Source organism: Eubalaena glacialis, unplaced genomic scaffold (assembly GCF_028564815.1).
Source record: "Eubalaena glacialis isolate mEubGla1 unplaced genomic scaffold, mEubGla1.1.hap2.+ XY H_2, whole genome shotgun sequence".
NCBI lineage: Eukaryota > Metazoa > Chordata > Mammalia > Artiodactyla > Balaenidae > Eubalaena > Eubalaena glacialis.
The window spans coordinates 1,817,840-1,962,018 of NW_026871156.1; the positions used below are offsets into that span (position 1 = coordinate 1,817,840).

Consider the following 144,179-nt stretch of genomic DNA (forward strand, 5'->3'; position numbering starts at 1 on the left):
TTAAAATTTTTTAAAAGGGAAGAAACCTTGCTAGAACTATATGACTTCATGAGAAAGGTCAACAAAAGAATAATGATTATTCCAGAAGAAGAGAGGGAAAGGAGAACACAGAGCTTAGTTAAAGAAATAACACCTGGGAACTTCCCAAACCTGGGGAAACAACTGGATATAAAAGTCCACAAAACCAGCGTAACACCTTATTACCTCAATGAAAAGTTTAAAAACCTCCAAGATATATTATATCGAAACTGTGAAAAGTCAGTGATAAGAAAAGAATTCAAACGGCAGCCAGAGGAGAAAAACACAGTTAACCTATATACGTATCCCCATTAGGCTATCAGCAGATTTGTCAGCAGAAATTCTATAGGTCAGAGGATATTGGAATGGCATACTCAAAACATTAAAAGATAAAAACTGACAGCCAAGAATATTCTGTCCTGCAAATTTATGTTTTATAGATAAAAGAATGCTTGGCTTTTCAAGACAGAGAAAAGCTGAGAGATTTTACCAACACTGGATCTGCATAGCAAAGGGTGTGAAAGGAGCTTTTCAAATGAAGTAAAAAGATAAAAATACACAAATCTGATTCAGATGATATAGTCAGAATTAGAATACTGTACCTCTTTTTAGGAATAGTATATTCAAATCTTAACTATAACACAAAGGATTAAAAAAAGAAGTATTAAAAATAAACATAGCTATTGGTAATAAAATAATAGCATAAAAAGAGATCATTTTTTATATTGGAATATACAAGTAGAAGTAAAAGTAAACATAGGAAAGAAGCTCATCGATATTGGTGTTCACAATAATTTGGGGGGCATGACACCAAAAACAAAAACAACAAAATAAAATCTACAAATGTGATACCATCAAACATAAAATGTTCTCCACAGCAAATAATAAACAAACAAACAAAATAAAAAGGCAGCTCACAGAATGGGAGGAAAAAATTGCAACCCATGTAAAGGATAAGGGGATAATATCCAAAATATATAAAGAACTCAGTCAAATCAATAACAACAACCAAAAGACAATCTGCTTTTTAAAAAATGGACATGTGAAATAAATAGACATTTCTCTAAAGAGAACATCAAAATGACCAACAAGACCAGAAAAATATACTCAACATTCCTAATTATCAGGGAAATGCAAATTTTAAAATGAGATATTACCTCACACTTGTTACAGTGGCAATTATTAAGAAGACAAGAGACAACAGGTGTTGGCCAGGATGTAGTGATATGGGAACACTCATATATTGTTATTGGGAATGGAAACTGGTCCAAACACTGTAGAAAACCATAACAATGTTCCTAAAAGAAATTTAAAATAGATCTACCATATGCTCCAGCAATTCCACTTCTGGCTATACACACAAAGAAAAAGAAAACAGGATTTTGATGAGTTATGTATTACCATGTTTATTGCAGCATTCTTCACTGTAGCCAAGATATGGAAATTACCCAAATGGTCATCAATGGATGAATTGTTATAAAAGATGTGGTACATGTACATGATGGAATAATTCTCAGCCATGAGAATAGAAGATATTCTCCCATTTGCAACATCATGGATGGACCTTGTGCACATTATGCTAAGCAATATAAGTCAGACAAAGACAATTACTGTGTGATATAACTGATATGTGGAATATAAAAAGTTAAACCTTTAAAACACAGAGTATAATGGTGGTTACTGGAGAATGGAGGGGAGGTAAAAGTGATTGTGTTTAAGGGTACAAACTGGTGATGAATAATAAACAAGCCATGGATACCTAATGTACAGTATAATAAATATGAACAATAATATTTTACTATAATTAGGTACTGTGATAAATATTATTACATTGGCAAGTATATTAAAATACATAAATGTACCAAAATAACACACTGTACACCTTAAACTTACACAACGTTGCACATTAATTTATTTTTAAGAAATAATGGATGAAATCTTCCTGACTCTGAAGACAGAAATGGCCACCCAGATTTATGAAGTTCAAAAGTCCCCACACAGATTGAGTCCAAAAGTCTTCAAGACACATTTTAATTAACTTGTCAAAAACTAAAGACAGGAGGATTAACCAAGATGGCGGAGTAGAAGGAGGTGCTCTCACCCCCTCTTGCGAGAGCACCAGAATCACAACTGGCTGCTGGACAATCATCGACAGGAAGACACTGGACTTCACCAAGGAGGATACCCCACGTCCAAGGACAGAGGAGAAGCCACAGTGAGACAGTAGTAAGGGCGCAATCAGAGTAAAATCAAATCCCATAACTGCTGGGTGGGTGACTCACAGACTGGCGAGCACTTATACCACAGAAGTCCACCCACTGGAGTGAAAGTTCTGAGCCCCACGTCAGGCTTCCCAACCTGGGGGTCCGGCAACGGGAGGAGGAATTCATAGAGAATCAGACTTTGAAGCCTAGTGGGAATTGATTGCAGGACTTCGACAGGACTGGGGGAAACAGAGAACCCACTCTTGGAGGGCGTACACAAAATAGTGTGTGCATCGGGACCCAGGGGAAGGAGCAGTGACCCTGGGGGAGACTGAACCAGACATAACTGCTGGTGTTGGGGGGTCTCCTGCAGAGGCGGGGGCTGGCTCTGTTTCACCGTGGGGACAAGGACACTGGCAGCGGAGGTTCTGGGAAGTACTCCTTGGCGTGAGCCCACCCAGAGTCTGCCATTAGCCCCACCAAAGAGCCCGGGTAGGCTCCAGTGTTGGGTTGCCTCAGGCAAAACAACCAACAGGGAGGGAACCCAGCCCCACCCAGCAACAGTCAAGTGGATTAAAGTTTTACAGAGCTCTGACTGCCACAGCAACAGTCAGCTCTACCCACCTCCAGAGCCTCCCATCAAGCCTCTTAGATAGCCTCAACCACCAGAGGGCAGACAGCAGAAGCAAGAAAAACTACAGTCCTGCAGCCTGTGGAACAGAAACCACATTTACAAAAAGATAGACAAGATGAAAAGGCAGAGGGCTATATACCAGATGAAGGAACAAGAAAAAACCCCAGAAAAACAACTAAATGAAGTGGAGATAGGCAACCTTCCAGAAAAAGAATTCAGAATAATGATAGTGAAGATGATCCAGGACCTTGGAATAAGAATGGAGGCAAAGATTGAGAAGATGCAAGAAATGATTAACAAAGACCTAGAAGAATTAAAGAACAAACAAACAGAGATGACCAATACAATAACTGAAATGAAAACTACACTAGAAGGAATCAATAGTAGAATAACTGAGGCAGAAGAACGGATAAGTGACCTGGAAGACAGAATGGTGGAATTCACTGCTGCGGAACAGACTAAAGAAAAAAGAATGAAAAGAAATGAAGACAGCCTAAGAGACCTCTGGGACAACATTAAACGCAACAACATTCGCATTATAGGGGTCCCAGAAGGAGAAGAGAGAGAGAAAGGACCAGAGAAAATATTTGAAGAGATTATAGTCGAAAACTTCCCTAACATGGGAAAGGAAATAGCCACCCAAGTCCAGGAAGCACAGAGAGTCCCATACAGGATAAACCCAAGGAGAAGCACGCCGAGACACATAGTAATCAAAGTGGCAAAAATTAAAGACAAAGAAAAATTATTGAAAGCAGCAAGGGAAAAACGACAAATAACATACAAGGGAACTCCCATAAGGTTAACAGCTGATTTGTCAGCAGAAACTCTACAAGCCAGAAGGGAGTGGCATGATATACTTCAAGTGATGAAAGGGAAGAACCTACAACCAAGATTACTCTACCCGGCAAGGATCTCATTTAGATTTGATGGAGAAATCAAAAGCTTTACAGACAAGCAAAAGCTAAGAGAATTCAGCACCACCAAACCAGCTCTACAACAAATGTTAAAGGAACTTCTCTAAGTGGGAAACACAAGAGAAGAAAAGGACCTACAAAAACAAACCCAAAACAATTAAGAAAATTGTCATAGGAACATACATATCGATAATTACCTTAAACGTGAATGGATTAAATGCTCCAGCCAAAAGACACAGGCTTGCTGAATGGATACAAAAACAAGACCCATATATATGCTGTCTACAAGAGACCCACTTTAGACCTAGGGACACATACAGACGGAAAGTGAGGGGATGGAAAAAGATATTCCATGCAAATGGAAATCAAAAGAAAGCTGGAGTAGCTATACTCATATCAGATAAAATAGACTTTAAAATAAAGAATGTTACAAGAGACAAGGAAGGACACTACATAATGATCAAGGGATCAATCCAAGAAGAAGATATAACAATTATAAATATATATGCACCCAACATAGGAGCACCTCATTACATAAGGCAATTGCTAACAGCTATAAAAGAGGAAATTGATAGTAACACAATAATAGTGGGGGACTTTAACACCTCACTTACACCAATGGACAGATCATCCAAAATGAAAATAAATAAGGAAACAGAAGCTTTAAATGACACAATAGACCAGATAGATTTAATTGATATTTATAGGACATTCCATCCAAAAACAGCAGATTACACGTTCTTCTCAAGTGCGCACGGAACATTCTCCAGGATAGATCACATCTTGGGTCACAAATCAAGCCTCAGTAAATTTAAGAAAATTGAAATCATATCAAGCATCTTTTCTGACCATAACGCTATGAGATTAGAAATGAATTACGGGGAAAAAGCATAAAAAACACAAACACATGGAGGCTAAACAATACGTTATTAAATAACCAAGAGATTACTGAAGAAATCAAAGAGGAAATCAAAAAATACCTAGAGACAAATGACAATGAAAACACGACAACCCAAAACCTATGGGATGCTGCAAAAGCAGTTCTAAGAGGGAAGTTTATAGCTATACAAGCCTACCTAAAGAAACAAGAAAAATCTCAAGTAAACAATCTAACCTTACACCTAAAGAAACTAGAGAAAGAAGAACAAACAAAACCCAAAGTTAGCAGAAGGAAAGAAATCATAAAGATCAGAGCAGAAATGAATGAAATAGAAACAAAGAAAACAATAACAAAGATCAATAAAACTAAAAGCTGGTTCTTTGAGAAGATAAACAAAATTGATAAGCCATTAGCCAGACTCATCAAGAAAAAGAGGGAGAGGACTCAAATCAATAAAATCAGAAACGAAAAAGGAGAAGTTACAACAGACACCGCAGAAATACAAAGCATCCTAAGAGACTACTACAAGCAACTTTATGCCAATAAAATGGACAACCTGGAAGAAATGGACAAATTCTTAGAAAGGTATAACCTTCCAAGACTGAACCAGGAAGAAGCAGAAAATATGAACAGACCAATCACAAGTAATGAAATTGAAACTGTGATTAAAAATCTTCCAACAAACAAAAGTCCAGGACCAGATGGCTTCACAGGTGAATTCTATCAAACATTTAGAGAAGAGCTAACACCTATCCTTCTCAAACTCTTCCAAAAAATTGCAGAGGAAGGAACACTCCCAAACTCATTCTATGAGGCCACCATCACCCTGATACCAAAACCAGACAAAGACACTACAAAAAAAGAAAATTACAGACCAATATCACTGATGAATATAGATGCAAAAATCCTCAACAAAATACTAGCAAACAGAATCCAACAACACATTTAAAGGATCATACACCACGATCAAGTGGGATTTATCCCAGGGATGCAAGGATTCTTCAATATATGCAAATCAATCAATGTGATACACCATATTAACAAATTGAGGAATAAAAACCATATGATCATCTCAATAGATGCAGAAAAAGCTTTTGACAAAATTCAACACCCATTTATGATAAAAACTCTCCAGAAAGTAGGCATAGAGGGAACCTACCTCAACATAATAAAGGCCATATATGACAAACCCACAGCAAACATCATTCTCAACAGTGAAAAACTGAAAGCATTTCCTCTAAGATCAGGAACGAGACAAGGATGTCCACTCTCACCACTATTATTCAACATAGTTCTGGAAGTCCTAGCCACGGCAATCAGAGAAGAAAAAGAAATAAAAGGAATACAAATTGGAAAAGAAGAAGTAAAACTGTCACTGTTTGCAGATGACATGATACTATACATAGAGAATCCTAAAACTGCCACCAGAAAACTGCTAGAGCTAATTAATGAATATGGTAAAGTTGCAGGATACAAAATTAATGCACAGAAATCTCTTGCATTCCTATACACTAATGATGAAAAATCTGAAAGAGAAATTATGGAAACACTCCCATTTGCCATTGCAACAAAAAGAATAAAATACCTAGGAATAAACCTACCTAGGGAGACAAAAGACCTGTATGCAGAAAACTATAAGACACTGATGAAAGAAATTAAAGATGATACCAACAGATGGAGAGATATACCATGTTCTTGGATTGGAAGAATCAACATTGTGAAAATGACTATACTACCCAAAGCAATCTACAGATTCAATGCAATCCCTATCAAATTACCAATGGCATTTTTTACGGAGCTAGAAAAAATCATCTTAAAATTTGTATGGAGACACAAAAGATCCCGAATAGCCAAAGCAGTCTTGAGGGAAAAAAACGGAGCTGGAGGAATCAGACTCCCTGACTTCAGACTATACTACAAAGCTACAGTAATCAAGACAATATGGTACTGGCACAAAAACAGAAACATAGATCAATGGAACAAGATAGAAAGCCCAGAGATAAACCCACGCACCTATGGTCAACTAATCTATGACAAAGGAGGCAAAGATATACGATGGAGAAAAGACAGTCTCTTCAATAAGTGGTGCTGGGAAAACTGGACAGCTACATGTAAAAGAATGAAATTAGAATACTCCCTAACACCATACACAAAAATAAACTCAAAATGGATTACAGACCTAAATGTAAGACTGGACACTATAAAACTCTTAGAGGAAAACATAGGAAGAACACTCTTTGACATAAATCACAGCAAGATCTTTTTTGATCCACCTCCTAGAGTAATGGAAATAAAAACAAAAATAAACAAATGGGACCTAATGAAACTTCAAAGCTTTTGCACAGCAAAGGAAACCATAAACAAGACGAAAAGACAACCCTCAGAATGGGAGAAAATATTTGCAAACGAATCAACGGACAAAGGATTAATCTCCAAAATATATAAACAGCTCATTCAGCTCAATATTAAAGAAACAAACACCCCAATCCAAAAATGGGCAGAAGACCTAAATAGACATTTCTCCAAAGAAGACATACAGACGGCCAAGAAGCACATGAAAAGATGCTCAACATCACTAATTATTAGAAAAATGCAAATCAAAACTACAATGAGGTATCACCTCACACCAGTTAGAATGGGCATCATCAGAAAATCTACAAACAACAAATGCTGGAGAGGGTGTGGAGAAAAGGGAACCCTCTTGCACTGTTGGTGGGAATGTAAATTGATACAGCCACTATGGAGAACAATATGGAGGTTCCTTAAAAAACTAAAAATAGAATTACCATATGACCCAGCAATCCCACTACTGGGCATATACCCAGAGAAAACCGTAATTCAAAAAGACACATGCACCCGAATGTTCATTGCAGCACTATTTACAATAGCCAGGTCATGGAAGCAACCTAAATGCCCATCAACAGACGAATGGATAAAGAAGTTGTGGTACATATATACAATGGAATATTACTCAGCCATAAAAAGGAACGAAATTGAGTCATTTGTTGAGACGTGGATGAATCTAGAGACTGTCATACAGAGTGAAGTAAGTCAGAAAGAGAAAAACAAATATTGTATATTAACGCATGTATGTGGAACCTAGAAAAATGGTACAGATGAGCCGGTTTGCAGGGCAGAAGTTGAGACACAGATGTAGAGAACAGACATATGGACACCAAGGGGGGAAAACTGCGGTGGGGTGGGGATAGTGGTGTGCTGAATTGGGCGATTGGGATTGACATGTATACACTGATGTGTATAAAATTGATGATTAATAAGAACCTGCAGTATAAACAAACAAACAAAACAACTAATACTAAACTTTCATTGGGTTATTTGTATGGAAATATGTTAATATAAATGTTTCAGACATTACATGAAATTTCTAAAAATCTTATATGTTCTGGTATAATGTTATAAGTCATAATCCTAGTTATTACTTTAAAATGTATATCTCAGAAATAACTAATTTTCTTGTCAACTGCATTATTATGAACTTTCATCAAATCTTTAACCGTGGTCATTTTTAAGTCTTTTGTCATTTACAGACAGTTCTGGGTGTACTCTGATGCTTTTGTAAATATGTTCCTATAAAAGGGTTTCATCTTCAGGAAATTCATGGAAAAGACTCTGACAAGTACAGGTTTCTGGTACCTGACTGTACTGCTGAACTGAATGAATAAGCATTTTCAGAACTCTAATGAAAAACTGATGAGCTCATAAAAGTGCTAACAAAATATCAAGATAAAAAAAATTAATTACATGGGACTGAGTGAACTGATGAGGATGAGTATAATTTTTGTGACTTTCTGGTTGAATTTAAAAAAAAGAAAAAATCCCACAAGAACTCAGAGGCAAAGAATATACAAATCAATTTTCACTGCAAAGTAAAGGAGCTGTTGCAGTGGAGGATTACTGGACTGAATGTCAATATTATGACATAGTATGAGTGTGTTTCATGTTTGGTAATTGCAATCATTGTTGCTTTTCTTGTGGTAAAAAAAAAAAAAAAAAAAAAACTAAAAACAGACAGAATTTTGAAAGTAGCAAGAGAAAGTAACTCATCACATGTGAGGAAACCCCCATGAGTCTATCAGTTGATTTCTCAATAGAAATTTTGAGGGCCAGGAGAGATTTTGAGAACATATATAAAGTAACAAAAGAAAATAAATGCCAATTAGAAACTCTGTACCCAGCAAAACTGTCCTTTACATATAAAGGAGAAATAAGTACTTTCTCAGATTAAATATTTTCAGACAAACTTCTGGGGAAGTTTGTCACCAGACATACATCACACAAAGTGCTACAGGAAGTTCTAGAAGTTGAAATGTAAAGATGCTAAACAGGTACATGAAAGCATAGAAAATTATAAATCTCACTGGAAAAGATAAACATCTAAAGAAAAGCAGAATATTGTAATGGTGGTGCAGAAATAATTTTAAACCCTAGTGTAAAAGGTAAAAGACAAAAGTGGTAGCAAAAACTACAACTGCAAAAACTTGTAAATACACAATGTACATCTCAGGTGTAACTATTCTCATACCAGACACAATAGACTTTAAGTCAAAAACTATCACAAGAGAAAAATAATCTCTTTATTATATAATAAAAATGTGTTATATAATAATAAATGTGTCAAATCATTATATAACAATAAATGTGTCAAATCATGAGGAAGATGTATGCATCTACCACCAGAGAATCTAAATATGTTTTTAAAATATTGGCAAATAGGAAGGGAGAAATAGATCACAATACAATAATTGTAGAAGACATACCCCACTTTCAATAATGGAGACAACACCCAGGCAGAAAATCAAGAAAACAGAAGAGCTGAACACCTGCAAACAGAAAATTTTACTTCTTCTTTCCAGTTTGCATGCCTTCTTTTTCTGGCCAGACTGCATTGGCTAGAGCTTCCAGTACTGTGTTGAATAGAAGTGGTGAAACCTTGCATTTCCTTTATACCTGATCTTAAAGGGAAAACTTTCCATTCTTTCACATTGAATATGTGTTCACTGTGTGTTTTTCACATATCACTTTTATTATATTGAAGTAATTGTCTTCTATTTCTAATTTCGAATGTTCTTTTTTAATCATGAAAGTGTATTGAATTTTGTAAAGTGCTTTTTTAGCACTATTTGAGATAATCATGTGTTTTTTCTCCTTCATTCTTTTTAAAGTGATATAGTAATTCATAATAATACATCAATCATTTTTGTATGTTGAGCCACTCTTTTTTCCAGGAATAAATCCTACTTCATCACGGTGAATAATTCTTTTAATAGGCTGCTGAATTTTGTTACTAGTATTTTTTGGTGTGAATTTTTGCATCAAAGTTCATAAGGGATACGGGTCTGTAGTTCTCGTGTAATGATTTTGGATCCAGAGTAATCCTGGTCTTGTAGGGTGAGTTAGAATGTGTCCCTCCTATTCAACTTTTTGGAAAAATTTGAGGAAGATTATGCTAATTATTCTTATTGTTATTGATGTATAGTTGATTTACAATATTAGTTTTAGGTGTATAACATTGTGATTCGGTATTTTTAACATTTTATTCCACTTGAAGTCATTAAAATATATTAGCTATAGTCCCTGGGCTGACAATATATCCTTACACCCGACTTATTTTATACATAGTAATTTGTACTGGTTAACCCCTGCATCTATCTTTCCCCTCCCATCTTCCATCTCCCCGCTGGTATATCACTAGTTGTTTCTCTATATCCATGAGTCTGTTTCTGTTTTGTTATATTCATTCAGTAGTTTTATTTTTTAGTTCCACATATGACTGATGTTATACAATCTTTGTCTTTTTCTATTTGACTTATTTCCCTTAGGATAATACCATTCAGGTCCATCAATGTTATTACAAATGACAAGATTTAATTCTTTTTTGGTGACCAAATAATACAGATAGATTAGACAGATAGGTGGCTAGATAGATAGATAGATAGATAGATAGATAGATAGATAGGGAGATAGAGAGATGATAGAGAGATAGATAATAGATATAGATATATCATGTCTTCTTGTCCTTTCATCGGTTGATAGACACTTAAGTTGCATCTTGACTATTGTAAATAGTATTACTAAGAATATTAAGGTGCATATTCTTTTTGAACTAGTGTTTTCCATTTCTTTGGCTATATACACAGAAGTGGAATTGCTGGATCAAAGGTGGTTCTATTTTTACGTTATTGAGGAAACGCCAGGCTGTTTTCCCTTGGTTGCAGCAATTTTATTCTCAATATCAGCATACTAGGGTTCTCCTTCTCAACACTTCTCACTAACGTGTTATTTGTTGTCTTTTAATAATAGCCATTCTGACAGGTGTGGTGATATCTTATTGCAGATTTATTTGCATTTCTCCAGTTGGCGATGTTGAGCATATTTTCTTGTGCCCGTTGTTCAATTGTATGTCTTTTTTTGGAAAAATGTTCAGGTCTGCTGCCCATTTATTAAAAAATATGGTTCTTTGGGTTTTTTTGATAAGTTATATTAGCTGCTTATATATTGGCGGCATTAGTCACTTATCCGACATATTATTTGCAAATATGTTTTCCAAATCTGTAAGTTGTCTTTTCCTTTTATCAATGGTTTCCTTTGCTGTGCAAACACTTTTAAGTTTAATTAGGTCTCATTTGTTAATTTTTTATTTTGTTTTCTTTGTCTGAGAGGACAGATCCAAAAAATATGTCAAACAGTGTTTTGCTTTTGTAATCTTTTAGGAATTTTATGGTCTACACACTTACCTTTAAGTCTTTAATCTATTTTGAGTTTACTTTTGTATGTGCTGAGATAAATGTTTGAAAAAAATATTTTTTTCCATGTAGCTGTCCACTATTCCCAGCACCACTTCTTGAAGAGACTGTCATTTCTTGATTGTATATTCTTCCCTCCTTTATCATGAGATTAATTGACCGTAGTGGTTTGGTTTATTTCTCTATTCTGTTCCATTAATCCATGTGCCTGTTTCTGAGCCAGTACCATACTGATTTGATTACTGTAGTTTTGTAGTATAGTGTGAAGTTAGGGATCATGACACCTCCGGGTTGTTTTTCTGTTTGTTTGTTGTTGTTGTTGTTTTTCAAAATTACATTGGCTATTCAAGGCCTTTTGTAATTCCATATAAATTTTTAGGGTTGTATGTTCTAGTTTTGTGAAAAATGTCATGGGTATTTCAATAGGGATTGTATTAAATCTGTAGATTGCTTTGTGTAGCATGGGCAATTAAACAATGTTAATTCTTCCAATCCATAGAGGATATCTTTTTATTTCTTTGTGTCTTCTTCAGTTTCCTTCATCAATATTTTATAGTTTTCAGAGTATAGGTCTTTTACCTCCATGGATAAATTTATTCCTAGATATTTAAATCTTTGAAATGCGATTTTAAAAAGGACTGTTAGCTTGCTTTCTCTTTCTGGTAGTTTATTATTAGTGAATAGAAAAGCAAAAGATTCTTTTAAATTGATCTTATATCCTGAAACTTTCATGAATTCATTTATTAATTATTGTTTGTTGTGTGTGTGTGTGTAAACAGATTTCTTAAATATATAGTATCATGTCATCTGCAAATAGTGACAGTTTTACTTTTTCAATTTGGATAATTTTTATTTCTTTTTCTTCTCTGACACTGTGGCTAGAACTTCCAGTGCTGTGTTAAATAGAAGTGTCAATAGTGAGCATCATTGTTCTTGATTTGATAAGAAAGGCATTCACCATTTCCCCATTGAGTGTGATGCTAGCTGCAGCTTTGTCCACTATGGCTTTTATTATGTTGAGATATATTTCCTCTGTACCAACTTTGATGAGAGTTTTCTTTAATCATGAGGGATGTTGAATTTTGTTAAATGGTTTTTCTTCATCTGTGGAGATGATCGTGTGATTTTGATTTTTTCTTTTGCTAATGCAGTGTTTCACATTGATTGATTTACAGATATTAAGCCCTCCTTGCACCCCTGGATTTAATTCCACTTGGACATGGTGCATGATCCCTTTTACATATTGTTAAACTTGATCTGCTAATATTTTATTAAGAGTTTTTGTTTCTATATTCATCAGAGATATCGACCTGTAATTTTCTTTTCTTCCTTTTTTTCCCCAGTGTTTTTGTCTTCTTTTTGTATCAGGGTAATAGTGACCTCATAGAGTAAATTTCAGAACGTGACATCATCTTCAATTTTGAGGGAGAGGTTGAGGATAGGTATTAGTTCTTCTTTATATGTTTTGTAGAATTCCACTGTGAAGCCATTCAGTTCTGAACTTCTGTTTGCTGTTATTTGTTTCTATGTTTGTTCAAATGCTAGTTCAATTTCCTTCCTAGTGATTGGTCTGTTAGGATTGTATATTTCTTCCTGACTCAGTCTTGGAAGATTGTAGACGTTTGTAGAAATTTGTCCATTTCTTCTAGGTTCTCTAATTTATTGGCATATAACTGTATTCTCTTGTAAAATTTTGTATCTCTGTGATATCAATTGTAATTTCTTTGTGGTTTTCTTGGTGGGGTTGGGGGGTCCTCTCTCTTTTCTTTTTGTTGAGAATCCTGGCTAAAGTCTTATCAATTTTGTTTATCTTTAAAAAAAATACACGTACAAGATCCACTGACTTTTCTGGTCTCTATTTTTTCTCTTATGTTCATCATTTTTTCCTTCTGCTGAGTTTGGGCTTTGTCTCTTCTCTTATCCTAATTTTGTGGATGGTAGCCTAGGTTGAATTTGGTGGGTTTTTTTTTTTAAGATTATTTTTATTTCCTGAGGTATTTTGAATGGCAATAAACTTACTTCCAATGACTGCTTATGCTGCATTCCATACGTTTTTGAAAGTTGTGCTTATATTTTCATTTGTCAAAGGTATTTCTGATTTCCTCTTTGATTTCTCTATTGACCCATTGTTTTTTTTAGTAGTGTGTTATTTAGTCTTCAGTTGTCATTTCCACTTTTTCTTTCTGTAAACGATTCCTAGATTCATACCATTCTTGTCAGAAAAAAAATGCTTGATATCGTTTTTATTCTCTAATCTTTGTTGAAGCTTGTTTTCTGGCCTAACATGTGCGCTTGAAAAGCATGTGCATTCCTTTGTTTTCGGATGGAATGTTCTGTAGTTATTAAGCCCAACTGGTCTAAGGTGTCATTTAAGACCACTATTTCCTTATTGATTTTCTCTCTGAATGGTTCAATGGGTCCATTGAAGTAAGTGAGGTATTAACTTGCTCTACTGTTCTGTATTGTTGTCAATCTCCCTTTATGTCTGTTAATATTTACTTTACATATTTAAGTGCTCATATATTAGGTGTTTATATGTTAACAAATACCATATTTTCTTCTTGTATTGATCCCTTGATTAGTATTTAATGTGCTTTATCATTTGTTATAGACTTTTTAAAAAGCTTATTTTTCTGATATGAGTATTGCTACCCAGGCTTTCATTTTGTTTTTATTTGCATGTAATATCTCTTTCCATTCCCTCACTTTCAGTCTGTATGTGTCTTTAGCTCTGAAGTGAATTTCTTATAGGCATTATATAGAGGATTTTTTGTTTTGTTTGTTTTGTAAATTCAATCAGCCACCCTAAGCATTTTGATTACAGTGTTTAATTCACTGACCTTTAAAGTGATTATTTGTAGGTATGTACTTATTGCCATTTTGTTACTTGTTTTTAACAGTTTTTGTAGTCTTCTCTGTTCTTTTCTTCTTCTAGTTTCCCCATCATGTTTCAACGATTATCTTTTGGGGAATGCTAGAGTTCCTTTCATTTTAGTTTGTGCACACCCGTTGTATGTTATTGATTCATGTTATCATGAGGTTCATATATGTTGACCTATAACTATATCTAATAGTTTTAAAGTGGTAGTCATTAGAGTTCAAATGCATTCTAAAAGACCTACAATTTTTACTCCCGTGCCCCATATTCTGTGTGTTTGATGTCATATTTTACGTCTTCATGTGTATCTGTAAGTTTTATTATACTTATAATTAAATTTTTTTTTTTGAAATCTTGAGCTTATTGAATGGTCGATCCACAGCTTTTATTATCTATTTTCCTTTTTTAGTGCAATTTTTCCTGTTCTATCAATTTTATTTCTTGTTGTAGTCTTTTGTTTTTCCACTTAGAGAAGTCTCTTTAACTTTACGTGCAGGGTTGGCTTACTCTTGATGAACTCTTTTAGCATTTGCTTCTCTATGAAAGTTCTTATCTCTCCTTTAATTCTGAGTGTTAACCTTGCTAGATAGAGTAGACTCGGTTGTAGGTTTTCCCCTTTCAGCCGTTGAAATATATTATTCCACTCCCATCTGACCTGCCAATTTTCTGCAGAAAAATTAGCTGATAACCTTATGAGGGTTCCCTTGTATGGTAAATATTTTTCTCTTGATGAGCTTAGATTTCTCTTTCACTTTGCCATTTTAATTATGATGTCTCTTAGTGTGGGTCTCTTTGGGTTTATCTCTTTTGAACTCACAGTGTTTCCTATACCTGGAAATATGTTTCATCTTTGGTAAGATTTCAGTCAAAATTGCATCACATACATTTTGTCCACTGTCTCTTTCTCTTTTCATCCTGAGACCCCTATAATTTAAATGTTCATACACTTAATGTTATTCCAGAAGTTCCTTAAACTGCCTCATTATTTTAAATTTGTGTTCCTTTTTGCTCTCCTGATTGGATGATTTATACTATTTTATCTCCGATTGATTATGTTTTCTCTTGTACCACCTAATCTCCTGTTAGATTTCTTCTAGTGTGTGTGTGTGTTTTCAGTTATTGTATTTGTTATCTCTGACTGGATTATTTTTAATGTTTTCTAGTTTCCTGTTAAAATTCTCAGTCTTTTCACCTATTCTTTTCCCCAGTTTATTTCACATTCTTATTACTAATGCTTTGATGTCTCTACCTGGTAAATTATTTTTCTCTGTATTATTAGTTGTTTTTTAACTGCTTTTTTCTTGTTGTTTGGGTGGAAACAAATTTCTCTGTCTTCTCATATTATTTCACTTTCTGTTTCTATGAAATTAGGTGAAACAGTTACCTCTTTCAGTCTTAAAGGGTGTTTTTTGGGGAAGCATCCCTGTACAATCTATGTGTCCCTGGTGAATTTGGTGACAGAGCTTGATCTGAAGAGAACAGAGGTCATGTCTGTCCTCAGGGTGTTCTGTCAGCTATCACCGTGGTGGGAGGTTGGGTTGCGGTTTGAGTGGCTAAAGGCAGAGCCAGGTGTGAGTCAGGCTTCCTTACTCAGTAACTATCACTGCCCTCTCAGGGAGTGGTTGCATCCTAAATTGCTGGGCAGAAGCCCTGAGAATGAGGTCTGACCTGGTTCTGTTTCTGAGTGGGTTCTTTGCACTGGTAATGACAATTTTGTTCCAGTGTTCAGCATCACTGGAGCAAGAGGGGTCAGAGTGGATGCCTGGTGTTGGCTGGGGTGCTTGCTGGCATAATACTGGAATGCCTGTCAGAACTCCACACATTTCCTTATCCATCTTCACATCCCATTCAGATGCAGACCTGGGTATCAGCTGGCACCATGCACCACTAGTGCTCACTCTCTTGAGCAACAGCAGGAGCAAGAGGGGCTGGAACTGCACGTAGTGTGGGCCTGGCACACACTGTGTTGATCACAAATAACCTGACCATGGCCTTGGTCAGTTTCAATATCATTCTGCTGTCTTTTTCCTGGGAGTAAGTGTGCGTGTGTGTGTGTGTATGTGTGTGTTCTTTAAGTGTGCAGTATCAGTTTCTTACAGCCCTCCTATAAGTCTCACTGGTTTTCAAGGCAGTTAACAGGACTCATCTTTCCAGTGTTAGGCCCAAGGGCTGGGTTGTCCAATATGTGGCTGAAACCCCTCATTCTCCAGAGAGGATCTCTGAGCTCATGATATCCCCCTCCACATCTGAGTACACTTCTAGATGCATGGGTCCCATCTGATGGCCTCTCCTCCCTTTTAATTGGCTCATTGTTAATCTTTCTTTACACCCTTTATTGGAACAAAGACTTTCTCTTGGGCTCCAGTTTGTTTTCAGTGAAAGTTGCTCCACATGAAGATGTATTTCTGATGTGTTCTTGGGGGATGGGGAGTGGGTAAGTGAGCTCAGTGTTCTCCTGCTCTGCTCGTGTGGTATCCTTTAGTTCTTCCTTAAAGGTTCATAAACTATTCCAATAAAGCCTTCAGGTCCTGGGCTTTGTTTAGTTGGGATTTTTTTTTAACATTTTATTGGAGTATAATTGCTTTACAATGGTGTGTTAGTTTCTGCTTTATAGCAAAGTAAATCAGCTATATGTATACATATATCCCCATATCTCCTCCCTCTTGCATCTCCCTCCCACCCTCCCTATCCCACCCCTCTAGGTGGACGCAAAGCACAGAGCTGATCTCCCTGTGTTATGCAGCTGCTTCCCACTAGCTATCTATTTGCTATTTGGTAATGTATATATGTCCATGCCACTCTCTTACTTTGCCCTAGCTTACCCTTTCCCCTCCCCATGTCCACAAGTCCATTCTCTACATCTGTGTCTTTATTCCTTTATTCCTAAGTTGTCTTTTCAGTTTACTGTTGTTGTTGATGTTGTTTTTCTTTCCATACAGGAGGTTTTAGTTTGATGTAGTCTGACTCATTTTTTTAAAGTTTTGTTTCTTATGCTGTATCATATCCAAATATATATATAACTCATGTCAAGGGGCTTTATCTGTAGGCTTTTTTTGAGGATTTTTTCAATCGGTTCAGATCTGCACTTAAGTATTTAATTGATTTTGATTTAATTTTTGTGAGTGGTGTAAGATATGGGTCCAGTTTCATTCTTTTACATGTCAATATCCAGTTATTCCAGCACCAGATATTAAAGAGCCTGTCTTTACCTACTGAGTATTCTCTTTTGTCAAATATGAGTTGACTATAGATGGTTGGATTTATTTCTCACCTTCAGTTCTGTTCCACTAGTCTATTTGTCTGTTTTTATACCAGTACCGTACTGTTTTATGACCATATAACCTTCCTAGTTTAGCTTAAAAATCTGGTAGTGTGATACCTCCTTCTTTGCTCTACATTTTTAAGGATTTCTTTGGCTACTTGAGGTGTTATATGGATCCATACAAATTTTAGAAATATTTTTCTACTCCAGTAAAAATTGCTGTTGGAATCTTGATCAGGATTGCATTGAATCTATAGATGGCTTTTGGCAATATCGGCATTTTAACAATATTAATTCTTCTAATCTGAAATCTTTCCATTTGTTTGTGACTTCTTCTATTTTTTTCAACAATGTCTTGTAGTTTTCAGCATAGAGATTTTCCCCTCCTTAGTTAAATTTATTCCAAAGTATTTTATTGTTTTTGATGCTATTGCAAATGGAATCAATTTGTTTCTTTTTTCAGATAGTTTGTTGTTAGTGTACAGAAATGATGCTGGTTTTTCTATGTTAATTTTTATCTTGCCACCTTACAAAATTATTAGTTAGATATAAGAGTTTTTTGGTTGAATTTTCACACTTTCTATATTTAAAGCCGTGTCATCTGCAATTAGAGACAATTTTATTTCTTGCTTCCCAAATCTGATAGTTTTATTTCTGTTTCTTGCTGTAGCTAGGACTTCCCGTGTTATGTTGAATAGGTGTGGTGAGAGTGGGCATCCTTGGCTTCTTTCTGATATTAGAGGATAACTTTCCAACCTTCCACCATGGGGTATGATGTTAGCATTGAATTGTCATATATGGGATTTATCAATATTATGTTAAGGTATGTTTCTTCTGTCCCTAATTTTTTAAGTTTTTTAAAAATCATGAATTTTGTAACATGCTCTTTCCATATCTATTAAATGATCATATAAATTTATATTTTAATCTATTAATGTGATGTATTACATTGATTGATCTGGTATGTTGAACCATCCTTGTATCCCAAGGATAAAACTCACTTGATCATGGTTAATGATTGTTTTAATGTGCTGCTAGATTTGATTTGCTAGTTTACTGAGATTTTTTTGGCATCTATATTCATCAGGGATATAGCCTGTAGTTTTCAGTTTTATTAGTGTTCTTTTCTGCTTTTGTTACTAGCATAAATTTGACCTTGTCAAATGAGTCTGGGAATGTTCCTTCTTCAATTTTTAAGAAGATTTTGAGAAAGATTTCATAGTAATTTTTCTTTAAATATTTGGTAAAATTTACCAGTGAAGCCATTTGATGCTGGACTTTTCTTTGTTGGGATTTTTTTTTTATTACTGATTCAACCTCTTTACTAGTGATCTGTTCAGAGTTTACAATTAATCCTGATTCAGTCTTAGTAAGTTGTATGTTTCTAAGAATTGTTTCATTTTTTCTAAGCTGTCCAGTTCTTTACTGCAGTTTTCATAGTAGCCTCATGAGTTCTTGTATTTCTGTGGTATCAGTTATATTTCCTTTTCATGTATAATTTTGTTAACTTGAGTCCTTTCTCTTTTTTCCTTGGTTAGCCTAGATAAGGGTGTGTCAATTTTATTTCCAAAGTACTGATTCAATTTGGTTCTTCTCCTCTCTGTTTCATTTGTGCTCTAATGTTTATTATGTCTGTCCTTGTGCTAACTGTGGGCTCAGTTTTTCCTTTTTTTCCTGGTTCCTTAAGGCATAGTGTTAGATTTTCTATTTCTATTTTTTCTTGCTTCTTTTTGCTATAAACTTCCCACTTAGGATTGCATTTCCTGCATCCTGTAAGTTCTGGTATGTTGTGTTTCCATTTTTGTTTGTCTGAAGGAAACTATTTAATTGTCTTTTTAATTTCATTTTTGAACCATTGGTTTTTGGAGAGATTGTTGTCTAATTTCCATGTGTTCATAAATTTTCCAGTTTTCCTCTTGTTATTACTTCTAGTTTCATGCTATTGTTGTCAGAGAAGATATTTGGTATGATTTCAATCTTCTTTCATTTGCTAACATTTGTTTTGTTGCCTAGTATATGATCTATCCTCAAAAATGTTCCATGTGCTCCTGAAAAGAATGTGCATTCTGCTGTTGTTGGATAGAATGTTCTATATACATCTTTCAGGGCCATTTGTTGTATGGTGTTCTTCAAATTTACTGTTTCCTTATTGGTTCTCCATCTGGATGATCTATTCCTTATTGAGAGTTGGGTGTTAAAGTCCTAACTCTTATTGCATTACTGTTTATTTCTCCTTTTAGCTGTGTTAGGTTTTTTATTTTTTAATTTTTTTAATTTATTTTTTATTTATTTATGGTTGTGTTGGGTCTTCGTTTCTGTGCTAGGGCTTTCTCTAGTTGTGGCAAGAGAGGGCCACTCTTCATCGCGGTGCACGGCCCTCTCACTATCGCTGCCTCTCTTGTTGCGGAGCACAGGCTCCAGACACACAGGCTCAGTAATTGCGGCTCACGGGCCCAGTTGCTCCGCGGCATGTGGGATCCTCCCAGACCAGGGCTCGAACCCGTGTCCCCTGCATTGGCAGGCAGATTCTCAACCACTGCGCCACCAGGGAAGCCCACTCTGTTAGTTTTTGCTTTATGTATTTAGTTGCCCCACATACATTTGGCTGTATAAATAATTACAGTTGTTATATCTTCTTAATGGATGACTGCTGTATTTCTTTTTGTTTAGGTCTGTGTTGTTACCATTTTCTTGAGATGTCTTTTTCCATCTGTTCACTCTCACTTTATGTGTCTCTTGTAGGCAGCATGTTGTTGGAACTTGTGTTTTTATTCATTCAGCCATTCTAGGTCACTTGATTGGAGGATAAATGTGTTTACATTTAAAGTAATTATGGGGACTTCCCTGGTTGCACAGTGGTTAAGAATCTGCCTGCCAATGCAGGGTACATGGGTTTGATCTCTGGTCTGAGAAGATACCACCTGCCATGGAGCAACTAAGCCCATGTGTCACAACTACTGAGCCCACATCCTGCAACTACTGAAGCCCATGTATCTAGAGCCCATCCTCCTCAAGAAGAGAATCCACCTCAATAAGAAACCCATGAACCACAATGAAGAGTAGCCCCTGCTCACCACAACTAGAGAAAGCCTGTGTGGAGCAATGAAGACTTAATGCAGCCAAAAATAAGTAAGTAAGTAAGTAAATAAATAAATAAATAAATGTAATTATGGATAAGTAAGGAGTTTCTTTTCTTTTCATTCTGTCCTATACTTCCTGAAGGCCTTTTCTCTATTTTTTATGTGTAATTTTTTCTTTTTCTGCTCCTGTGACTTCATATGTCCTATTCTCCAAGTCAGGGATACTTCTTCGTGGTAGAGTCTGCTTTTGACAATCCCTATTGATTTCTTCAGTTCAGTTATATTTTTCAACTCTAAGATCTCTGTTTGGTTTCTTTCATGATTGTTAGTTTCTTGTCAAATTTCTTTTTATTTGTGTGTTATTTTCCTAGATTTTGGTTGCCTGTTTATATTTTCTTGTAGTTCACTAACTTTCTTAAGACAATTCTGAATTTTTTCTGACAGTTCCATTTCTTTAGAGTAAATTATTAGTTGTATTAGTTTTTTCCTTTGGTGATGTTATATTTACATGATTTTCTTTGTGATCCTTAATTTTCTTGTTATCTGTACATTTTAGTAACAGAACTCCTCTTCCACACTTTACAGGTTTTCTTTGGCAGAGACAAATTTTCACCAGTCAGCTCAGTGTGGTTTCCTGGGTGTGTCTGCTGCTAATGTCTTCAGGCAGGTGGGGCCTGCTCCCATTGTTTATTTTTGAGGATGATCATTTGTTCAAGCTCTGAGAATGAGGATTGGGGGGATGTCTAGATTCTCTGGTCAAGCTTACTACATAGTCAGAATTGGGTACTCTTTCCATGGTCAGATGGGGCTATGAATTAGCTTGTTTACCATGATAGGACAGCAAGATGCATCCCAGGGCTTGTACAGTTCATTCTTTGGAGACCCAAGTCAGCCATTCATGCGCACTAAATTCCCTCATCAGGCCATGCTCTCTACTCAAGTGTCACTGTACATAAGCAGTTGCATGGGCTTTGCAGCTTCCCATGTGCTCTGGTTTGGTCTCCAGTCTGGACAGGCTGAGGGCTGTGTTCTACAAAAAATGGGGTTACAAGTTAGATTCCCTGCCTGGGTACAGTTGAAGAAGCAGCTCTAAAACCAGTAAAGCTCTTTGTTGTGTTATCTCAAGCCAACCCACAGCCAGGTTACCTTGACAAAACTGGGCAGTATGATTTTTCAGGTCATTCTGGGCAGTATTTACATTTCTGACGTGTAGAGATCTCCAAGACAAATATAGTTGCTTTTAATCCTCTAAAAAATTGGTTTGCCACTTAAATGATATTAAAAGATTGATTTTTGATGGGGACCTTCAAGATGGCAGAGGAGTGAGAGTGGAGATCACCTTCTTCCCCACAAATACATCAAAATTACATCTACATGTGGAACAACTCCTTCAGAACCCCTACTGAACGTTGGCAGAAGACAATAGACTTCCCAAGAGGCAAGAAACTCCCCATGTACCTGGGTAGAGCAAAGAAAAAAGGGAAAACAGAGAGAAAAGAATAGGGACAGGACCTGCACCAGTGGGAGAGAGCTGTGAAACAGGAAGAGTTTCCACACTATAGGGAGCCCCTTCACTGGCAGAGATGGAGGGTGGCAAGGGAGAAGCTTTGGAGCCATGAAGGAGAACACAGTAATAGGGGTGCAGAGGGCAAAACAGAGAGATTCCTGCACAGAAGATCAGTGCCGACCAGCACTCACCAGCCTGAGAGGCTTGTCTGCTCCCCCGCTGGAGCGGGGTTGGGGCTGGGAGCTGAGGCTCGGGCTCTAGAGGTCAGATCCCAGGGAGAGGACTGCGGTTGGTTGCATGAACACAGCCTGAAGGGGGCTAGTGTACCACAGCTAGCTGGGTGGGAGTCCAGGAAAGAGTCTGGAACTGCCTAAGAGGCAAGAGATAATTGTTTCAGGGTGCATGAGAAGATGGGATTCAGAGCACCGCCTAAACGAGGTCCAGAGACAGGTGCAAGCCACGGCTATCACCACAGACACCAGAGACGGGCATGAAATGCTAAGGCTGCTACTGCAGGCACCAAGAAGCCTATGTGCAAGCACAGGTCACTATCCACACCTCCTCTGCTGGGAGCCTGTGCAGCCTGCCATTGCCAGGGTCCCATGATCCAGGGACAACATCCCCAGGGGAACACACAGCACACCTCAGGCTCTTGCAATGTCACTCAGGCTCGCCCTGCATTCTGTACCCTTTCCTCCCCCAGGTCTGAGTGATTCAGATCCCCCTATTCAGCTGCTTCTTTAACCCCATCCTGTCTGGCTGGGGAGCAGACGCCCTCAGGACACCTACACACAGAGGCGGATCCACTTCCAAAGCTGAACCCCAGGAGCTGTGTGAACAAAAAAGAGAAAAGGAAATTTCTCCCAGCAGCCTCAGAAGAACAGGATTAAATCTCCACAATCAACTTGATGTACCCTGCAAATGTGGAATATTGAATAGACAACAAATCATCCCAAAATTGAGATGGTGGACTTTGGGAGCAACTGTAGACTCGGAGTTTGCTTTCTGCATGTAATTTGTTTCTGGTTTTATGTTTATCTTAGTTTAGTATTTAGAGCTTATTATCATTGGTAGATTTGTTTGCTCTCTTCCTTTTTTAAAAAATATATATATAGTTTTTTTCTTTTTCTCTTTTTCTGAATGTGTATGTGTATGCTTCTTTGTGTGATTTGTCTGTATAGATTTGCTTTTACCATTTGTCCTAGGGTTCTTTCTGTAAGTTTTTTTTTTTTTAATTTTTTCTAGTATAGCTCTTGGCGCTTGTTATCTTTTGTGGATTTGTTTTTGGTTTGCTTATTCTCAACTTTCTTGATTGCTTTTTTAAATTACTTTTTTCTTTTTTCTCTTTAATAATATTTTTTATTATTTTAACAACTTTATTCATTTTGTTTTTTCTTTTCATTTCTTTCTTTCTTTCTTTCTCTCTCTCTTTCTTTCTCACTTTTCTTCTCAGCTGTGTGGCTGACAGGGTCTTGGTGCTCCAGCCAGGTGTCAGGCCTCCACCTCTGAGGTAGAGGAGCTTAGTTCAGGACATTGGACCACCAGAAACCTCCTGACCCCATGTAATATCAATTGGTGAGATCTCTCCCAGAGATCGCCCTCTCAACACTAAGACCCAGCTCCACTCAATGACCAGCAAGATCCAGTGCTGGACACCAGAAGCCAAACAACTAGCAAGACAGGAACACAACCCCACCCAATGGCAGAGAGGCTGCCAAAATAATAATAAGTTCACAGACACCCCAAAAACAGCACAGGATGTGGTCCTGCCCACCAGAAAGACAAGATCGAACCTTATCCACCAGAACACAGGCGCCAGTACCCTCCACCAGGAAACCTACAAAACTCACTGAACCAAACTTACCCACAGGGGGCACACACCAAAAACAGTGGGAACTATGAACCTGCAGCCTGCAAAAGGGAGACCACAAACACAGTAAATTAAGCAAAATGAGAAGATAGAGAAATACACAGCAGATGAAGCAGCAAGGTAAATACCCACCAAACCAAACAAATGAAGAGGAAATAGGCAGTCTACCTGAAAAAGAATTCAGAGTAGTGATAGTAAAGGTGATCAGAAATATTCCAAAAAGAAAGGAGAAAATACAAGAAATGTTTAACAAAGATCAAGAAGAACTAAAGAGCAAACAAAGATGAATAACACAATAAATGAAATTAAAGATTCTCTAGAAGGAATCAATAGCAGAATAACTGAGGCAGAAGAACGGATAAGTGACCTGGAAGATAAAATAGTGGAAAAAACTACCAAAGAGCAGAATAAAGAAAAAAGAATGAAAAGAATTGAGGACAGTCTCAGAGACTTCTGGGACAACATTAAACATACCAATATTCGAATTATAGGGGTCCCAGAAAAAGAAGAGGAAAAAAAAGGGACTGAGAAAATATTTGAAGAGATTATACTTGAAAACTTCCCTAATATGGGAAAGGAAATAGTCAATCAAGTTCAGGAAGCACAGAGAGTCCCATAGAGGATAAATCTAAGGAGAAACATGACAGGACACGTAATTAAATTATCAAAAATTTAATACAAAGAAAAAATATTAAAAGCAGCAAGGGAAAAACAACAAATAACATACAAGGGAATCTCCATAAGGTTAACAGCTGATCTTTCAGCAGAAACTGCAAGCCAGCAGGGAGTGGCAGGACATATTTAAAGTGATGAAGGAGAAAAACCTACAACCAAGATTACTCTACCCAGCAAGGATATCATTCAGATTCGATGGAGAAATTTAAAACTTTACAGACAATCAAAAGCTAAGGGAATTCAGCACCGCCAAACCAGCTTTACAACAAATGCTAAAGGAACTTCATTAGGCAGGAAACACAAGAGAAGGAAAAGACCTACAATAGCAAACACAAAACAATTAAGAAAATGATAATAGGAACATACATATCAATAATTACCTTAAATGTAAATGGATCAAATGCTCCAACTAAAAGACATACACTGGCTGAATGGATACAAAAACAAGACCCATATATATGTTGTCTATAAGAGACCCACTTCAGACCAAGGGACACATACAGACTGAAAGTGAGGGGATGGGAAAAGATATTCCATGCAAATGGAAATCAAAAGAAACCTGGAGTAGCAATTCTCATAGCAGACAAAATAGATGTTAAAATAAAAACTATTGCAAGAGACAATGAAGGACACTACATAATGATCAAGGGATCAATCCAAGAAGATATAACAATAGTAAATATTTATGCACCCCACATAGGAACACCTCAATAGGTAAGGCAAATGCTAACAGCCATAAAAGGGGTTATTGGCAGTAACAGAATCATACATAGTAGGGGACTTTAACACCCCACTTTACCAATGGACAGATCCATTAGTAGGGGACTTTAACACCCCACTTTATCAATGGACAGATAATCCAAAATAAAAAAAAATAAGGAAACACAAGTTTTAAATGATACATTAAACAAGATGGACTTAATTGATATTTATAGGACATTCCATCCAAAAACAACAAAGTACACTTTCATCCCTAGTGCTCATGGAACATTCTCCAGAATAGATCATATCTTGGATCTATCCTATCACAAATCAAACCTTTGTAAATTTAAGAAAATTGAAATCATATCAAGGGTCTTTTCTGACCACAACCCTATGAGACTAGATATCAAATACAGGAAAAATTCTGTAAAACAATACAAATATATGGAGGCTAAACAATATGCTCCTAAATAACCAAGAGATCACTGAAGAAATCAAAGAAGAAATCAAAAAATGCTTAGAAACAGATGACAATGAAAACATGAAGACACAAACCCGATAGGATGCAGCAAAAGCAGTCCGAAGAGAGAAGTTTTTAGCAATACAATCCTACTATAAGAAACAAGGAACATCTCAAATAAACAACCTAACCTTACACCTAATGCAAACAGAAAAAGAAGAACAAAAAAACTCCAAAGTGAACAGAAGAAAAGAAACCATAAAGGTCAGATTAGAAATAAATGAAAAAGAAATGAAGGAAATGATAGCAAAGATCAATAAAAATAAACACTTGTTCTTTGAGAAGATAAACAAATTTGACAAACTGTTAGCCAAACTCATCAAGAAAAAAAGGGTAGGGCTTCCCTGGTGGTGCAGTGGTTGAGAATCTCCCTGCCAATGCAGGGGACAAGGGTTCGAGCCCTGGTCTAGGAAGATCCCACATGCCGTGGAGCAGCTGGGCCCATGAGCCACAATTACTGAGCCTGCTCATCTGGAGCCTGTGCTCCGCAACAAGAGAGGCCGCGACAGTGAGAGACCCGTGCACCGCAATGAAGAGTGGTCCCCGCTTGCCACAACTAGAGAAAGCCCTCACACAGAAACGAAGACCCAACACAACCATAAATAAATAAATAAATAAATTTTTAAGAAAGGGTAAAGGCTCAAATCATTAGAATTAGAAAGAAAAAGGGAGAAGGAACAACTGACACAGCAGAAATACAAAGGATCCTGAGAGATTACTACAGGCAACTATATGCCAATAAAGTGGACAACCTGAAAGAAATGGACAAATTCTTAGAAAAGCACAACGTTCCGACACTGTACCAGGAAGAAATAGAAAATATGAACAGACCAATCATAATCACTGAAATTAAAATTGTGATTAAAAATCTTCCAACAAACAAAAGCCAAGGACCACATGGCTTCGCAGGTTAATTCTATCAAACACTTAGAAAAGAGCTAACACCTATCCTTCTCAAACTCTTCAAAAATATAACACAGGGAGGAACACTCCCAAACTCATTCTACAAGGTCACCATCACTCTGATGCCTAAACCAGACAAAGATGTCACAAAAAAAGAAAACTACAGGCCAATATCACTGATGAACACAGATGCAAAAATCCTCAACAAAATACTATCAAACAGATCTAACAGCACGTTAAAAGATTCATACACCATGATCAAGTGGGATTTATCTCAGGGATGAAAGGATTCTTCAATATACATAAATGAATCAATGTGATACACCATATTAACAAATTGAAGGATAAAAACCATATGATCATCTCAATAGATGCATAAAAAGCTTTTGACAAAATTCAAGACCTTTTTATGATACAAACCCTCCAGAAAGATGCATAGAGGGAACTTACCTCAACATAATAAAGGTCATCTATGACAAACCTACAGCCAATATCATTGTCAATGGTGAAAAAATGAAACCATTTCCTCTAAGATCAGGAAAAAGAAAAGGATGTCCACTGTCACCACTATTATTCAACATAGTTTTGGAAGTTTTAGCCACAGAAATCAAAGAAATAAAAGAATTAAAAGGAATCCTCATTGGAAAAGAACATGTAAAGCTGTCACTGTTTGCAGATGCCAGGATACTATACATAGAAAATCCTAAAGATGTTACCAGAAAACTATTAGAGCTAATCAATGAATTTGGTAAAGTAGCAAGATACAAAATCAATGCACTGAAATCTTTTGCATTCCTATACACGAATGATGAAAAATCTGAAAGAGAAATTAAGGAAACACTCCCATTACCATTGCAACAAAAAGAATAAAATACTTAGGAATAAACATATGTAAGGAGACAAAAGCCCTGTATGCAGAAAACTATAAGACACTGATGAAAGAAATTAAAGATGATACAAACAGATGGAGAGACATACCATGTTCTTCGATTGGAAGAATCAACATTGTGCAATTGACTATACTACTCAAAGCAATCTACAAATTCAATGCAAGCCCTATCAAACAACAAGGGCATTTTTCACAGAACTAGAACAAACAATTTCACAATTTGTATGGAAACACAAAAGACCCCAAATAACAAAATCAATCTTGAGAAAGAAAAACGAAACTGGAGGAGTCAGACTCCCAGACTTCAAACTATACTACAAAGCTACAGTAATCAAGACAGTATGGTACTGGCACAAAAACAGAAATAAAGATCAATGGAACACGATAGGAAGTCCAGAGATAAACCCATGCACATATGGTCATCTCATTTTTGATGAAGGACGTAAGAATATACAATGGAGAAAAGACAGCCTTTTCAATAAGTGGTGCTGGGAAAACTGGACAGCTACATGTAAAAGAATGAAATTAGAACACTCCCTAACACCATACTCAAAAATCAACTCAAGGGCTTCCCTGGTGGCACAGTGGTTGGGAGTCTGCCTGCCAATGCAGGGGACACGGGTTCAAGACCTGGTCTGGGAGGATCCCACATGCCGCAGAGCAACTGGGCCCGTGAGCCACAATTGCTGATCCTGCACGTCTGGAGCCTGTACTCTGCAAGAAGAGAGGCCGCCATAGTGAGAGGCCCGTGCACTGCGATGAAGAGTGGCCCCCGCTTGCCACAACTGGAGAAAGCCCTCGCACAGAAACGAAGACCCAACACAGCCATAAATAAATAAAAATTTTTTAAAAAATCAACTCAATATGGATTAAAGACCGAAATGTAAGGCCAGACACTATAAAACTTTTAGAGGAAAACATAGGCAGAACACTCTGTGACATAAATCACAGCAAGATCCTTTTTGACCCACCTCCTAGAGAAATGGAAATTTAAAAAAAATAAACAAATGGAACCTAATGAAATTTAAAATCTTCTGCACAGCAAAGGAAACCACAAACAAGACACAAAGAGAACCCTCAGAATGGGAGAAAATATTTGCAAATGAAGCAACTGACAAAGGATTAATCTTCAAAATTTACAAGCGGCTCATGCAGCTCAATATTAAAAAAATAAACAACTCAATCCAAAAATGGACAGAAGATCTAAATAGACATTTCTCAAAGAAGATATACAGATTGCCAACAAATATATGAAAGGATGCTCAACATCACTAATCATTAGAGAAATGCAAATCAAAACTACAATGAGGTATCACCTCACACCAGTCAGAATGGCCATCATCAAAAAATCTACAAACAATAAATGCTGGAGAGGATGTGGAAAAAAAGGAACTCTCTTGCACTGTTGGTGGGAATGTAAATTGATACAGCCACTATGTAGACAGTATGGAGGTTCCTTAAAGAACTAAAAATAGTACTACCATATGAAACAGGAATCCCACTACTGGGCATGTACTCTGAGAAAACCATAATTCAAAAAGAGTCATGTACCACAATGTTCATTGCAGCTGTATTTACAATAGCCAGGACATGGAAGGAACCTAAGTGTACATCGACAGATGAATGGATAAAGACGATGTGACACATATATACCATGGAATATTACTCAGCCATAAAATAAACGAAAGTGAGTTATTTGTAGTGAGGTGGATGGACAGAGTCTGTCATACAGACCGAAGTAAGTAAGAAAGAGAAAAACAAATACCGTATGCTAACGTATATATATGGAATGTTAAAAAAAAAAAAAAAAGGTTCTGAAGAACCTAGGGGCAGGAAAGGAATAAAGACTCAGACGTAGAGAATGGAATTGAGGATATGGGGAGGGGGAAGGGTAAACTAGAACAAAGTGAGAGAGTGGCCTGGACAAATATACACTACAAAATGTAAAATAGATAGCTAGTGGGAAGCAGCCACATAGCACAGGGAGATCAGGTCGGTGCTTTGTGACCACCTAGAAGGGTGGGATAGGGAGGGTAGGAGGGAGACATAAGAAGGAGGAGATACGGGGATATATGTGTATGTATAGCTGATTCACTTTATTATAAAGCAGAAAGTAACATACCTTGTAAAGCAAGTTATACTCCAAAAAAGATGTTAAAAAAAGAAAGAAAGAAATGAAGGAAATAATAGCAAAGATCAAGAAAACTAAAAGCTGGTTCTTTGAGAATATAAATTGGTAACCATTAGCCAGACTCATCAAGAAAAACAGGGAGAAGACTCAAATCAACAGAAGTAGAATTGAAAACGGAGAAGTAAAAACTGACTCTGCAGAAATAAAAAAGATCGTGAGAGATTCCTACAAGCAACTATATACCAATAAAATTGACAACCTGGAAGAAATGGACAAATTCTTAGAAAAGTACAACCTTCCAAGACTGAACCAGGAAGAAATAGAAAATATGAACTAATTCCAAGCACTGAAATTGAAACTGTGATTAAAAATCTTCCAACAAACAAAAGCAATATACCAGATGGCTTCACAGGTGAATTCTATCAAACATTTAGAGAAGAGTTAACACCTATCCTTCTCAAACTCTTCCAAAATATAGCAGAGGGAGGAAAACTCCCAAACTCAATCTACGAGGCCACCATCACGATAATACCAAAACCAGACAAAGATGTCATAAAAAAAGAAAACTACAGGCCAATATCACTGATGAGCAGACATGCAAAAATCTTCAACAAAATACTACCAAACAGAATCCAACAACATATTAATAAGATCATACACCATGATCATCTAGGGTTTATACCAGGAACACAACGATTCTCCAATATATGCAATCAATCAATCTGACACACGATATTAACAAATTGAAGGAGAAAAACCATATGATCATCTCAATAGATGCAGAAAAAGCTTTCAGCAAAATTCATCACCCGTTTATGATAAAAACACTTCAGAATGTAGGCATAGAGGAACTTAGCTCAACATAAGAAAGGCCATATATGACAAACCCACAGCCAACATCATTCTCAATGGTGAAAAACTGTAACAATTTCCACTAAGATCAGGAACAAGACAAGGTTGCCCACTCTCACCACTATTATTCAACATTTGTTTTAGAAGTTTTAGTCACAGCAATCAGAGAAGAAAAAGACACAAAAGGAATCCAAATCAGAAAAGAAGTAAAACTGTCACTGTTTGCAGATGATATGATACTATACATAGAGAATCCTAAATATGCTACCAGAAAACTACTAGAGCTAATTAACGAATTTGGTAAAGTAGCAGGATACAAAATTAATGCACAGATAGCTCTTGCATTCCTATACATTAATGATGAATAATCAAAAAAGAAATTCAGGAAACACTCCCATTTACCATTGCAACGAAAAGAATAAAATACCCAGGGATAAACCTACCTAAGGAGACAAAAGACCTGCATGCAGAAAACTATAAGACACTGATGAAAGAAATTAAAGACAATAGAAAAAGGCAGAGAGATATACCATGTTCTTGGATTGGAAGAATCAACATTGTGAAAATGACTATACTACCCAAAGCAATCTACAGATTCAATGCAATCCCTATCAAACTACCAATGGCATTTCTCACAGAAATAGAACAAAAAATTTCACAGTTTGTATGGAAACACAAAAGACCCCGAATAGCCAAAGCAATCTTGAGAACGAAAAATGGAGCTGGAGGAATCAGGCTCCCTGACTTCAGACTATACTATAAAGCTACAGTAATCAAGACAGTATGGTACTGGCAGAAAAACAGAAATATAGATCAATGGAACAGGATAGAAAGCCCAGAGATAAACCCATGCACATATGGTCACCTTATCTTTGATAAAGGATGCAAGAATATACAATGGAGAAAAGACAGCCTCTTCAGTAAGTGGTGCTGGGAAAGCTGGAGAGCTACATGTATAAGAATGAAATTAGAATACTTACTAACATCATATTCAAAAATAAAATCAAAATGGATTAAAGACAAAAATGGAAGGCCAGACACTTTAAAACTCTTAGAGGAAAACAAAGTCAGAACACTCTGACATAAATCACAGCAAGATCCTTTTTGACCCACCTCCTAGAGAAATGGAAATTAAACAAACAAAATAAATAAACAAATGGGACCTAATGAAACGTAAAAGCTTTTGCACAAAAAGGAAAGATAAGCAAGATGAAAAGAAAACCCCCAGAATGGGAGAAAATATTTGCAAACCAAGCACCTGACAAATGATTAATATCCAAAGTATACAAGCAGCTCATGGAGCTCAATATCAAAAAATAAATAAAAACCCCATCCAGTAATGGGCAGAAAATCTAAATAGACATTTTCCAAAGAAGGTATACAGATTGCCAACAAACACATGAAAGAATGCCCAACATTACTAATCATTAGAGAAATGCAAATCAAAACCACAATGAGGTATCACCTCACACCCGTCAGAATGGCCATCATCAAAAATTCTACCGAAAATAAATGCTGGAGAGTGTGTGGAGAAAAGGGGACCTCTTGCATTGTTGGTGGGAATGTAAATTGATACAGCTACTATGGAGAACAGTATGGAGGTTCCTTAAAAACTAAAAATAGAGCTACCATATGACCCAGGAATCCCACTACTGGGCATATACCCTGAGTAAATCATAATTCAAAAATAGACATGTACTACAATGTTCATTACAGCACTACTTACAATAGCAATATTTACCATTTACAATATTACATGGAAGCAACCTAAGTGTCCATCGACAGATAAATTGATAAAGAAGATGTGGCACATATATACAATGGAATATTAGCCATAAAAACAAACGAAATTGAGTTATTTGTAGTGAGGTGGATGGACCTAGAGTCTGTCATGCAGAGTGAAGTAAGTAAGAAAGAGAAAAACAAATGCCATATTCTAACCCATAACCCCCCCAAAAAATGGTTCTGATGAACCTAGGTGCAGGACAGGAATAAAGACACAGATGTAGAAAATGGACTTGAGAACATGGGGAAGGGGAAGTGTAAGCTGGGACAAAGTGAGAGAAGAGCATTGACATATTTACACTATCAAGTGTAAAATAGATAGCTAGTGGGAAGAAGCTGCATGGCACAGGGAGATTAACTCAGTGCCTTGTGACCACCTAGAGTTGTGGGATAAGGAGTGTGGAAGGGAGGCTCAAAGGGGAGGGGAAATGGGTATATATGTATACATATGGCTGATTTTCTTTGTTATACATAGAAACTAACACAACATTTTAAAACAATTATACTCCAATAAGATGTTTTTTAAAAAAAATTATCCCCCTGCCAAAGCAGGGGACATGGGTTTGATCCCTGGTTCAGGAAGATCCCAAATGCCACAGAGCAACAAAACCCATGCACCACAGCTACTGAGCCTGCCCTCTAGAGCCCGCAAGGTACAATGACTGAGGCCTTGCACTGGAACTACTGAAGCCCATGTGCTCTAGGGCCTCCATGCCACAACTACTGAGCCCTGGGCTGCAGCCTCCCACGTGCCCAGAGCCCGTGCTCTGCAACAAGAGAAGTCACTGCAATGAGAAGCCTGCACACCCAACGAAGAATATCAGTTACTCAATGCAACTAGAGAAAGCCCGCATGCAGCACAACAACCCAACGCAAAAAAATAAATAAATAAAAAATAAATAAATAAAAAATAAATAAAAATAACCGTGTATGGTAATGAATGTTAAGATCGATCATGGTGATCATTTTGGAATATATACACAAATATTAAATCATTATGTTGTAACCTGAAACTAATATGATATTTTTTGTTTTTGTTTTTTTAACATCCTTATTGGAGTATAGTTGCTTTACAGTGATGTGTTAGTTTCTGCTGTAACACAAAGTGAATCAGCTATACGTATACATATAACCCAATATCCCCTCCCTCTTGCATCGCCCTCCCACCCTCCCTATCCCACCCCTCTAGGTGGTCAAAAAGCACCGAGCTGATCTCCCTGTGCTATGTGGCTTTTTCCCATTAGCTATCTATTTTACATTTGGTAGTGTATATATGTCTATGCCACTCTCTTCCTTCGTCCCAGCTTACCCTTCCCCCTCCCCGTGTCTTCAAGTCTATTCTCTATGTCTACGTCTTTATTCCTGTCCTGCCCCTATGTTATTCAGAACAATATATGTATTTTTTAGATTCCGTATATAAGTGTTAGCATACAGTATTTGTTTTTCTCTTTCTGACTTACTTCACTCTGTATGACAGACTCTAACTCCATCCACCTCACTACAAATAACTCAATTTCGTTTGTTTTTATGGCTGAGTAATATTCCATTGTATATATATGCCACATCTTCTTTATCCATTCATCTGTCAATGGACACTTAGGTTGCTTCCATGTAATATTATAAAGAGTGCTGCAATGAACATTGTGGTACATGACTCTTTTTGAACTATGGTTTTCTCAGGATATATGTCCAGTAGTGGGATTGCTGGGTCGTATGGTAGTTCTATTTTTAGTTTTTTAAGGAACCTCCATACTGTTCTCCATAGTAGCTGTATCAATTTACATTCCCACCAACAGTGCAAGAGGATTCCCTTTTCTCCACACCCTCTTCAGCATTTACTGTTTGTAGATTTTTTGATGTTGACTATTCTGACTGGTGTGAGGTGATACCTCATTGCAGTTTTGAGTTGCATTTCCCTAATGATTAGTGATGTTGAGCATCCTTTCATGTGTTTGTTGGCAATCTGTATATCTTCTTTGGAGAAATGTGTATTTAGGTCTTCTGCCCATTTTTGGATTGGGTTGATTTTTTTTTTGATATTGAGCTGCATCAGCTGCTTTTATACTTTGGAGATTAATCCTTTGTCAGTTGCTTCATTTGCAAATATTTTCTCCCATTCTGAGGGTTGTCTTCTCGTCTTGTTTATGGTTTCCTTTGCTGTGCAAAGCCTTTGAAGTTACATTAGGTCCCATTTGTTTATATTTGTTTTTACTTCCCTTTTTTCTAGGAGGTGGGTCAAAAAGGCTCTTGCTGTGATTTATGTCATAGGGTGTTCTGCCTACGTTTTCCTCTAAGAGTTTGATAGTGTCTGGCCTTACATTTAGGTCTTTAATCCATTTTCAGTTGATTTTTGTGTATGGTGTTAGGGAGTGTTCTAATTTAATTCTTTTACATGTAGCTGTCCAGTTTTCCCAGCATCACTTATTGACGACACTATATTTTCTCCATTCTATATTCTTGACTCGTTTATCAAGTTAAGGTGACCATATGTGTGTGGACTTATCTCTGGGCTTTCTGTCCTGTTCCATTGATCTATATTTCTATTTTTGTGCCAATACCATACTGTCTTGATTCCTGTAGCTTTGTAGTATAGTCTGAAGTCGGGGACCCTGATTCCTCCAGCTCCGTTTTTCTTTCTCAATATTGCTTCAGCTCTTTGGGATTTTTTGTGTTTCCATATAAATTGTGAAAATTTTTGTTCTTGTTTTGTGAAAAATACCATTGGTAGTTTGAAGGGAATGGATTGAATCTGTAGATTGCTTTGGGTAGTACAGTCATTTTCGCAATGTTGATTCTTCCAATCCAGGAACATGGTATATCTCTCCATCTATTTGTATCATCTTTAATTTCTTTCAGCAGTATCTTATAGTTTTCTGCATACAGGTCTTTTGTCTCCTTATGTAGGTTTATTCCTAGGTAGTTTTTATTCTTTGTGTTTCAATGGTAAATGAGAGGGTTTCCTTAATTTTTCTTTCAGATTTTTCATCATTCGTGTATAAGAATGCAAGAGATTTCTGTGCATTAATTTTGTATCCTGCTACTTTACCAAATTCCTTCATTAGGTCTGGTAGTTTTCTGGTAGCATCTTCAGGATTCTCTGTGTATACTATCCTATCTTCCAACAGTGAGAGTTTTACTTCTTTTCCAATTTGGATTCCTTTTATGTCTTTTTCTTCTTCTCTGATTACTGTGGCTAAAACTTCTAAAATTATGTTAAATAATAGTGGTGACAGTGGGCAACCTTGTATTATTCCTGATCTTAGAGGAAATGGTTTCAATTTTTCACCTTTGAGAATGATGTTGGCTGTGGGTTTTTCATAGATGGACTTTATTATGTTGAGGTAAGTTCCTTCTATGCCTACTTTCTGGAGGGTTTTTATCATAAATGGGTGTTGAATTTTATCAAAAGGTTTTTCTGCATATATTGGGATTATCATATAGTTTTTATCCTTCATTTTGTTGATATGGTATATATCACACTGATTGATCTGCATATATTGAAGAATTCTTGCATTCCTGGGATAAACCCCACTTGATCATGGTATATGAGCCTTTTAATTTGCTGTTAGATTCTGTTTGTTAGTATTTTGTTGAGGATATTTGCATCTATGTTCATCAGTGATTTTGACCTGTAAGGTGTGTGTGTGTGTGTGTGTGTGTGTGTGTGTGTGTGTGAGATATCCTTATCTGGTTTGGTATCAGGGTGATGAAGGCCTCATCATCATCAGTTTGGAAGTGTCTCCACCTCTGCAGTTTTTTGGAATACTTTCAAAAGGATACGTGTTAACTCTTCTTTAAATCTTTGGTAGAATTCACTTGTTAAACCACCCAGTCCTGGACATTTGTCTCTTGGGAGTCTTTAAATTACTGATTCAATTTCAGTATTAGTAATTGGTCATATTTTCTATCTCTTCCTGGTTCAGTCTTGGGAGATTGTACCTTTCAAAGAATTTCTCCATTTTTTCTAGGTTTTCCATTTTATTGGTGTATAGCTGCTTGTAGTAGTCTCTTATGATCCTTAGTATTTCTGTGGTGTCAGTTGTAACTTCTTTTAATTTCCAGTTTTATTGATTTGGGCCCTCTCCCTTTTTCTCTTGATGAGTCTGCCTATAATTTATCAATTTTGTTTATCTTTTCATAGAACCAGCTTTTAGTTCCATAAATCTTTTCTATTGTTTTTAAAAGTCTATTTTATTTATTTCTCCTCTGATTTTTATGACTTCTTTCTTTGTAATAACTGTAGGTTTTGTTTGTCCTTCTTTCTCTAGTTCATTTAGGTATAAGGTTAGGATCTTTATTTAAGATTTCTCTTCTCTCCTGAGATAAGCTTGTACTGCTAAAAAATTCCATCTTAGAACTGCTTTTGTTGCACCCCATAGAGTTTGGATTGTTGTGTTTTCATTTTCATTTGCCTCTAAGTATTTTTGATTTCCTCTTTGATTTCTTCAGTGATCTCGGGTTGTTTAGTAGCATATCGTTTAGCCTCCACAACTTCGTAGTATTTTGAAGGGTTTTTTTTTTTTCTTCTTCTTGTTGATTTCTAATTTTACAGTGTTGTGGTCATCAAAGGTGCTTGAGATGATTTTAATTTTTGTAAATTTACCGAGGCTTGTTTTGTGGCCCAGCCTGTGATCGGTCCTGGAGAATATTCCATGTGCACTTGAAAAGAATGCATATTCTGCTGCTTTCAGATGGCATGCTCTATAAATATTAAGTCCATTCAGTCTAATGTGTTATTTAAGTCCTGTGTTTCCTTATTGATTTTCTGTCTGGATGATCTGTCCTTTGATGTAAGTGGGGTGTTGAAGTCCCCTACTATTATTGTGTTACTGTCAATTTCCCCTTTTATGTTTGTTAATATTTTCTTTATATACTGAGGTGTTCTTATGTTGGGTGCATTTATATTTAAAATTGCTATATTTTATTCTTGGATTGGTCCCTTGATCATTGTGTAGTGGTCTTCTTTCTCTCTTATAACAGTCTTTATTTTAAAGTCTGTTTTGTCTGATATAAGTATTGCTACTCCAGCTTTCTCTTTATTTCCATATGCGTGGAATACCTTTTTCCATCCCCTCGCTGTCAATCTGTGTGTGTCTTTAGATCTGAAGTGAGTCTCTTGTAGGCAGTCTATATGGGTCCTGTATTTTTATACATCATCCACTCTATGTCTTTTGGTTGGAGCATTTATTCCATTTACATTTAAGGTAATTATCGATATGTATGTTCCTATAGCCATATTGTTCATGGTTTTGGGGTTGTTTTGGAGGTCTTCCCCCCACCCTTTTTCTTTTGTTCTCTTAGCTTGAGATTTGATGATTAACTTTAGTGATATGTTTGGATATCTTTTTCTCTTTTGTGTGTATATCTATTATAGGTTTTTCTGGTTTGTGGTTATCATGGGGTATTTGTATAGAAGACTATATACATACATGGTTGTTTAAAGCTGCTGGTTTCTTAATTTCAAATGCATTCTGAATACCTTGTATTCGTACTCTCTTCCCTTCATGATTACTGTTTTTGATATCACATTTTACATCTAATTGTTTTTGTATCCCTTAATTGCTTATTGTAGATACAGAGTATTTTACAAGTTTTGTCTTTTGACTTTTTAACCTTTTAACTAGCTCTGTGTGTGCATGATTTCCTACCTTTACTGTATGTTTGCCATTACTGGGGAGTTTTTCCTTCCACAGTTTTCTTGTTTCCTGCTGTGGTTTTTCCCTTTTCTTTTCTTTCTTTCTTTCTTTTTTTCCTAGAGGAAGTCTTTTCAAATTTGTTGTAAATCACGTTTGGTTGTGGTGAACTCTTTTAGCTTTTGAGTGTCTGTAAAATTTTTTTATTTCTCCATCCAATCTGAATGAGAGCCATGCTGTTTAGGGTATTCTTGGTTGTAGTTTTTTCCCTTCCATTATTTTGAATATATCATTACAGTCCCTTCCGGCCTGCAGAGTTTCTGCTGAAGAATCAGCTGATAGCCTAACAGGAGTTGCCTGATATGTTATTTGCTGCTTTTTCCATGCTGCTTGTAATATTCCCTCTTTATCTTTAATTTTTTCATTTTGATTGCTATGTGTCTTGGTGTGTTCCTTTTTGGGTTAATCCTGTATGAGACTCTCTGTGTTTTCTAGACTTGGTTGACTGTTTGCTTTCCTAGGTCAAGGAGATTTTCAGCTATTAGCTCTTCAAATATTTTCTCAAGGACTTTCTCATTCAATTCTCTTTCTGGGACCCCTATAATGCAACTATTAGTGCCCTTGATGTTGTCTCAGATGTCTCTTGAACTGTCCTCATTTCTTTTTATTATTATTATTATTTTTTTTCTGTTCAGTGACAGTGATTTCCACTATTCTATCTTCCAGCTCACTGGTCCTTTCCTCTGAGTCATTTAGTCAACTATTGATTCCTTCTAGGGTATTTTTCATTTCAGTTATTGTATTCTTCATCTCTGTCAGGTTGTTCTTTATATTTTCTACCTCTTTGTTAAATCCTTCTAACTCCTTACTCTGTGTATCCATTCTCCTACCAAGTTCTTTGATAATCTTTACTATCATTACTCTGAACTCTTGCTCAGGTAGATTACCTAGCTCCACTGCACTTAGTTATTTTTCTGGGGGGTTAATCTTGATCATTCATCTGGAAATTATTCCTTTGCTGCCTCATTTTGTCTAAGGTTCTATTGGCATTTTTCTCTATGTGGTAGGGTATTTATGTTTCTTGGAGAAGTGGCAATCTGTAGGAGACATCTTATTCCTGCCAACAGTTTACTTTCCTCTCATTGCTTGAGGTATATGCTCCAGGGGTTCCCCCTCAGAGGGCTGCATGGTCCTTCTATCATGGCCAGCTGACCATGTCAATGGTCTTGTAGGCTTGCTTGGCCCCTGGCCCTGCCTCATGTGGATGCTGTTGCCTACTGTTTGGTGGGGCCTTGTCATGAGGTGGCTGGCTGCAGAATCCTAGGGGCCCCTGGAGCTAGTGCTGGTCTATTGGTTGGTGGAGCAGGGTCCTGACTGGGACCCTGGGGCTTTTGCCCACCCACTGACAGGTGAATGCAGACCCTGGGGTTAGTACCAGACTACTGACAGGCAGAGCTGGTTCCTGGAGTCTGGCTGTAGGGCCCAGGGATGCCAGAGCTCATTTCAGATCATGGTGGGGGCGTGGGGAGGGAAGATTTCTGATACAGTTGGGTACGGGGTCCAGGATGTCAGAATGGTTGTTTTTGGCCTGTTTGCGGGCAGAGCCAGGGCCCAGCTGGTCAGAGTAGGGTCTGGCATGCATTGCAGGATCATAGTTTTTTGCTTCTCGTGACTGCTCTGTGGTGAGTGAGGCTGATCTAGAGGTTTTGCCAGGCTTCAAGGTGGGAGGTGCTGGTGCCTGTACAGTTGTTCATGAATCTGGCTCTTGCCCTGCTGGTAGGCTGGACTCTTTTTAGGGACATGTTTAGAGGTGGATGTGGGCTCTTCAGTCTTTAGGCAGCCTGTCTGTTGATGGGAGCCAGCAGGCTGTTTGGGTAAGGCCAGGTCTTGCATTAATAATCCAAGATGTGAGGTACCAGGAGTGTTCACATGGCTGAATGTTCCCAAAAATGGCTGCCAACAATGTCTAAGTCCCCAGGGTGAGTTGTAGCTGCCCACTGTCTCTCCAGGAGACTCTCCAAGATCAGCAGGTAGGGCTGGCCCAGGCTCCTATAAAATTACAGGTTTTGCCCTCGGTCCTGGTGCACATGAGATTTTGTGTGCATCCTTTCATAGTAAAGTCTTTAGTCTTTGGGGTTCCTGCAGTTAATCCCCACTAGACTTCAAAGGCAAATGTTCCACAGGCTGGGCTGGGAAGCCTGATGTGGGGCTCAGAACTCTCACTCATGTGGGAGAACCTCTGTAATATAATTATTATAGAGTTTGTGGTTTGCCCTGGGGGATTCGGGACTTGATTATATTGCAAATCTGGCCCTCCTACCCCTCTTGTTGTGTTTCTTCTTTACGTCTTTAGTTGTGGAAAATCTTTTCTGGTAGATTCTAGATTTTTTCTCTGATGGTCATTATGCAGATAGTTGTGATTCTGGAGTGTTTGTGAGAGGAGGTGAGCTCATGGTCTTTCTACTCTGCCACCTTGGCCACACTCTTCAATCCATTATTGAGGGTGCCATATTAATGTCCCCAAATGTTATTGTATTAATGTTTATTTCTCCTTTTAGCTCTCTTAGTGTTTGCTTTATACATTTATGTGTCCCACACATATTCAGATGTTTGCTGCATAAATATTTATAATTGTTCTATCTTCTTAATGAATTAACCCTCATTATCATAATGAACTTCCTTGTCTGTCATTTTTAGTTTAAACTCCATTTTATCTGATATAAATATGGCTAACCCTTCTGCCTCTGCCTCTTCCTCCTCGTCCTACCCCTCCTTCTCATGTGTTCTCTTTGTTTTGGGTTCCATTTGCTTGAAATGCCTTTTCCCATCTCTTCACTATTGGTCTATGTGTCTATTTTAGGTGTTGTATTATTGGAACTTATGGTTTATTCATTCAGCCATTCTAGGTCTATGTACTGATAAGTAAGGACTTCTTTTTTTTAACATCTTTATTGTAGTATAATTGATTTAGAGTGGTGTGTTAGTTTCTGCTTTATAACAAAGTGAATGAGCTATACATATCATATATCCCCATATCCCCTCCCTCTTGAGCCTCCCTCCCACCCTCCCTATCCCGCCTCTCTAGGTGGTCACCAAGCACCAAGCTGATCTCTCTGTGCTATGCAGCTGCTTCCCACTAGCTATCCCACTAGGCAACTAGTGCTTCCCACTAGTTTTACATTTGGTAGTGTATATATTCATTGTGGCTCATAATTCCTGCAGTCTTTTTGTCTCTTTTCAATTTTTTTTTCCTTTTTACTCTTGTGACCTTCTATCTTCCATGTCATTGATTTTTCTGCTTTGTAAATCTCTACTGAATTCTTCAGTTATTTTATTTTTCAACTCAAAGCTTTCTGTTTGCCTTCTTTGATGTTTGCTATTTCCTCATTGAACTTCATTTTTTCTTCAGTCATCATTTTCCTAATTTTGTTTCACAGTCAGTATGTTTTTTCTTGTAGTTCACTAAACTTCCTTAAGTGAGTTACCCTGAATTTGTTGTCTGACTGTTCACAGATTTCCTTTTCTTTAGGGCCAGTTATTAGTGTTTTATTTGATGTCACATTTACCTGATTTCTGTGAACCTTTATTTCTTATGTTGTTACCTGTATATTTGAGTAATGGAGCTCCTCTTCCAGACTTTACAGGTTTACTCTGGCAGAGAGAGTTTTTCACCAGTCAGCTCAGTTTGGTTTTCTGGATTTGGTTTTCTGAAAACCATTTCTGGGAAAGTCCTTGGGCAGGTGGGTCCTGTTTTTATTGTTTATTTGGGAGATGAACAATTCTTCAAGCTCTGAGAATGGGATGGAGGGTTGCGACCCTGGCTGAGAACAGTCAGGCTTCCTGGTTCTCTATGCAGGTTAAGAAATAGAGTACACTACACATTTGCCTAGGATCTCTGGTCAGGTTTACTACATGGTCAGGATTGGGTATTCTTTTCAGTAGTAGATGAGGCTATGAATTAGCTTCTTTGCCATGACAGGCAGCAAGGTGTATCCCAGGGCCTGTACAGATCATTGTCTGGGGATTCAAGTCAGCCATTAGTGTGCACTAAATTCCTTGGTCAGGTCATACTCCCTATTCAAGTGTCACTGAACATAGACTGTTGCATGGGCTTTGCAGCTTCCCATGTGCTCTGGTTTGGTCTCCAGTCTGGACAGGCTGAGGGCTGTGTTCTACAAAAAATGGGGTTACAAGTTAGATTCCCTGCAGTGGGAGAAGCCGCTCTAAAACCAGCAGCTCTTGTTTTCTTATCCCATGCCAACCCACATCCTAGTTCCCTGGCCAAACTGGGCCACTGGCTTTGTTCTCTAAACCATCAATTTTTGTCTGCAATACTCTCACTACAGTGCTGCTGAGCCCCCTAACTTTCAGGTCTTTTTGTCAGGACTTCTGGTGAGACTGGACTGAAAGGCATTCTCCATAGGGAGTGTGGCTATGTTCCAGACCCCTTGCCTGGGTGGGAAGAGGAGGTGCTGCTTCAGGCATATCTCAATTTCCAAAACAGCCTCACTGGTTGGGAGGGGCTGGGGGTTACACTCAGCCCTAGCTATGAATTAACCCCCTACCTGTCTGTAGCAGGGGACACCTCCATGGTTGGTACTGACTTTGATCTGGGAGTAATCAGCTCTGCCCTCCTGCCTCTTAGCTTGAACATCCTTGGACTGCATAGCTTCCAGTTATCACTGACCCTTCTGGTCATGGGACTTGAAAGCACTTTCCACAGTGGGTGGTGCTTTGACTCAGCACCTTGACTGGGCAAGGACAAACTGATATCTAGGGCAGACAAATCTAGTTTGTGGATCCTAATCAGGCAGATATGCACCCCGTCAAGTTACCTGCCAAGAACGTGCTCCCAACTTGGTTCTGCGGATGAGAAAATCAGCGGTTGAGATTATAATTGGATGCTGCATGCATAAACTCAGTCTGCCAAAATTCACATGCTGGTTTTTGCAAGTCCCTGCTCCCTTTTCCATCAGTCAGATACCCAATGGTTGTGCCCAAAAAAACTCTACATTGCCCACAGTGTGAGCGCAGATTACAGGTTCCCACAAAGCAACCCACAATGCTGAGGATAGTGCTAATTGTCCCTCCTGGGTTCTTTCTTCCCAATGTGGGAACAAACCAGAGGGTCAGAGGAACCTCTTCACATGGTGCTGCATTTGACTTGGGGTGGGGGGGGGGAAGTTTCCTCTTTCCCTCTTAATGTGCTCTGTCTTGGTCTCAGATGCAGGGGTGTGCTTTAGGCTCACCTCCCTCCCATATTTTAGGATTCTCTCCATGTTGCCTTGTTCAGAATGGTTAATTTTCCCAGTGTGGGGGAGCAAACTCAGGAAAGACCCACGTCCCAATCTTGGTGACATCTCACCTCCTGACTAAATTTTGAGGAATTTCTACACTTTCCCACACCAGCGACACAATTTTACATTCCCCTAAGCAATTTACAAGAGTGCTAATCTCTCCAAAACTTCATCTTGTTATCTTGCCTATTTCATTTTTGGCCTAGCTGGTATGAAAAGGTACCTCATGATTCTGATTTGCATTTCCCTAGCGATTACTGAAGTTTCATTTCCTACCTTATTACATACCTTCTTTGAAGTGTCTATTCACTTTCTTTCCCAAAATTTTTACTGTTGTCCTTTTGTTGTTGAGTTGTAAGAGTTTTGTATATTCTGGTTAGTATAACCTTATGCAACATACGATTAAGAAATATTTTCTCTCATTTTATAATTCGCTTTTCATTTTCTAGAAAATGTTCTTTGAGGTAAACTTTTGTAAATTTAGCTGTTCCAATAGAGGGGCTGATTCTCGGCATTTTCCAACCATTGTTCACGATATTTCTCTTGACCTCTATTGTTTAGTGATGTACCTGGACACTCAAGACAAATGTTTTCTTCTAGGCTGTTCAACGAAAAAATAAAAACTTGCTGCTTTGCTTATGTAGGCTTAGATAAACACAATTTTTGGTTATCAAAAAATAATTTAATAAAAGACACTGAAACTCCATATACGGATATCCCTTACTAAGGTCATCTAAGATTAAAGAAATTCATAGTTTTTAAAGCCTTGGCAGAAGTTACACTATAGCTATCTTCTACAACACCTACTTTAAAAGAAAAGAATAAAGTGTGAACCAAACTCTGGCTGAATAAAACAACTTCTGCCAGTCAGTCAGGGGGTGGTCTCCTTTACCCCACCCCCCACCCACTTATTTAAATGGTACAGTAATTACCTATGTTTCCAAGGCCTGAGAAATCAGCCATTCACAATTATCTTTGCAGTTGATTATTGTCATATGAAGTCACATTAAGTGAAAAGAATACACAGAGACAGTTAAATTAGTCATTACATATTTACTGAACCTTTAACGGAGTAGATGAAATAAAATTCACATTTGTGAAAAATCTACAAAATGTCTTTGAAATGCAAAATAAGACTGCCTCATTAATTTTTTATCTTCAGGAAAAATGTAAGCTGTAAAAATAAAGCAGTGTATTTAGCACTCTTTTCAGTTTTTCATTTACAGAGGTAGGTAATTCTGCAACACCTGAGAAATATATGGTGATAGCCAACTGTAATAAGATAGTTTCAAAAGTAACTAAAAAAAATTGATCTCGTAACCACAAAATGTCTTCCTACACATCTCAAAATAAAAGTCATTTATTCTACACCCACATTTTTTCTATACCTTGGTATCCACTGCCACTATAGATTTTACAACTCTAGAAGATTCCACAAAATGGTGCAACAAGCACAATTCAACTCTTCACAACCTTTAAACTTTTCATCATCCAGCTAAAGTGTTTTCAAACAAGGGCTGAGGAAAAAAAGGGTCATATAATAACAATTAGCCAGAGGAAGATTTCTGAAGGGAAACCAAATACATCCCAAACAGAACCCTGAACCTTTGTATATCTCTACATTATTTCACACAATTATCTAATATACCTAGCTACACCCAAAACAGTAGACTTAAATGGTGTCAACCACATTGCTTTCAGCCCAAGATTTACTTTCCACAGAAAACAAGTGCCACAAAGAAGTGTGGTGGGCCACACAAGTATCTTAACATTAAATGTCAGGATCTTACATGCAGCAGGGTTCTGGTGAAATATGATCAATCACATTAGTTTTAAGGTAAATTCTTACGTCTAACATACATGTTTATTTCCTCGCATAGAAGTGAGTCCAATATTTAACTTAGTAACTAAAGAAGATATTTATAAAAATTTGTTAAAGAACTTTATCTGCTTTTGTTAATTTTGGCAGGGTAGTTGGTCAATTTTCATGTACGTTGTTTTGCTTTCATGTACTGTCTGGACCCATGATCATCAAGGTCAGTGATGGAACTTTGTAAGTATTTCACATTTGGGGCTCTCTTTCCCATTATATAATTAAATTTTGAATCCATTTTAGATCATAAATGTGACAGGAACATATAAATAAGATTATTCAGCTGTTAGACATCAAACTAACAAAGTTAAATAAAGAACAAAATTCAAACTTCAGAAAAGTTCCCCATTCTAAATGTAAAGATGTAAATACTAATTTTTTTCTTCAATCATCTGTTCCAACCTGTAACTAAAGGAATACAAATATTTTTAATTCGCATTCAACCTGTCCAACAACTTGCCTGAATATAATGCCTTCTCTACAAATGACATCTTCATTTACATATTCTGCCACAACTTTGAAGGAGTCAAAACTTGCAGTTATCTCAGTTTGTCAAGTGATAAAAATATTATCAAAAACTAATCTGAATCAAATATGCTGTGTTTTTTCATATCACATACTGCACTTTTATTTCTACCTGGCATTTAAATGAGCTACTAGACAAAAGTAATCTTTATATTTTCTCTCTTTTACATTAATGAACTAGAGTTTAAATTAGTATTAGTTTTTACAAAGAGGAACCATTATCAGACAAGTCTCAATTTAATTCTGATAAATATATGCAAGAGGCAGGGAGAAGGCAATGAGCAGATGAACCGATACATTCAAAGGACAAGGCAATGAACACATACAGTCCAATGAAGGAAAAATAAGGCAGATGTGTATAATACAGCTGTGGAAAAATGTATACATTAAAACAATGCCCGACTGCTAAGCAGCCTCCTGTACCATGTAGTCCAACAGCTAAGAAAATACAGATATGGTAGAAAAAGTAAGAAAATTTTCATCACAAAAGGAAGAGGAACTACTATAGAAAAGTTATATGCAAAATATATCTCTCATTACAGTGATCACACTTCATCTTAGTCAACTGAATCAATGCCCAGAAGAGATCATGTGGAGAGGATCTTTTAAGCTGCATTTTGTTTCATTTATTCCTTTGGGCTTAGCCTTCAGGTTGCCTCCTGGAGCTCTTTTAGAGGTGGTGTTCAGCTCTTTCTTAGAATCAAGAGCAGTGCAGGGCTGTATCACAGGTGTTGCTGAATCTACATCTGCTGCTTTTACAGAGACCTGCTCTTTCAGAATTTCCACCTTCTCACTGAGCTCATTTCTTTCCATTTGAAGAGCTCTGCACAGCTTCTCTAATCGTTCCAGTTTTATTTGAAAGGCTTTGTACTCTTTATCACGGACAGTTTTCTGGGGAAAAAGATCCAAAATTTATGGAAACTTTGTATTTGGAAACACAAGTTAGGTTATTATGTACAAAACTAAGTAATTCTGAGCCAATCTGCAAACTACTTTTTATCATCTCTTCAACACCACTATATAATAACATTTTAAATAGTTACAACTATTCGGGAGCAATGCAAAAATTAAATTCTCTTGTATTTCTTGAAAGCAAGCAAAATCCACTTCTTGACTTAATAAGTACTAAGTAGACTTAATAAAGTATTATGGAAATTCAGGATCTCAATTTAAAATGCTATAAGTAAGAAGATGAAAGTTCTTATTTCTACATCAAGTTTTCTTTCCTTCCACCATTTTTGAGCTCTAATATTTTCTCTTGTGAAATATTATAAACTACTCTTATCAAGTATATTAAAGTGAGAAAATTACTAACTGCAAATGAAATACATTTCAACTTTATTTACAGCAAACCAGACAAACAGCACAGTGTTGCCTTTTGTAAAATAATAAGTCAAGGTAGAAAAGCAGCTGAGTTTGTGCTCTCTCCATAAAAAATATGAAGAAAGTTGTGTTTTCTGAAGAGCAGAGTCTCTCAGGTTGCAGCCTTCCAAACAGAGCATCAGTATTACCGTAATATTTGTAAGAAATGCAAATTCTTGGACCACACCAGGTATCTAACTAATTAACTATGGCGGAGAGCACACCAAGTTTAACAAGTTTATTCTGCAGAAGTTCAAGTTTGCTATGGAACAAAGCCAAACCTAGATACTTTACAGCTGTCTACACCACAAACATGAGCTAACTGGTTAAGAAAAAAAGTTTAAACGCCTCTCTCACGACGACCTAAATCCCTGCATTAAAGAGAACATATAATCAAACCTGTAGTTACTTAGCAAACCTTCATAAGTTCTAGCCTGCATTAATACTGAAATAAATGAGCGTTTTCTATTCAGTCATGTAAAATCTTCTCACCTCTTCAGCCATTTGCAGAAGTACTTTATTATTATTTTCCCATTTGGTACGCCATATTATCATTTCTTTTTCCAGTTTTTTAATTTTCTTTGTCATCTGTGAACCAACACAATTGCAAATTTAAATTCTAAACTGCCTGACCCACCACAAAAACATTTTATAATGTTCTTCTAATCCCTCAACACTCACTGTACTTGTCTCACATGGCTGATAGCTATTTATATCTTTATAAAAGTGGCTGTGATGGTCTGTTGCGAGCAAAGCTAAAAGAAGTCCCTATGGTAGAGCAGTAGGAACCAAAGTCGAGAGCTGCATATTATGAGAAAAACGTATTTGATCTCCTCAGTTTCAGAGGAAGCAGCAGCACATGGAAACTTCAGATACCACATTCTGAACTCTCAATTAGGGTTGGAGTGCAAGTCATTCCAGCTGGAGGTAGCAAGAGATGAGAACTCCTTCTCCCCAAGTTGTATGAAAAAAGTGTCCATGTTCTTGAGTAACTCATCAGATTCTTGGAAGGATAGAGATTCACAGCCCCCAAACAGATTTAAGAATCATAAGACACATTAGTATCAGAACTAGAGGCAGGATAATTCTGATAATTGGATAATACGTGATCAGGAAAAAAACCTTTAATTATTAAATCCTTAGCTTTAATCATCATCACAACTCACAAGACAGTTTTATTTCAGACTTTGTTAAAGATAAAATGATTCCAAAAATGACATCCCATGCTACAAGATCTCAGTTTTCAGAAATTCAGAATAAGATTCAGGTATGCTGGTCTATCACCCTTGTTTCTAATAATACTTTATTGTTGGTCTGCACATTAGGTCTTTTCTAGGTAGAGATACTGAGTCAGGCACTGTTGAGGGAAACAAGGATAAGACAGAGCCAATGCCGTGTGCCACGGTATTTTAATTACCCACAAAATACCACCATGCAGAGTGAGACAAAGACTATGTGGCTTGAATGCTGATCTGTAGTAACCTCTACAGCCACTAGCAGAGAGGAATGTGTTCCAGTCCAAAGGATTCTCCAGCAGGATAACAAATTTGGGAGTCCCCGTCTTAAACTGTCCTTCATCAAAAGCATACATGTGCTGGAGTCCAGCTAATACTTCCATTGTGTCCCTCGACCAAAGCCTCAACTGAGAGGACTGTCACTGAATTCTCCACATTACTGGGTCTAAAAATACCTGAAGGTGGTAAACAGAGCACTTAACATGGCCAAGCACTGTTTGAAATACAGCAGATACATTTATTACTTTCATTTTTAAGAATAAAGGAACAAAAAGGAATAGAAAGGTGAAACAACTGGACCATGGTCTACAATAAATGACAATTATTGATCCAAGAAATTTGACTGCCAGGCATGTGCTCTCAACCACTATGTCTGTTAAGATTTAATAATAATCATGACTAATAGCTATTGAATGCTTACAAAATTCCAGGCCCTACTGTTACTATTCCTCCATTGACCACCTTTTTTAAAAAAATCCCAATTTTAAGGGGAAATGCCAAGCTAAATAGCTTGCCCCAAGGAATTCATACAATGCAAATAAGAGATCTCAGTTCCAGCATCCACGCTCCAAACCAAGGTGCTCCCTGCTTATTTTGACAAAGAGGCAGGTAACTATACACTTTAAAATTGTTCTTTAGCCCATATTCTGAAGTAGAATGACCCAAAACATTTTTGTACACCAAATTTTAACTATTTTATAAATTTTATAAAGATGTCCCTCTATATTATATGTATAGAGATCAAATTTAAAAGACTAAAAACATTTTAGGCAAATAATCTACCAATGTTTTGTGAAAGAACTGGGAGTGATCATCTGAAGTGATTCTTTTAAAAATCTACTCCTAAAGACAATTTGCCTTTAGTACAAAAATTTAATTTTGAGAGTATCAAGATCATTAGCAACTTGGGGTAATTTCAGGGGAAAATTTCTAAATAAGCCAGCAGAGGATAGATAAGAAAAGATAAAGTTAAGATCAGGGTCAGACTCCATCCAAATAGTAATTATGCTTAAAATAACCTCTTATAAATTTAGTAGTGATATTCTACTAAAAATATGTAAATACCTTTTCCATTTCCTGCCTGAAGGTTGTAAACAGTTCATTGCTTTTTGCCATGGTAGTCTGGAATTCTTCAAACTTATCCATATAAAGAGAAAGCTACAGAAAAAAGTATCAAATATTCTGAGTTCCAGATAAGTGACATAAAATCCCAAAGACTATCAAAAGAACATAATGTGGCTAAACATTAGTTACTTGTTATAAGTGAATGAGGGCAAATGCATAATAAATCTTTGAGCAGACATAAATGGCTAAAATTCTTATAACTCACTGAAATGCACTGAGACTTATGAAATTTTGTTGGTCTAATGTAACTGTACATGTTTAAAGTGTACATTTACTAGCTCCATTTCATCAATATAAACTACAGTGGTATAACTACACATTTCATATAATTATAATGCTTTATGCACTACCCTTCTCCTTACATTTGTAAAATTATTCTTAGAAAAAGATCATTCTTTCAGAGTACAACCTGCATAATTATTAGCTTGATATCAAGGCTATGTCTGTCCGTACCTAAGCAGGAAAATACAACAGAAGTCAAAGAATAGTCTGGCTGAAGGAGAAAGAATTTAGTGGGAGTATGGTGTAGAAAAAGATCTTCGAAAAGAGGTAGAAACACCAATTTTTATTTTAACCCCTACCCTCAAGGAATTTTTATTCTAGCTGGGAAAATAATGTTAACTGACAAGACCAAAGAGAATACAGAATGCAGAGTCACCTTTTCCTCCTCCACAGAAAATGAGTTCAGTTGGCGAGGGGAGTGCTACTGTAATATAACTGTATTATCTTCAAGATGAGGAAACAGAGGTCCAGAAAATAAAGTGGTTGGCCAAAGAAAAGTAGAAAAGAATAAAAGACGGAGGACAAAAAAAGTGGCTTTTCTACTTTCATTAGTGCCATATTAGGAATATTAAATAGATCCATGTGAATAGGATGGGGAGGGAGTAGGATATGATGCAATGACACTTAAGGGAGATTAGAAGTTATGGCAGTTTTAGCATGGTCCATTTTTATTGAAAATGGAACATCCAAGTATACTGTTCCACCTGAGAGTTCAATGCTGGCCAATACTGGGTAGTTAGTAAGTGGTAACTACCACACACCTGAACTTATGTGCCTAGATTACAAAACAGTGGTCAAGACACACCAGTAAGACTATGAAATCATCAATGAAAGCTGGAAACTGACATAGTAAGAGCATACAATAAGACTAATACTTGGGAAGGACAGCCACATTTAGGGAGCAGGTGGCAGTAAAGAAAACTAATGATTAGATAGGAAAAGTCAAAGTGACACGTCACTAACAACAGAAATTGCACTGATAACATTACAACAGAATCAGAGCTGGCCTGTGACCTTGGTAAATAGGTCCTCTTGGTGTCTTATCCTGGAGAAATTATCAATGACTCCCACATTAAAGACCATCTCCCAAAGCAAATACAGACTTTATTATACATTCTCCACATCAATACAGACTTTTTTATACATTCTCCACATCAATTCTCTTCTCCATTTACATGAATCAGTGAGTATACAGGGATAATAAAGAAGGTAAATAAACTGGTAAAACTTTCAGAGATGAGAAGCACAATCCTTCCTATATCTTTTCTTTAAGGCAAGGATGCAGCATCTGCTCCCATTATTCCACACAAGGCAACCAAATTAGAAACTGGAAAGGACAACACAAGAGGGTTGAACTGAAAAACAGGGAGAACCCCAATTCTTTTAAAAAGAACAAACATGCAACCTTACCTGGAAGTGGACCTAACACTACACATACAACAAAATATGTACTTTCTGCCCGTTTTATTTTCCTCATAGGAGAAACTCAAAAGATACTGGAGAAACTAACCAGGATAGTATTGATAGAACGGGAACACTGAAAACAGTCTGACCAGACATACCAATTTGCCTGGAACTGAGGGGTTTCTGACCAGACATACCAATTTGCCTGGAACTGAGGGGTTTCTTTTGACTAGAGGTCCTAGTCAAAACATGAAAAGTAAGTCACCCGAAGTGAAGAGGAAAATTTCAGGAGGCCAAAAGATCTATTATTCAGTTCAGTTCTGGCTCAGGCTGGGAACCAGGAGACTCACAAATTCTGCTAACCTCTACTGTCAAGTTACCTGCTGTTTTAACTGTACTTCTTGCTGTTTCATTTCTTCAAACTTGTGCCTCGATTCTGTTGCTTCTTTTAATAGCTAGAAAACAGAAACATTCTGGCAAAATACTAATAGTAATTACACATTTGACTAAAATGTCAGATGACCGAACACTAAGCCTCTCCCATCATTATTTTAACAAGAATCATGGGTCAATCAGTGAAACATCCTATTACATCAATTGCCTATTATCCCTATCTTTGATTTGTTAAACCTTTGTTAATACTATGGAATATAGAAATAATCTTTAAACCACTTACGGAGAAAAAGTACCTGAGAGGCATAGTAAGGTTTATAAAACTCAGGGTTAAATTGTTCTGTTATAGGTGAAAATAATCAGATGTCTACACTTCAAAGCAGAAAACAGGGTGAGGAATCTTGACCTTATCCGGGTGGTTGAGAAAGCTCATCTACTTCATGAGAGGCAAGATGAGGCAGGTAGAAAGTATGTGTAGCAAAGCAATGAAGACAAACTGGGTTTCTAATTACCTTTTTAAAAGTGGGGCAGATGAGTATCTAGTTAATACACCTGGGTTTTTAAGAAAATGGTACAGTAAATTTTCAAGGTAGGCAGCTGTGAAATTCAATCCTTGAACTTCTGAAATAATGTTACACATAGTGTAAATAAGCCTTAAAATATCCTCAAAGCAACCAGAGAGTATACTCATGTAATACACGTATGTTATGTACATGTGTTATGTACACACACACACACACACATACACTCATGTGTGCAAGCAGTTCATACTCCACATTGAAAACAGCAACTGTATCTTCACTGTCTATGGCTTTGTACTGAAGGTCCATGCTGTAAAAAATGTATCTCTCTAAACCCTAGACTCACACTAAGGATGAGCTGTTTACATCATGAGGGACACACAGGAATACTACTCATGGTATATGTATGCCATACCATGTTTACCTCAGGGCCTAGGCTACTTGGATGAAATGCTGGATGGAATAGTTCACATTACTATAATCATTTCTCACTTTATTAATTTAAGCATAGATGATTTAATTTATGTATGATAAATATGACATTTCACTATGTTCACAATTATTGACAAGCAAAATAATCTGAGCAGACTCAAGGAACAATACTATATGATTAGGAAAGAGAGAATTCTGTTAAATTTCATCAGAAAGTTATACCAGAGTAATTAAACAAGCAGTTTACCTGTCTTAAACTTTTAGAAAAAATGTAACAGAGAGTGTAGGAGACCCGTTATTGGTAAACTTGGTGTGAAATTTAATTGCCCCTCGCTCTCAAGGCCTAACTTGCCAATAACTGGCACAAATCTTGAACCTGGTGACCACTATCTAAAAATCACAACAACATTCTACATACAGAAAATCAAACGTGCAGGTCTTTCCACTAAACTTGGTATAATAGTTCCAGTATATTTTTTATATGAAAATTTCATCAGAAATACAAAACCAAATATATTCTTACATTTCTCAATCTAGACAGTAAAAAAACAAATCACATGCCCCAAGATCTATGTAAAATAATGTTGAATGAGTTTAAGAGATTTAAGTGGCTTTGGTAACAATTTTGACACTATAATTAACTTACAAACTCTCTTTCTCTTTGATGTTTGTCATCAGCTTCCTTTATGAGCTGTGTTGTTTGCTGAAGCTTGGCATCCACAAGTTGTTGTTGCAGTTCCTTGTGTTTGAACACTTTATCAATATGCTAGAGGGAAAATAAAATTTATTCCATCACTTAATGAAAAAGGGTACACACTGGTGAGGGAGGTATAACACAAGTTACAGTAACTTGCCTCCCTGCTGTTCCTACCAATACTATGATAGCTAATAACACTGGGTCTTTCTGTGCATATGCTTGAAGAAGAATCTATTTATATCACCTTGCAAACCACCCTACACCTACAATAAATATCCCCTCTGACTACTTCCCCATGCTTGTTCCTTGTTGGAGGTGGGCTATTCCCATCAACAGTTTTGTATTTCCTATTTCTGCTCTATATTGAAAATTAGGCTCGAACTTTCAAGAAAAAGACTGAAAAGGAGCTCAAACTATTAAACCCATTCATCATACACAGGACTCCTGGACATTTTTTTCTCATTAAATTTTCCAGAATTTCATACCGTAGGTAGTAGTATGTAGTACCATGGCGTAATGGCAGGAATAGCCTGGAGTCACATCCTGGCTTAGTGGAGAAGATCTTGGACAAATTCTCCCCATTGATGAATCTCAGTTTTCTTAACTAAAAAGGCTGATAAACACATCTACCTTGTAGAGTTATTGTACAAATCAATGCAGTGGTTAAACTAAGGGGCTTGGTGCCTGGCATATTAGTAAACACTTGGTAAGAGAAGATGTCATATTTCCAAACTAAATTGTTAAGTGGCACTTATGTACAATAAAGTAATCACAACATCCATCTTGGAGAAATAGTAACTCTCTTAGTTAAATAACCCATGTAAGAGAAAGAAAGGCTAATTGATAAGACATAACCTAATTAGCTTTTGAGGACTGTACCAGATCTGTCTTGAATTGCAGACAGTTTGATTATTAAATTATATCCTTACCCAAAGGAAGACAAAATTTTGTAATATCTCAAAAAAGATTTAGAAGTAATATGACTTGGACATACACTTTCCAAATTTGCTACATTAATAGCCAGGTAGACTGTCATTCTTAAAAACAACAAAACATAAAAGACTCCTTTAAGAAAGTGCTGACTCTATAAAAATAAATATAAGAAAAAAGAAAATTCATTGCATAGGCTTAAAAATTGTCTCTTCAATAAACAGAATCCAAGGAGAAAAAAAGAGAGGGAAGCCTATATATTACAAAGACTTGAGACAAAACAACCAACCAATTGTATAAGCCTTATCTGGACATGATTCAAACAATCTTATAAAATGGGAGATGGAGAAATGTGAACAGTGATAAAGTATTTGATTAGTTATTGTGAAATTTTTAGGTATGAAAATGGTATTGCATTCTGCTTCAAAAAAGAGTCTTGCCATATCAAGATATGCATTTAAATGGTGGAGTGAAATAATATATCATCTTGGATTTGCTTGAAAGTAGACAAAAAATGTTACTAGGCATGAAAGTGAATAACTTTTAATTTTCAAATTATGGAAATTAGAAAACTGTTAAAAGATAGAAGAATGGTTTGGAAAATGCTCAAAATTTTAAAAATGTTTTCAAACACTACATAAAACTATAAATTGAAATAATCTGAAATTTGAATTGAAAACTGCAAAAACGCCACAATCTTTTTTTGTTGTTGTTGTAAAATACATATGAAGTTTTCCATTTTAACTGGAGATAACGTTTTTTAGTTAGTAATTTTTACCTGTTTGCATAAGGGTCAGAATACATAAAAGAATAAGATTTTACTAGCTTAAAGCACATTAAAGGCAGGGTATGCAACCTTTGGAAAACCCAAAGCCTCTCATCCTGTACTTTTGACCTGTGAAAGTAACAAAACTTAAATGAGCAGGTTATCACCAATTTGCTTTTAATCTAGACACCACCCAACTTCCAGACTAGTTTGTAAAGTAATTGCAATGACCAGGTTCTGCAGCCACAGATCATTCCTATAAACTTTTTACTTCATTAAGTGTACCAACAGGACTAGGTGATGGGTTATTTTCTTCTCCCAAATACAATATAGTAGGGGGAAAGCAATGGTACTGTATACAGTACAGATTATTACAGAAGTCTGAGATATTCAGTATCTGGGTGCCAAATACTTATTTATTGTTAGGTCAGATACGGGAAAAACAGTCTCTGTGCTAAAATCATATTCTTCCAGTACCACATGGGAAACAAGTACTACTTAGCATGTCTCCTAGAAATTACCTTACATATCCAAAACCACTGACTCCTGGGACATCAAGTGATGATCCCAATTCAGTTCACATAGTGCCTAACCTTTTCCTAAGAAATTACTGACTTCCACTATAAATATGCAGAAGTTCTAAAACTGTCTGGTGACAATAAAATTTGTAAGAAGTGGCACAAAGTTTTTGGAAATAACAAAATGTCTAAACACAGAAAACACCTTTACCTCCTCCCTCAGTGCATACTGTTCAATAAGCTTCTTCAGTTTCTCTCCCAGTTCAATATTTTCCTGGTGGAGTTTGGCGTTGTGTACATCATGTTGTTCTAGTTGTGCCTGGATTTCATTCAAAGTAAATTGGAAATGTGCAGTTGCTTCTTTACGTCTTTCTTCTTCTTCTCTTGCCTGCTGCATATTTTCTTCCTTATTATCCAAAAACTTTTTGTTAATACTGTGAAACTATAGCGCAAATGCTGAAAAAAAGATGTTGCTGCTATGTGGGTTCATATAATGCTGCCCAAAGTGTTACTTCTGAACTAAAATTTCTTCTCCCTTCTGGTCTACAGCCAGAAAGCTCTCACTGAAAATCAAGCAGATTTTCCAAAGTGGACAAAGTAATCATAGAAACACAAACTGCGCTGCTATAAATAAAGTGTTATCTGACCGTCTACATAATCACTATACTACAGTACAAGTGAGGAGCCTGTCCACACAGTGTGCTTCTTCCACATTATTTTCCCAAATATCCTCCTCACTGGTTAAGCAGAGCATCTTCTTAGATCAGCCTCAAGTGATATATATCCCATCTAGCAGCTTACTTTCTGAGTCACACCTTCCATTCCCTAGAGGGCAAGGGACAAATAGAATCTTTATTTTAAAAAGCTTACTTTCAACTCTTTCAAATGCCAAAAGACCTTTACCTAAACAATTATTAGTTCAGTCAAAATTTTGACCTGTTGTAAGAAAAAAAATCTACTTGTACTATATCTAAATCCAAGGTTTCAAAAGCAAAGGGAAAAAAAATACCCACATACTAGATCATGATTATTTCTTGAGTTGTCCTATATTCTAGTTCCTTGGGACTTTCAGAGATAGGGGTAATCAGAGATCAACCATGCTCAACCAAAATCATACGCCAACTGTACCTCTTTATTGCTAAAGGCAGATATGTTCCCATTATAGGAGGCAGATTCTTTCTAGAGTCTACTCTTTGTCCTTCTTCCCCTACTAATACAAATTTTGATACCTGTTCCCTCTTCCTTCACTTCCTTTACTACTTCCTTTATATCAGCTCAGGTATGACTACTAGTCTAAGTATTTAGCAACTAAATAGTTGAAGATGCACAGAGTAGAAAGCAAACTATCCAATTAGCATCCATAGGAGAACTCTGCCACGTGCTTTTCCTTTAAACTCATTTCGACTCAAGTCTATAAGTTTCTTCATTTCAGCCAAGCCATTTCATTCCTTATCCAGGGAGAACATGGTAATCAACTACATTAATGGTCAGAAGACTATGTGGTAACCTTAAACTTCCTAAGCAGGAGGGTTATTGACATAAACATCAATACATTCTAGCTTCCCTGTGATCAAGTATGAAGTAAGGAGCTCTTCCTTGAATCTGAAACCAAATGTTGGATATAAAAAGTCTTTGATTTATAATGACATCACACACAGCATTAGCCCAAGCAAAATAAAAAGCAAGGTAGTTTGTCTCTGACGACCCCACAGACTGGTCTGCTCAGGAACCTAATCTACCAGAGCAATTGTACCCAGGATTTATCAACCAGCACCCATTAATGTAACTAAGTCCCACTAAAGCAAATGACACAAGGATTTACTTCAAATACATACATGGTAATTATAAAATCAGCCTAAGTGCCTCCTGTAAAACAGGAAAAGAAACCAACTAACCTTTAATGTCTTATTGTGACGTTGAAGTTCCCTGCAAAGAGACTCTAGTTTGCTTCTTGCCAAGATAGCCTTGCTGTGTTCACTCTGCAACTGAACTTTCTCTTTCACGATCTGGGCTTGCTTCTTCCGCAGAATCTTCACTTGCTTCTGAACGTTCCTGAACTCCTCCAGCTAAAAGTAATAAGCACTTTCTTTAGGTTTAGAAAGTATAGTAAAAACTTTTGAATTAAAATTGGAAAAATAGCAATTATAGTCATGGAACTTTTTCTCCTACTCTTTTACTCAGATGTCATAAGAAAGTACACAAATCATTTAATGCAGGAAGAAAACCAATTTCAATGTCTATTATTTTATTAAAAAATAAATCTCTTAAGAACACTTCTTATGAATCAACACCATCTAGTTTTATTTTTCTAAAAGAAAATTGTGAAAGACACTTTGTTGAAAAGGGTAAGCAGCAATCAGGAGTCTTTGTGAGTAAAGAAGGCAATTTTAGAGTTAGAGCAAATTCTTGTTTTACGCTAACAGACATTTCAATAAAGCTTTCAAAAAGAATAAACGTTCACCCAAATACTCCAAGTGCAAAAGTAACATATCCAAAACAAAAAAAAGAAAAAAAAAAAAAAGTAACATATCCAACAGACCTATCAAGTCTCCTTACAGGTAAAATATTTACAGCTATTAAAAACAGCTTTATTGAAATTCCTGCAGGGAAAAAATAATCTTGTTTTGTATCTTACTATGGTCTATGAGCAGAGCACACTAATTTAAGTGTAGGTTAAATAGGTTCCATAGGTTCTATACAAATTATCTGTAACTAAACCTCTTTCTTTCCCCATCCAAAGTTCTCACATACCAGAGGATTAGTATAATCCCTATTGTGCCTATTGTAATTATACTCTTAAATGGTAACAATAATTTTAAAAAATACTGGTATTGCACCTCAGAAGCTGATATATTACACTGAATTGATTAGGTACTGACGTTGAAATAATAAACATTAATGATTTAAAAAACTGAATGAGAGTCCAGAAGACTCAAATGCACTCAAAGGCACAAATGCAATTAATCTGTTTGTTTGGTTATTTGTTTGTTTATTTATTGGTTGCATTGGGTCTTTGTTGCTGTGCGTGGGCTTTCTCTAGTTGCAGCAAACGGGGGCTATTCTTCTTTGCGGTGCACAGGCTTCTCATTGCAGTGGCTTCTCTTTGCTGCAGAGCACCAGCTCTAGGCGCGTGGGCTTCGGTAGTTGTGGCTCACGGGCTCTAGAGCACAGCCTCAGTAGTTGTGGCGCTTGGGCTTAGTTGCTCCGCAGCATGTGGGATCTTCCCAGACCAGGGATTGAATCATGTCCCCTGCATTGGCAGGTGGATTCTTAACCACTGCACCACCAGGGAAGTCCCTGCATTTAATTTATTTGATGTGGAGACATTGACAGAGTGATGGTTTCTCTACAGAAATACACTGCAGAGAGGTAGAGAGAATTTGAGGATTAATATTTAACAAAAAAGGTATCTCACTGTTGCACTTTTATAATACTATAGTGAGAAACAGGTATTAAAATGATCTTCAGCGATGAAGATCCAGTTGCATTTTCATCTGCCTAGTTATATTTTTGGATACCCAGAGTTGGCATTACACCAGGCAGGTGGAATGAACAAAGGGGATAAGGAGTATTTCCAAAGAGAAATACTGATTATTATGAGTATGAAACCTAAGGGAAAAAAACAGACATAAAGATAGAAGGTGGTATGGGCAAAGAGAAAGCAGAGAATGTAGAGGTGGCTACAGCAGTTACAGAAAACAACTGCATTGGGAATACTTCAACAGGTATGCTGCACCAATGGTTACAGTCTGAATAGAGTATCTTTTGACTTTTCACCTCTGGAGCAGAGGACAGCCAGGGAGGGCACAATGATGAGGTAGTCAGGAACAAGAAGCTGAAGTGACATCAGGGAAGATGGCACAGTGGACAGAGTCAGGAATCTGTTTCCACATCTAGACAACAACTGCACTGACAGAAACTGATATAATTATTTTGGAACTCTGAGGTCTATTCAAAGGCTTGCAATTTCCAGAGAAATACTTGGTCAGTAAATTGTAATTAATTTCGGTTCATTTAAACCAAAAGCAGTGTAGCAGCACTTATTCTTCCACTCCACAGCCCCATGGCAGGCGGCCATACTAAAATTCCTGGAGTGGCTTACATGAGCCAGGGTAGGCAATAAAGACTCAGTCCTCCAAATGTCAGGGTTCTGTGTTCTGACTCTGGATTTATAAATACACCTGATCATAAAAGGGTAGACACAGAGGTGGGCCACCACTGTTGCAAATACCTCCATGTGAAGAAGCATGTAGGAGACTGAAGGAAACAGGATCAATTTTATTATTTTCCCCTTCATTTATCCTTTTTTATCCCCTTTGAAGAGCCAGACATTTAAGCACTAGAACATGCAAAACCAACCCCATCTGGGGAAATTTAGAAAGTCACCATGCAAGTCTAGGATCAAAGATGACGTGAGAAGATCTTAGATTTGCATCACAGGCTGATCTCTAACAAAGAGACACTCTACAGCAATAACAAAACAAAATTAAACAAAACAACAAACCTTGGTAAAGGGAGAGAATCTCATATCCAGAACTACCACACCGTAAGACTCAAATGTCCAGTTTTTAACAAACTACAAAAAAATCATAAGACATACAACAAAATAAAGCATGGCCCATTCAAAGGAAAAAGACCAATCAACCAAATTGTCCTAGAGAAACACCAGATGGTAGAATTATCAGAGACTTTAAAATAACAGTAGTTAAAATGCCTAGAGTTAAAGAAAGATGCAAAGTCAGGAAACAATGTATAAGTAAAATGGAAAAATCAATAAGGAGACAGAAACCACAGAAAGGAGCCAAAAGAAAAAAATCTGGAGTGATGAGTACAGTAATTGAAAACAAGAAATTCACTAGAGGGATTAAAAATCTGATTTGAGCAGGGAGAAGAAAGAATCAGTGAACTTGTAGAATAACAGAAATTATCAACTCAGAGGAAATAGAAATAAAATAGACTGAGGAAACGATCTAGGAGCTAAGGTACCTGTGGGACACCATCAAGTGGACCAACACATCCATTGTGGGAGACCAAGAAGAGAAAAGAGAGAAAGGGGCAGAAAGGTTACTTGAAAACTAATGACCAAAAATTTCCCAAATCTGATTCCAAGATATGAATACACAAGCCCACCAAACTCTAAGAATGATAAAGTCACCACACTCACACTGAGACAGATAGTAATAAAACTGTCCAATGCCAACAACAGATCTTGAAAGCAACAAGAGGAAAAACAACTCATCACATACAAAGGATCCTCATTAAGATGATCAGCAAAGTTCTCAGCATGAATCTTAGAGGCCAGAACTCAGCAGCTTTTTTTTTTTGTATAAACATGTTTTTTTAAAAAATTAGAGTATAATTGCTTTACAATGTTGTGTTAATGTCTGCTATACAATGAAGTGAATCAGCTATATGTATATCTATATCTCCTGCCTCTTGGACCTCCCTTCACCCCCACCCATCCCACCCATCTATGTCATCATAGAGCACCCAGCTGAGTTCCCTGCGCTATACAGCAGGTTCCCACTAGCTATCTGTTTTACACATGGTAGTGTATATATGTCAATCCTATTCTCCCGATTTGTCCCAACCTCCCCTTCCCCTCCCCCCTCTGGGTCCACATGTCCGTTCTCAACGTCTGTGTCTCTATTCCTGCCCTAGAAATAGATTCATCTGTACCATTTTTCTAGATTCCACATACATGCGATAATATACCGTATTTGTTTTTCTCTTTCCAACTTACTTCACTCTGTATGACAGACTCTAGGTCCATCCACGTCCCTACAAATGACCCAATTCCATTCCTTTTCATGGCTAATACTCCATTTATATATGTGCCCATCTTCTTTATCCATTCCTCTGTTGATGGACATTTAGGTTACTTCCATGTCCTGGCTATTGTAAATTGTGCTGCAGTGAACATCAGGGTGCATGCATCCTTTCAAATTATGGTTTTCTCCATATATATGCCTAGGAGTGGGATTGCTGGGTCATACGGTAGCTCTATTGTTAGTTTTTTAAAGAACCTCCATACTGTCCTCCATAGTGGCTGTACCAACTTACATTCCCACCAACAGTGAAAGAGGATTCCCTTTCTCCACACCCTCTCCAGCATTTACTGTTTGTAGAATTTTTGAGGATGGCCATTCTGACTGATGTGATACCTCATTGTAGTTTTGATTTGCATTTCTCTAATAATTAGTGATGTTGCGCATCTTTTCTTGTGCCTCCTGGCCATCTGTATGTCTTCTTTGGAGAAACATCTATTTAGGTCTTCCATCCACTTTTTTGATTGGGTTGTTTGTTTTTTTTGATATTGAACTCCATGAGCTGTTTGTATATTTTGGAGATTAATCCTTTGTACGTTGCTTCGTTTGCAAGTATTTTCTCCCATTCTGAGGGTTCTCTTTTCGTCTTATTACTTCCTTTGCTCTGCAAAAGCTTTGAAGTTTAATTAGGTCCCATTTGTTTATTTTTGTTTTTATTTTCATTACTTCAGGAGGTGGGCAATAAAGATCTTGCTGTGGTTTATGTCAAAGAGTGTTTTTCCTATGTTTTCCTCTAAGAGTTTTATAGTGTCCTGTCTTACATTTAGGTCTTTAATCCATTTTGAGTTTATTTTTGTGTACGGTGTTAGGGAGTGTTCTAATTTCATTCTTCTACATGTAGCTGTCCAGTTTTCCCAGCATCACTTATTGAAGAGGCTGTCTTTTCTCCATTGTATATTCTGGTCTCCTTTGTCATAGATTAGGTGACCATAGGTATATGGGTTTATCTCTGGGCTTTCTATCCTGTACCATGGATGTATATTTCTGTTCTTCTGACAGTACCATACTGCCTTGATTACTGTAGCTTTGTAATATCGTCTGAAGTCAGGGAGCCTGATTCCTCCAGCTGTTTTTCTTTCTCAAGTTTGATTTTGCTATTTGAAGTCTTTTGTGTTGCCATACAAATTGTGAACTTTTTTGTTCTAGTTCTGTGAAAAATGCCATTGGTAGTTTGAAAGGGATTGCACTGAATCTGTAGATTGCTTTGGGTAGTACAGTCATTTTCACAATCTTGATTCTTCCAATCCAAGAACATAGCATATCTCTCCATCTGTTTGTGTTTTCTTTGATTTCTTTCACCAGTGTCTTATAGTTTTGTGAGTACAGGTCTTTTACCTCCTTAGGTAGGTTTATTCCTAGATATTTTATTCCTTGTGTTGCAATAGTAAATGGGAATGTTTCTTTAACTTGAGATATCTGATTTTCCCTAATTAACTTTCTTTTGATATTCCCACTACCTGGTCTTTGTTGCAAAAACTCCTATATATCCTCTCTGCTCCCTTACCTCTTTGGAGCAGTCTCTTAGAGCTATCCAAGAGGCTGCGTCCCAGGCTATAGTCCTCACTTTTGTCCACCAAATAAAATATAAATCTCAACTTTTAGGTGGTGCATTTTTTGGTTGACATCTCCTATATGAGGTCACCCTTCCAAAACAGGGCAAAGTAGTTGATTTATCTAATGCACAGAAACCAACACAAAGAGTCAAAGAAAATAAACAGAGGAAATAATTCCAAATAGAAGAAAAAGATAAAACTTTAGATAAATATCTTACTGAGATAGAGATAATTAATTTACCTGATAAAAAGTTTAAAATAACGACACTAAAGATGCTGCTCTCTGAGCTTTCAAGAACAGATGAATGAAGTGAGCATTTCAACAGAGACAGAAAATACAAGAAAGTACCAAAAAGAATCACATAGCCAAAGAACACAATGACTAAACTGCAAAAATATAACAGAAAGATCAGCAGCAGATTAGATGAGGCAGGAAAAGGGCCAGTGAACTCAAATACAGGGCACTGGAACTCATCCCATCATAGCAGCAAAAAGAAAAAGAATAAAACCAAGTAAAGACAGATTACGGGACTTCTGGGACAACATCAAGCACACCAACATTCACATTATAGGGGTCCAGAAGAAGAAAGAAAGGGTCAAAAAGGCTCTTAAAGAAATAAAGCAGGAAACTTCCTAAACCTGTGGAAGGAAACAAGATATCCAAATCCAGGAAGCCCAGGGAGTTATAAATAAGAGGGACCCAAAGACCCACACCAAGACACGATATAATTAAAAAGCTGAAAGTTAAATATGAAGAGAGAATCAAGAACCTACAAGAGGAAAACAACTTCTTATGTAAAAGGGAAATTCCATAAAATTATCAACAGGTTTTTAGCAGAAACTTTGTAGGCAAGAAGCGAGAGACACGATATAGTCAAAGTACTGAAAGAAAAAAACTAGCTACCAGGAATATTTAACCAGCAAAGTTGTCCTTCAGAACTGAAGGAGAGACAAAGAATTTTCCAGACAGGCAAAAGCTAAAGGAGTTTATCACCACTAGACTGACCTTTAAAGAAATGTTAAAGGGACTTCTTTAAGCTGAAATGCAAGGGTACTAATTAGTAATAGGAGAATATATGAAAGTACAAATCTCACAGTTAAAGGTAAATCTACAGTAAAATTCAAAAAAACTAATGTAAAATTGGTGAATTAACCACTTACACAGCTAGTATAACAGTAAAAAAGAAGTACCAAAAATAACTACAACTACAGTAATTTGTTATGAATACATAAGATAAAAGATGTAAATTTTGACATCCGAAAACAAAATGTGAGGGAAAGCTGAAATGTACAGTTTTAAAATGAGTTCAAATTTAGATTGTTATCAATATAGAATACTGTTACAATATAATTAGTTTCATTTAAGCCTTAGGGTGATCTTAAAGCAAACACCTATAGATCCACAAAAGATAAAACACACACCATACAGAAAATCATCAAATCACACAGAAACAAAGCAAAAAAATAAGTAGGGAACAGGGTAATTACAAAACAGTCAGAAAACATTTCACAAACTGGTACAAGTACTATCTATCAATAATTACTTTAACTGTAAACAAACTAAATTACCTGTAATCAAAAGAGGAAGAGTGGCTAAATGGATTAAAAAAAAAAAAAAAAGACCCAACTACTTCATGCCCACAAGAGACTAATTTCACCTTTAAGGACACATAGACTGAATATGAAGAGACAGAAAAAGATTTCCATGAAAATGGAAACCAAAAGAAAGCTGGGGCAGCTATACTTATATGAGACAAAACAGACTTTAAAGCAAACTGTGGTAAGTGACAAGAGGGTTACCATATAATGATTAAGCAGTCATTCCAATAAGAAAATATAGTATATACAATACTTATGCACCCAACTAAGTATAAAAAGCAAATATTGAGGGACTTAAAGAGGTAAATAGATAGGAATAAAATAATAGCATGAAATTTTAATACCTCATTTTTCATAAACAGACAGATCATCCAGGAAGAAAATCAATAAGGAAACACTGGACTTAAACAAAACGTCAGATGAAAAAGCCTTAAAAGATATACCAAACATTCCAACCAAAAGCTGCAGAATACACATTTTTCAAGTGCACTTGGAACATTCTCCAGAAGAGATTATATGATGTAGTGTAAAACAAGTCCTAGTAAATTTAAGAAAACTGATACTGTATGAAGCATCTTTTACAAACAGTATGTTATGAAGCTAAAAATCAATTATAAAAACAAACTAGAAAATTCTCCAACATGTGAAAACTGGACAACATGTACTGAACAACCAAAGGGTCAATGAAGAAATCAACAGAGAAATAAAAAATATCTTGGAACAAATGAAAATGGAATAACACTCCAAAAATTATCAAATGCAGCAAAAGCATTTCCAAGATGGATGTTCACAGTGATAAATGCCTACAGCAAGACACAAGAAAAATCTTAAATGAACAACCTAACTTTGTACCTAAAAGAACTAGAAGAAAATAAAGCCAAAAGGTAAGAAAAAGAAGGAAATAACAAAGATCAGAATTGAAGTATGAGGAGACAAAAAGACAACAGAAAATTTCAATAAAACTAAGAGTTGTTTTTTTAAAAAAAGATAAAAGAAAATTGACAAACCTTTAGCCTAACTCATGAAGAAAAAACCAGAACTCATATAAATAAAATTGGAAATGAAAGAGCAGACATTACAACTAATGCCACAGAAATACAAAGGATCATGAGACTACTGTGAATAATTATACACCAATAATGAACAATCTAGAATAAATGGATAAATTCACAGGAGCATTCAACCTAAAAAGAGATTCACAAAGAAACAAAATCTGAACAGATCAATTACAAGTAAGGAGATTGAATTAGTAATGAAAGAACACCCAACAAACAAAAATCCAGGACCATATGGCTTCACTGATGAATTCTACCAAACATCTGAGGAATAAATACCAATCGTTCTCAATCTCTTCCAAAATCAGAAGAGGGAACACTTTTAAACTCATTTCATGAGGCCTGCATTACTCTAATACCAAAACCAGACAGGATATTATGAGAAAATAACAGGCCAATATCTCTATTGAACATAGATACAAAACTCAATAAAATATGGGCAAATTGAATTCAACAATATTAAAAGAATCTTACACTATTGATCAAGTGGAATGTATTTCAGAGATGCAAGGATAATTTAGTATCTGCAAATCAATCAATGTGATATATCACCTTAACCAAATGAAGTATAAAAATCATAGCATCATGTCAATAGGCAAAAAAAAAGCATCTGACAAAAATTAACATCCTTTTGTAATCAAAAAAAAAAAAAAAAACCTTCCTAACAAGTGGGTATTACAGGGAAAGTATGTCATTACAATAAAGACAATATATGACAAGCCCACAGCTAAAATGTCCCTCAGTGGTGAAAAGCTTAAAGCTTTTCCTGTAAGATCACGAACAACACAAAGATGCCCACTCTCACCACTTTCAATCAACATGGTAATGGCAGTCCCAGCTACAGCAATTAGGAAAAAAAATAAAACATATTGAAATTGGAAAAAGAAAAAGAAAAACTGTCAATATTTGCCAATGATATATAAATTCAGTAAACTTGCAGAATACAAACTTGATATACAAAAATCAGCTTCATGTCTATATACTACTAACAAACTAACAGAGAAATGAGAAAGCAATCCCATTTACAAATTGATCCAAAAGATAAAATACCTACGAATAAACTTAACCAAGGAGGTGAAAGACCTGCAGTGAAACCTATGAGACACTGATAAAAGAAACTGAAGACGTAAACAAATGGAAATATATTCCATGCACATGGACTGGAAGAATTAATATTGTTTCAAATGTCCATACTACCCAAAGCAATCTACAGATTCAATGCAATCTCTATCAAAATTCCAATGGCATTTTTCACAGAACTAGAACAATCTTAAAATATGTATAGAAGAAAAGACTCAGAATAGCCAAAGCAATCTTGAGAAAGAACAAAGCTGAAGGCATCACAGGCTATATTACAAAGTTATAGTAACCAATGCAGTTTGGTATTGTCATAAAGACAGACACACAGATCAATGAAACAGAATAGACAGCCCAGAAATAGATCCTCACACCTATGATCAATTAACCTATGAAAAAGGGGGCAAGAATATACACTGGGGAAAGGGGAGTCTCTTTAATAAATGGTGTTGAGAACACTGAACAGCCACATGCAAAAGAATGAAAGAGGACTCCTATCTTACATCTTATACAAAAACTAGCTGCACAGGTAACCATCAACAAAATGAAAATTCAGCTTACTGAATGGGAGAAAGTATTTGCAATTATATATCTGATAAGGGGTTAATATCTAAATTCAACAATTCAATAGCACAAACAAACAAAAAAGACATTCAGCTAACCAACAGGTACATGAAAATCCTCAAAGTCACTAATCTTCAGGGAAATACCAACAAAAACCACAATGAGATATAACCTCACACCTGGCTGAATGGTTATTAACAAGAAGACAAGAATAACAAGTATTGGAGAGGATGTGGAGAAAAGGGAACCCTTGTGTACTGTTGGTAGGAATGTAAATTGGTGCAGCCACTATGGAAAACAGTATGGAGGTTCCTCAAAAATTTAAAAATAAAACTACCACATGATCCAGAAATTCTACTTGGGAAAATTTTTCTTGAGGAACCAAAAATACTAACACATAACTGGATAGCCAAGGCATAGAAAAAACCTAAATGTCCAAGGATGAATGAATCAAATTTTACAATGATATACACACATACACTTACATGATATACATATATATATGATATAGACAGCTAGAAGATGATATAGACACACACAGACAATGGCATATTATCCACCTACAAAAATGGAAAGAAATGCTGGCATTTGTGACAACATAATGGAACTTGAGGGCATTATGCTAAGTGACATAAATCAGACAGAGAAAAACAAATACCACGTGATCTCACTCATATGTGGCATCTTTAAAACAAGAACTCAGATACAGATAACAGATAGGTGGTTGGCAGGTGAGTCAGGGAGCCATAATTGGGGAAGACGGTCAAAAGGTACAAACTTCCAGTTTTAAGATAAGTGACTGCAGGTGACTATAGTTAATAATATTGTATTTTATACTGGATAGTTGCTAAGGCAGTAGATCTAAAGTTCTCATCATAGGAAAAAAAAAACGTGTAACTATGTATGTTGATGGATGCTAACTAGACTTATTGTGGTGATCATTTTGCATTATATATTGATACATATATACATATCTAATCATTATGCTGTACATCTCAATGAAAAATATAAATAAACATATATAAACACAACTGAACTATATACTATCTATGAGGTTCATTTTATATCTAAAACATAAACAGGTTGAGTATATGACATAAAAAGATATTCCATGTAAACAAAACCAAAAGAGGTGTAGAGGTAGCTATACCAATCAGAATATCGTTAAGATCCCAAAACTACCCAAAGTGATCTAGAGATTCAATGGAATCCTATCAAAATACCAATGATGTCTTTTGCAAAAGTAGAAAAATTCCTCCTCAAATCCTAAGGAATCTCAAGGGATCCAGAACAGCCAAATAATAATGAAAAAGAACAAAGGTGAAGGTCTCAAACTTGCTCATTTTAAAACTTACTACAAAGTTAGAGTGATCAAATAATGTTGTACTGGCCTAAAGACAAACAAGGGAATGGAGTAAACATGGAAATAAATTTTCAAATATGTGGTCAAATAACTGTCACAAGGGTGCCATGACCACTCAATGGGGAAAGGACTATCTCTCAACCAAAGATGCTGAAGAAACTGAACATCAACACTCAAAAAAGAATTTGACCCTTACCTAACACTAATACAATAATTAAATCAAAATGGATCAATGACTTAAATATGAGTCCCAAAACTATAAAACTCTTAGAAGAAAACTTAGGGGAAAAAACATTGTTAACACTGGATTTGACAATGATTCCTGAGTCTGACACCAAAAGCAAAGGCAACAAAAGAAAAAAACTAACAAATCTGACTTTATCAAAATGTCATCAAAGGATACCATCAAATTAGTGAAAAGGCAACCCTCAGAAAAGCAGGAAATATCTGTAAATCATATAGGTGATATAATATTAATATTCACAATATATAAAAAGCTCCTAAAACTCAAGAACAAAAAAAAATTTTTTTAATGGGCTAAGGACTTGAACAGACATTTCCCTAAAGAAGACATACTCATGGCCAATACATCAAAAATACACAACGTCACTAATCATTAGGGAAATGCAAACAAAATCACAAGGAGATAATCATATACCCATTAGGGTGACTATTACCAGAAAAACAGAGAACAAGTGTTGGCTAGGATGTGGCGAAATTTTAATCCTTGTGCATTGCTAGTGGCATGCAGTCACCATAGTAAACACAGCATTATCATATAATCCAGCAATTCCACTTCTGTTCAGAATACACACAAAAGAATTAAAACAGAGTACTTGAACAAATGTTTGTATACCCATGTTCAAAGCAGCACTATTCAAAGCAACCAAAAGACAAACAATCCAAATGTCCATCAAAGGATAAATGTGATACAAACAAAATATGCCTAAATAGACATTTCATCAAGGAAGACATACAGATGGCCAAGAAGCACATGAAAAGATGCTCAACATCACTAATCATTAGAGAAATGCAAATCAAAACTACAATGAGGTATCACCTCATGCCAGTCAGAATGGCCATTATCAAAAAATCTAGAAACAATAAATGCTAGAAAGGGTGTGGTGAAAAGGGAACCCTCCTACACTGTTGGTGGGAATGTAAATTGATACAACCACTATGGAAAACAAACAGTATGGAGGTTCCTTAAAAAACTAAAAATAGAACTACCATATGACCCAGCAATTCCACTCCTGGTCATATACCCTGAGAAAACCATAATTCAAACAGAGACATGCACCACAATGTTCACTGCAGCTCTATTTACAATAGCCAGGACATGGAACCAACCTAGATGTCCATCGACAGATGAATGGATGAAGAAGGTGTGGTACATATATACAATGGAATATTACTCAGCCATAAAAAGAAATGAAATGGAGTTATCTATAGTGAGGTGGATGGACCTAGAGTCTGTCATACAGAGCGAAGTAAGTCAGAAAAAGAAAAACAAATACCATATACTAACGTATATATATGGAATATAAAAAAAAAAAATGGTACTGATGAACATAGTTGCAGCACAGGAATAAAAAGGTAGACATAGAGAATGGACTTAATGACATGGGGTGGGAGGGCGAAGTGAGAGTAGCATCGACATATATACACTACTGAATGTAAAACAGTTGGCTGGTGGGAAGCAGCAGCATAGCACAGGGAGATCGGCTCGGTGCTTTTCAATGACCCAGAGGGGTGGGATAGGGAGGATGGGAAGGAGGCTCAAGAGGGAGGGGATATAGGGACATGTATATGCATATGGCTGATTCACTTTGTTGTGCACACTAACACGGTATTGTGAAGCAATTATAGTCCAATAAAGATCTATTGAAAAAATAAGTAAATAAAGATTATCGCTAATCACACACACACACACACAAAATGTGGTATATACATACAACGCAGTATTACTCAGATAGAAAGGAATGAAATTCTGATATACGCTAGGACAAGGATGAATCTTAAAGATACTACACTAAGTAAACTAAACAAGGCACAAAGGGACAAATACTGTATGATTCCACTTAATGGGATACCAAGACTAGTCAAAATCATAGAGAAAGGAAGTAGAATGATGGCAATTAGTGGCTGAGGGAGAGGAGAATAAGGAGTTATTGTTTAATAGTTATAGAGTTTCAGCTGAGGATGATGAAAATTTCTGGAAAAGGACAGTGGTCAATGGTTGCCCAACAATGTGAATGTTTCTAATACCACTGAACTGCATGCTTTAAAATGGTTAAAGTGATAAATTTAATGTTATGGATATTTAACCACAATTCAAAAAATTCCTCAGGGGCATGGGGGGAACCCAGCAAGTGTTGGCAAGAATGTGGAGAAACTGAAGCCCTTGTGCACTGTAAGACTGTAAAAGAATGCAGTTCCTGTGAAGAAGACAATTCCTGAAAAACTTAAATAGCAATTAAAAACATTTTTTAAACAGTAATTTTATGTCATGTATATTTTACCACAATAGAAAAGAAAACAAAAGGCCAGGGCCAGAGTTTCATCTGGACTGTTCACAGTGAAGCAGCATAATTACTGGGACCACAGTGGGTCAGTGCAAAAGCCTTCAGTGTGGGAGAAACGATCAGGAAAGTGGTAAGTGACAGCAACAAAAAGAAGAATAGCAGAACAGCTAGATTTGTCTTAAATCTTAAGAAAACGGAGGACATAGAAACAGGAAGGGTCCACTTACAAGCACTGAGATACATGTGGAAGAAAAGACCAAAATGGAGTAAGGTCTTAAGGGGAGAACCAGCTTTCAATAAATACAAGCTGAAGTACTGATCACAGAAGTGGCCATGAGTTTTGCAGTTTGCCATTTCAGAAGACCATGAAGTTTTTATTTTGTTTTTCCTGGGAGAAAGGCGGGGCAGGGGAGGACCTTTTCAGATACCTTCCATCTTCCAAGCCCTAATCCCCCTAGTCCTAGATACTATGGCTTTCACTGTGCTCAGAAGGCAAGGTTTATTCTGGCTTTCTTACAGAAGAACAACGGGCAAGTCAGAGCCTACAAATCTGCTACAGTTTGGTATACAGACTAGGAGACCAAGGCCTAGGAATTTATTTCTCAAAGACAAGTGGCACTTGCAGCTGTGATTATGCAGGAGTTAATAACAAATCCAGATAACCTGCGAGCTCCACCACACTGCGGTAGTCCAGGAGAGATTCCAGGCAAATGCAGAAGGTATTCTGCAACATCTAAACTCATCTTAGACATACAACCAGTGTTTCCAACAGAGAAGGTGCCTCAAAGATGGTTAGAGTCCCACAAGGGACTCATTGCTACTTAAATGTCTGCCCCATAGGCAGAGGCACTGATAAAACTGTAAGATAATAGAAGTGGCAACTCAAAGGCCTATCTCTGTTCTTTTTGTCCTATTTTGGCAGGAAGTAGGCGGAGAAGATTGAGATTTTTGAAACATGGCTTTTGAGTCGAAGTAAAATTATGTTCTCTTCGCTGTAGTAAAAAATGCACAGCAACATGCCAAGGGGAAAAGGGGCAAAGGAAACTAGATAATCAATATGCACAGAAACACAACTAATCAATACATAAGAAAATATTAAAGTCAACGAAGTGCAAAGATATTTTCCATTTAATAAGCATTACTGAGGACTTTCAATACACTATATCCATACTTTTTCTGTATCTCCCCCACTTAAAAAATGTACAAACTAAGACTTTTTTCTCTTCTTCAATAAAATGCATCATGTCTCCTGTCCCTTTTCTATTGGGTTATCTGCCTTTCCTTACCACTCTGTACATGCTATTCATATATTCATGATTCTAATCCTTTGTTGGGTATCTGCTGAAAATTTCTCTAAGGTGTCTTTAACGAGACAGGATTAATTTGAATAAAGCCACACTTTGCCATTATTTTCCGTTATAAGTGTGTCTGGTTTCTTAAAGAATTCCTTGGTTCAAAATTGAAAAGTACTTATGTACATTATTATCCCAAACAATTTAGTTCATTTAATTTTTCTTATATTTTTGATTTTTAAAATTGAGGTGACATAATACTAGTTTCAGGTGTACAAAATAATGATTTGATAGTTGTATACACTGCAAAAGGATCAACACAATGAGTATAGTTAACATTTATCACCGTATGTCGTTACAAAGCTTTTTTTTTCTTTTGAGGAGGACTTTTAAGATCTAGTCTCTTGGCAACTTCCAAATATGCAATACAGTATTACTAACTATAGCCATCAAGGAGCACCTTACATCCCCATGACTTATTTTATAGCTGGAAGTTTGTACCTTTTGACCCCCTTCACACATTTGCTCACCTCCCAACCCCCACCTCTGGCAACCACTAATTTGTTCTCTGAACCTATGAGCTTGTGTGTGTTTGTTTAATGCCACATATCAGTGAGATTATATATATGTCTTATTGCACTTAGCATAAAGCCCTCAATGTTCATCCATGCTGTCCAAGCAAACGACCAGATTTAATTATTTTTTAGTGATCAAGACTGAATAATATTTCATTGTATGTATATATATTGTATATATATTTCCCAGATATATGCATATACATTTCCCACATCTTTTTTATCCATACACCCACTGATGGACACCTTGGTTGTCCCAAACCTTGGCTATTATAAATGATGCTGCAAAGAATACTTAACTTCAAATTAGAGTTTTCATTTTCTTTGGATAAAAACCCAGAGGAGAAACTGGTGGATTATATGGCAAGTCTATTTTTAATTTCTGGATACACCTCCATAATGTATTTACATTCCCACCAACAGTGCACACGGATTCCCCTTTTCCCACATCCTTATCAACACTTATCTTGTATCTTCTTGATAGGCATACTAAGGATATGAGATGACAGATCATTATAGTTTTGATTTGCACTTCCTAATAATTTGTGATGTTGAGCAACTTTTCATGTACCTGTTGGCCATCTCTTTGTCTTTTCTGAGTAAAAAAAAAAAAAAAAAGGTCTATTGAAATCTTCTATCCCATTTTTAACTGAATTGCTTGGTCTTTGCTATTGAGTTTTATGTACATATATTTACATATATTTTTATCTATCTTTATATATCCTGCATATTAACCCCTTAACAAATATATGATTTACAAATATTTTCTCCCATTCAGTAAGTTACAATTTTTTCATGATTTCCTTTGCTATGCAGAAACTGTCTAGTTGGACATAGTCCTACTTATTTTTGTTCTTGCTGCCTTTGCTGTGGCATCAAATCCAAAAAATTACTGGGAAGACCAATGTTAAGGAGCTTACCACCCATGTTTTCTTTTAGAACTTTTATGGTTTCAGGTCTTACATTCAATGGATTCTTTAATCTATTCTGGGTTAATTTTTGTGTATGGTCTAAGACAGAAGTCCCCTTTTTTTCTTTTACATGTGGTTGTCCAGGTTTCTCAAGACAATCCATGCAAGAGACTGTCCTTCTCCCATTGTATATTCTTGGCTCTTTTCTTATAAAATAATTTAGCCATGTATGCATGAGTTTGAACTCTCTGTTCAGTTTCACTGATCTATGTGTCTGTTTTTATGACACTAACACACTGATTACTATAGCTTTGTAATATAGTTTGAAATCAGGGAGCAAGATGCCTCCAGCTTGTTTTTCTTTTGTAAGTTTGCTTTGATTATTCAGGGTCTTTTGTGGTTACATAAAAAAAACTTTGGTTGTTTGTTCTATTTCTGTAAAAAAATGCCATTGTATTTTCATACCAATTTTAATGAATCTGTAGACTGCTGTGGGCAGTATGGACATTTCAGTAGTATTAATTCTTCCAATCCATGAGCATGAAATTTATTTATTTCCATTTAGGTGTGTCTTCTTCAGTTTCCTTCATCAATATCTTATAGTTTCCAGTGTACAGGTTTTTCACTTCCTAGATTAAATTTATTCCTAGGTATTTTATTCTTTTTGATACAATTTTAGAGTGGAACTCTTTTCTTAATAGCTCTTGCTGAGAAGAAATCCAGCTCATTTTTGTAAATTGGTTTTGTATCTAGGAACCTTACTGAATTTGTCCATTAGTTCTAAGAGTTTTTTTGGTAGGGTCTTTAGGGGATTCTGTACAGTATCATATAATGCCACTTACAAATAGTGACAGTTTTTACTTCTCTTTCTTGCCCAATAGCTCTGGCTAGGACTTGTGATACTGTGTTGAATAGAAGTGATGAGAATGAGCATCCTTGTCTTCTTCCTGTCTTAGAGGAAAAGCTTTCAATACATCATCTTTCGGTATGTTAGTTGCAGAATTTTCATACACTGACTTTTTTTTATGAGGTACATTTTCCCTACATTCACTTTGAGAGTTTTCATCATAAACAGATGTTGAATTTTGTCACATGATTTGTCTCCATCTACTGAGGGGATGTTATGATTTTTATCCTTCGTTTTGTTAATGAAGTGTATCACTGATTGATATGAGAGGCTGAATCACCCATTTACCCCTGGAATAAATCCCACTTGACCATAGTGTATTATTCTTTTCATGTATTGTTAGATTCAGTTTGCTAATATTTTGTTAAAGATTTTTGTATCTATATTCATCATGGATACTGAAGTGTAATTTTTTCTTGTGGTATCCCTGTCAGGTTTGGTAACAAGGTAATGCTGGCATCATAAAAATAGTTAAGAAGTGTTCCATCCTTTACAACTTTTTGAAGAGTTTGAAAAAGAGGTATTAAATCTTCATTTGGTAGAACTGACCAATGAAGCTGTTTGGTCCTGGACTTTTGTTTCCTGGGAGATCTTTGATTATTGATTCAATCTTTTTACTAGTTATTGGTATGTTCAGTTTTCTATTTCCTCATGATCCAGTCCTGCTTGCTGGTACGTTTCTAGGAATTTATCCATTTCTTCTACAATCTGCTAGTATATAACTGTTTATAGTAGTGTGGACTAAGAATGCCGCCAGCCATTGCACTAAACAAAGGATGCTGCAGCCATCAAGCCATCAAACAATCCAACTGCCCCCAGCTGTGCACCCTGAGGGGACTCAAGATAGGAGACAACAGGATAGTGACCCTACATAGCTAAGGTGTGTATCAAAGAAATGATTTCCGTCAGCCCAGACTCCTGCATCTTCCCATACAGAGAAAAGTGCTAAATTCATTCACTTGAGATGTCTAGTTTTCTTTAAATAACAGTAAGCTTCTGATGTTCCAACTACCTGTTTTTGTTGCAAAAACTCCTATATATCCTGGCTCCTCCCTTACCTCTCTGGAGCAGTCCCCCAGAGCTATCTGAGAGGGTGTCTCCCAAGCTACAGTACTCAGAAAGTCTGCCAAATAAAACATAATTCTCAACTTTTAGGTTGTGCATTTTTGTTTTCAGTTGACAGTACACTCTTACAATCTTTCATATTTCTGTGGTGTCAGTTATAACATCTCTTTTATTTCTGATTTTATTTAAGCCCTGTCCTTTTCTTGACGAGTCTAGCTAAACGTTCATCAATTTATCTTTTAAAAGAAAAAAAGCCTCTTAATTTCATTCATCTCTTCTATTGTCTTTTGAGTCTTTGTTAATTTATTTCCACCCCGATCTTTGTTATTTCTTTCCCTATAGTAACTTTGGGCTTCATTTATTCTTCTGTTTCTATATTCTTGGTGTGTAAAGTTAGACTGTTTATAGAGTTAGGCATTTTATCACCAGGGACCTACCTCTTACAACTGCTTTTGCTGCATTCCATAAATGTTATGTTGTATTCTCATTTTCTCGAGGTTGTTTTTCTCTAAATTTCTCTTTTGATTTCCTCATTGACCCATGGTTGGTTCACTACATGTTGTTTGATCTGACACATTTGTAAACTTCCCAGTTTTGTTTCACAATTGAGCTCTACTTTTATATCTGATGCTCAATACACTGAAATCTTCCTTTATTAAGAATTGTTTTGTGGCCTAAAACATTTCTTCTCCAGAATGTTCCATGTGCACTTCAGAAAAATGTGATTCTGCTGGATTTTTTTTTCTTTTTTTGATGGAATGGTCTGTATGTATCTAATAAATCTATGTGATCTCACATGTTCTTTAAGGCTGACGTTTTCTTACTGATTTTCTGTCCGGATGATCTATATGGTTGATGTAAGTGGAGTATCAGAATCCCCTACTATTATTGTATTGATGTCTATTTCTCCCATTAGGACTGTTAATATTTGTTTCATCTATATAGATGGTTCTATGCTGGGTGCATAAATGTTTACATGTTATATCCTCTTACTGGATTGACCCCTTTATCATTATGTAATCCCCTTGTCTCTTATTACAGTCTTTGTTCATAAACTCTATTTTGTCTGATATATATATGTATACCTGCCACAGCTTTCTTCTGGTTTCCATTTCTATGGAATATCTTTGTCCCCCCTTTCACTCTTAGTCTGTGCCTGTCCTGATACCTGAAGTGAGCCTCTTGTAGGCTGTGTATAAATATGTTGTTATTTTTTTTAGCCATTCAGTCACTCTGCTACTTCTGAATGGAGAATTTAGTCCATTTGTACTTATTGCCATTTCAATTTTTTAAATCGTTTTCTCATTCCAGCATTCCTTTCTTGTTTCTTGCTCTCCTCCTTTGCAGTTTGCAAATGGTATGCTTAGATTCCTTTGTCATTATTTTTTGTGTTATCTACCACAGGGTGTTGCTTTGTACTTACCATGAGGTTTACATGTAACAAATTATAACACTGCATTTTAAGTTGATAACAACTTAAGTTTGAAAGCATTCTAAAGCTCTAAATTTTTATTTTCCCACACACACTTTTTGTTTTTGATGTCATGTTTTACATCTTTTATCTTGTGTATCCCCTAATACCAACTATTATTGTTACATTAATTTTTACTACTTTTGTCTTTTAACCTTCATACTAGCTTTATAAGATTAATCCACTGTCTTTCCTATATAATTACCTTTACCAGTGGCTTATATTTTCATATATGTTCCTGTTAATTAGTGCCCTTTCTTTTCAGCTTAAAGAAGTCCCTTTAACATTTCTTATAAGATTGGTTTAGTGGTAATGACCTCCTTTAGAATTGCTTGTATGGAAAATTCTCTCTCCTTTACTTCTGAATGGTAACTTTACTGCATATTCTTTTTTTCTTTAAGCACTTTGATAATATTGTGCAACTCCTTTCTGGGTGGCAAAGCTTGTGCTGAAACATCTAATGATAATCTTCTGAGTATTGCCTTATGTGTAACAAGTTGCTTTTTCTCTTGCTGCCCTAAGTCTCTGTCTTTAACTTTTGACATTTTAATTATACTGTGTCTTGCTGTGGGTTCCTCTGAGTACATCTTATTTGGAACTTGGAGCTGGATGTGCTTCCTTCCTCACATTAAGAAACTTTTCATTCTTTTTCAAATAAATGTTCTGCCTGTTTCTCTCTCTTTTCTCCTTCTGGTCCCCTATAATATGCGTATCAGTCCACCTGATGTTGTCTCACACATTCCTAAAGCTGCCTTCACTTTTTAAATTTTTTTCTCCTTTTGCTGCTCTGCTTGGGTGAATTCCACTGCCTTTGCTTTGAGTTCAATGATCCTTTCTTCTACTTCTTCTAGGCTATTGAACCCCGCTAGTGTATTTTTCAGTGTTTTTCAATTTTTTAGCTCTGTGACTTCAATTTGGTACTTTCCTATATTTTCTGTCTTTGTTGAACTTCTCACTGTGTTCATGCATTCTTCTCCTAGCTCAGTGGGCATCTTTATGATTATTACTTTGAATCCTTTATCACGTAAATTATCTATCTCCATTTCATTATGTTTTTCTCCAAGGTTTTATTTTATTGTTCCACGTACAGCATATTCCCCCTCTTCCTCATCTTGCTTGACTTTCTGTGTTTGCTTTTATACACTCCATGAAATAGCCACCTCTCCCAGTCTTGGAGGAGTGGCCTCATTTAAGAGATGAATCTTATCCTTCAACCTTGCAGCTCTTGCTTGTCTCTCAAACGTTGGTGATTGCTTGTCCAAGCAGCTCATTTTATTTTTAATATCTCCCAGTTGTTGAGTGTGTTCCAGGACCTGTCAGTGTCCCAAAGAGGTCAGGGAAGACCTCAGCACCACCTAGATTCAGGCTGACTGGAAGCCTGACCCTGAAAGGCAGCAGCTTTTAAAGAATGCAAATATGTACAGTCCCGTACAACTGTTAAGCTAAGCTCTGCTGGCCACCAGACCAGGCCATCTGCGGGTGCCCCTCTGGTGACAGTTGTCAAATTCAGGCCTCCATGAGAATGGATCAGCACCTTCTTGGAGATTACGGTAAGCTGTAGTGAAGCAATGGGAGAGTGCAAAGATGTCATCCTTCAGCCTGTTTTCCCAGACAGCGAGTCCATAGGCCTCTGGATGTGTGCAAAACCCAAAGCCTGACCCTCACACCAATGTTCCTGCACAAGCAAACAGGCTTCTTCCACAGAAGGAGGGGGTGTTTTCAGTGTGCTATCTGTGCAGTGCCCTGGGTGTGGTAGCCAGCTGTGTCTCTGACTCTTATGGGACCCAGGTACACAAGCCTCTCTGGGCAACAGGCCAGGCATTCATTGGGGTGGGGGGGGAGGAGGAGGATTCCGTGGGCAGCAGCCACAAAAGCAGGGCACCAGACACGTGTTAAGAGCTCCCCTCCAAGACAGTCTAGCACTCTGGGGCATCAGAGGGGAAGCTCAAAAGAGAGCACCTGCTTTCCTAGGTCCCTGGAAGGCTTACAGTTAGCCCTTTGATGTGTGTTTAATTTAGAAGCCTGCCCCTCAGTCCATAGCCATGAAAATAAGCTCATCAGTCTCTTTCACAGAAAGACCTAGCTCCCTGTTCCGTTGCCTCCTGCTGTGCTCTGGGATGGTAGCTGTTTAAGAACTTTCCTCCATTGGTCACCGTCTTCTGGGACCCACTGACCACCACTGGCCGCCAGAGCCAAGCAATGTAGAGGTGTCCCCTGGCAGCAGACACAAAACCTGAGGCACCAGATAAGGTCCTTTATGGCAGAGAGAAGCAAGCTGAAGCAAAGCAGAGGGACAGTGCAAAGATCCTGTCCTCCAGCCTCTGTTCCCTGAGAGCAACTCCACAGACCTCTAGAAGTGTGTCACACCAGAAGCCTTCCCCTCAAGCGAAAGCTCCTGGACAAGCAAACAGTCCTCTTTCTCAGAAAGACTAAGGCTGGGTTTAAGTCTCTTGTCTGTGCAGTGCCCTGCGAGTGGTAGGTTGCCAAGAACTCTCTTTCCAATTGTTACCGTCCTGAGGGACCCAGACACCCAAGACTGCTGGCTTTCAGGACCAGGTGATCACAGGGCATACCTTGAGTTGCAGCTGCAAAACCAGAGACCCAAACATGTATAAAAGCTCCCCTCCGGACGTACGGAGTGTGGCAGAGGGAAAGCGTGAAAATGGCTCCCACTGGCGTTAGCAACATTTAACAACATTTAGTGAAAGTGCAGAAATGTCAGCCTCCCTAGGAGAAGAAAAACGTCTAGATGGAAAAATAAGGCACCCATTGGCTTTAGAGTGAGAGTACAGAAATGGTGCCTGCACCTCCATCCTTGGAGAGTATCCCAACCAGCCCCTTCTTCTCAGGCCCATGCTCTGAGATTAGCAAATCAATCTCTTTCACATAAAGTCTGCACGCTTTTCAAACAACTGCATCTGCATGGGGTCCTGGGGAGAGTGAGTCTATGCAGTCACCCTTTAAGAGGCATTTCTCAGTCAACTACAGCCCTTTGGGTCACATGGGTGCAATTCCCCTGACGGTTTTTCAAAGCTAGATGTTTTGGTGGTTTCTCTCAGGTACAGGACTTAAGAGTTTGGGTGCCTGATGTGGGATTCAACCCCTTTGCTCCAGGTTTTTAGTTCCCTTTTGATTGTGGGTCACCACCCTGAGAGTGGGGTCTGTGACTCAACCTCCCCTACCCACCACAATGTGACAGTGATGTTATACTCCCAAAGTGATCCAACTCTTTAGAAAATGAGTTTTTCAAGAAACAGATTTTAAACATGTTTTTAAAACCAAAATACACGTATTTTTTATTATTCACAAGAACTACTCATCTCCACAAGGATAAAACTACCTAATAAAAGGCTACTAGTTACTCAAGTCTCCAATGTATCACTTCTGCATACAAATGCAGTTACTCTCACTTGCCATATCCCCATCCTTCAAAAACATACCTAAATAAATAAATAACTTGATTACTGTTTCTCAAAGTCTAGTCCCTGGACTAGCAGCTCTGGCCATCGACTGGGAACTTGTTAAAATGCAAGTCTATCTTAACCATCTTCCCCATCTCCACTTAAAATCTACTGTAAAGTGTCTTTTACATCTACTGACTCAGAATCTGCAATTTGACAAGATCCCTGGGTGATATGTATGAGTTTGAGAAGGACTGACCTAGCCCACTATGCTAGTCAATTTCTCTTTCTTCCCTCATCCTTTCATGGCTGGCTGCTGCTGTCACATCAGTAAGTCAACCTAACCTATTCTGCTGCTTTTCCTACCCGAATTTCACTCCTTTCTCAACTTTTTCTTTTCTCCCCTTTTTTCTTTTTCTACCAATTCCTACTTGATTTCCATCACGTGACTATACTATTAGAGACTTTGATATGCAATGGAAGCATTCCTTTCTGAGGTGAGCAATGCAGCAACACTGACTGCTGCCATCTTTGCTCTCAGATGGCTCTAGGTCATTTTCACTGATGCTTGGGGTTCCTACTTCTCACAGTATCAGAAGATGCCAGGCTGCTAAATGACATATGCATGTACCACTTGAAGAAACAGTAACTAGAGTTGTTCCAGCTCTGTTTTTAGAACGGTTATTCACAAAATATAGTAACGTTTATGATACAGAATAGTTGTTTTAATAATAGATGAAAATGCACAAAGTTGGTCAGTAATAATTCACATAAGTGTTTCACAAAATGCAAGAATTTTGGCATTTAAATTAGAACCAACTATTCTAAAAATTTCCCACGTCTATTCTTCAAAAGGTTCTATGCCTTTTCCATTCTTTGCTTTTAAAAAGCTAGCAAGGTTTCCATGTTGACAATGCTTCTATAATCCCAGAAGGAGAGTGCTACTTGAAATAACATAGGTTAGAACAAACTCTTCCATGAGTCAATTTCTTTGGAAGATGGAAAAAGGAACAATGCCTAGCATATAGTAGATGCTCAGTAAATACTTCCTGAGAAACAGTACTGTTTTTCATGTAACTGACAATTTCAATCAAAATGGTTAACACTTTTATTTCTAACATTCCTTTCATGTATAGAATTCCTGAATTTGAATATAGAAACCACTCCCTCCCAACTGGGAGGCATCTAAAATGCTGATCTGGAAACACTAAGGCTGACTGACTCTCAGGATACATCTCAGAAAGCATTGTAATATAATATATAGCGTATCATAAAACTAAGCCATACTATCAACAGAAGTCCCAAGAAATTTAATTCTTCCCTTCAATTTTGTAATAAAATATAATTTTACGTGTGAAACTATATCAAAATTATATTTTTAAAGTTTATCAAGAACATACACACATTTTGCCCTGCTATATACGGGCCTCGCTCCCTTAATACTCACGAGATCAGCATATTTCTTACACAGTGCTGCCAGCTTCTCCTCTGGAGTTGAAAGAGTGTTTAAGGCTTGCATCAATAATACTACTTCTTTTCCTAATGATTTATAAAAGAAAAAAGGTAGCAGAAGGATGACTTAAATTCAACATAAAACTAATGTTTACAATTTAAGGCTATACTTAGAGATAGAGATTCACCTACTAAATTAAAGAAGCTATTTCCAAATCAGTTTATTAGCCTCACCAACATCCAAATTTCTTCACTTACCTACACTGCTACCAGTTAGCTATTTAGCACTTGAACAGTGAGAACACTTTAAAGAGTTTTAAATGAGTACTTTAATAGCTTTGGCAGGGAGAAGCAGGTGACCAAGACAGGTGAAGGCAAATGGGGTTTAAAGAAAGAAATAACGTTCTATTGCTTACCATGGCGGTAGAAAACTTTTTATTTCTTAAAATGTTCTCTTGTATGTAGAATATTTCATCTAAAAAACTGAAGAAAATTTGCTATTTGATATCAAACTTATATTTGGTATACTTTACATGCTGTTGTGGGGGCGGGAGAGAGGTGGAACAGGCCACCTTCAAAAAGAATACTTTCCTATCCACATAAAATTTTAGTACTGAAAAATTTTTACCTTCAGTTCAAGATGAAATAAAAAAGAGGAAATATAATGATTGAATGTTTAGACATAACAGTAATGTGCACTTCAGTATATGAAGATTTTAAACTCTAACCATTTTAAGCTATTTAAATGATTTTAACCTGAAGCTGCATTTTATGCATTGTAGTGGGGTTAATGATTTGAAAGTATTAGTCTTGTTCGGAAAGAATTATAAACAGTTCTCATATTCATATAAATTTTAAAGTTTTTAGAAGGTAGCAGAAAGTAGATTAAGAAAGAGAATTTCAAGTTACAATCCTATGCACAAATCACTGAAACCAAACAAGGTAAATATTAGGTACAATAGGAATGAAAAATTGAGGGGCAACCAGTAAGGTGAAATAGGGTTTCAGGTTTCATTCATAAAATTTAACATATCACATTCTTAGTCTGAACTGTCAAACTAACTAAGCAGAGGGATAAAACATATCTTAGAAGCAATCTTATTAAGCTACTTTCTAAACTGCAAAAAAATATCATTTCCAAATTTTAGTGAATATTCTTTAAACAGCTAGGCAAATATAACAGTTTTCATAGTAATTATTAGACTACTTTAAATGATCAAACAACAAAGCAAATCAACTACTACTTCTGCCAAACTGGCCACAAACTCTTTCTGGAAAACAATTCTTAATCAGAGAGAAAGAAGCAAGGTACCCATAACTAAGCTTTCCACTCTGCTACTTGCGTCTCCTGCACATAATTGCAGGAGACAGGCATACTGACCTGACCAAAGAAACTAGATGTGTATTAGCTAAACATCTACCTCAAAATTGGTCATGCTCCATAATTACCTGTGCTGCACAAAATATAACTTAAACAAGCAGCATGTGCAAATGTCCAACCTCTGAGCAGAGATTATTACCTAAGGTATTTTCTTTGTTTCTGTGGCATTCTGAATCTTGCTGACCATCAGAGGGATCTGCTCCAGCTTCTGGCCCTGAAGGTTCCTCTCTTGACTCTTGTGTGCAGTACACTGGGCTCAGCAAATCCCTGCTCTGTGTTATAAAGTTACTGCTTTCATCCTCTTCCAGTGAATGCTTGTTACTTGGGCTACTGTAATTTGAGTCACGACGTTGAGGAATATCATTTGATTGAGAGTTATGCAACATATCTGCGTTTACTCCTAGTCTGTAAATTCTAGATTCTTCAACTGTGCCAATCACAAGCTACAGAAAAAGAGCAGAAAATATATGGAGAAAGGAGTTAAATCAAATGTAATCAAGGGAGGAAAACAATGCAGTACAAAAAAGCTCAGTGTTCCACCCCACTCTGCTCATTTTCTTTTCTTTAACAGTAAAATTAACCCATTTTCATTTTTTTTTGTCCTCGCCACACAGTTTGTGGGATCTTAATTCCCTGACTAGGGATCAAACCGGGGCCCCCTGCAGCAGAAGCACGGAGTAGTAACCACTGGACCACCAGGGAATTCCCCACTTTGCTCATGTTTAAATGTAGTTTTTACTTTTTGTACGTGGTACAATCAACCGGCATGTCACCATTGGACAGTTTCATTTTTTTCCCTTTCATAGTGGTTCACAAAACAGCAACGCTTCTTAGAATCAAAGGAGGAAAAGGGAGGGGAGGAGACTACTGTAATAGTGGAATGGGAAAAATCCAAAGTTCGGTCCCTCCCACAAATAATATGCTGGCAGAATCTATCAGAATCAACTTCTGCAGAACTCTGGAATCAGCTAAAAACTTACAAAAGATAATTAAAATTTACAGCCCAAATTTACAGCTTAGTGAATTAAAAAAAAAAAATTAGGAGAGCACCGTAGGATTTTAAACTTCTTGTCTACCATTGTCCATACCCTAGGTCAACAAAGACCATAGGGCGAGCAGCCCACACTCTCAGTGAAGGCTACTGGTGCCAGAGGGAACAATACAGACATTATTTTCAAAGGATTGGGTCTCATTCATTCTTTCGGGCAGCTCCCTGAGAAATCTGTACAGGAGTTTGCCTTTGTTTCATCCTTGGAAGAGCTGTCTCAGGACTAGGGCAGCTTCCAGGATAGCTTCAGATACAAGTATGAAAGTACTGACTTCAGCAGCCTGGGGTATGGGACAAAAACTGGGAAAAAGCAATAAACAGAAATGTCTGAGTAGAGAGAGACTGAGAAAGGAGATGAACATAGGCATATGAAAGCTCCCACATTAGACTAATCTTATTATCTCTGCCTGGCCTTCCAGCAGAAGTAAAGGCTAAGGCAAAGTTGTAAACACCCTGGCTAAGTATTCTAAGCTGATCAAAAGTAAAAGAGAAAACATGTCTTGGGTATTGATGTGAAACTCATCTTTCTTCACATCCACTGATTTCTCCCTGGGTACTCTGTGTGTACCCTGACTTTAGCCACCTTACACAGAAAGGTGGCTAGGATTGTGACCAAATTCTCCCCACCCCCAAATGGAACCCATCCTAGTATGCTGGGGCACTGCGGAGACTAGAGGGACTCAAACATTTACAGCTCTGTGGAAATAGGTATCCAAGTCACTCACTGTTCCATCTGGTTCTGTAGGGGAATATGGCCCCCAAACTCCTGCTTCCCCAATGAGTATGCCACCCCTTCATTTGTATGCCCCTCACAACTGACTTGCCAATGGAACCCAGGGCAGCAGCTCCTCACCTATCTGCCTGCTCTCCCTCTGAGAGCATATTCTTGCTTAAATAAATCCTCACTTTACTTCCTTAACCTCGCTGTCTCATGTCCAGAATCCTTCCACGATGAAGCAGGAAACTTAAATTCACTGGGAACACACAGACTGGCACATTAAAGTACCACCAACTGGAGAAATAAATCATGGCTACTACAGGAGTCATATGGTTTATTCACACAGACACGTATGCTGAGTGAAATCAAGCTACTGATCAAGCCTGCACTGCCTTGATCATTGGGTATGATCAAGATGGGTATGACTACTATCTGGACTGCACTCTTTGCACTGATTATGGCTGTGTGTCCACCATCACAGAAAGGGCACCAAGTAAAGGGGTCTTTTATTTTTTGCAGAGGCTACCTTGTGACACATGTTGTAAGATGACCCAGTTGTCTCCAGATTGGGAAGGCCATGACACACAGGGCATTGATTCTCCTCATTCTGGAAGTCTGAGTGCATCCAACCTTTAAACCTTCTCAGGTCTATTCGTCCTGGGTGCCCCATAGTTGACCACCATTTCAGGTCATGGGATTGATGGTCCACACCAATCAGCTGACTCTAGCCACATCATTGTAGCCTTTGAACTGATCTGTCATGTGGTCAGCTTTCTGGATAATATGCAGTCTGAAAATGGTGCACATTTTACCACAAAAGTAAAAGTAGTCAATGTACCTCCACCATTCCCATCCACACCCCCTGTCATCCACAGGCATCTGGCATTATTGAGCATTAGGTCTGCTTTTCAAAAACTGACTCAGAAAAGAATCCTGATATTAACCCCCTCACCTTCACCTTTTCTACAAACTGTGGAAAGGTATGTTGGGCCACTGAATGAGCTGTTCCCAGAGAGGGATAACCCCCTCTCAGTCTCTTCCTTGTTAAGGATCAGGACAAATTGGGTACTGGGTTATACAAACCCATTTAAAAAATTCAGCACTGAATGTCAAGGAAATTCAAAGAAACTTAGCCATTCTTAGGCTACTGCTTTTTTCTTTCTGCCAATAGCATAACCATGTCAGCCCAAGTGGCACGCTCTAGTCCAAACTGGCACCTAGAGGATTCAAACTTGGTTTTAGCTACCTGGATTCTCTTGTGAGACTGAAATGGTTCTAGATCAGTGTAACCAGTGGATAACTACCACTTCCTGAATACACTGCCTATGGAGCCTCCCTATGGTGACCTTTGCAGGTCAAAGAGGTGGGCATAATGGATCTCTGCAAGGCTTACAAAAATCCCCTCACTCCTCTAGTACCTGGCCTTTGTGGGCCAAAGGACTGTCATGAGTAGGTGATGACTGATTGGACAAAAGCTGAAATTATAGCTACTGGAAATACAGCCTTTGTTAACAAATCTAACAACATTAATCATCCCACGTGTTTAAAAACTGACCCTGGAGTCTTCCTCATAAAAATAGGTGTCCTAGTGTGGCTCTCCCAAATTGTTGCAAGCCCCTTGTATTTAAGAGTGTTGAATCTGCCTTCCAGCCACAGAGCTCAGGTGACAATCTGATTGCCATTCAAATAGAAACAGCAGGAATGTCCCAGCTACTGCATTTCCTAAGCAAAACACTTAACCATCATCACTGAATGTCTCCCTCACCCTCATTTCTCTAGCCATCGATAAGTCATTCCAGGAGTAGACAAATGCCATCCAGCTGGTATCATAGCCAGACGGTAGGACTGTGTGGCCTTCGGCAGGCCTTTTAAAAAGAAGGATGTGATTCAGTTTTTCACCTCGAAACGCTAGGGTTACTAACTGGCTAAGGAGACATGCTGTAAAGCACTTTAAATCTGTGCCCACTTGGAAACACTAATGTAAGTCCCATTTGAGAACTTACATAATCAATCAGAATCAACCCTTTCTTGCCAGAGGTACCAAGTATGCCCTTTCTCACATGGAAGCCAGGAATTAACTTGCATCTCTCTAGAAAACACTGTGTCCCACATTAAGGGGAGGTCATAACAGATCATCAACTGTTTCAGGAAACATAGTTAGTAGTCATGCAGCCTTTGGACAACTGCAAAGTGCTCTCCAAAATGAGGCTACTTTTGGTTCCTTGGAGAAACTCACCAGAGGGGCAACTGACTTCTGGCTTATGGCCACACTGCAGGTAATTATCCTCTCAATGGGAGCCATTCACTAATGAAAGGTAGTACGAAATCTCTCCACAACTTTAGCTGAAATGATCAATGGACTGCATTCAAGTGAGTCTCGAACTGTCTGGCCACAGTTATTAGTTATGGCAAAATTGCCCTAGACTTTTTTCTTATGGGCCATTCATGAATATATCCTGCTGCAACTGAATCAGTGACTCAGGCTAAGTGGGAAGGTCAACACATAGCCTTAAGGAAGCCAGATGGTGGACTCTGATGGTCTATGGAACTTGTTCATTTGGTTAGGTCTGGGACTCTGAAGCCAATACTAAGTTTTGGGCTCTTCCTTAGGCTTGGAGTCCTATTCTTAGTATTCTATAAGATAAACTGAACAGATCTGGTCCTAGCCTATTTTGGTCAAATTTAACAGTGTGGCCTATGAACTTGCATACTCAGGAAAAACTCAATAGAAGGCATGACAGTGTTTCTGCTTTTCTTGTGAACAGAGGTAGTGACTGTCTTTGTTTCAAACTATCTTTTCAAGGATGCTCATACAGCAAAGAGCCTTGGAAAAAAATAGAAATGATGTCTACCTCATCAGCAATGGGCAGGTTTGCTTACTGCCTATATGTTTCCAATTGCTGTTGTAATAAAATACCACTCATTTATTTACCTTACATTCCTTCTGGAGGCTCCCTGAGAGAACAGAGCTTTGCCTTTTAGGGCAAAGCTTCTAGGGGCTGACTGCATTCCTTGGATCATGATCCTTTCCTCCATATTCAAAGCTAGTAAAGGCAAGGCAAGTCATGCAAAATGCCATCTCTCTGGATCTGACCGTTATCTTCCTCTTTCATTTCTAAGGATACTTAAGACTTCATTGTGCATACCCTGATAATCCAGGGTAATGCCAGGAAGTCCTAAACTATGCAAATCCTTTTAACCAATAAGATAATTCACAGGTCCCTGTTTAAGACATGAACAGCTTTGAGCAGCCACTATTCTGCCTACCACACTGCCCATTATAAAAGATTTAATATCCCTAAACTTAGGATTTCTTTTTTGTAATGCAAATATCATCTAGTTCTCTTTATATCACCCTGTAGGAACTAAGGCTCAGGAATCAGGTGCAAAAGTGGACACTAGTAAATGCTACTGTAAAAAAGTATCCTTTGTCTCCAGATTTCTCCCAGTATCCATAAGTTATGGGAAAACTATGACTTTGCAAGTAAATTAAAATCTCTGACCCTTCATAGTTTCTTGCTGCTATGATTACATATTCAAATTTGGGTAACTGCCGGACATTTTTCAGAAAATGTCTGTCAAGATAAACCAACTGACATTATTTGTTTTAATGATAAGTCTGCCACACATTTTCTAGAAAATAAATAAGTCCTTCAGGATAAACAACTGACAGTATCTGTTGCAATGATAATATTCATATGTTCAAATGAAAATTAGGATTTTGGAAAATTCCAGCCTGCCACTATGACTCTGGCAGCTTCCCAGGACTTAAAGACTTTTGAGATGACACTGGTGATAATATTAACAAATGTGATTTTTAAAAATATTTTCTAACATTTGAAAAATCTATGCAACTCATGAATCAATATTTTCCAAATCACAATGCTTTACAAAATGACTGGAAGGTACCAGATTCACTTAAAGCATTAAAAAAAAAAAAAAAAAAGGTTTTAACATAACACGTCAGAAAAAGTTCACTGATCTGGCTTAAAATTCCACATCCGAGTCCTAGGTAATTTTTACTTGGCACCAGTTTTTGCTTATATCCAACAAGAAGCTTATTTTGACCTTCATTACCCTCAACAGCTGTGTTAAAAGAGCATGAGATATATGAGATGGGTAACAGCTTTGGAGTCAAAAGAGCCTAATCTTTGAATACACCACTTACCACCTCCCGTGTGGCCATGGGGAGAAGTCAATCTCATAGTTTACCTAACTTACCTTACAGAGTTTAAGATTAGATAAGGCTATAAATTGCTGGCCCACAACAGGACTTTCATAATGATCTGTGAAGTTTCCTACTACTGTTATAACAAATTACCACAAACCTAAAAATGGATTAAAAATTCACATTTATTATCTTACAGTTCTGGAGGTCAGAAGTCCGAAATGGATCAGCAGGGCTGTGTTCCCTCTGGAGGTTCGAAGGAAGAATTATTTCTGTGCCTTTTCCAAGTTTAGAGGCCACCTGCCTGCATAAGCTTATCACCCCCTTCTCCATCTTCAGGGTCTGCAGCATAACATCTTCAGATCTCTCTGTCTCTAATCTCTGTTTCCATCATTACTTCTCTTCTAATTCTGACCCTTCTGTTTTTCTATTATAAGAAACCTTGTGATTACACTGAATCCACCAGGATAATCCAGGACAATCTCTCCATCGCAAAATCATACTTAATCAGATAGGATAAACATATTCACAGGTTTCAGAGATTAGGACATGAGCATATTTGGGGGGGCCATTATTTTATCTACCACACATACATTATCACATTAACATGGTCCACACTTCAATTCTTAAAGAAGAAATTATCTTTTAAATTACTGGCATAACTTCTACGAACTATACCCCACCAAACTGCTCTGCACTATAGGAGCAGGAAATAAAGTATCATCTTAGCAAGTAAATATTAGTTATGACAGATTAAAGGGCAAAAACTGGGGAGAGTGAGGGTCATCTGGGAGATATTTTGGAAATATTACATGGGATTCAAATCAACACTCAGAACAACAAATATTAATAAAACTTGCTCAGTAGCACAGGGAGATAGCACAGGTCAGTTGGTATATCTTTTCCATCAAGTCAAAGAATTTACAGAAATTCATTAAAATAAATAAATTTAACTAGGAAGTGGACTGAACTATAAAAATAGAATCCCTAGGTCTGAATGGAACTTAAAGCTTACCTAATACTTTTTCTCTTCTGAAAACTGCACAAATGGGAAAAGTTAAACATAGCTGATACTCAATACTATATTAAATTTGTTTAACACTTTAGGTTCGTCAAATACTACTACATTCATTATATTATCTGAAAGTGACTCATAATAATATTAACAGCAAAGAAAAAGGAATTGGACGGAGGGAAGGAAAAGGAGGAAAGAAAGTTTATGTGGGACATTAGTATAAATCTTATTTTACATAAACAACAACTGTCTATGAAGTAAGGTCTGTCATATGCCCTATCAATTAATCATGTATTAATTATAAATGAAAATCACTCTCTAGGAACTATGTCATTTAAACATGTTTTAATTTTTAAATAAGAGGCTTTATTTATCCAGATACCACTACTTTATAAAGGTAAGCTCATATCTGGAGAGGGACATCACTGAAATTGGTAAAGTATTAATCTGTGACAAAGGGGGCAAGAATATAAAATGGAGAAAAGACTGGTGCTGGGAAAACTGGATAGCTACATGTGAAAGAATGAAATTAGAACATTTTCTGACATCATATACAAAAATAAATTCAAAATGGATTAAAGAACTAAATGTAAGGCTGGAAACCATAAAATTCTTAGAAGAAAATACAGGCAAAATGACAACCTACCCGATGGGAAAAAAGACTTACAAATTATATGACTGACATTTTGGTTAATATCCAAAATATATGAACAGCTCATACAACTCAACATAAAAAAACAAACAACCCAATTAAAAGATGGCCAGAAGACATAAATAGACATTTCCCAAAGACATACAGATGGCCAAGAGGCACATGAAAAGATCCTCAACATCACTAATTGTCAGGGAAATGCAAATCAAAACCACAATAAGATTATCAACTCATACCTGTCAGAATGGCCATCATGAAAAAGAACAGAAATAGCAAATGTTGGTGAGGGTGTGGAGAAAAGTGACCCCCTCCTACACTGTTGGTAAAATGTCAATTGGTGCGGTCACTGTAGAAAATTGTATGGCGGTTTCTCAATAAACTAAAAATAGAACTACCGTATGACCCAGCAGTTCCACTCCTGAGTATATATCCGAAAACATGAAAACACTAATTCAAAAATATACATGCACCCCAATCTTCATAGCATTATTTACAATTACCAAAATACTAAAGCAACCCAAGTGTCCGTCAAGAGATGAATGGATAAAGATGTGCCCCCCACGCCACAAATACGCACAAAGGAATACTACTCAGACACAAAAACAAATGAAGTTTTGCCATTTTCAACAACATGGATGAACTTGGAGGACATTATGCTTTGTGAAATAAGTCAGAAACACAAATACTGTATGATTATCACTTACATGTGGAATCTAAAAAATAAAACTAGTGAATAAAACAAAAAAAGAAGCAGACTCACAGATCTAGAGAACAAATTAGTGATTACCACTGGGGAGAGGGAAAAGGGGAAGAACAACATAGGGGTAGAGGATTAAGAGGTACAAACTACTTTGTATAAAATAACCTACAAGAATATATTGTGCAACACAGGGAATATAGCCAATATTTTGTAACTGTAAATGGAGTATAACCTTGAAAAATCGTGAATTACTACGTTATACACCTGAAACTTACATAATATTGTACATTGACTATACCTAAATTAAAAAAAAAAATTAAAGAAAGAAAATGGTGAGGTAGCAACCTCCAAACACCCACTCCTACACGAAAGCAATGATTAAGGTGACAAAAATTGTCCAAATCAACTTTTTGGAAACTCTGGGAAACAGTCAAAACCAACAACCAGAGGAATCCTTAACTAGGAAAGAAGCTGCTGCAGTTTATTTAAGGAATATTGTAACTTTTTATTTTACCTGCCTACAACTCCCTAATCCCCACCCTGGAAGGAGCTAGCATATCTGGTATGGCTCGCTGGTGCCAGATGTATAAGAGACCTTGTTCTTAAGAGTTCTAATAGTGGGCTTTGACCTATATGGCAGACCCCCAAAGGGAGCACAAGAATATCCTCCTGTTTTGCCAGCCTCAAAATTTTCTCAGGGTTGGTGCAGCTCCTTGGTGTGGAATGTTGAAATAACAGCCACAGCTACATGGGCCAAGGACAAAATGACAAGGCAAGTAGCAGACAGACTGAAAAGCCCCAGAAGAAGGAGGGTGGTAAAAAAGAAACATGGAAGAATAAGGGCTTTGGATTGGCCCCAGGTATACCCGGGAATCTCAAAGCCTACATGCATGTCCAGGGCAACATACATGCCAGAAAAGACCTCAGAAGACCCTACACTTTTGTATCTGGTTCTGTGCAAGACGGAAGTGCATGCTAAGGCTGGGCTTACCTAAGTGTTAAAGGAGCTCCCTAAACAAAATCAATTTGCAAAGACGTGGAGTTTAGTTTTTGTTATTTTTGTTGCTCCAGGATTTCAAGGAAATCTCTTTTAAATTCCTGGCTGACTTCTAAGCTACCTGGCTGACCTTTAAGCTACCACAGAAGACTTCAGAGACCATGCAGGACAAAGAATACAATCTTTATAAAACAGCTTACCACAGAATTACTAAGCACACATTTACAACCCATAACAATCAGCAACAACAAACCCTAGGGATGTGGGGAGACTCTGATTCTCAGAGTATAGGGTTCACAATTGCACATTTCTTACTGTCTTGTCTTAACCAGACTTCACTCAGGTTTCCCTCTTCAAATAAACCCCTGGATACTGGCTAACCCACCACGATCAAGCACTCAAATGCAGAGCGTGCCCCTAGTAACAACTCATCCCAAGGATCCAAGAATCAGCTGAGACTCATCTCCCATCAACCATGCCAATTATGCTGTCTGCTCACTCTCCCTTGCTTGCTCGATTTCCCCTTAAAAAGTTTCTATTAACCTGTTTACCCGTCTCAATAAAAGTCATTTTCTGATTTTAAGACATTTTCAGATTTCTGAAATCAGAGTGTTCTCTGTATTGCAGGAGTGCCTCTGAATAAGGTCTCTTGTTATCTAAATCAGGATTTGTTTTTGTTTGACAGTCACATTATAATACTCAAAATATTCAGTTGCCAACAAAAAAAAAATCACAAGTCATGCAAAGAAGAAATGAACTATAGGCAAGTCATGGGAATAAAAGAAATTAAGAATCAGCCATCAATAAAAAGATAGAAATTATTTTTTAAATGAACCAAACAAAAATTCAGAGCTGAAAAGTATGACAACTGAATTTAGCAGGGAGAATAATCAGCAAACTAGAAGCTAGGTCAATTGAAAATACAATCTGAGAAACAGAAAGGAAAAGGAATAAATGAAAATCAACAGAACTTGAGACTTGTGGGACACTAGCATACACATAATGGAAGTCACAGTAGAAGAGGAGAGAAGGAGGCTGGAAGAATATTGGAAGAAATTAGAAAATACTCTCATTTGATGAAAACCATTAGTCTACACATCCAATGAGTTAAGTAATGAGTAAACTCTTAGCTATGATAAAGACTATCTTTCAAAATGAAGGAGAAGACATTAAAACGTTCCCAAATACACAAAAGCTAAGGGAATCCTTTACTAGTAGACCTGCCTCGCAAAAAAAAAAAAAAAACAACAACACAAAGGAAGTCCTTCTGACAAAAATAAAATAACATTACAAATTAACTCAAAAGCCATACAAAGAAATAAAGAACAATAGTAAAAGTAACTACATAGGAGAAATTATCAATTACAGATCCCAACAGAAGAATCATCAATATGAAAAAATCCTCAACTACCGAAAGGTGCCAAAAGGGAAAAAAATGTACAGTGCATCTCCTACAAGAAATCGACTACTTGAACAACTCAGACAGTGAGAAATTATCACCCTGAACTCTCACTTTTCTGCAACAGACTTTCATTCAAACCCCCCCACTCCCCACAACCTCTCCTTTTCGTCTATAAAATAAGATTTCTCTTCTTTGTTGGAATATCCTAAACTGCAGTGTTGCTTTTTTTTTTTTTTAAATCAGAGTTGTCCTTGGGGAAAGTAGTGAAAGTGATAATTTTGAATCCCTACAGTACTATGCACCCAGTTTTTTTCAAAATCCTGCAAGAACTGGATCTTTCTTTCAGAATACAAGGAGAGAGAAAGAAAAAAAAGAAAGCAAGCTGTGAAATACTAACACCTTCATACAGAGACAGAAAAAAATACCTCACCTCAGAAACAAGTCAAAAAAAGCTAATTCTTGACACTTTGCTCAAATGTAAACTGAGACTTTTGAAGTTCATGAAACATGTTACAAAAATATTATCTCATAGGTTCAAACAAGAATGAACGCTTCAATAAGTTTAAATGAACGGAAAAAGAAAAAAGATTTCCACTGTACCAAGCCCTTTCCCTGCAATTCTCAACTCCAGGGATCTGGAAACCGTATATACCTGTATGCAGCCCAATCGTTGTGGAAAACTTCCTGATTCTACAAACTCAGCCCAGGAGAAGTGGGATTTTTCCAATCTGAAGCAGATCTAGATTTTCCTGTCACCAGAGAAACAATGAAATGCCCCTGATGTAAGTAAAGTAAGACAAGGGGAACGTTCCAGCGTGTCTACCGGATTGGGAGACCAAAAGTATGAGAGGCGCTAAAGCACAAACCAAAGGAAAGGAAAAGGTGTTAAGTTTTGTTTTGGTTTGTTTTTAAAGGAGTTAGAAAGACAAGTTATTGCACGATGATGCTCCGCAATTAGGTTGGACAGAGGTACTTCGGCGTCACCTCCGTATCCCAAGCCCCGAGTGTAGCCTTGTCAGTGACGCTAAGAGCCCACGTCTCGAAAACAAGCTGCCCTACCAGTTCCGCCACCGCCGTCCACCATCCGCGCAGGGGCAGAGAGTAAAGGAGAACTGGGAAACAGAAACGCAGCGCAGCCCCGGCCCCCGCGCCATTATCTAAGTACGCAACAGCCTTGCCAGCGCTGCCCCAACGCACCATGCAGAGCGACGCGTGCAGTCGCCGAAAGCTGAGAAGAGCAAATCCCTGTCCCTAGTCGACCGAAGGTGGCGCCGAACGTAGGGAGCACGGACATCAGGGGCTGGGAGAGAGGACATCAAGCTCACAGGACCCCGGGGCACCCACCGCACGTGGTTGTAACACATGGCGCACCTGCGCCTCGCACCCTTTCACCCACAGACAGGACTGCGTTCCCCGCCTCCTCTAATACCTAAGCCGCAAACCACCCCCCCAACCCACAGCGGTCCCCTCCACGCCATTTATTCCGATTCCACCTCCTCGCCACACACACAAACGTCCTACTATCGCCACCCTCTGAAGAAAGCGGAATGTTTGTCCCGTAGCTAAAGTAACCGAAGAAGGTGAACAGGCAAACCTGTAAAAGGTAATACTCTCCCTCACACTCCACCCCCGCCACCCCGTGGAAACCAGGACAGACCTGCTTCTGGCTGCGCAGTCGACCGCCAGGTCCGGCGTCAACCGTCTCCTCAGCCCCTGATCCGCCGCCACTTCCCGGCGCTCTTTATCGTACCTGCGTCGCCAAGAAGTGACGGAAGCACTTAAACCCGCACCTTTGACCCAAAGGACGGAAGCTCGCAAGGCCTATCTACTACCTTCCAAGCCTCAGCGGCCAGTCGAAGATCCGGCGCTCTCCACGTGACTGCTGGATGTTTGCCTCCAGAGGATTGAGTGAGATGGGGGAGGGGAGCATCGGAGGCCGAACCGGGTTTCAGGGCCAAAGGGCAAACAGAATGCCCTAGTGACTCTGCGCGGAAGAGGATAAAGAGTGTAGAAAGAATTGCAGGTCCTAGCAAACTGTTACGTCATAGTTTGCAAGCCCAGACTGGGTTTAGGGCGGAGCTCCGCGGCATTCTGAGAAGGGAGGAGTACTTACTGTGCTGCGCCTGCTGCTTAATGGGACTTGTAGTTTTTTAGGGGCGATTTCACGCTAAAGGAAACTACTCCGGCAACTTTTAAAGTATTCCACTATTTGACAAGACAAGAGTTTAGGGTCAGGTGAAAACAGGATTACCTCCTGTTTTTGTTCTTGTTAGGTTATCCTTACTATGGGCCCTACTGGCTATTATTATCCTGAAATAATTGGGGGTAAGAGGCGCTGCAGGCATACCTTGTTTTATTGCACTTCACACATATTGCATCTTTTTACGAATTGAAGGTTGTGGTAATCCTGCATCCAGCAAGTTTATTGCCACCATGTTCCAACATTATTTCCTCACTTCCTGTATCCTGTGTAAAAAAATTAACGAACAGAAACCTCAGTTAAATAGGATTGGGTGACCAGAAGGGAACTCACATCTTAAGACCACGGCAGACCCTTCCCCTCCGCCCCTCCTCCCCGCCCAGGAAGAAGAGAGTCCTCTTCTTGTTAAGGACTCAGCCAGTGAGAACCCAAGGACTCTGTTTGCTACCGCCCTCCCACCTTCTTTCTCCTCTCTGCAATAGCGTTCTCCTGCTGTGGGGGAGTTACATGTGGCTTGCCCACTGTTGCGGGTCCTAAATTGCAATTCTTTGCTGATCCTGAAAAAAACCCATCTGTGCTGGAGAAATAACTGTGAGTCTATTCGTTTCAGCTAAATACTAAAACAATTTCAAATTTTTTCATTATTGCATTTGTTATGGTGATCTGTGTTCAGTCATCTTTGATATTACTACTATAACTTGCTGAAGGCTCACATGATGGTTAGAATTTTTTAGTAATAAATTATTTTTAATTTAGGATTGTACATTGATTTTTATATGTAATGGTATTGCACACTTAATAAACTACAATATAGGGGAAACATAAGTTTTATACACACTGGGAAACCAAAAAAAAAAATAGAGCGAGTGTGTGACTCGCTCTGTTGCACTATTCACTTTATTGCAGTGGCCTGGAACAAAACCAGCAGAATATCTGAGATATGCTTGTACTTTGCAAAAAGCAGAGGAGTACTATCTTTCAGAATTTGAATTTTCCAGCTCCAGCACCTGCCCAGGGTCCTGCCCCTTCACCAGAACTTTCACCATTGTTTACATGTCCTGAGTTAATGTGCCTTGGGGGCCGCACCCTGTTCACCCTGTTCAGTAAAGGCTGCGCTGCATCCTTTACTGCAAATTTGCAGAATTCATTTATTACATTGTGTCTGTGTTCATGTTCCTTGTATATACAAGAACATGTCTTGCAAATAGTGTTACTTCTTCCTTTGCCAATCAGGATGCCTCCAGTTACTGTTTCTCCAGAGTTGGGTGCTCAATTGTTGAGGAGTTTGGAGGGATGCTTCAAGCGAAATAACTGGAACATAACTTTCCAAGGCAAGAGTTACCCAACTGTTTTAATAGGCCAGAGAACTACATATTTAGCCCTTAGTTTGGTAAAGGTAAGTTCCAGAGCCTCTTGCTTGGTGAAGGAGATGTCAGGGAAAGTCCTGAAAAGAACTCCTTTCCACACTCTCCCTCCCCACTCCCCCACACGCCCACCCCCAACAGCAGCCGTCCTCCCCACCATCTATCTAGCTTCTGGCAGTCAGTTATCGCTAGACTACTGGGGATCTTCTTACCTTATTATACCATTGCACTGACTCCTTCATGGGCCCCAATGTGGGCAGTCAAAACCACATCTCTGGGAGCCAGGAATCCGAAGGAAAACCCTAGCTCTTCAGTATAGGGTAGGGACAGCTAGTTCCGAGTTCCTTACTCTTGCACTGCTTCCCCTTACACCAGTGCCCCACGCACATATACACACTCTGTGTGCTGCGCCCAAGGAGAAGTCATGAGGAAGACTGCAATGCCCTCCTTCCAAAGTGCAGCGTGCTGGTAATTAGATCAAAGCCGGCTCCCACGATCCCTCCAAAAAGGTTGCGGTGGTCAGTAGGGATTTGTGTGCTGGCTGTTCAGTGTTCCATCACACCCCCAGGATCTGAGGAAGGGTCTGAGTTGTAATGCCCGCAGCAGGATGGGGATCTCTGACGGTAAATCCCTATTTCTGAGATTGCCCTTTCAACCACTACTCAACACTACCGTAGTTTCTACTAGTCATTTCTTGCACTGAACGCAGCCTACTGATTTCTTGAGCCTACAGGTGCTTGGTGTTCAGTGAAAGAGCATCTGTTTCACCCCTAAACCCCCGAAGCTTACTTTGTAGTTTGCAAAGACAGACTAATGCCCTGCCGAGTGGAGTTAAACAGATTCACACCCTACCCCAGCGGGTCGCAGTCTGCGGTCCGCTGCTCTAATGACTTCCAAACACAGAAAATACAGATTTCTCACTGGACAGGAGAAAGTGGAGCCAGTGTTGCAGACATTAGAGAAGCTCCCGCGTCCCTCAAGGCAGACCCCAAGAGTTTTCCAGAACCTGAAACTCTGGCACTGTAATCTTCTCCAGTGATTAAATGTTTCTTTATGACTTCCTTCCTCGGTGTGGCTCTTCATTCCACAGAACTGGAATAAACAGATGTGCAAAGACATGCAAAACTGCACTCTTCGTGCGAATACTTGTCTCTCAGGATTCCAAAATATGGCGTGCCCTGTGTCTCCATGCATTGTTTTTCACTCAGGGTCATGGACAAATCCAGGACACACAACTGGGTTTCCACCCAGCCCAGGCAAAATCTAAATTTACTGGGAAGGAGAGCATATACTGACAGGACACCTATGCCCCCTGTTCCCATTCATTTCCCATGGGAATTATATCTATCACAGGTATTCCTTCACCCACAACAGGATTAATCCTGCTGTCCCTCCAGGAATTAACTCCCTCACAGGCCCAAAAACTATTGCAACAGTCCAGAGGGTCCGTCTGCAGGAAAGCTTTAAAAATTGTTCTCCCTGCATTAGGTGAACAGAAACAGTTGAAAGACACAGTTCCTGCATTTCCAGGCTGTGGAAGGAGCTGCCTAAAAATATGTGCTGCTGGGACTGCCTGGGCAGAGTATCGTGTGGATCTCAAGCATACAAAGCTCAGAAAAGGATGCAGTATTTACTGATGACATTGACCTTTACAGCAGGTGGGAGCAAAAGGAGGCTAATTTTTCCTGGCTTCCGACCAAGGTCAGTGAGTAATACTAGCTTCCTGAAACTTACCTGGTGAGACTTCTTATATATGTGACATGTAATATGAGAATAATAGCTTCATCCTGCAGAATTCACATGTGTTTCTGATGACCAAAAGATAGAATATGTTAAAGCACTTTATAAACATGGCCTAACCTCTCCCTTTCACTGTGAATAATATTTAGTCTCCCTTCTCCTTGAAAAGGCACTCATTTCCTGATTTAAAGAAAGAAAAAGAAAAAAAGGGAAAAGCCTTTGCAAATCCATGTAGGAATGTAAGAGATAAAGAGAATCCAAAGCAATCTAATATTTTGAACCTCTCTCTGTTACATTACTTCCAATTAAGTTTCTCAAGTAATAAGGACATGGGGATAAACAAAAAGATTCCTGATATCTTCAATGTAAAACTAAGCAATGTTTACATTACATTCTTCCAGGTTATAAAATTCTATCCTTTAATTGTCTTACAGCAATGCAAAATTCTTCTATAGACAGATAAATGAATTCTCTGAAGTGGAATTTTCATACTTTCCCCTACATGTACTAGCCAAAAAATGCCCATGATTATCAGCAAACCACTGAGAGCTAGGAGGAAGTCATGAAACAGATTCTCCCTCAGAGAAAGCCCACAAAATGAACCACCCTATCAACCCCTTCATTTCAGACATCTAGCCTCCAGAACGGTGAGGGAGTAAGTTTGTTGTTTTAAGCCACCTAATTTGTGATAATTTTTTATAGCAGCCCTAGAAAAAGCATTTACATGTGTTTCTCAACATTCCTATACTCCATATTAAAAAAGTGCTTATTTGACTTCTCTTGTGTACTGTTTATAGTACCTCACTGATACTCTCATTTATAATATAACCACAATCTTTAATGTGTTTTTTAGTGTATTTGTATGAGTTATGACTTTGCCCTTTAAGTCCTTTGACATAATTATTCTTAAGAGTTGGGGGTAAAAATGACATATTTTGCAGACTCTCAAGGGACCCCAAATAGCCAAAAAAATCTCTAAAAAGAAGTATAAAACTGAGGAACTCATACTTTCTGATTTCAAAACTTACCAGAGAGCTACAATAATCAAAACAGTATGGTACTGGCATAAAGACAGACATAGAGACCAATGGAATAGAATAGAAAATCCAGAAGTAAGCCCTCCCATTATGGTCGAATTATTTTTAAAAGAGTGCCAAGATTATTCAGTGGGGAAAGGATAGCTGGATATCCACATGAAAATAATGAATTTGGACCCTTGCCTAACACCATCTACAACAGTTAACTCAAAATAGATAAAAGACATAAATGTAAGACCTAAAACAATAAAACTCTCAGAAGAAAACATAGGGTAAAAGCTGCACAGTATTGGATGTGGCTACTACATCTTGGATATGACTCGAAAGGCACAGACAACAAAAGAAAAAATAGACCAAACAATCCAATTAAAAAATAGGCAAAGGACTTGAATAGGCAACTCTGAAGGATTTTCACAAATTTCAATAAATAAGTTTGTTGTGCATGGCCAAGTGAAAAACAGTGGTGTAGAAGATGCTGGATCCAAATTAAAGAAGTAAAGTTGTGAACAAACATTTAAAATAAAATAAAAACTAAAATTACTACTTTACACACTATATAGTTATTGCCTAGTATCATCCAGCAAAGCATTAAAAGACAGAAAAATGCAACAGAAATTAACTCATAGTCAATTTAACCAGGGTTTTCTTTGAACCTAAAAATATAGAAAGTGATGACACTGACAAAACTCTTGAACTTCCTCGTATAATTGGATGAAGTATACAATTTCTGAATTTAAAAAAGTTCTTCACAAAAAATAAAAGATTTAAATTAATTGCACTTACAGAAATAAATTTAACCTAGTGAAGACTGAGTGTCTCATTTGATTTGAAAATTTTCCTATGCAATTCTTTAATAGCAACATGTATAATAAGCATATATTGCTAGCACCTCTCTTTTTATAACATGGAAGAACAAATCTCTATAATTTTTAAAGAGACATTCTAATATCTGAAAGATAGTTTTAAGTGTTAAAGATATTCTGAATTTTTTACTATGCTTAGGGTATCTTTAGAAGGCAAAAGTCAGAAACATTATCTGAGCAGAATTGGACATGATTAAAATTAGTTTTTTTGATATCTGATAATAAATGCTTATCACCTATTAAATTGACAGTAAAAATATTTTAAAATAAACATGCATGTAACATGGCTGTAAATAAAACAAGCTCTTCTGTAAGTGATGAAATATTTTGTCTGGTTTTGTTTTTCCTAAATAATAAAATAATAATAATAATAAAGTCAACCTAAAGCACAGAAATTATTCTGGTAAGTCACAAATCTTTACCATTTAGGCAAGTTAACGCAGAAAGTTAAGAAAATCCTTTCATATTGTAGGCAAACACATTAATCAGTAAGACAAAACAAGGAACCTCATGAAGACAGAGCAAACATTGCCAAAAAAATCATTAACACTTCTTCTCACGTTCAGGTAATATAGACCAATGCAGGTAAAATTCATTTTCCAAATTGTTTGGAAATATATCTTTTTATATTCTAGAAGAAATTAACATTTTTCTTGAACATGGAGATTTTTTCTCAGTGGGTACTCAAGATCAAAACAATTCAAGTTGCTATTTGCATAACATCTTACATGTGTTAACCCATGCAATATGTTTATTAGTGCTATTTTAAAATGAGTCAGCAGGGAATTCCCTGGCAGGCCAATGGTTAAGACTCCTCACTTCAGCTGCAGAGGGTGCAGTTTGGAGCCCTGGTCAGGAAACTAAAATCCCACATGCCTCGTGGCACAGCCAAAATAATAATAATAATAATAATAATAATAATAATAATAATAATTTTTAAAATGAGTCAGCAATAAAATTACTATTTCATTATTGATAATTATAAGTCATGTAAAGAAAAATATTTTGGTGTCTTCAATAAGACTTCAGAGTGTAACAAGATCTGGACACCACCACCAACAAAATAATAAAGACAACAAACCGTTGAAAATCTGAGTTACTTTGTTAGAATGAAATAACTATTTTGCCTTGAAAAGCAGAAACATGTACAATTTATTTCTCTTCCATTGTTGCTCCTAATATATAAGATACTCTATCTTACTTAGAAGTAATCTAGGAATTCAATAAATAAACATTAACCTACTCAATTTTCTAACAGTTCAACATTTTAAGATACCTAAATATCTTGGAAAATAATCATCCAACTTACAAATTACAAAATATGATTACTGTTGAAATCAGTTTGTCATAACAATGATTCAATTTGGTTTAAAAAACAGATTTACTTTCTCTGTAAGCCTAAACATTAAATGGAAATAACTTTAGCTTACTTATCAGTAAACCTGGAAAAAGAATACCTAAGTAGGATAAAATGTATGCTTGTATTTTACTTAGCAATTATTAATCAGAGAAGATAAAGTTGTTTTTATTGAAGAAAAATGGTTAGTCTCATTTGAAAAAAATTTGACCTAGATTTGTGAATTTGGATTTTTAATACTCTTCTGAGTTATTTCCTACAAGAATAGCATTTTTTTCCTAGCACAGTTACATTTTAAGGAGCTTCATTTTATTTTCTGGATATTTAGAAATATTCAATTCAGAATTCCTTTGTTTCGTATTCTAAAAAATTACAAACACAAAATGAGAGGTACCTTCTGAATTACAGAGAGACACTGGGACACAGAAAACAAAAGTTTGCATCTTCAATTAAACCATTCCAACTACAAGAAAAGTTAAACATAGAAACTAACAGGTAAAACACTCATCATTCCGAATATCAAAGATCTATTCTCTTGCTTCACAGGATGAAAAATTCTTAATTGCTTTGAGCTAAAATAGACAGAGATTAACAAATTAGATTCTTTAATCTAACCAGATGTCCATAAACCTCTAATTGCTTTACAGAAAACATCATCTGATCAGATTATACAATTTAAGTCCCCATCATTGCTACGTTTAATGGGAAATAATTTCACTATCATAAATGAGCTAAAGCCGATTCAAAAATAAACTCAAAATTAGTACAGGGGAAAAATAGAGAAACTAAGAGCACACAAAATTAAAGTCCTATTATAGCTTGAAATGCACGTGTGGGAGCTTATAAAAGATGTGTGTGGCGTTGAAGCATCCACTTCCCACGCAATTGAGTTTAACTTGCTGTGTCAAGCTGGAAGCCATTGCACAATCTTCCAGAAACCTCCAAAAGTGTTTTGGAAAACTTTATTTTTAAAGGGCAGTGTAACTGTGACTTTCAGAAAGGCTTGGGCAACTAGGTGATACCTGCAAGCATCGAAGGAAGGAGTTGAGCCAGTGGGTTTGAAGATGCTGTCTCCAACACTAGAAGTCCTTGTGAGGACAATCTATGAAATTAGTGGTTATCCTGTGCAGCAGTCTTCTGAGTTATCCGCACCTTATTGTCACGGAGCTTTTTACAACTGTGCAAAGTGTAGACAATTAAAATGAACCAACAGTACCTCCCCCTTTTCCTCCCACTTCTATCCCGCCTATTTTTCTCCTCTCTGATCCCGCAACCCGCTTCCTCCAAAAAACTTGGAGTTTTTATGTTGCTGAGAGGTGGAATGCCTGCGAGTAGGTTAACCCGTTACCGAGAGGACGGATTAATTTGACATATTAAAAGGGACGACTTTCAGTAAAGGGTAAACCATTCCCTCTCGGCTTTACCCAGGCTGTTGATCAGCTGCTGTTAGGGAAAGATCCCTACCCTGGGCTCTTCACGCACGAAGCGATCCCCTCCTACCCCACTCGCTCGTTTCTTCCCTAACTGACCGACACAAATACCAAGAAAGCACTGTCTGCTCTTGCAGATAGTGGCTGCAGCCCAGGGCTGTGTCACCCACCACCTCCCGCCCCAGGACGCGGCCGCCCCTTATAATTTACTCCCCACGGCCCACTACCAAGCTAGCTCAGCCTCTTAGCAGCTTCTTGTTTGGGCTTCGCGTCCGGAACTGCAGGCGCAGAAGGCCCTGCTGTCTGGAGCCTCGGGCGGTTCCTTGAGGGGCGTCCGCCAAGTCCTACACAGCACTCACCAGGATGCTTGCCTCTGAGCCCTACTCCTGGTCTTCATTTAACAAGCCAGATGTGCGCTTCTTCTCAACTCCTGTCCTCCGGGCTTTTCGGAGAACGACCGAGGTTTAGAGGAAGTTGGAGACCCCCAGGGGAAAGGGGGGAAAGCCCTCGCTCTCGTTCTGAGCTTCCGAGGCGGAGGGGAGCGCCCCGTGGAGGGTGGGACAGAGCCCGGGTGTCCTCCCCCTTCCTTAGGCGCGGGAAGGCCGAAGTGAGGGGGTGGCTGTCGGGGTTAGGACAAGGAGCTGAAGAGCAATAGAGCTCCGGGTCTGCTTTTGCCAGTCCCCTTAAGGGCTCCTACCCACTACGGTAAAACTGACCCGCCCCCTCGGAAAGGCAGAGCCAGAGCAGGCAAGGGGACTTATCTGATTCGTGGTCAATCCTCAAAAGAGACCAAACACCCCTCAGACTTCAGACTGTCCCCCACCTTCAGTGTGAGTGAGCTCAGTGGACCTTTGCTTACTCCACCCTCCCCGGCTCTCCAAGGTTGAAAACTGTTAAGTGTTGGCTCTTGGAAAAAACAGTTTAAACACCTGTTGGTAAAACAAATAGCTTACTTCATTATTACCGCGATAAGAGACTTCACTATCTCAACAGGTCCCGAAGTATTGGTAGGAATTAAAGGGGGCTGGAAAGGACAAAATTGGTATGCATTTTTGAAGATTTCACTTTTCAATTAACACTGGTTTTTTTCAATTGGCAGTAGCGTACTTGGTTGGTTAGTAAGGGGTAAAGATCTTAACACAATGCAGCGTAGATTGGTACAAAGATTGGAGAGTTTTCACGGAGGATATTCAAAGAGAGTTGGGGGATATAAACTGTGGTTTGATGCGTCAGCAGAATAGTCTTTCAGCGACTTTCATTAATAAAATTTATTTGACATTTTTATCTTCCAGGCAACTTTCCTGAAATACTGAAGTATGTTGAAGAAGAAAATGAAATAATAAAACCTGAAACATGAAACTATCTTCGGATTTTCACCATTAAGCCTGATTCTAGGCCATTCTTAAGGTGTGTGTGTCTGAGCAGTGTTGTGCAGAAAGCACTACTTTGAGTTTACTCGTGACTTTCTCCCCAGTCCCTCCTTACTGGTCCAACAATTCCTGCCGCATACCCAATTGCTCCGCACTAGCTGGCATCGTCGTTAAGTTACCACAGCTGTGGCTAAGTAGTCTCCACTAGGTCACAAGGTCGGCTAATTAGAACTTGCTCTGTACCTTCGCGCTCAGTCGAGCTACTAGGTTTCCAGCTTGGTTAACCTTACCAGCTTTCCCTCCACCCTGTGCGCCGGCCTTTCTCCCGGGTCTTCGTCTAAGCTTTTCCCCTTCAATGCGTGCCTCTTGACCCCTGTATCGCAGTCAACTGCCTTTCCCCAGACTGAAATGTTTTGTAATTTCCGAGGATAACAGCCAAGTGCGTTCCTTGTTTCCCCCTGGCGGGGAGGGGGAGAGAAAGAAAGAAAAAAGAAAAGAATATTCAGTAGGGAAGTGGGACGCATTGACTCCCTCTCCACCCCTTAACTTCCTACACTCCAATTTAAAACTCTCTCTGTTTTGCTGGTGGTAGTGCTGGTAAGTTTGAAGGAAAGGATCCTCAGGGCCGCTGCTACGCCTCACTTCTAGGCTATTCCTCCTGCCTAGTATGCTTAGCGCCCCATTCCCAGGATTCTGAAGTGCTTCTCCCTTAGGACAGCGACCGACAACCTCGCCTTCCCCTGCCCCCTTTTCTATGCAAACGTGCTGCCGCTGTTTGCTTCCTTTCTGGGTACCAGAGGAGCCCTGAGCGACCTGGGGCTGTGGTCGGCCCCCTATGCCTCCAGGCATATCAGAAAGTTAAACCTAAGTGGGATGGGCAGCATGTAAATGCCAGAAGTGCTCCGAGAGAACTCAGCAAGAGTCCGACAACCACCTTACGTTCTATTCATATTGTCCCAGGGGGAAAGTTTATGGAAAGAACATACCCAAAATTCGTCGAAAATATTAGGCCCATTACCTGTTGGGTGTGTGTTTATGTGGGTGCACCACTGTTGTCTACTATTCCTGGGACTCTGAGAACAACTATTTTTGAAGCTTAAAGCTACTTTCAGCATTGTTGTTGTTGCTTTTAACTTCTTAAAAAGAGGAGTGTGTGTGTGGACGGGGGTTGGAAGAGGGGTAAATGGAACCTCTCTTGAACAAAATGTACATGTTTACAGAAAAGATTGATTTTTGCACCACTGTTGGTTCTCTAAATTTACACAGATTTGAAATAGCTCAGAGGAATGAAACGCTCAGAATCCCTACAGATCAATGTGACTACTGTAATTTGCATAGGTTCCGCACATATACATTGCTCTTGTTGACTTTTTTTTTGACATCTTTATTGGAGTATAATTGCATTACAATGGTGTGTTACTTTCTGCTTTATAATAAAGTGATTCAGGTATACATATACATATATCCCCATATCTCCTACCTCTTAGATCTCCCTCCCACCCTCACTATCCCACCCCTCTAGGTGGTCACAAAGCACGAGGCTGAACTCCCTGTGCTATGCAGTTGCTTCCCACTAGCTATCTATGTTACATTTGGTAGTGTATATATGTCCATGCAACTCTCTCACTTTGTGCCACCTTACCCTTCCCCCTCTCTGTGTCCTCAAGTCCATTCTCTACATCTGCATCTTTATTCCTGTCCTGCCCCTAGGTTCTTCAGAACCAATTTTTTTTTAGATCTCTTATATATGTGTTAGCATACGGTATTTGTTTTTCTCTTTCTGACTTACTTCAATCTGTATGACAGACTATACATCCATCCACCTCACTACAAATAACTCAATTTTGTTTTTTTATATGGCTGAGTAATATTGCATTGTATATATGTGCCACATCTTCTTTATCCATTGATCTGTCGATGGACACTTAGGTTGCTTCCATCTGGCTATTGTGAATAGACCTACAGTGAACATTGTGGTACATGTCTCTTTTTGAACTATGTTTATCTGAGGGTATATGCCCAGTAGTGGGATTGCTGGGTTGTATGGTAGTTCTATTTTTAGTTTTTTAAGGAACCTCCATACTGTTCTCCATAGTGGCTGTATCAATTTACATTCCCACCAACAGTGTAAGAGGGTTCCCTTTTCTCCACACCCTCTCCAGCATTTATTGTTTGTAGATTTTTTGATGATGGCCATTCTGACTGGTGTGATTTGCATTTCTCTAATGATTAGTGATGTTGAGCATCCTTTCATGTGTTTGTTGGCAATCAGTATATCTTATTTGGAGAAATCTCTATTTCAGTCTTCTGCCCATTTTTGGATTGGCTTGTTTGTTCTTGTGATATTGAGCTGCATGAGCTGCTTGTAAATTTTGGAAATTAGTCCTTTGTCAGTTGCTTCATTTGCAAATATTTTCTCCCATTCTGAGAGTTGTTTTTTTGTCTTGTTTATGTTTTCCTTTGCTGTGCAAAAGCTTTCAAGTTTCATTAGGTCCCATTTGTTTATTTTTGTTGGGAGGTGGGTCAAAAAGGATCTTGCTGTGATTTATGTCATAGAGTATTCTGCCTTTGTTTTCCTCTAAGAGTTGTATAGGGTCTGGCCTTCCATTTAGGTCTTTAAACCATTTTGAGTTGATTTTTGTGTATGGTGTTAGGGAGTGTTCTAATTTCATTCTTTTACATGTAGCTATCCAGTTTTCCCACTTATTGAGGATGCTGTCTTTTCTCCATTTTATATTCTTGCCTCCTTTATCAAAAATAAGGTGACCATATGTGTGTGGGTTTATCTCTAGGCTTTCTATCCTGTTCTCTTGATCTATATTTCTGTTTTTGTGTCAGTACCATACTGTCTTGATTACTGTAGCTTTGTAGTATAGTCTGAAATCTGGAGCCTGATTCCTCCAGCTCCATATTTCTTTCTCAAGATTGCTTTGGCTATTCAGTGTCTCTTGTGTTTCCATACAAATTGTGAAATTTTTTGTTCTAGTTCTGTGAAAAATGCCATTGGTAGTTTGATAGGGATTGCATTGAATCTGTAGATTGCTTTGGGTAGTATAGTCATTTGCACAATGTTGATTCTTCCAATCCAAGAACATGGTATATCTCTCCATCTGTTGGTATCATCTTTAATTTCTTTCATCAGTGTCTTATAGTTTTCTGCATACAGGGCTTTTGTCTCCTTATGTAGGTTTATTCCTAGGTATTTTATTCTTTTTTGTTGCAATGGTAATGGGAGTGTTTCCTTAATTTCTCTTTCAGATTTTTCATTATTAGTGTATAAGAATGCAAGAGATTTCAGTGCATTAATTTTGTATCCTGCTATTTTACCAGATTCATTGACTAGCTCTAGTAGTTTTCTGGTAGCATCTTTAGGCGTCTCTGTATATAGTATCCTGTCATCTGCAAACAGTGACAGCTTTACTTCTTCTTTTCTGATTTGGATTCCTTTTATTTCATTTTCTTCTCTGATTGCTGTGGCTAAAACTTCCAAAACTATGTTGAATAATAGTGGTGAGGGTGGACAACCTTGTCTTGTTCCTGATCTTAGTAGAAATATTTTCAGTTTTTCACCATTGAGAACAATATTGACTGTGGGTTTGTCATAGATGGCCTTTATTAAGTTGAGGTAACTTCCCTCTATGTGTACTTTCTGGAGAGTTTTTATCACCAGTGTGTGTTGAATTTTGTCAAAAGCTTTTTCTGCATCTATTGAGATGATCATATGGTGTTTCTCCTTCAGTTTGTTAATATGGTGTATCACATTGATTGATTTGTGTATATAGAAGAATCCTTGCATTCATGGGATAAACCCCACTTGATCATGGTGTATGAGCATTTTAATGTGCTGTTGGATTCTGTTTGCTAGTATTTTGTTGAGGATTTTTACATCTATGTTAATCAGTGATATTAGCCTGTAGTTTTCTTTTTTTGTGACATCTTTGTCTGCTTTTGGTATCAGGGTGATGGTGGCCTCATAGAATGAGTTTGGGAGTGTTCCTCCCTCTGCTATTTTTGGAAAAGTTTGAGAAGGATACGTGTTAGTTCTTCTATAAATGTTTGATAGAATTCGCCTGTGAAGCCATTTGGTCCTGGGCTTTTGTTTGTTGGAATATTTTTAATCACAGTCTCAATTTCAGTGCTTGTGATGGGTCTGTTTATATTTTCTATTTCTTCCTGTTCAGGGTCAGAAAGTTGTGCTCTCCTAAGAATTTGTCCATTTCTTTGAAGTTGTCCATTTTATTGGCATAGAGTTGCTTGTAGTAATTCTCTTGTGATCCTTTGCATTTCTGCAGTGTCAGTTGTTACTTCTCCTTTTTCATTTCTAATTCTATTGATTTGAGTCTTCTCCCTTTTTTTCTTGATGAATCTGGCTAATGGTTTATCAATTTTGTATATGTTCTCAAAGAAGCAGCTTTTAGTTTTATTGATCTTTGCTATTGTTTCCTTCATTTCTTTTTCATTTATTTCTGACCTGATCTTTACGATTTCTTTCCTTCTGCTAACTTTGGGGGTTTTTTTTCTTTCTCTAATTGCTTTAGGTGTAAGGTTAGGTTGTTTATTTGAGATGTTTCTTGTTTCTTGAGGTAGGATTATATTGCTATGAACTTCCCTCTTAGAACTGCTTTTGCTGCATCCCATAGGTTTTGAGTCGTCGTGTTTTCATTGTCATTTGTTTCTAGGTATTTTTTGATTTCCTCTTTGATTTCTTCAGTGATCTCTTGATTATTAAGTAGTGTGTTGTTTAGCCTCCATGTGTTTTTATTTTTTACAGATTGTCTCCTGTAATTGATATCTAGTCTCATAGAGTTGTGGTCAGAATAGATACTTGATACGATTTCAATTTTCTTAAATTTACCAAGGCTTTATTTGTGACCCAGGATATGATGTATCCTGGAGAATGTTCTATGAGGACTTGAGAAGAAAGTATATTCTGTTGTTTTTGGTTGGAAATTCCTATAAATATCAATTAAGTCCAATTTGTTTAATGTATCATGTGTTTCCTTATTTATTTGCATTTTGGATGATCTGTCCACTGGTGAAAGTGGGGTGTTAAAGTTCCCTACTGTGATTGTGTTACTGTCGATTTCCCCTTTTATGGCTGTTAGCATTTGCCTTACGTACTGAGGTGCTCCTATGTTAGGTGCATAAATATTTACAATTGTTATATCTTCTTCTGGGTTGATCCCTTGATCATTATGTAGTGTCCTTCTTTGTCTCTTGTAATAATCTATATTTTAAACTCTATTTTGTCTGATATGAGAATTGCTACTCCAGCTTTCTTTTGATTTCTATTTGCATAGAATATCGTTTTCCATCCCCTCACTTTCAGTCTGTAAGTGTCCCTAGGTTTGAAGTGGGTCTCTTGTAGACCACATGTCTTGTTTTTGTATCCATTCAGCCAGTCTATGTCTTTTGGTTGGAGCATTTAATCCATTTACATTTAAGGTAATTATCGATATGTATGTTCCTATTACCATTTTCTTAATTGTTTTTGGCTTGTTATTGTAGGTCTTTTCCTTCTCTTGTGTTTCCTGCCTAATGAAGTTCCTTTAGCCTTCGTTGTAAAGCTGGTTTGGTGGTGCTGAACTCTCTCAGCTTTTGCTTGTCTGTAAAGGTTTTAATTTCTCCATCAAATCTGAATGAGATCCTTGCTGGGTAGAGTAATCTTGGTTGTAGGTTTTTCTCCTTCATCACTTTAAGTATATCCTGCCACTTCCTTCTGGCTTGCAGAGTTTCTGCTGAAAGATCAGCTGTTAACCTTATAGGGCTTCCCTTGTATGTTTGTTGTTTTTCCCTTGCTGCTTTTAATATTTTTTCTTTGTATTTAATTTTTGTTAGTTTAATATGTCTTGGCATGTTTCTCCTTGGATTTTTCCTGTATGGGACTCTCTTTACTTCCTGGACTTGATTAACTATTTCCTTTCCCATATTAGGGAAGTTTTCAACTATAATCTCTTCAAGTATTTCTCAGTCCCTTTCTTTTTCTCTTCTTTTTCTGGGACCCGTATAATTCGAATGTTGATGCATTTAATGTTGTCCCAGAGGTCTCTGAGACTGTCCTCAATTCTTTTCATTCTTTTTTCTTTATTCTGCTCTGTGATAGTTATTTCCACTATTTTATCTTCCAGGTCACTTATCCATTCTTCTGCCTCAGTTATTCTGCTATTGATTCCTTCTAGAGAAATTTTAATTTCATTTATTGTGTTGTTCTTCATTGTTTGTTTGCTCTTTAGTTCTTCTAGGTCCTTGTTAAACGTTTCTTGTATTTTCTCCATTCTATTTCCAAGAATTTTGATCAGTTTTACTGTTATTACTCTGAATTCTTTTTCAGGTAGACTGCCGATTTCCTCTTCATTTGTTTGGTCTGGTGGGTTTTTACTTTGCTCCTTCATCTGCTGTGTGTTTCTCTGCCTTCTCATTTTGCTTAACTTACTGTGTTTGGGGTCTCCTTTTTGCAGGCTGCAGGTTCATAGTTCCTGTTGTTTTTGATGTCTGCCCCCAGTGGTTAAGGATGGTTCAGTGGGTTGTGTAGGCTTCCTGGTGGAGGGGACTGGTGCCTGTGTTCTGGTAGATGAGGCTGGTTCTTGTGTTTCTGGTGGGCAAGACCACATCCGGTGGTATGTTTGGGGGTGTCTGTGTCTTTATTATGATTTTAGGGAGGCTGTCTTCTAATGGGTGGGGTTGTGTTCCTGTCTTGCTAGTTGTTTGTCATATGTTATCCAGCACTGTAGCTTGCTGGTCGTTGAGTGGAGCTGGGTCTTAGCGTTGTGGTGGAGATCTCTGGGCGAGCTTTCGCCATTACTTGGAACCGGGAGGTCTCTGGTGAACTAATGTCCTGAACTCGGCCCTCCCACCTCAGAAGCACAGGCCTGACACCTGCACGGAGCACTAAGACCCTGTCAGCCATATGGCTCAGAAGAAAAGGGAGAAAAAAAGAAAGAAAGAAAGAAAGAAAAATAAAATAAAATAAAATGGAGTTATTAAAATAAAAATAAGTTATTAAAAATAAAACAATTAAGAAGTAATGAAAACAAGAAAGAAAGAAAGAAGAGAGCAACCAAACCAAAAATCCAACTCACCAATGATAACAAGTGCTCAAAACTATAGTAAAAAAAAAACAAAAACAGAAAAATGACAGACAGAACCCCAGGACCAATGGTAAAAACAAAGCTATACGGACAAAATCACACAAAGAAGCATACACATACACATTCACAAAAAGAGAAAGGAAAAAAATATATATATATATTTTATATATATATAAAAGGAAGAGAGCAACCAAATCAATAAACAGATCTACTAATTATTATAAATTCTAAATACTAAACTAAGATAAACATAAAACCAGAAACGAACTAGATGCAGACAGCAACCAAGTCTACAGTTGCTCCCAAAGTCCGTCGCCTCAATTTTGGGATGATTCATTGTCTATTCAGGTATTCCACAGATGTAGGGTACATCAAGTTGATTGTGGAGATTTAATCTGCTGCTCCTGAGGCTGCTGGGAGAAATTTCCCTTTCTCTTCTTTGTTCACCCAGCTTCCGGGGATCAGCTTTGGATTTGGCCCGCCTCTGAGTGTAGGTCACCTGAGGGCATCTGTTCTTCACTCAGACAGGACTGGGTTAAAGTGGCAGATGATTAGGGGCCTCTGGTACACTCAGGCTTGGGGGAGGGAGGGGTACGGAATGTGGGGTGAGCCTGGCGGGCAGAGGCCGGGGTGACATTGCACCAGCCTAAGGCACGCCTTGTGTTCTCCCAGGGAAGTTTTCCCTGGATCATAGGACACTGGCAGTGGTGGGCTGCACAAGCTCCTGGGAGAGGCGGTGTGGATAGTGACCTGTGGTTGCACACAGGCTTCTTGGTGGCTGCAGCAGGAGCCTTAGCGTTTCATGCCCATCTCTGGTGTCCTCACTGACAGCCGCAGCTCACGCCCATCTCTGGAGCTTGTTTAGGCGGTGCTCTGAATTCCCTCTCCTTGGCACCCTGAAACAATGGTATCTTGTCTCTTCGGCAGGTCCGGACTTTTTCCTGGACTCCCTCCTGGCTAGCTGTGGCACACAAGTCCCTTTCAGGCTGTGTTCATGCAGCCAACCCCAGTTCTCTCCCTGGGATCTGACCTCTGAAACCGGAGCCTCAGTTCCCAGCCCCCACCCTCCCCAGCTGGTGAGCAGGCAAGCGTCTCCGGCTGTTGAGTGCTGGTCGGCACCGATCCTCTGTGCAGGAATCTCTCCATTTTGCCCTCTACACCCCTACTGCTGCTCTCTCCTCCGTGGCTCCGAAGTAGATGTGTTTCTGATGTATCTGTGGGGAGGAAGGTGATCTCCATGTCTTATTCCTCTGCCACCTTCAGGATGACTTTTCTGTTGATTTCTTTTCAAATCTCCGAGAAAGATGAAATTTTGTTTTTCTGAAGGTTGTCATAAGAAATCTCAGACTGGACATTTAAAAAGCCTCTAAGTCTAGGAAGTAAAATTCAAGAACTGCCATCAGATTTTACTTGCAGCACTTATGTATTTCAGTGAATTCCTCTATTTTTGAGGTTCCCAATACTCTAAATTCATTGGGTCGGCCAGGAAGTGACCCTCCTTACTAACTGTACACCTAGACCCTTTAAATCAGGTACCCGTCCAGTTTTCCCAAGACAGCTCTGTGAGCACTGAATCCACAAGGTCAAACTTAGTTCCTTGAAAGTGCCTGGTCATATCTTTTTGTGTCCTTCCCTGCTGGATGCATCATGCCTGGCTCTCTGTGGAGTAGCACTGGGGAAGAAGACACAGATTGAGTGGTGTTTTCTTTTAGACTTTGAACTGTAAGTTTGACCTGTGGGCAGTAGTTCCCAGCCCTGGCAGATTTTTCCTGGATTGATTTGATATTAAATTAGTATCATTTAAAAATATGACATTCCAGGCAAGACCTTGGTTGTCTACAGTGCTTCCAATTGTATCTTATTAACAAGAAGGACAGGTTCTTATCAAACCTATGCAAATAACTATATTGCCATGAAAATAAGAATACTCAATAAGAGATTCCAATGTTGGACCCTTCAGAAAGGAAAGGCAGGGAGAGTGAGATATTCTTTTTAAGTATTTCATTTCAGTTTACCAAAGCAGAATAAATCTACTAAATTGTTTTGAATTATAGATAGCTTAAAAAGAAAGAGATAGGGCTTCCCTCACAACCAAAAGTAGAGCCTCAAAACAATATCAACAATATTCCCCCATCAGTTCATTCAGTCCTGGGTATTTAATTCATGTTCTGTTAGATCTTGGGTTAGTTGTATTATGAAACTTTTTCTCTACTAAAAAGAGTGCTGGAGATCTTGATTCTGTCCATCAATATGACTCCAATATTGTCTAAACTATATTACCAGAAGCCTACCCAACAATATATTTGAAGTGGCAATAGTTTGAATAACCATGGGGTCTGAGACAGTCCTTTCTGTGGAAGACGAAGTATTCTGGCCTGTAGCTGATTGCAAGTAATTTCAATGAAACAAATAAACAGCTATCTACAGACAGACACCTAAAGGCTTAAAATGGTTGTGGTTAACTTATTACTGATCATTTTCAAATGTGAAAAATCTGATAAGAGCTTATAATGAGTATTGCAACTGATAAAGAAATTTGGTTGCTTCTGCAGCATATAAAACAAAGCTAACTCATAAAAGTTTTGAACAAAATGTCTATAAAAAATAATAATATGGCTACTTTCAAATAAGGAAGTACACAATATATTTGACACAAAAATAAGCAAAAGTTTTACAGTGGAAAAATCTTGACATAAAACATAAATCTAAGACAATGTGCGTACTATCCAATGGATATAGCAAAAATATTAAGGGTATACCAAGAATATGTTAAGAATATACCAAGAACATCAAATGAAGAATATCAGTAAGTCTGAAAGAGATCATAATCATCTGTAAATAAATAAAATTCAATAGGTAAATCTGACATGCAACCCAATTGAAAACCACTGGCCTAAAAGATGCTATACTCAATAGAAGAAATAGAGTTGTGGGACTTCCCTGGTGGTCCAGTGGCTAAGGCTCCATGCTCCCAATACAGGGGGCCTGGGTTCGATTCCTGGTCAGGGAACTAGATCCCACATGCTGGAACTAAGAGTTCAAATGCTGCAATTAAAGATACTGCATGTGGCAACGAAGATGCCTCATGCCGCAATGAAGATCCCGCATGCTGCAACAAAGATCCCATTTGCTGCAGCTAAGACACGGTGCAGCCAAATAAATAAATAGATATTTTTAAAAAAAAGGAAAAGAAAAAGAAATAGGGTTGTGATCAAGTTAACACTGAAAACACTAAAAACAACTGAATATGACTGTTAATGCTGTATTGTTTTTGTCTAATATCAGTCCAAGTAAAGGACATGAACAAATCTCTAGGAGCTTTGTGTAAATTATACAAGTTCTGAGCCATTTATATAAATAAGATTTTCCCTATTCAAATTTAACATAGCGTAGGCTGAGCATCCTTTCTTATTTGATAACACTTTCTATCATATTGACAGTGAAGTTGAACAAAAAACAAGGAAATGAGCCCATCAAAACTGAGTAAACTTGGCTAGGATAAAATCTCTGAACATATCATAGCTTTTCAAAGTCAAACAAAATTTGCTTTCAAAATTTTTCCTTCACTGTTTAAAACTATCTGGAACAAATTAACATTTTAGGGTACATTATAGAGGGTGTGCCTCTCATGGCAGCAACTTCAGACACTTTGCTTTTGGTGCAAATAGTGGGGTATGGAGGAGGAGGACATTTGTAGGAAGTCTCAGAGCTTAATAGTGGCACCTCCTCAAAGTTACTGGTAATGACAAAGCAGTCACTATATAGCAATATCTGCCCTAGAATTTTCTTTCCTCTGGGGGATGTTTTTCAGAGGTTCTTGTTGGTCCCAGAGATGAACTTCACAAAAATAGGTGAACCCCAGGCTTAAAATACCTAGTGCACTTACAGGCTGCTAGGCCTAAAAGTAAGTGAGAAGGGGATCTGTAGCAGTCTGAGGGTATTAGCTTTACCTGTTTGTGTTCAGAGAAAAGTGGCATGTTCTTTCTGTTTGATAGTTTTCTGACAATCATTACAGGACAAAGAGTCATAGGTGTATTGACTGTTATTTCCCAATACTTCTTCCCTTTTACCTAACATTTATTATTTCCCACACTATTGCCATGAATTTCTGAGGTGATTTCTTAATCTATTATAACTAGGGCAAAATTTCCAAAGTCAATCCTTACTGCTTTCAAGCTATGGTAAAAGAAGGGAGTCTATAAAATTAATAATATTATATGGTGTCTAGGATGGCACTTCAGTGGGTTTTTTAGCATCTGGAATCCTTAGTTCCTCTTCTTTTTCTGGAGCAGAAAAAAATAATGTCTCAGATGTGTTTATTCTCCTTTAGTTGTGCCCCATGGGTGTATGAGAACCTTGCTTCTGTTTAAGAGCAAGGAAAAGTATGTTTTTAATGTTTTCATTATGAAGAAGATAATTTGTGTTTTTGTCTACATAGGCAGTTATTTGCAAGCAGAATTATAATCTCGCTTTTCTTCCCTGCGAACTAGACTTTTTCTACTGGATTCCGTTATGGCAAGAGTGTCTAGCCACCTGAGTTTCTTGTTTGTCTTACTTCTATCATCTAGCTATCACCAGGCCGCAGGACAGTCTGTGTGGTTTCCCAGTACACTGGCAGAGAGATTTTTTTTAAAGTGTGAGAATAACATGTGTACGTGTTAGGGTGGGTGCTTCGAGCAGAAGAAGGAAAGCTGCAGGTTTCATCCCAGGCTGCACCGACTGGGAGAAGTTATAGTTAGGAAGAGGTGATTGTGATCACCTGGGGAAGGTAGAGGAGGACCTGAGATTGAAGGGTTCTTCGGACATTATATGGTTCCTACTTACTCAGACAGGTGTCATACGGGTCTCTTTCCATTGTCAAGGGACCCACAGATGGAAACTGATTGGAGTGTACATGTCTTGAACTGCAAAGTTAAATAACTTGTTAATCAAATCTACCAGGGCGGAGATCCGAGCTCGAACTCTCCAGTGGGCGAGCTCGCGCCTGTAAACTTCACATTAAGTTTATCTCGGGCTCAGGGAGGGGGAGGGAAAAGAGCGGGACGGATCAGTGATGACCACCCCCTCCGCAGCAGATCGCAGGGGAGTTGGTGTCCTGGTCCCCTGGCGCGTTTAAACTGGGCAAGCTAGTCAGCGCCTGGCTGCACGCCTCAGCGTCTCGGCTTTCGCGGCTGGCACTCTTGCATTTGTCATAGGCCCTCTCTGGCTCTCTCCTTCCACTTTGCCTTGCTATCAGCCCCTGCCCTGCCATTACCAGAGTCTGGTGTCGACCTACAGTGCTCTGCCACACCCAGTATGTCCTCGCTTTAACACCAGCTTACTGTTAACAGCATTTGTGGCCTCTGTACTGGACTGACTTTCCTCAGCTTGGCTCACCTCAGCGTCTCTCTACTGTAGAGAATTTGAGCACACGGTACCGCCACTGGCCTAAAAGTTCGCGGGACCTGTTGGCCCGGGTAGGAGTGACAGAGGTGTGTGTGCGTGTGTAGGTGTACGCGCGCACAAGATCACAGGCACTCTCGGTCAATTACCGGTAGCGTTGGGGGACATTTGCCAGACTCCTGCGCTTGGGAAGGAGGCCAGCCGGAGGCCTGAGAACACCCTCGGCTTCCGTGCTGGTGAAGAAATCCTTCCCAGCCCGCAGGGAGTTCTCTCCTATCCCCTGTACAGCACACTGTGAGCGTTCGCAGCGGAAACAGCGTCCAATTTTTTGAAAGTAAACTTGCCGCGAGGGGTTAGGGAGAGGATGTGCAAGAGTGTCTGCCCGGAGAGGCGGGGAAGGCTTGTGTCAAGTTTCAGACACTAATGACATCAGGTGGCTGTGTCTATATGCCGAGTCCCCGGGAAGGGCAGTCTGCGCTGAAAGCTCTCGAGGAGGCGGCAGGCAAGGGCACAGGCAGGGGCTGCACTCCTACGCTTTCTAATACGCCCGCTTAGTGAGCGGCTGAAGTGCGGCCGCTGACTGCATGTGGAGTGCGTCATATGTGCTTTCCATGCGTGGCGACCGACCCCTGGCGGCTCTGCTCTGTTTGCTTTCCAAAGGCTTGCATTGCGTTTCTGTCCTTTATTAGTTCCAGGGGAGCCTTACAAATAGGCCTGATTTATTTTCCAGACAAAATGCCTCATTTGTGAATAAGAAAAATTAGAAAGTATGAAAAGAAGGGGCTTGAAGTTATATTTTAGCAAGTAGACCAAATCAGATTCTCAGCTTTTTCAGTATGTTGATTTTTTCATGTGGAAAGCTGGTCACACTGGCCAAGAGATCCTTTCTCCTTCCTTCAACCTGAGAACCTGGCAATGATGAAATGAAATGAATCGTATCTACCCTAGAAAGACACTAGCAGGATTTAGGGGTGAAAAAACCCTGCAGAATTTGGGAGTAAAAGCTGGTCACAAAAGCAAAAAAGGCTCAAGTCCTAGCAAGTCAACTTTGAAGAACAAAGTAAAAGGTCCTTTAAAAGTTTGTTCAGTAAATAACCTTCATTGGCAATAAAATGAACAAGAAAGATGGAAACTCTGGCTTAACATACTGAAAATATAATAAAAATAAATAACTTTGAAGTGGCCTGAACATGTGCTCAGGCCACCTTTCTGCAGGTACCTAAAGAGATCCACCTTACACAGGCCTCTCTGGAGCACCCTCTCCTATTGAAAATTCACCATTGGTACAAACAATGTAGTTTGGCATGATTAAGCAACTTCCCAGGACTTCCCTGATTCTAGCACCTTAGTGAAGCAGACATAATTTCTATAAAATTGGCCTTCTCCTCTATGTTTTGATTAATCATTACCATATGAGATTTGAAATCTAAACTCTTATTTCACTTATTCCAAGGGAGTGAGGAAGGTTATTAGAAGTCATGCCAAGTGACTACTTCATTGTTAAACACTGAGTAGTTCCCATTACCCTGGGTAAAAGAGCTTACTGAAATTCCCGTGGATCTCCTGCTGGTCTGTGCTACCACGTTCTTACTGCACCTCCACGTCTCAGCTTCAGTTGCTATCATAGGCATAGTACAAACTGAAGCCTCTTGGAGCCTTCCTATTTATAAGGAAAAAAGGATTGATGTCTAAAAATAAGACAACAAGGTATATATATTTCTTTATTGAAATATAGTTGATACAGAATATTATATGTTACAAGAGTACAATAGAGTGATTCACAATTTTTAAAGGTTATACTCCATTTATAGCTATTATAAATATACTTCTTCTACTAGAACAAATAATCCTAAAATTTATATGGAATAACAAAAGACCCAGAATTGCCAAAACAATCCTGAGGAAAAAGAATAAAGCTGCAGATATAACCCTGCCAGACTTTGGTTTTTGCATCAAGGTGATACTGGCCTCATAGAATGAGTTCGGAAGTGTTCCTTCCTCTACAATTTTTTGGAATTGTTTGAGAAGGATGGATATTAACTTTCTGTAAGTGTTTGATAGAATTCACCTGTGAAGCCATCTGGTCCAGGAATTTTGTTTGTTGTTGTTGTCATTTTTTTTAAATCACTGATTCAATTTCATTACTAGTCATATTATCTATTTCTTCCTGGTTCAGTGTTTTAACTGGCGTATAGTTGGAGCTTTTATCCTATTCAATTGGTTTATATGTCTGGCTTTATGCCAGTAACATACTGTTTGAATACTGTGGCTTTGTAAAGTGTTTTAAAGTCAGGAAGTGCGGGGACTTCCCTGCTGGTCCAGTGGTTAAGACTTCACCTCCCAATGCACGAGGTGAGGGTTCAATCCCTGGTCAGGGAGCTAAGATCCCATATGCCTTGTGACCAAAAAACCAAAAACGTAATGCAGAAGCTATATTGTAATAAATTCAAAAAAAGACTTTAAAAATGGTCCACATAAAAAAAAAATCTAAAAAAAAAAAATCAGGAAGTGTGAGTCCTTCAGTTTTGTTCTACTTTTTCAAGATTCTTTTGGCCATTTGGGGTCACTAGATATTTTATATGAATATTAGGATGGGTTGTCTATTTCTGCAAAAACATCAAAGATTTTGGAAGGGATTGAATTGTATCTATAAATCATTTTGAGTATATGAACATTTTAATAATATTGAGTCTTCCAATTCATAACATATGGGTGTGTTTTCATTTATTAATTTCTTCTTAAATTTCTCTTAGCAATGTTTTGCAGTTTTCTTTTTACCAATTTTCACCTCTTTGGTTAGATTAATTCCAAGGTACTTTATTTTTTAAGATAGTATTATAGGCACTGGCTGGTGGGCTGCAGGCGAGACCTCAGCGCTTGGGCTCTCGCACAGGGAAAGGACGGATCCCCTGCCTCACTGCTCATATATGGCAAAGTTTCTCACCAGGCTCCTGGGCTGCACATAGCCAAGTAAGGGTGCATCTCCCACGTTTGAGTCCAAAAGTCACTCCCAACTTGGCCGAAAATCAAGCACCAAGCAAAACCCCTTCCATCGCCTGTGCCACCACTTACCGGCTACTAAAGTACTTGTTTTAGCCATGTAGCTGACAGGGTCTTCATGCACCGGCCGGGTGTAGGCCTGTGCCTCTGACATGGGAGAGCCAAGTTCAGGACATTGGCCCACCAGAGACTTCCCAGCTCCACGTAATATCAAACGGCAAAAACTCTCCCAGAGATCTCCATCTCAACGCAAAGATCCAGCTCTACTCAGTGACAAGCAAGCTACAGTGCTGGACACCCCATGCCAAACAACTAGCAAGACAGGAACACGACACCACCCATTAACAGAGAGGCTGCCTAAAAATCATAATAAGTTCACAGACAACCAAAAACACACCAACAAACATGGCACAGCCCACCATAAAGACAAGATCCAGCCTCATCCACCAGAACACAAGCACCAGTCCCCTCCACCAGGAAGCCTACACAACCCACTGAAACAACCTTACCCACTGGGGGCAGACACGAAAAACAACGGGAACTATGAACCTGCAGCCTGCGAAAAGGAAACCCCAAACACAGTAAGTTAAGCAAAATAAGAAGACAGAGAAACACACAGCAGATGAAGGAGCAAAGTAAAAACCCACCAGACCAAACAAATGAAGAGGAAATAGGCAGTCTACCTGAAAAAAAATTCAGAGTAATGATAGTAAACATGATCCAAATTCTTGGAAATAGAATGGAGAAAATACAAGAAACGTTTAACAAGGACCTAGAAGAACTAAAGAGCAAACAATGATGAACAACACAATAAATGAAATTAAAATTTCTCTAGAAGGAATCAATACCAGAATAACTGAGGCAGAAAGACGGATAAGTGACCTGGAAGATAAAATAGTGGAAATAACGATCACAGAGCAGAATAAAGAAAAAAAGAATGAAAAGAATTGAGGACAGTCTCAGAGACCTCTGGGACAACATTAAATGCACCAACATTCGAATTATAGGGGTCCCAGAAAAAGAAGAGGAAAAGAAATGGACTGAGAAATATTTGAAGAAATTATAGTTGAAAAATTCCCTAACATGGGAAAGGAAATAGTTAATCAAGTCCAGGAGACACAGAGAGTCCCATACAGGATAAATCCAAGGAGAAACATACCGAGACACATATTAATCAAACTATCAAAAATTTAATACAAAGGAAAAATATTAAAAGCAGCAAGGGGAAAACAACAAATAACATACAAGGGAATCCCCATAAAGTGAGCAGCTGATTTTTCAGCAGAAACTCAGCAAGCCACAAGGGAGTGGCAGGACATATTTAAAGTGATGAAAGGGAAAAACCTACAACTAAGATTACTCTACCCAGCAAGGATCTCATCCAGATTCGACGAAGAAATTAAAATCTTTACAGACAAGCAAAAGCTAAGAGAATTCAGCACCACCAAACCAGCTTTACAACAAAGGCTAAAGGAACTTCTGTAGGCAGGAAACAGAAGAGAAGGAAAAGACTTACAATAACAAACCCAAAACAATTAAGAAAATGGTAAGAGGAACATAATATCAATAACTACCTTAAATGTAAATGGATTAAATGCTCCAACCAAAAGACATAGACTGGCTGAATGGATACAAAAACAAGACCCATATAGCTGTCTACAAGAGACCCACTTCAGACCTAGGGACACATACAAGCTGAAAGTGAGGGGATGGAAAAAGATATTCCATGCAAATGGAAATCAAAAGAAACCTGGAGTAGCAATTCTCATATCAGAAAAAATAGACTTTAAAATAAAGACTATTACAAGAGACAAAGAAGGACAGTACATAATGATCAAGGGATCAATCCAAGAAGAAGATATAATTGTAAATATTTATGCACCCAACTTAGGAAAACCTCAATACATAAGGCAAATGCTAACAGCCATAAAAGGGGAAATTGACAGTAACACAATCATAGTAGGGTACTTTAACACCCCACTTTCACAAGTGGACAGATCATCCAAAATGCAAATAAATACGGAAACACAAGCTTTAAATTATACATTAAACAAATTGGACTTAATTGATAGGACTTTCCATCCAAAAACAACAGAATACACGTTCTTCTCAAGTGCTCATGGAACATTCTCCAGGATAGATCATATCTTGGGTCACAGATAAAGCCTTGGTAAATTTAAGAAAATTGAAATCATATCAACTATCTATTCTGACCACAACTCTATGAGACTAGATATCAATTACAGGAGAAAATTGGTAAATAATACAAGCACATGGATGCTAAACAATACACTACTAAATAACCAAGAGATCACTGAAGAAAACAAAGAGGAAATAAAAAAATACCTAGAAAAAAATGACAATGAAAACACGACAACCCAAAAACCTATGCAATGCAGCAAAAGCAATTCTAAGAGGGAAGTTTATAGTAATACAATCCTACCTCAAGAAACAAGAAACATCTCAAATAAACAACCTAACCTTACACCTAAAGCAGTTAGAGAAAGAAGAACAAAAAACCCAGAGTTAGCAGAAGGAAAGAAATCATAAAGATCAGGTCAGAAATAAATGAAAAAGAAATGAAGAACTCTATAGCAAAGATCAGTAAAACTAAAAGCTGGTTCTTTGAGAGCATAAACAAAATTGATAAACCATTAGCCAGATTCATCAAGAAAAAAAGGGAGAAGACGCAAATCAATAGAATTAGAAATGAAAAAGGAGAAGCAACAACTGACACTGCAGAAATACAAACGATCATGAGAGATTACTACAAGCAACTCTATGCCAATAAAATGGACAACCTGGAAGAAATGGACAAATTCTTAGAAATGCACAACCTGCCAAGACTGAACCAGGAAGAAATAGAAAATATGAACAGACCAATCACAAGCACTGAAATTGAGACTGTGATTAAAAATCTTCCAACAAACAAAAGTCCAGGACCAAATGGCTTCACAGGTGAATTCTATCAAACATTTATAGAAGAACTAACACCTATCCTTCTCAAACTCTTCCAAAAATAGCAGATGGAGGAACACTCCCCAACTCATTCTATGAGGCCACCATCACCCTGATACCAAGACCAGACAAAGATGTCACAAAGAAAGAAAACTACAGGCCAAGATCACTGATGAACACAGATGCAAAAATCCTCAGCAAAATACTAGCAATCAGAATCCAACAGAACATTAAAAGGCTCATACAACATGATCAAGTGGAGTTTATGCCAGGAATACAAAGATTCTTCAATATATGCAAATTGATCAATGTGATACACCATATTAACAAATTGAAGGAGAAAAACCATATGGTCATCTCAAAAGATGCAGAAAAAGCTTTTGAAAAAATTTACCATTTCAACAAAAAGAATAAAATACCTAGGAATAAACCTACGTAAGGAGAGAAAAGCCCTGTATGCAGAAAACTGTAAGACTGCTGAAAGAAATTAAAGATGATACAAACAGATGGAGAGATATACCATGTTCTTGGATTGGAAGAATCAACATTCTGAAAATGACTATACTGCCCAAAGCAATCTACAGATTCAATGCAATCCCTATCAAACTACCAATGGCATTTTTCACATAACTAGAACAAAAAAATGTCACAATTTGTATGGAAACACAAAAGACCCCGAATAGCCAAATCAATCTTGAGAAAGAAAACAGAGCTGGAGGAATCAGGCTCCTGGACTTCAGACTGTACTACAAAGCTACAGGAATCAAGACAGTATGGTGCTGGCACAAAAACAGAAATAGAGATCAATGGAACAGGATAGAAAGCCTAGAGATAAACCCACACACATATGGTCACCTTATTGTTGATAAAGGAGGCAAGAATATACAATGGAGAAAGATAGCCTCTTCAATAAGTGGTGCTGGGAAAACTGGATAGCTACATGTAAAAGAATGAAGTTAGAACACTCCCTAACACCATACACAAAAATCAACTCAAAATGGATTAAAGACCTAAATGTAAGGCCAGACACTATAAAACTTTTCGAGGAAAACATAGGCAGAACACTCTGACATAAATTACAGCAAGATCCTTTTTGACCCACCTCCTAGAGAAACGGAAATTAAAAACAAAAATAAACAAATGGCACCTAATGAAACTTAAAAGCTTTTGCACAGCAAAGGAAACCATAAACAAGACGAAAAGACAACCCTCAGAATGGGAGAAAATATTTGCAAATGAAGCAACTGACAAAGGACTAATCTCCAAAATTTACAAGCAGCTCATGCAGCTCAATATTAAAAAAATAAACAACCCAATCCAAAAATGGACAGAATACCTAATTAGACATTTCTCCAAAGAAGATATACAGATAGCCAACAAACACATGAAAGGATGCTCAACATCATTAATCATTAGAGAAATGCAAATCAAAACTACAATGAGGTATCACCTCACACCCGTCAGAATGGCCATCATCAATAAATCTACAAACAATAAATGCTGGAGAGGTTGTGGAGAAAAGGGAACCTTTTTGCACTGTTGGTGGGAATATAAATTGATACAGCCACTATGGAGAACAGTATGTAGGTTCCTTAAAAAACTGAAAATAGAACTACCATACGATCCAGCAATCCCACTACTGGGCATATACCCTGAGAAAACCATAATTCAAAAAGAGTCATGCACCACAGTGTTCACTGCAGCTCTGTTTACAACAGCCAGGACATGGAAGTCCATCGACAGATGAATGGATATAGAAGATGTGGCACATATATACAATGGAATATTACTCAGCCATAAAAAGAAATGAAAGTGAGTTATTTGTAATGAGGTGGATGGAGTTAGAGTCTGTCACACAGAGTGAAGTAAGTCAGAAAGAGAAAAACAAATACTGTATGCTAACACATGTATATGGAATCTAAAAAAAAATAAAATGGTTCTGAAGAACCTAGGGTCAGGACAGGAATAAAGACGCAGACGTAGAGAATGGACTTGAGGACACAGGGAAGGGGAAGGGTAAACTGGGATGAAGTGAGAGAGTGGCAAGAAAATATATACACTACCAAATGTAAAATAGATAGCTAGTGGGAAGCAGCCACATAGCACAAGGAGATCAGCTCAGTGCTTTGTGGCCACCAGAAGGGTGGTATAGGGAGAATGGGAGGCAGATGCAAGAGGGAGGAAATATGGGGATATATGTATATGTATAGCTGATTCAATTTGTTATAAAGCAGAAACTAACACACCACTGTAAAGCAATTATACTCCAATAAAGATATTAAAGAAAAATAAATAAATAATTTTTAAAAAGATACTATTATAAATGTAATTGTTTTTGTAATTTCTTTTTCATATTGTTTATTGTTTGTGTATAGAAATGCAACTGAGGGGCTTCCCTGTTGCCACAGGTTAAGAATCCACCTGCCAATGCAGGGGACACGGGTTTGAGCCCTGGTCCGGGAAGATCCGTCATGCCGCGGAGCAACTTAGCCCCTGCGCCACAGCTGCTGAGCCTGAGCTCTAGAGCCTGCATGCCACAACTACTGAAGCCCATTTGCCAAAACTACTGAAGCCCGTGTGCCGCAACTACTGAAGCTGGCATGCCTAGAGCCCGTTCTCTGCAACAAGAGAAGCCACCGCAGTGAGAAGCCCACGCACTGCAACAAAGAGTATCCCCCTACTCGTCACAACTAAAGAAAGCCTGCGTGCAGCAACGAAGACCCAAAGCAGCCAAAAATAAATAAATAAATAAATTTATTTTAAAAAAAGAAAAGAAATGAAACTGATTTTTGTATTTCTTTGACTTTTTTTCTTGCTACTGTGCTGAATTCATTTGTTAGTCCTAATAGGTTTTATTGTGGAATCATTACTTTCCTGTATGTAAGATCAGAGATATAAGATCAGAGAGAAATCTACTTCCTTCTTTCCAATTTGGATGAACTTTATTTCTTCTTATTGAGGTATAATTGATATATAACATATTAATTTCAGGTATATGGTATAACGATTCGGTACATGTATATATTGTGAAATGATCACCACAATGTCTGGTTAACAGCCATCACTATACAGCTATAAAATTTTTTTTGGTGAGAATTTTTAAGATCTACTGTCTCAGCAACTTTCAAATGTACAATGCAGTATTGTTATAGAATAATCAGCATGCTATGCTTTTCATCTCAGGATTTATTTATTTTGCATCTGGAAGTTTGTACCTTTTTACCATCTTCATCCATTTCAGTGACTCCCCACCCCCACCTCTGGTAACCACCAATCTGTTTTCAGTGTATATGAATTTGGGGGGGGGGCGGTGTTGTCTTTCTCTCTCTTTCTTGCTTGCTTGCTTTCTTTTTTGGTTCCACATATAAGAGAGATCACACAGTATTTGTCTCTCTCTGACTTATTACTTAATATAATGCTCTCAAGGTCATGCATGTTGTCAAAAATCCATGTTCTTTTTTGTGGCTGAATAATATTCCACTATATATATACGTATATACCACATTTTTCTTTATCCCATTCATCCATCAGTGGGCACTTAGGTTGCTTCCATATCTTGGCTACTGTAAATAATGCTGCAATGAACATGGGCATGCAGACATCCTTTCAAGTTTGTGTTTTTGTTTTGAGAGACCTCTATACTGTTCTCCATGGTGGCTGCACCAATTGATATTCCCTCCAACAGTGCACCAGTGTTCCCTTTTCTCCACATCCTTGTCAACACTTGATTTTTGTCTTTTTGATGATAGCCATTCTAACAGATGTATGGTGATATTTCATTATTGTTTTGATTTGCATTTCCCTGATGATTAGTGAAGTTGAACACCATTACACATGTCTTTTGGTCATCTATATGATTTCTTTGGGAAAATGTCTGTTCAGATCCTCTGCCCATTTTAAATCAGAATGTTTCTGATTTTGCTACGGAGTTGTATGAATTCTTAATGTATTTTGAATATTAACCTCTTATGAGATGTATAATTTGAAAATATTTCCTCTCAGTTCATAGGTTGCCTTTTAATTTTGTTGATGGCTTCCTTTGCTATGCAGAAACTTTTTAGTTTGGTATAGTCCCACTGTTTATTTTTGCTTTTGCTGCCTTTGCTTTTGGTGTTAAGTCCAAAAAAAATCATTGCTCAGACCAACATCAGGGGGATTACCAACTATGTTTTCTTCTAGGAGTTACATGGTTTCAGCTCTTACATTCAACTCTTTCATCCATTTTTAGTTGGATTTTGTAAATGGTGAAGGTAGTGGTCCAGTTTCATTCTTTTGCCTGTAGCTGTCCAATTTCCTCAACACCATTTATTGAAGAGATTTTCTTTCCCTGTTTTATGTTCTTGGATCCTTTGCTGTAAATTAATTGGCCAAAAAAGTGTGGGTTTAGTTCTGCACTCTCAATTCTGTTCTTTTCTTTCTTTCTTTTTTTGCTTTCTTTTTTTTCTCCCTAGCTGCACTGCGCAGCATGTGGGATCTTGGTTCCCAGACCAGGAATCAAACCCCTGCAGTGGAAGCATGACATCTTAACCACTGGACCACCAGGGAGGTCCCATCAATCCTGTTCTTTTCATCTGTGTGTTTTAATATACATATATATTTTTCCTAACTGCTCTGCTTAGAACTTCCAATACTATGTTGAATTGAAGTGGTAAAAGTAGGCATCCTTGCCTTTTCCTGACCTTAGAGGAAAAGCTTTCAGTCTTTCATCATTGAGTATAATGTTCACTGTGTATGGCTTTTATTATGACGTAGTTTTCTTTTATTCCTAGTTTTTTGAGTCTTCTTGTAAATTACTAAACAGTGTTGAATTAAGTTAAATGCTTTTCTGCATCAATTGAGATGATCATGTGTTTTTTTTTCCCCCCTTCATTCTGTTAATGTGGTGTATTACATTGATTGATTCTTGCAGTCCAAGAATAAATCCTTTTGGTTAGGCTTATAAGCCTTTTAATATACTGCTGAATTTAGCTTTCTACTATTTTGTTGAAAATATTTGCATCAAGATTTATAAAGGATATTGATCTATATTTTCTTTTGTGGTAGTGTCTTCATGTGGCTTTGGTATCAGAGTAATAGTGGCCTCATTGAATGAATTAGGAAATGTTTTCCCCTCTTCAACTGGAAAAGTTTGAGAGGATTGCTATTAGTCCTTTTTTAAATGTTTGGTAAAATTCACCAATGAAGCCATCAGGTCCAGGGTTTATCTCTGTTGAGAGATTTTTTGTTACTGGTTCAATCATCCTATTAGTTATAGGTCTATTCGCACCCTGAATTTCTTTGTGATTTAATCTTTGTAGGTTCTATATTTCTAGGAATCATTCATGCATGTAAGTTGTCCAATTTGTTGGCATAATTGTTTGTAGTATTCTCTTACAATAATTTTTATTTCTGTAGAATCAGTGGTAATGTCACCACTTTCATTTCTAATTTCAGTAATTTGAAACTTCTCTCTTTTTTTCTTAATACAGCTAGCTAAAGTTTTGTCAATTTTCGTTGTTCTTTGTAAAAGACAAACTTTTAAAACATTGAAATATAGTTGATTTACATTATTGGCTTACTATTAGATGTACAGCATAGTAATTTGGAGTTTTTTTCAGATGATATTCCACTATAGGTTATTGCAAGATATTGGATATATTTCCCTGTGCTATACAGTAAATCCTAAAACAGACTTTTCATTTCATTGATTTTCTGTTATTTTTCTATTCTCTATTTCATTTATCTCTGCAGTAATCTTTATCATTTCCTTCATTCTGCTACCTTGGATTTAGTTTATTCTTTTTTCAAATTTCTTTTTTTTTTATTTTAAGAATACTCTTTTTTAAAATTTTTTATTTATTTATTTATTTATTTATTTATTTATTTATTTATTTATTTATTTTTGGCTGTGTTGGGTCTTCGTTTCTGTGTGAGGGCTTTCTCTAGTTGCGGCAAGCGGGGGCCACTCTTCATCACGGTGCGTGGGCCTCTCACTATCGCGGCCTCTCTTGTTGTGGAGCACAAGCTCCAGACGCGCAGGCTCAGTAGTTGTGGCTCACGGGCCCAGTTGCTCCGCGGCATGTGGGATCTTCCCAGACCAGGGCTCGAACCCGTGTCCCCTGCATTGGCAGGCAGATTCTCAACCACTGCGCCACCAGGGAAGCCCTCAAATTTCTTAATTTGTAAATTTAAGTTGTTTACTTGATATTTGTCTTGTCTCTTAAGGTAAGAATTTATAGATATAAATTTGCCCTTAGTACTGCTTTCACTGTGTACAGTAAGCTTTGGTATATTCTCTGTTTGTTTTCATTCATCTCTAAGTATTTTCTAATTTTTCCTGTAATTTCTTCTTTTATGCACTGCTTGTTTAAAAGTGTGTGTAATTCGCCCATCTGGTAAATTTTCCATTGTTTTCTGTTATTGATTTCTAACTTTCTTGTAGTTGGAGAAGATACTTTTTATAATATCTATTTTTTAATATCCATTGAGATAATTTGTGCTCTATATGATCTATTCTGGAAAATGTCCCTTTTGCACTTGAGAAGAATGTATGTGCTGTTTTTATTGGGCAGAGTGTTTTGTGTATGTCTGTAGGATCTAGTTGGTTTACAGTGTTAAGTCCTCTGTTTCCTTGCTTATCTTCTGCCTGGCTGTTTTATTCAGTATTGTGGGTGGGGTATTGAAGTATACAACTATTATTGTAGAATTGTCTATTTTCCCTCCCATTCTATCAGTTTTTGTTTCATATATTTTGATGATCTGTCATTGTGTACATAATGTTAAAAACTGTTATGTCATCCTATTTGAACCTTTTATTCATAGGCAATATAATGTCCTTCTTTGTCTCTTGTAACAGTTTTTTTTGAAACAAACTCTATTTTGTCTGATATTAGTACATCCAGTCTTGCTCTCTTTTGGTTACTAGTCGCATGGATATAGTTTTCCATCCTTTCATTTTCAACCATTTTGCGTTTGGGGATCTAAAGTAAATTTCTTATAACAAGCATGTAGTTGAATTATGTTTTTTAAAAATTAATTCTGCCAATCTCTCTCTTTTGATTGAAGAGTTGAATCATATTTAAAGTTATTACTGATAAGAAGGGACTTACTTCTATCATTTTGTCATATGTTTTCTGTATGCCTTATAAATATTTTTGTCCTTCTTTTCCTGTTACTGTGTTTAAAAAATTTAATTGTTACTTTATAGTGAAATGTTTTAATTCCTTTTTCCCTTTTTTATATATTATGTAGCTATTTTCTTTCTGGTTACTATGGCAATTATACTTAATATCTAAAAATTATAACACTCAAATTTTCTTTCAGTTCCTGATAATGTCCATTGTCCTATCTTCAAGTTCACAGACTCTTTCTTCTGCCTGCTCAAATTTGACTTTGAATCCCTTTAGTGAATTTTTCATTTTAGTTATTGTACTTCTCAGCTCCAGAACTGTTTTGTTTCCTTTTAGGTTTTCTATCTCTTTATTGATTTGCTATTTTGTTTATACATCATTTTCTTGATTTTCTCCACATTTTCCTTTAGTTTCTTTAGCTGTTTAAGACAGTTGCTTTAGAGTCTTTGTCTACTATATCTGCCATTAGTTATTTTTCAAGGGCAGTTTTTGTTGATTTATTTTTTCTCTCTTTGAATGAGTCATATTTCCCTCTTTCTTTGTATGTCTTTTCTTTTTTCTTGTTTGCTTTTGAAAACTGGACGTTTGAACCTAATAAAATGGTAACTTTAGGAAGTATATTCTTACCTTGTCAAGGTTTGTTCTTCAGTCATCTCTTGAAGAACCCTCAAACACAGTTTGAACTGTGGGTCCGATTATATGCAAATTTTTTTCAGTAAATATGTACCACAGTACTACATGATTTGCACTTGTTTGAGTCTGTGGATGCACAATCATGGATATGGAGGGCTGACTGTCAAGTTATACACAGATTTTCAACTGTATAGGGGTCAGTGCCCCTAACCCATACATTTCTCAGGGGTCAACTGTATTTTGTTATTGCTTTTGTTTATTTATTTATTTTTGATTGTTGTAGGCTGTCTCTGTGCCCAGGGATCAACCTAAGCTATAAACTTAAGGTCTTCTCTGAGTCTTTCCGGGGCATGTGCAGTCACTTTCTAATTTTCCCCATATATGCAGTTGTTTTTTTAATGTCATAGTCTTTAATGTCTGGCTGTCAAAAGTGGAAAAAGAGAATGAAGAGTAACTAAAAAGGCACACGTTCTTTAAATCCTCTAGAAGTCATTTCAGGTACAAAGGGATGGACCTACACCAATGAGAGTAAGAGAAACAACAGTGGCTGCCAGCTTCTTTGTACCTCGTGATCATAAGCAGCAATCGACATCAACATTTAGAGACAAGGTCATTTTTGCTCACCCTGTTCCTGCATGCTGTATGCAAGCTCCTCCTGGAACATGGGCAGCTTCCTGCCACCAGCATTTTGACTGGGTAGCTGCTGTTTTTCTAAGAGCAGAAATTGACCAAAATTATCTGCATTTTACCATATAAGTCTTCTGGAACTTGCAAGCCTCAATAGACTTTAGAGTTCCAAAATAGTTTTACAGACTCTGCCAGTGCTATAGTTGTCTATGTGGGGAGACAGATTTCTGGTGCTTCTACTCTGCAATTCCCCAGAATCCTCTGGGGAAGGCAATTCTTTAGTTGGATAATAGATTCTATAAATTCTTATGTCCTATGGTGAACAAAATGTATCGTCTGACACCTGCTGATCCCAGAAAGAAACAGACTTCTTTTGTGGTATTTATCACAGTTAGCAAGTTGCCAGGATGGTATGGAAGTACATAATTGGAGAAGTTATGTAAGATCTGATCCCAGAAAGAGTTTAAGGTTTGGGAGAACAGTGCAGGTACATGGGAGCAAAGAGTACACTCTACTGGAGAGATCCTAGGTTTGGAATCAGGTAGATGCCTGCAGAAGCTATATCTGTTTTGGGAGTAACTGTAAGACCTCAGTTTTTTGTATTATAAAATGTGAATATTAATACCTATCAAATAGGGTTACTTTGGGGATTAAATGCATAGCAAAATGTACCTAATAATATGACTTATAACAGTGGGGCACTCATGCAGAAATTACTCATAATTAAGAAGGACTTGTTTTGCTATCAGATGCATTGTAGACATACTGTTACTGTTACAGTTAAAATGGCATAAATTAAAAGTACTTCAGACACCCAAAGGTCAAATGTGATCACAACTCACTCTTCTGGTTTTAGCAGGTCACAGGGAATGACAGTTGTGGTCTTCTGCTGTCAAGTAAGGACCCAGTGCTTGGCAACAGGCACAGTATTGTAAAAAGGCTTTGATTTTTGGCTTCATTTTGCTCATGGCTAGGGTGTTCTTCTCTCATCTCTTGGTCATGACATTCTGCAGGGATAGGATTTATAGGGCATCACATGTTCCCATGGATGTCCCCTGGGCCTTCCTCAGAGGGTGAAGGATCTTCTGGTTTCAAACTTCACTTTCCACTTTTTTCTGCTTCAATCCTCAGCAGAACTACAAAGGCCCTACCTGAAAATCCGCGCACTCCCCTTTCCCTATAGCACATACCTGCAACTAACTTGTTCCCTGAAATGCAGTTCCTTCTCTGTCCAGGAGTCATCAGCAATAGGTGATATTTAAAGCCATGGGCTTGGATACTATGGTGGTGGGCAACAGGGGAGGCCCAAGGCCCAAGGCAATGGGTAGAGTACAGAGACGAGTAGGAAGGAGACTGGAAAAAGTTCAGAAACCCAGGGAACAGAAAGTAAGATAAACTTACTTCCAAATTTTGTAATAAGCCTAACTTCTCTCCATTCTCTCACATCCACATTTATTATCCATGATTATTATTCCAGCTGATCTCTGCTTCATCCTCCTCTAGGCCATCCTCCACAGGGCAACTAGGAAGATCTTTTAAAAACATGTCAGATGGTACTGTCCCAGTAGTTCCCGCCGCATTGGAAACAAAATACCAAATTCTTAGCAAAGCTTACAGTCCCTGCCACTTCAGTGCTTGCCATGGTTTACCTCATTGTCCAAGGGCCAACCACACAGGCCACTTGTTGGCTCCTTAATAGGTTCTGAGAGTTCTTCCTTGGACAGATATCTCACCAACAAGACTGTATACACTTCTCTATAAGGACAGGGCTGTGTCTGCTGAAGCCAAGAGAATCAAGCAATTTATAGAAGTAGTGCTCATGCTTGTTGAGTGTTCCTGAAAGGCCAAGTAAGGGGAGGTGTGACAAATACCCATCATTTTTGAAAAGAAGGAAGTATGTACTGATCCTGAATACTTTCTGCAGAATGTGGTGGAAAGATGGAGGAGTTAGTTGAAATTGATGTTATCTGTAGCACCACAAAATTCTGTTATCATTGGCAAAGAAATGCTGTAAGACATGTCTACAAATTTCACAAAGGAGGTACCAGACAGCAATAACGGGTTCTCATTTATGAAAACAGAGGGAGAAACATGCCTTCATGCTTGTATGTCCACTGTTATCAAGGGAAGCCTATAGGGAAACGGCTGAGAAATGGAATGTGTCTCCTATTCTTGCTGCGTGACCTCCCAGATCCAATTTCTTGCTTTTTCCAATGAGATATTTAAAACACATTTTATACAAATTGTTGTATGCCACCCCTTTTTTTCTTAGTAACAGTCCTTGGGATCATTATCAAGGGATCATTTTAAAGTACAGATCTATTTAATCAAGAATAGATTTGATATTCTTATCTAGAGAATACTCCGTTGTATGAATGTATCATCAAAGTAATTGCTGGACATGTTTCTAATCTTATGCTATAAAAAAGCTGCACTAAATAACTTTATGCGAAAATCTTAGAATAACTTTAATTTACAAGCATAGGAGGTAAAGAAGTAGTCTCTGCTGGGGACAATAGACTGCAAAGCCAGCGGCAGCTCGTTAATGTTCAAGCCTGCCCTGAGGCATCGCAATAACTGACTTGCCAACCGCGGCAAGGTGCGCAGTTGAAAGGCCTGGAGAACGGTAGTTCCTGGAGACAACCCAATGCACTGGTAGGACCTGCCCTCTCCCTTACGGCTTCCAGTTTGCTGGCAAGTGTTCGGCTCCCAACCCAGGGTGAGGGCCTTGCCCTGGCTCCGATGACTTGGCTCTGATCGCAGCTCCCTTGCCAGACCTCGCCTGGGGTTAATGATTGATTTACTGGCTCCACGTGGCTGGCGCCATCCCAACTACTTGTCCAAGCAAGAGGAGCTGCTGGCGAGCAACAGAAAGGCCGCGAATGCTGGGGGGTCGCCCGGGGAAAGAAGCAGTGGTGCAGACTAAAACTAGCGGCCAGTTGCCCGAATGTGGGACGAACCCGCTGGAGTGAAAGGGAGCACCGGGTAGCGCCACACGTGTTGGCAGCTGGTGATTAGGCAGCCCTGACTTGAGTCCTAATATGCCTGCCGCCCAATGGCCCCCGCTCACTGTGGACGCAGCGCGGCGGGGCCCAGGAGATGTACAGATGCGGGTCGCACAGCGCAGGATATCCTGGGGTAATCGCACTCCTCTTATTTCTCGCCAGAGGCAGTACAAACACCCTGAACTCTTTCCAACAACCGGAAACTCCAAACATGAGGCATCAATAAGGAGTTCTCCTCCGTGCAACGCACGAAACACTTGCTTTATTTTTATGCAGATTATGACCCCCAAAAGATCTCGCAGGTGGGCAAGAGGGGCAGGGGGATTAGAGAAACCGAACCCCCAGCTAAGAAGAGATGACGGGGTCAAAGTTGCCAAACCCACACTCAGAGACCCTCACGGCCTCGGGCGTAGCAGAACTCAAAGCTGCTGGCACTGGCCAGGTCCGACCCGCCTTATCTCCCCACCAGAGCGGTCAAAATTGTGGCGCCTCAGCCTGCCAGTAGAAGTGTATTAGGGAAGCAGCGAAGCGACCTAAAATGGAGCTCCAAGGCCACGTGCGACTGCCAGGATCCATATTAGCAGGGGAAAGGGCACACTTTGCTGAATAGCAGGTGCGCGCCAGGGTGGAACGCCCCTGGAGGGGTCCGACACCCCAGCCCTGGGTTTGCCGTCTCTTAGATGGGAAGACTGGCTGTCACTCCCCGCAGTCTGCAGAGTCGCCCCACAAACGTCCTAAATGAGTGTGGATGATATGATCCAACCCCGAAAACTAGTTTTCATCTTCTTTCTCCTTTAAATCTACATTTCCTTCTCCCGGTACTATAAAGGAGGCAAGCGCAGTTGTGGATGAAGAATGCCAACAAATCCCTAAAATCATACACCTGAAACCCCTCCCCATTGGCAAATACAAAACCAGAGTGGCCATTACCCTAAATAGCCAACATATTTTGAAAAATAACAAAGTTGGAAGTCTCAAACTTAACTAATTTCGAAACATACTGCAAGCCTACAGGAATCAAAATAGGGTTTGACTGGCATAAAGACAGACAATAGATTAAGAGAATAAAAAGTCCAGAAATAAACTCTCACAAATGTGGTTAACGGTGGTAAAACCCGTGCAATGAGGAAAACACGGTCTATTCAACAGTGTTGTGAAAACTAGATATCTATGTGGAAAAGAATGACATACGACTACTACCTTACACCACACCAAAGATTAATTCAAAAGGGATCAAAGACCTAAATGTATGAGCTGAAACTATAAATCCTAGGGAAAAAGTGGGGAAAAAGCTTTATGACATTGGATTTGGCAAGGGGTTTGGGCATATGACACCAAAAGCATTGTCGACCAAAGCAAATAGACAAATGGTACTACATTACACTTAAAAACTTAGAGCATTAAAAACCCACAATAATCATAGTGAAAAGGCAACTCACAAAAGAGGAAAAAAATTTGCAAATCATTTATCTGATAAGGGGTTAATGTCCAGAATACATAAAGAACTCTTACAGCTCAACAACAATAAACAACCACAACAAACAATTAAAAATAGGTAAACAGACATTTCTCCCAAACAATATAAGTCAACATATGAGAAGATGTTGTACATCACCAATCATACGGGAAATACAAATAAAAACTGCAATGAGATTAGGATTGCTAATTTTTTTTTTTAAATAACAAATGTTGGTGAGGTTATGGAGAAATTGGAACCCTTGTGCACTGTTGGTGAGAATGTAAATTGCTGCAGCTGTTATAGGAAACAGTATGGGAAATACCCTGGTGGTCCAGTGGTTAGGACTCCACGCTCCCACTGCATGGGGCCTGGATTCAGTCACTGGTTGGGAAACTAAAATCCCACAAGTTGTGCGACACAGCCAAAAAAAGAAAAAATGAGTAGAAAACAGTATAGCAGTGGGGGGACGGGATAGTTAGGGATTTGGGAACTGACATGTACACGCTGCTGTATTTAAAATGGATAACCCACAAGGACCTACTGTGTAGCACAGGGAATTCTGCTAAATACTCTATTACAACAACCTAAATGGGAAAAGAATTTGAAAAAGAATAGATGCATGTATATGCACAATTGAATCCCTTTGCTGTACACCTGAAACTAACACAACATTGTTAATCAACTATACTCCAATATAAAATAAAATTTTTAAATAATTTAAAAATTAAAAAAATAAAACAGTATGGCAGTCCATCAAAAAACTAAAAATAGAATTATCTTATGGTACAGCAATTCCACTTCTCAGTATATATCTAAAAGAATTGAAAGCAAGTTTTGAGGAGATATTTGTATAGCCATGTTCATTGCAGCGTTATTCATAATAGCCAAAATGTGGAAGCTACCCAAGCATCCACTGATGGATGACTGGATAAACAAAATGTGTTTTATACATATATACAATGCAATATTATTTGCCCTTAAAAAGGAAGGAAATTCTGCGATATGCTACAACATGGATGAACCTCACCCATGACATTATGCTAAGTGCAATAAGCCCATCACACACACACACGCACACACACACACACAGACACACCCCCCACCCCCCCCCACACACACTCATACACTACTGTATTATTCCTCTTATACAAGGTACTTAGTGTGATTAAAATCATAGAGACAGAAAGTAGAATAGTCCACTACTAGAGGATGAAAAAGAGGGGGGATGGGGAGTTACTGTTTAATGGGTATAGAGTTTCTATTTTAGAAGATGAAAGAGTTCTGGAGTTGGATGGTGGTATGGTAGCACATTATGAGTGTATTTAATAACTGTAAGCTGTCCATTTTAGATGTTATATGTGCTTTTCCACAATAAAATTTTGGATAAGTAAATAAATATTTATGTAAACAACATATGTATGTACACACACATAAGAGTTGAGATTTTAGGACATGATTCTTGATCATATTCTGAGTTTAATTCTTCTAAGATCTCCAATTTGCTTTGGTTGCACAACAATGTGAATATAGTTAACACTACAGAACCCTATACTTGAGAAATGCTTTAGATGGTATATTTTGTTATGCTTTAAAGAAAAGAGAAACACAGTTAAAACAAAAAACAAAAAAAAATGAGTGGCAAACAAAAAGATAGGTATCAGCTGCAAAGATTGAGATCACCCAGTGCCCAAAACTGGATGCTGACTGACACAAACTGTGGCCTCCTTTTACTGGTCACAGCTCCTCAGGATTAATTTGCTGGGCCACTGAGACTTCTGGAGGAGAAGGGAAAGAGGGAGGAAGTGAGGGTAGGTGGCAGGTAGGAGGGCCTGTTAATTTGTGGTTTCCCCCAGTTTCTGCGGTGTTGCTGTCCAAATTTCCCTGACAAAACTTTGGTTTTAGGAGACATCAGGGCAAATGCAGATGTTCTGGGCAGAGTACAAAATAATAGTGAAAAAGATGTGTGAAGCTGTGGAAAAGTGGAAAGCAGGGTGTTAAAATTGAAAAGCCCAGTTGGGCTGGTGGCAGGCAGTTGCTGCAGTCTCTGCCAGCATCTCACCTGCCTAGAAATAGTCCTCCTCCGTGCTGCCTAGCTGTGTGCACTTACATTAGTGTAAAGAGGGTTGTCTATGTTGAACTCCCCCAGTTCTTCCCATCCAGGAGATCAGGGATGGGGTGGTAGTAGTGTGGCAGGTAAGACAGGGTTGCAGTGAAGGAATGAACGAGGATGGGGAATGTACCCATTAATATTTTTCCACTGGCAGCTGATTGTTCTGAGAGGGTGTCAGCGCCACCAGGACCTAACGAAGCCCCATACTGAAGGTTAGTTTGAGGCTGAGGTAAAAATGAATATTCTTGTTTGCAGAAATAGAAGGCTCCCACAGCAGGTTTCTGCCTACTTTGTCTTAAAGAATGCCCTCATATCTCATAGCCTGATACTGAGGCAGCATGTCCTCAACCCTGAGAAGGACACCTGGACCGTTAGCAGGCAAGCTGGCTTGGAGCTGGATAACCCAGACAGAGAAGCCAGAGGCCAAGATGGGTCGTGCTTCACCTAGAGCTTCAGAGCTCCATTTTCTCTTCCACATCTGGGCAGTTTTTCCTGGCTGTGCATCACTATGTGCAGTGCTTAGGAGCCAGTGTTCCATGACATGAATGCAGAGGCTCTGCGGCCCTCGCCTCCTAGCCCCTCCTAGCCTGGAGCTTGGTAGAGGGGTAGTATGTTGGGGTGGAGAGGTGGGGAGTAAGGTGGAGAAGATGCCTGGTCCAGTAGCAGAGAGAAGTCTCCCAGCTTAGATGGTTTAAATGGGAATTGGGCTGTTTGCCTGAGGCCAGGATGGGGGTGCTGTGTGGCTGACCTGAAGGCCAGCTCCTGGTGGCACAAGGGCTTACGGTTTGGTTTCCTTAACTGTGGCACATCCCTGGTTTCATTCACCCTCAGTAAACAACAGTCTTATCCCCCAGGAGAACATCTGAAACCCAAACCCCGTTGCTGAAGTGCTGAGTGGATTTCCTTCTGACTTAATTCCCTCTCCCCAAACATCCTTTTTTGAGCAAGGCTGGGAGACATGACATGCTGTAAAATGTAAAGATGTATGGAAGTGTCTGCAAACACTTAAAAAAATTTTTTTTTTAGAGATGAATAATTTTAAAAATTTATAAATCTTATTTTGGAGTATAGTTGATTTACAATGTTTTGTTAGTTTCAGGTGTAAAGCAAATTGATTTAGTTGTACATAAACATGTATCTATTCTTTTTCAGATTATTTTCCTATATAGTTTATTACAGAGTATTGCATAGAAGTACCTGTGCTATAATGCAAACACTTTTTAAATGGTGTTTCCCCTCTAAACTGGTATATTTAAACACCAGAGTGAATTGCATTTCTTCCCACTCAGTGTTTTTCCTGTGTCATCCACAGGCCTTTAATGGCCAGACTTCCAGGTGCTGTGCATTATGTGTTAGCTCCTCCTTTGATGCACACGGTGTTCTGTCCAGCCTCTAATACAATAATCTTGACAACCCCTGACCCCCATCCACTCCCTGCATGAGCAAGAGCTTTGCTCTTGGCTTCAGACTTCCTGAGGTAACCATCCTGTGCCGCTCACTTCTGTTGTTTATTGTGAGTTACTTGGGGACACGCCAAGGTTGTATTTGCTGGCTACTAACCAATTCCCAACCCAGAAGAGGTTAGGAATATGGACACAGGGCTGGCAGAATCGTCTATTTTTCTCCAGTCCCAGAATGGTGCTGACTAAAAATCTAGGGATGGTGCCTCTCTGAAGAGGCCCTGCGGAAGTAGAAGAGCAAAGATATGTATAGTTGGTCTTAGTTGCCCCCTTTCCTGAGGTTCCCATTTACTGCCCCCAATCCAGTAAAGGAGTACTGGTCTGAGCACAGCAGATTCCAGGGGCTGGGTTGAGCAAAGAGGTCACCTCCTCAGAGTCGCCATACTCACTAAATCCCTGTGCAGCCTGTGTTTACGTCCATTGAGCTGACACTAGAACTCTTGCCTGACTCTGCAGTATAGACACCAACTCACCCACTGGTGCCTCAATTTGGGGGCACTAAAGGTCTGACATTAAAGTAAGCCCAGGCCGGAAATTCTGAGACAATGTTACTGATACTATGTTGGGCCTGCCCTTTAGGGCCTCTTTCCTAAAATGCTCAATAATCCTTCAAAAAGGACAGACAGAAAGATAGCCACCTTCTCCCTAGTGACCCCCTGATTCCAACAGTTTCATTCTCTGGGCCCCAGATCCAAGCTCTAGATTAGGTAGGTTTCCCAGGAAGACAGTGACCTTAGATACTTCCTGATACAGCAATCCCTGAGAAAGAATAAATCTTCAGATATTATTTCATTTACCAGGGAAAGGAAGGCAAACAAAAATATGCTTGAAGGTAGCCGGCAGGTGGAGAAGAAGACCTGGGGTCAACGGATCTTTTAGTGCCATTCAGTAGCTGCTTACACTTCTTTGACAAAATGACTGCAAGACTTTCATTGTGTTTGTCTTGTTGTCTTATATTGCTGTTTTACATGAACAAGCTACTTTATACTACGTAAAGTAAAAACGCAATATCTGTAGTCACCCAAATCGTCCTGATGAAGTACTGGTGTCTCCGAGCCCAGAGCAAAGCTTCTGGGAAGGACCACTGGACAAGCCTGTGAGGTTGCCTATTACAAATCAACCCCAAGACAGAGTTGGGAGCCACCAGTCTCCCATATAAACAGGGTAAGGGCCTTACCACAGGTGTAGTAGCCTCGCCCTTTAGCCTGAGAGGAGCGAAAGGGTCCTGGCTGATCTGGCAACATCAGTGTGGTCTGAAAGCAGTAACTAGGATAGAGAGGCCTGCATACAGTAGCATCAAGCAGAGTATAAGGGGGTTAGAGACTGAATAAGAATCTGCATCAGGAAAGTACCTCAGATGGAGCCACGTTTTATAATCACAGGATCTTCTGCCTGTGGAACCTCACATCTTTCTTTTTTTCTCTGCTATCTGATGCCCTCCACTGCCTCCACCTTGCTGGTTCTAGTTCTGTCTCCTTCAATTTCATTAAAATTTCCCCTTTGCTGAGTGTCAAGTAGAGTAGTCTGACTACCTTCTCAGTTTTTAAGGGGCTAGCAGAGGGTTAGGATGCAGAGAGAGAAAGGGAGAAGAAGGGTCTGGCGATGCTGCACAATAAGCAGTCTATAAGGCCATCACGGAGAAGCTCAGCCTCAGTTCCTTGACAGTGGCAATCGTTGGAGATGGTGTATAAATTGGTATTGTTCTTTTGCAGCTTTGTGACTTATTTCTCTCAAACAGTTTCACCTAACCAGATTCAGGACTAATAACAAACTGTAAATATCTCAAATGGATAAAGAAAATCTCACATTTTAATTTCCATTAAATCCCATTCAATCCTCTTTAGAATTTCTCCCTCTCTTTTTCTTTTCTTTTTTTTTTTTTTTTGCCACGCAACGCAGCATGTGGGAACTAAGATCTGACCAGGGATCTGACCAGTGATTGAAGCCAGGCCCCCTGCATAAGCACGGAGTCTTAACCACTGGACCACCAGGAAAGTCCCTAGAATTTCTCTTAAATCATTCAAAACTCTTTAGAATGTAGGATACAGTTGGGTTTCCTTATAATAATACTTTAAAAAGTCAGTGGAATTGGAAAATGTATTCCTTTAGAGATGAAAAAGAAACACTTTTAATTCCACCAGCCTGTGCAGAATACAATGGAGCCAGGCTCACTTTTAAAAAGGATGGCTTAGGGCTTCCCTGGTGGCGCAGTGGTTGAGAATCTGCCTGCCAATGCAGGGGACATGGGTTCAACATGTCCCATGCCAATGCATGGGACATAGGCTACCCTGGTCCCGGAGGATCCCACATGCCGCGGAGCAGCTGGGCCCGTGAGCCACAATTACTGAGCCTGCGCGTCTGGAGCCTGTGCTCCGCAACGAGAGAGGCCGCGATAGTGAGAGGCCCGCGCACTGCGATGAAGAGTGGCCCCCGCTTGCCGCAACTAGAGAAAGCCCTCGCACAGAAACGAAGACCCAACACAGCCATAAATAAATAAATAAATAAAATTAAAAAAAAAAAAAAAAAAGGATGGCTTAAAGAGCAAATTACCTCAAAGGCAAATTTACTGGCCTGTTTGTCCCCAGCAACAATTTTATTTTTCCCCCAGTCAGCCCTCCTTGCACGCTTGCCCCCTTTAAAATACTCCCTTCCTACTCATTTTACGTCCAGAACTTTGAAAGGTAGACAAACAGGCCCTTTTGTCAGCCCTACCCCACCCTCACCCCTAGAGGTCCTCGGACTCAGAGAAACAGCAGGCTCCAAGCTCTTGCTCAGTTCTTGGTTTTTCCTGTTACTTGTAATTCTGGGGAAAGCCTGTAGCTTGAGGGGGAGTTGAGGAAGCAAGGGGTGGACGAAGAGGTTTTTGCACGTCCATAGGGTAGCCTAATCTAGCTGGAAGAGGCTGGCATGACCTGTGCTCACCCAGGTCAGCGCTCCTCAGCAGCTCAAAAAGAGGGATAGTGCCTCCTTACCTGGAGGCACATTCAGAGGACTTCCTCAGAAATTCCCAACTCAGTCATCTGATTATTTTAGACTTGTTTTGAATGAAGGGAGATGCTTAAAAATAAATGTTGTTATATAATACAACAAGAGGCCTTTCTGCGTCTGTAACTCGCATTCAGTCTAAGAACTTTTAATATTTGGACGTGAACGTCTTTATAAAAATTAGCTGTCTTTCTGCTTGTTACCAGGGATTTTTTAAAAAAATGTGTGGGTTAGCTTTCAGAGACATCCACCCCCCAAAAGAAAAGAAAAAGGTATGCATTCTCTTTTGCCTCCCAGGTGAAAGTGTGCACAGTTGCCTGCATTGGCAGTCCAGCGCAAGTTGGGTAGTGGTCAGAGGGCAACTGCCCAACTGTCTTTTTTTTTTTTTTTTTTTTTTTAATTGGGGTATAGTTACTTTACAATGTGTTAGTTTCTGCTGTATAGTGAAGTGAATCACCTATGTGAATACATATATCCCCCTTTTCGGATTTCCTTCCCATTTAGGTCACCGCAAAACACTGAGTAGAGTTCGTTGTGCTATAT

General features: G+C 38.2%; 1 protein-coding gene across 1 annotated transcript; it reads right to left on the reverse strand.

Annotated features, from left to right (window-relative positions):
• Nucleotides 1–46,013: 46,013 nt before the first annotated feature.
• LOC133082969 (gamma-taxilin-like) lies at nucleotides 46,014–106,669 on the reverse strand. The gene is made up of 12 exons (XM_061179640.1): nucleotides 106,375–106,669; nucleotides 104,879–105,091; nucleotides 96,292–96,443; nucleotides 96,117–96,200; nucleotides 83,899–84,202; nucleotides 82,374–82,465; nucleotides 57,636–57,806; nucleotides 55,952–56,146; nucleotides 53,476–53,595; nucleotides 51,864–51,938; nucleotides 47,651–47,746; nucleotides 46,014–46,687 (listed from the first exon to the last, which is right to left on the reverse strand). Exons 1-12 carry the CDS (start codon nucleotides 106,667–106,669, stop codon nucleotides 46,367–46,369), a joined length of 2,118 nt encoding a protein of 705 aa, XP_061035623.1. The 3' UTR covers nucleotides 46,014–46,366.
• Nucleotides 106,670–144,179: the final 37,510 nt, after the last annotated feature.

Coding starts and splice junctions, on each gene's coding strand:
- LOC133082969 (XM_061179640.1), bottom strand. CDS start 106,669: ATGCCTGGAGGCATAGGGGGCCGACCACAGCCCCAGGTCGCTCAGGGC. Junction 82,466..83,898: donor AAACAAAGAAAATACCTTAG/GTAATAATCTCT, acceptor ATAAATCATTAG/GAAAAGAAGTAGTATTATTG. Junction 56,147..57,635: donor GTCACAATAAGACATTAAAG/GTTAGTTGGTTT, acceptor TTGGATAATAAG/GAAGAAAATATGCAGCAGGC.